The sequence below is a fragment of the Macrotis lagotis genome, chromosome X (assembly GCF_037893015.1).
Source record: "Macrotis lagotis isolate mMagLag1 chromosome X, bilby.v1.9.chrom.fasta, whole genome shotgun sequence".
Taxonomy (NCBI): domain Eukaryota; kingdom Metazoa; phylum Chordata; class Mammalia; order Peramelemorphia; family Peramelidae; genus Macrotis; species Macrotis lagotis.
The window spans coordinates 101,502,775-101,646,953 of NC_133666.1; the positions used below are offsets into that span (position 1 = coordinate 101,502,775).

At 34.3% G+C, this 144,179-nt stretch overlaps 1 pseudogene; it reads left to right on the forward strand.

Annotated features, from left to right (window-relative positions):
• The first annotated feature begins 51,906 nt into the window (after positions 1–51,906).
• On the forward strand, positions 51,907–52,967 carry LOC141498786 (upstream-binding protein 1 pseudogene; annotated as a pseudogene).
• The last annotated feature ends 91,212 nt before the right edge of the window (positions 52,968–144,179 follow it).

A 144,179-nucleotide genomic window follows, 5' to 3' on the forward strand; every position in this document is an offset into this window, starting at 1 on the left:
GTGCAAGATCATTTCGTTTTTTTTTTTTTTAATCAGTCTTGGGATGGAACAATTCTGGTAAAGACAAGTGAGAAGGAAACCTTGCACAGCATATCATCATTATAATAAATATAATTTGTTCAACTCATGCCTCCAATGATTTGGTTGGTTAATGTGGTCTTCTATCATACTCAAGGACTAGTAGTAGTCCAATATGAGTTTAATTGGCTTCAGAGTTGTTATTTTATTTTTGTAAACTTTTATTTATTTAAGGTGATGGGGTCAAGTGATTTGCCCAAGGTCACACTGTTGGCAATTATTAAGTGTTTGAGGTCACATTTGAACCAGTCCTCCTGACTCCAGGGCTGGTGCTCTATCCACTGTGCCACATAGCTGCCCCTCCCCTGGAGTTGTTATTTTCTACATGTCCCTCACCATAAAGCATTGTCAGTATGTCAAGACAACACAGCTAATCCTCATACTTTTCTTCTGGTTACCTGGATAATTGGGTAGGGAGGTTCAAGAATTCATTTTCACACATATGAAAGGAGAGGACATCTGATTTAAAGGTAGAATTATTTCAGAATATTTTGAACTTAGTCATTTTCTTAATGAGGGTTCAGTATCCCAACCTTTATCATATGTAGATTTTCTATTAAGTTTTGTTTCTGCATAATTGGTTGCATTTTATTTCTGCCATTAGACTATGAACTCTTTAAGAAATGGGATCTTTTTGTATTGTTTGTTTTGCTTTCTTTGTATCTCCAATGTCTAGCATATGGTTGACTTAAGGATTGTCTGCTGTCTTGTTACAATTGCAATAATACACATTGTAATATCTTCTATGATCACCAAAATGTAAAATTCAAAAAAGGAAAGCAAATTAAAATAATAAACAGAAAAGATTAGTTTCTGAAATGTGTCTCAATGCTTTACTTTAAGAAAGAGAAGTTCTATTTCCTAGACTTTCCTATTTTCTATTTTCACATATTTAACATTATGGGACAAAATATCAGGATACTTGCAGAGCTCAATATTATTCATAATAATGTTTTTCAATCCTGTTAAGGATCAGAAGATGCAATGAAAAGGCCCGTGTCATCTTTATTTTACATGTAGCTGAGTAATCTTTGAGTGCTCAACAGGTAATAGATAATAACAGAAGCCAAATTGGTCCATCTCACTTGGTGATAAATGGCTAATCAAGACTGCCAGCTGAGTGTAGCACTACCTGCAATTATGGATTATTGCTGCTTAAAAACACACAAAAAAATAATAAAAAACCATTATGAACTATCCACTTTCTATGAATTTAGACAATTCTCATAGTATTATAGAGTTATAAGGGACGTTAAAGCATATCCTCTTAAAACAGAACCACTGAAAGGTTAAGTCATAAAGCTGGTTTCTGACAAACCATGGATGAGAAAGTTTTGAGACTGTTCATTTGATGATCTTTTCATTTAGAGTACTTAGCAAAGTATTTAACACATAGTAGAAATGTAATATGAAGTCTATTATATATTTTGTCTCTCTCTCTCTCTATATATATATACATATATATATGTATATATATATGTATACATATATATATGTATATATATATATATATACATATATATATAAAACAAATTCCCATGATTCCCATGTTTGGGCTAGCATTTTTCCTCTATATTATTTTTAATATTTTATTCAATTATATTTAAAATTTTTTTCATTTTCAAGTTCCAAATTATCTCCCTCCCACCTAACCCTTCTCAACTAAATGAGAAGGTATGCAAAAGAAAGCATTCATGTATTTAAAACCATGCAAAATATATTTTCATTTTTGCCATATTACAAAAGAGAGGGGGAGGAAGCAAAAATATTATAATTTTCACTTTGAATTCATCAATTCTCTTTAAAGGTGGATTACATTTTTTTCATCAAAGGTACATCATAGGTACAATTATTTTATTGATCAGAGTATTCAAGTTAGCAGATCATCATTATAATATAGCTCTTACTGTGCACAATGGTTTTTTGGTTCTTCTAATTAAATTTTGTAACAGTTCCTATAGGTCTTGCCATTTTTTCTTGTTTTACTTGAAACAATTCCCTTCATTATTTCTTATTGCATAATAGTACTAGATCATAATACTATATTTGAACTGGTTTAGCCATTCCTCAATTGAGGAGTATTGCCTTGATTTGCAATTTTTTGCCACTAAAAAAAAGAGCTGCTATAAATAATTTTGCACATATGCTTTCTTTTAATTTTTCCTTGATCATTTTGAAATATGGACTTAGTAGGGGTATAGTACAGTTTTATAGACCTTTTAGTATGTTTTCAAAGTGTTTTGCAGAATAGTTGGAACAATTCATTATTTCACCAAAAATTTATAAGTGGATTAATTTTTCCAATTCCCATGTAGCATTTGTCAGTTTTGATACATGTGGGGTAGTACTTCTGTGTAGGATTAATTTGCATTTGTCAAATCAATAGTGATTCAGAACATTTTTAAATATGACTATAGATAATTTTAAATCTTCTGAAAACTGCCTGTTCACTTTTTTAGTCATTTATCAATTGGTCAATGGTTCTTATTTGTATAAATGGATTTTTTAAAATCCATTTTTGATCTGATATGTTCATTGTTCAACTCTGAAATTACAGGATTTGGAGTTATCTGAGGTCAATATAGACATCCAAATTGATATATCATAGGGAGGACACAGAAAATTCAAAATGAATCTATACTGTTGCTGGAATATGAAGCAACTCCTTTCTATTTTTAATGTAATCCAGCTATGAAAATAAATCAATTTTTTCCATTTTATCTGTTAGATTTTGAGATATTATATATTTGACTTAATGAAATGAATATATTTGGGTAATGAGAATGGGTCAAACAACTGCTCTGTTCAGTTTCTTCCATCAAAAGGCAATTTGATGGAGACTTGGCAAAGAAGTATATGGCTAAAGCTGGCATGTGCTTATGGGAAGTTTGAGTGTTTATAATAATGTTTTTCAATCCTGTTATGGATCATAAAATGCAATGGAAAAGCCTTTGTCATCTTTGTTTTATATGGCATTGAGTAATCTATGAGTGCTCAATAGATAATAGATTATAACAGAAGCCAAATTGGTCCATCTCACTTGGAGATTAATGCCTAATCAAGACTGCCAGCTTCGTGCAGCACTACCTATAATTGTGGATTAGTGCTTCTTTACATAAATGCATATATTTATACACACACACAACACACACACACACGCATATATATGTATATGTATATATGTATATATTTGCTATCTAGCAATGTAGTTAGAGAAAAGTCACTCATCTGCTCCATTCTTTGCTTATTTTTTTGCTTTTCTTGACTCATGTTTGCATTTAAGATTTAATTGTTTATCAATGGTTTAAAGTCTTTATTTATTATTAGAATTCATTCCCCACCAGAGAATTATCTTATATTTTGGTAATTACACATGGTTGTGAAGTTGGGAGGAAATGGGTTTTGGGGAAAAGGGACTTAAAGATCAATCTTTTGGGTTCATTTTTGTGAGGATTTCACTAATAGATTGCAAATAGATTTTCAAATTACTGTAACATTCACAGGTTACTACAAAAAGTTCATAAACTACTACACAAGTTAGATCTTTTAGAAAAGCAATTGGACAGTGAATGTCTTCTTCTTCTTTTTTACAAGGCAATGGGGTTAAGTATTACACAGCTAGGTAATTATTAAGCATCTGAGGCAGAGGATTTGAACTCAGGTCCTCCTGATTCTAGGAGCAGTGTTCTATCCACCATGCCACCTACCTGTCTCTGATAGTGAGTTTCTTAAAGGAGATAGTAATTTCTAAGGAGATATTAGTTTTTTAAGAAAGTAATAAAATTCAGCATAAAGAGATCATTGAGAGTGAATAGCAAAGGGGAGAATTACAAGCTGGGAAAGGAGGTGAATAGAAACTTAGGGGCAGATTGCTTTGTATTTCAAGATCTCAGACTGTAAATGGTTAGATGAGAGATTTTTATCAGGTGCTCTTTAAGACCCATACCAACTCTCAAATTTATGATTCTTCATTTGTATTCAGGAAGACCTGGCTTCTGATCTGATCACAGGTATTAACAAGCTGAGTTACACTAGGTAAAGTCACTTAGCCTCAGTTGGTTTCAATTCCCTCATCTGCAAAATAATTATGTGCTGAGTCAGGAATCAGAGATACCAGAAAGAATTTTTTGAAATATTCCTGAAAAGAATGGAATTTGGCAGGAAATCTTTAGGCCCAGTATTGATCATATTATGGTATTATGATCATATAGGGTCATAATGAGCCAGACCCAGCTGAAACATTGAACAACTCCTATGACTGTGAGGTCAAAATGATTTAATTTTACAAAATGATTCAAACACCTTAAAAATGAAAAAAGTTGCTGAATAATTTACTAAGTCAGTATTGATTTGATAATACCTATATGTCTACCATGAATTTTCACCTCCATGAAATCACAGAACAGATATTCTACACCTAGGGTTTATGATTTTTTAAGACAAATAAATAGAAATAAAGGAAAGTGAGTTAAATAGATGAAAGATAAATAGCCTGTATTACATATATTCAATACATTTGACTTCCTTTCTATTTATATACATATATTATGGTGACAAAGAAGTTCCAGACACAAAGTCAGAAGATAATTATGAAGGCTGAAAAGTTACAACTATCCAAAAAATATGAATTGAGCACTAGCTCAACAAAAATTTCTGGAAGAGATAAAAATTATTTTCAAAATCATATAAGGGTAGTGGAGAAAAATTAGGCAAAAGAAGAAAATGATGAATTGATAAATAATAGTTTGGTAAAAGATGCACAAAATATACTAACAAAAATATCACCTTATAATCAAAGAATTGATCAAATTAAAAATAGTGGTACACAAATTCAATAAAACAAAGAAAAATAAAGAAAACAGAGATAATATGAAATTTCTCATTGAGAAAGCAATTATCTTGGAAGATAAATTGAGGAAAAATAATTTAAGAATTATTGGATTGCCTATAAACAGGCATCAAAGATAGAGCATAGGCATCATATTTCAAGAAATTATCGATAAAAATGGCCTCAAGACCCTAAAAGAGAAGAGAAAAATTGGAAGATTCTCTCATTTGCTATCGGGAAGAAATTCCAAAAGGAAAACTCCTTGGGGCAGCTAAGTGGTGCAGTGGATAGAGCACTAGCCCTGAAGTAAGGAGGAATTGAGTTCAAATTCAAACACAGACACTTAATAATTCCCTAGCTATGTGGCCTTGGGCAAGTCACTTAACCCGATTGCCTTGCAAAAAAAAAAAAAAGTAAAAAAATGAAAACTCCTAGGAATAGTATAACCAAATTCCAGAAATTTCAGGTAAAAGAAAAGATTTCAAATATCCAGAAAGAAATCATACATATAAACTGGAGTCATGATCAGGATCATATAAAATTTAGGAGCTACTGCATTAAACAAGTTGAGTTTTGGAATAAAATACTTAGGAAAACAAGAAAATCAAGAATTATGTCTTTTTTATTTTTGAATTTTACAATTTTCCCCCTAATCTTGCTTTCCTCTCCCCTACTCCCCCACAGAAGGCAGTCTTATAGTCTTTACATTGTTTCCATGCTATACATTGATCTAAATTTAATATGCTGAGAAAGAAATCATAATCTTAAGGGAAAAAAAGAAATATAAGAGATAGTATAATTGAATAAGATAACTGGCTTTTTAAAAAAAAATTAAAGGTAATAGTTTTTAGTCTTTGTTCAAATTCCACCATTTTTTCTGTGGATATAGGTGGCATTTTCCACAGATGCCCCCAAATTGTCCTTGATTGTTGCACTGATGGAATGTGCAAGTCCATTAAGTTTGATCATCACCCACATGTTGCTGTTATGGTGTACAGTGTTCTTTTGGTTCTGCTCATCTTGCTCAGCATCAGTACATTCAAATCCTTCCAGTCTTCCCTGAATTCCCATCCCTCCTGATTTCTAATAGAACAATAGTGTTCCATCACATACATATACCACAATTTGTTCAATCATTCCTTAATTGTTGGACATTCACCCAATTTCTAATTTTTTGCCATTAGAAACAGAGCTGTTATGAATATTTCTGTACAGGTGATGTTTTTACCCTTTTCCATGATCTCTCTTCAGGGTATAGACCCAGTAGTGGTATTGCTAGATCAAAGGAAATGCACATTTTTATTGTCCCTTTGGTAAAATTCTAAATTTCTCTCCAGAAAATGTCCTTTCTGGTTATATTGGCAGTCTGAGAGGTGTGAGGTGGTACCTCAGAGATGAAAAAAGCAAGAATTATAATCAAGAATGACCTACCCAGAAAAATTAAATATAATCCTTAAAGGAAAAAAAGGATTTTTAATTAATTGAGTTACTTTCAAACATACTTAGTACAGAGTTGAATAGAAAATATAACAAATATTTTAAATAATTTTCTATCAAGGAAATTGTAGATCTCTCTATAAAAATATAGATGTTACAAAAACCATACACAACGAACAGATTGGATTTAAACAAGAATAGAAGACTGAAAAAAATTTGCAACCAACATCATAATTGACCATATCAATAACAAAAACAATAACAACTATTAGATTTGCTAACAGGACCTAAAAGGAAAATGACAAATACTAGAGAAGAAAATGAAAAATTGGTGGGTGGAGTTTAAGCTAGCCTAAACATCCTAGAGAAAAAGAAAGAAGCAAGTAATACATCTAATAACAGCAAATATCTACATGAAAATGTAAGGAAAAAATTAGAAACAAGTCATTTGAAGTAAAATCTTGATACAAAAGGTTAAATTTAGCTTTATAGTTATCTTTGAGGTTTGCAATGAAAATTGGAGCTATATTATGACTCTGAAAAGCTTTACTCAAAGAAACACGATTGATAAACAGGTATAGCATAGATGTTAAGGAGATATACATATGTAAAGAATTTCAGGTTTTAAATGGGCTGAAATAGGCATTTATGTAGCTTGTTTATATGGTTGGTTAGTTGTCCTTTATATCTGAAGAGGATCAAAATAATATCTGGTGAGATCAATGTACAATGTCTTTAACTGACTAATCAGACTAATATTGACTTCAGAGGCTCTATCACAGGTGGGGGACAAATGGTATCTGAACATTTGGGCTAGATGTCTATAAATATGTCTATCTCATACATCTTCTAAACTACTGTAATTTTATTTAGTACACAAAGCCTATGATGCAAGCATGTTTTGCTTAGGAGTTCATTGCCAGACTCTCCCATGTCTCAAAATTGATCAAAAAGTTGTTCAGAAAGACCTTGAGAGGGGCAGCTAGGTGGCACAGTGGGTAGAGCACTGGCTCTGGAGTCAGGAGCACGTGAATTCAAATCCTGCCTCAGATACTTAATAATTACCTAGCTGTGTGGCCTCGGGCAAGCCACTTAACCCCATTGCCTTGCAAAAAACAAAAAGACCTTGAGAGTCTCCTTCTATCATTTATTCTGATCCCCATATATAAGCACTTGTCATGTGTAAAAATACCAGCTCATCAGAATAGTGCTTCCAGTCATAGAGTCTGAATGCTTGGTAGTTCAGCTAGAGAAAGAATCTCAGTATTTTGCATTCCTGGAACTCTTCAATTGGAAGCCAATCATTTTTCTGGCATGAGGTTAGTAGACTGCCCATTTTTCACGGAAATAAAACAATAAGGTCAGCACACTGATTCTGCAAGACCTTCAGTTTGATAGGCATCTTGATACATCTTCTCTTTCATACTTTCCTTTGGAATCAGCCAACGACTGCTCTAGTACTGGAAATGCAGGTCATTAAACTCACCATGTAAATATTGATTGATTGCTGTTCTTCATTCTCAGAGAGGAACTAAATTACTTCTTTATTTTGGAGTCAAGTTATTGTATTTCCAATTGTAGTCAACCAGACAAATACAGGCTTACAAGTGTTTATCATAGTCACAAATAGTACTAATGTCTCTAAAGCTGTGCATCTCTTTTTTCTTGGGAGTTACCACAATACTGCTTTACTTATAGAACCCACTACCTTCTTTGATATAGGCATGCCATGCTGGGAAACCTTTTGTCAGTGTCTCCCATTGTCATTATTGTGATCCCAAAGATCTTCAGAGAGTGTTTTTGTATTGCTTCTTCTAAGCTCTATCAGAGTGTTTGCTTTGAGTGAGTTCTTCATAAAATAGTCATTTAAGGAAACATACTTCTGGAATTTGAAAAATGTGACAGAGTTTTGCTTTGCAGAATAATTTGCATGCTTGGCAATTTAACTTGAGAAAGGATCTCAGTAGGACTTCCTGAATGGAGCCAAGAAGGTGAAGAGAAGATAGAAAACTCTTAGAGTTTTTCCAGATACACTCTGAAACGACTTAAAATGAAACCTCTGAATAGACCCTAAAGTGACAGAAACCAGAAAAAGACTGAATGAAATAATTTCAGCTCAATATAACTTGGAAAGACTTCAGGTGAGGAAACTGAAAAGTCTGTAGAAGGCTCCTTGCCACAGCCCAGCTCAGTAAGCTAAATACCTGTGTCCCATCTCAGCAGATCAGCTGTACAGCAGACCAGCAATGAGGGTCCCAACCTCACTGTGGAAAATATCCTTTGTGTGCAGGAACAGCGGTGTAATGGAATTGCATTAGGGAACTGAAATGTAGGGAACAAGTCACAAGCAACTGAGACCTAAGTGTGGAAAGCCAAGGATCAGATCAGTGGCCACCACCACAAAAAAGCTTGGGACTGTTCCATCTCTGTCCCAGTAGCAGAGTTCAGCATTCAAGATAAGCAAAAAACTAAAAAAAAATACCTTAAACATAGAAAAATATTATGGTGAAAGGGAAGATCAAAATGTCATTTCAGAAGAGGAAAGCTGTGTCAAAATGCCTCAAAGGAGCTTATGAATTGTTCACAAATCCAAAACAGTCTTCTTGGAAGAACTCAACAAGTAATTTAAAAAGCAAAGAAGAAAGGAAGAAAAATTGAACAAAGAAATAAGATTCACAAAGGAGAATTATGAAAAACTGGAAAAGAAAACAAAAATTGACAGAAGAAAACATACCTTTAAAAGTAGAGTTGGCCAAATGGAAAAAGTAAGTAAGTCCTTTAACAGTAAAATTGACTAAGCAAAAAACAAAACACAAAAACTGTAGAAAATAAATCTTTAAAAAATTAGAATTGGTAATAGGAACTGTAGTATATACTTCAATCTCGAAGAAGACCATGACATTGGGGAGGTGATGACACAACAAGCACATGAACTGGATTTTGAGTGAGGGAGTGTAGTGCTAAATATCCAGTTTCATTTTCTTCTCCAGAGTCATCTGGATCCAGTGATAGATATGAATGAGGAAGACTGGAGATTGCCCTGGATGTGAGGCAATCAGTATTAAGTGACTTGCCCTAGATCACACAGCTAGTGAGTGTCAAAGGTCAGATTTGAACTTGGGTCCTCAGGATTAAAGGGCCAGCACTCTATCCTCTGTGCTACCTAGTTGCCTAATGAAATCAGGAGTACATACAAAACAAAACAAACAAACAGAAACCAAACTAAACAAACTCAAAAAATCAAGACTGGAAAAAACAGAAGAAAATATAAAGTATATCTTAAGAAAAATGACTGAACTAGAAAATAGATTCAAGAGATCTTTTGTATGTATGAAAATATTGACTATTTCTATAATGTTTATTTGATTTACTCATTTTTTAAAAATTAGTTTTTTTAGTTTTCAATTAATTTTAGTTCTATCTTTCCATCACCCTTTATTACTTGTGATTTTTATTGCATCATGATAAGAAAATCATGCATTCAATATTTCTGACTTTCTGCCTGATTGTGAGGGATTTTATGCCCTTATATATATGGTCAGTTTTTGTGTGGGTACCATGTATCACTGAGCAAAATATATACATACATATATAATATATATATTTCTTTCTACTCCTATTCAATCATCTCCAGAAGTCTATGATTTCTAAGGTTTCTAAGATTGTATTCACTTCCTTAACTTCTCATTTATTTTGTTGTTAGATTTACTTAATTCTGAGAAAGGAAGGTTGAGGTCCCCTTTTAATATACTTTTGCTCTCTATATCTTCCTGTGACTCACTTGACTTTATTTTTATGGTGTTTCTCAGAAGAAATAGTTTCCTTCATTATCTCTTTTAATAAGACCTATTTTTGATTTTGTTTTGTGTGAGATCAGCATTTCTACCCTGGCTTTTTTTAATTTCAGCTGAATCAAGATATATTCTGCTCCACTCTTTTACCTTTGTCCATCTATCAGTTTCAAATGTGTTTTTATTAAGCAACATATTATAGGATGCTGTTTTTAATTCACTCTGCAATCTGATTCTCTTTTGTGAGAGAGTTTATTCCGAGGAAAACTAGCATCCTGGAAAAAGATAGTAAAATAGTTTTTGAAAGAAGTAACTGATGACCTCCTGAAAGAGATCCCCCCCCAAAAAACCTCCAAGGATTATTGCAGCCAAATGTTAGAATTACCAACCAAAGGAGAAAATACTGCAAATAGTCAAAAAAGAAGCAACTCAAATACAAAGGAGTTGAGGTCTGGATTATGCCAGACCTATCATTTTCAAAATTAAGGGATAGGAGGGTTTAGAATATGATCATCTGAAAGGGAATGGAGCTTAGATTAAAACAAAAAATCAATTACCCTGCAAAATTCATCAAATTCTTTCTAGGAAGAAATGGATAATCAATGAGATGGAGGACTTTGATAAATAAAACTTACTTGATAAATAGACTAGAAGTGATCATAAAATAAAAAAAAGAAAAGAAAAAAAGTAAGTCAATAAAATTAAAATGTAAGCATCCCTACATTAAAAGATAATACTTATAATTCTCAAGAAATGAATTTCTATTAAGGCAGTAGACAGGACCATACTTACTCTTGGGTGTGGGTATAAATTGACTAAGCTTATGTTTGATTAACTTTTGAAAGCTGAAGGGAGTATACATAGAGGGTATGGGAATAAGGTCTTTATTATGTGGTGATGCTTGTAATACAAGAATTATATTCCTATTTGAATATTTGAAAGGAATATTCCTAGAGGGTGTGGTTATAAGATAGGTATAAAACAATTATGAATCAAAAAGAATTATATGGGGAAAAGGAAGAGACAGAAAAGGGTAAATCATACCACATGAAGAGGCACAAGGGACTTATAACAGTAGAGGGAAAGAATGAAGCTGACAGACGGACATAGAAAAAAAGGTAAAAGACTGATTAACAAATAGACTGTTTTAAACATTAAAAGGAAAAAAATGAATTTCATGTGACCCTCAAAACTCCACTTATTTGTGAGAAATGGAAAAGAACTACAATGAATCTTCTGTAAAGCAAATTATTCTAGTATACAAATCATTGAGAGGCAAAACTATGAAAGAAAATTTTAAATCATGCTAACACTTTTTGATACAGTAAAGGAGTTGAGTACCAACTTTCAATCCAATTATACAGTATTTATATATTGTTCATAATTTGATATAATACCAATAATTTTAGGTTGGTTGAAATCACAAAAACAGTGAGAAGAAATTTATAACAAAAGAATTACAGTTATGTATTACATTCACGAATGTGAGAAAAGTGTTTTTAAAAAAATATAATAAAACTTTATATAAAAAACTGGGAATAACAATTTTTACCTAAAAATCAAGGATTAGCATAGTTTATGTTGGAAAATTTTTAGGCACCTTTACAAGGAAATCAAAGATTAAGACAAATGTATATTATTATTATTTTCTTATAATTCAGGAAAACCTAGTTGTAATAGAACAGGACAAAAGAAAATCAGTCAAAAATGTTAGGAATAAACATAAGCAAAGAGACTGTACATAAACACAAACATACACTCACAAACATGCATATCCACATGCCCTTTTTTGGTCATTGACACAATGCTTCAAGGGGGATAGTTAACTAAAAATCAACAGGAAAAATGAAAAGTGAGTTAAGTAGCAAGATATAAAATGAGTTCACAACATCATGACAATTTTAGAAATTATTGTGGACTTCTGACCAAGATGGCAAAGAGAAGACAGGCAGAGTTCTAAAGTCTTCTGATCTTTCCCCATCTATCATATGAAACAAACCTCATAACAGAAATCCGACCCAAAAAAACCATGAAGAAAAGCCAGGAGACAGAACATCTACCTCAGCATTTATCTTCTGCAGCCTTGGCTGGGTGAGTCTGAGCACTGAGGATGGATCAGGCCTGATCAGCCAGATTAGCCACTGAATTGGAATGGGGGAGTCTGAGGGGCCCAAGAGAAGGACCTGTTGGATCACTGATAGGGCTAGACCACTGGGGCTTGAGTCAGCTAGGAAGCAGAGGCACTGGTGTTGGCACTAACCCTCTGCAGCTTGCTGACAGGGCTGGGGGGAGAGTTATGGTGCAGGAGAGCTACGGACACCATCCCTGGGCTCCTCTGGTCTGAGGAACTCTGAGTCCATTCCTCCATTGCAGCTGAGGCCTCTTCCCAGAACAAACAATAGCAGACTACTTCTGCCTCAGGCACAGTTATATAAGCAGTAGAACCAGCCTAGCTGACAATAGGGAGAGGAATGACTTCATCCAAAGGTAAAGCCCACCAGTGATTGAAGGCAAAAGGATTCAATCACTTCAATCACTCCCTTCAAGCTAAGGGAGAAGACCTCAATCAAGGTCACAGACACCCCAGAGAAAGCAACCAGCACTTCCTACTGGCCAGCCAGAGAAATTGCACTCAATGGGTAAAGCCTCTAGAGATCCCAAACCCCTGTGAACCAGCCCCTCCCCAACTCAAGGTCTTAGCAAAATGAAGAAGGTTCAGCAGAAAGGTGGATCCATAGAAAAATTCATGGAAGAAAAAGAATGTAACTCAGAGAGGCCTAGAACCTCTGAGGAGAATATGATCTGGTCTTCAACACAGAAAGCCTTCCTAGAAGAAATAAGGAAGGAGTTGAAAAATCAACTGGAAAATTTGGGAGAGACAATTAATTCCTTACAACAAGGAAACAAATCCTTAGAAAATACAATTGGACAAATACAAAATGAGAATAAATCTCTCAGATCCTCAATTGGACAAATAAAAAATGAGATTAAATCTCTCAGATACTCAATTGGGAAAATGCAAAAAGAAAATAATTCTCTCTAAACCTCAATTGGTCAAATGGAAAGCTCTTTCAAAAGAAGAATTGATAGTTTGAAAAGGAGTTGCAAAAGGTAAATGAAGAAAACTCCTCCCTAAAAAAAAGAATGGAGTCTTCAGAAACCAATGAATTCATGAGACAGCAAGAGCCAGTTAACAAAATAAAAATAGAAAAAATAGAAGAAAATGTAAAATACCTCATCAGCAAAACCACTGAGCTAGAGAGTAGGTCAAGGAGGGGCAACCTGAAAATTATTGGACTTCCTGAAAACATTGAAATGAAATAAAGCCTGTACTTAATTTTACAGGACCCACTGATGGAAAATTGCCCTGATATCATGGAAACAGAAGGCATAGTAGTGATTGAAAGAATACATCAATCCCCTCCAGAAAAAGATCCTAAAATGAAAACACCAAGGAATGTTGTGGCCGAATTCCAGAACTATCATATAAAATAGAAAATCCTGGAAGCAGGCAGAAAGAAGTACTTTAAATATCATGGAACCACAGTAAGGACTGCACAGGACCTGGCTGCATCAACATTAAGGGATCGAAGGGCCTGGAATGAGATATTTCAAAGAGCAAGGGAGCTTGGAGTGCAGCCAAGAATCCACTGTCCCACAAAGCTGAGCCTTCTCTCCCAGGGAAAAAAGATGGGCCTTTAATGAAATGGAAGATTTCCCAAAATTCCTGATGAAAAGACCATAGCTACACAGAAAATTTGGACATCAAACAGGAGGTTCAAGAGACACATGAAAAGGTAAAAAAAAAAAAAAAAGAGGGGGCAGTAAAAGAAAAAAAAACTGCTATCCAATAAGATGAAACTGGCTATATCATAGCATGGGGGGAAAAGATTCTCATAAATCTTGAGAACTGTACCTCTAACAGAGAGAATATCCCTAGCCAGAAGTGATGGACATTCATGACCTATCCATGAGACTGCTATCCAATGGGATGTAACTGCCTTTTACCCCACTTGGGAGAAAGATTCTAATAATTCTCAAGAATTTTGACTCTATTAGATAGAACAAACTTAGCTAAAAGTGATGGATACTCAAAATGTTCTATGACTCAGATAGAATAATCAAAAAAACAATATACCCTTAAAAAGGGGGACAGGAAGGAGATGGGAGGAGAGAGGGGATTGAATGGGATAAATCTCACTACACTAAGAGGTACAAAATACCTATGGTAATAGAGGGGAAGAAGGAAGGAGATGAGAAACACCTGATTTTCTTCTCATCAGACTTGGCTTAAAGTCAACTTACACATACTGAGTTAACTTAAAAAACATCTACCCTTCAAGTTTTAAAAGAGAAAAATGGGAGGGGTATGGAGAAAGGGAGGGGGAATGGGGAAAAGGGGGAACTAACAAAAGGAAGGAAAAGGAAAAGGGAAAAAGGGAAAGGGGAAAGAAAGGGGAGGGAGTGATATAGGAGGGAAAACACAAGGAAGGGGGTGATATTCAGTAACAAAATGCTGGGGAATACAGATAAAAGGGGTGGAAAGGGGGAAAAATACAAACAGAGGGAAGATAGCATAGAGGGCAATAAAGAATTAGTGATCATAACTTTGAATGTGAATGGGATGAACTCTCCCTTAAAAGCTAAGCAAACAGCAGAGTGGATTAAAAACCAGAATCATACAATATACTGCTTAAAAGAAACTCATTTGAAGCAGAGAGATACATATAGAGGAAAGGTAAAAGGTTGGAGCAAAATATATTTTGCTTCAGCTAAAGTGAAAAAAGCAGGGGTAGCAATCTTTGTCTCAGACAAAACAGGTGCAAAAATAGATAGCGTTAAAAGAAATAAGGAAGGAAACTTTATCCTCCTAAAAGGTACCATAGACAATAAAGTTGTTTCAATATGGAATATATATATACCCAATGGGATTGCATGCAAATTCTTAGAGGAGAAGCTGAAAAAACTAAAGGAAGACATAGATAGCAAAACTCTACTAGTTGGAGACCTCAACCTCCTGCTCTCAGATCTTGATAAATCGAATCATAAAATAAACAAGAAAGAAGCTAAAGAGGTAAATAGATTGTTAGAAAAACTAGATATGGTAGACTTATGGAGGAAATTAAATGGGGATAAAAAGGAATATACCTTTTTCTCTGCAGGACATGGCACTTATACAAAAATTGACCATGTACTAGGACATAAAACCTAATGATCAACTGCAGAAAGGCAGAAATAGTGAATCCATCTGTCTCAGATCACAATGCAATAAAAGTCAAATGCAATATTGGGCCAAGGAGATTATAGACCCAGAACCAACTGAAAATTGAATAATCCTCATTTTAAAAAATGAGTGGACCATAAAACAAATTATAGAAAGAATTACCCATTTTATCCTAGATAATGACAATAAATGAAACAACATACCAAAACCTATGGGATTGACTGAAAGTGGCTCTCAGGGGATATATTATAGCTTTAAATGCTTACATGAATAAATTAGAGAAAGAGGACATCAATGAACTTAACATACAACTGAAAAAATCAGAGAAATAAAAAATTAAAAATCCCCAACTGGATACCAAATTAGAAATTCTAAAAATTAAAGAAGAAATTAATAAAATTGAAAACAAAAAAACCTATTGAATTAATAAATATAAGCAAAAGTGTGTTTTATGAATAAAACAATAAAATTGATAAAACTCTGGTCAATTTTATTAAAAAAACAAAGAAGAAAACCAAATTGCTAATATAATAACTAAAAAAAGGTGAATTCACCATCAATGAGGAGGAAATTAAAGTAATAATTTGGGATTATTTTGCCCAATTCTATGCCAATAAATTTGATAATCTAAGTGAAATGGATGAATATTTACAAAAATTTAAGTTGCCCAAGTTAAATGAAGAGGAGATTAAATACCTAAACAACCTTATCTCAGAAAAAGAAATTCAACAAACCATCATTGAACTCCCTAAGAAAAGATCTCCAGGGCATGATGAATTCACAAGTGAATTCTACCAAACATTTAAGGAACAATTGGTTGCAATTTTCTATAAACTCTTGGGAAAAATAGGGAAAGATGGAACTCTGCCTAACTCTTTCTATGAAACCAATGTGGTGCTGTTACCTAAACCAGGAAGAGTTAAAACAGAGAAAGAAAATTATAGGCCTATCTCCCTGATGAATATAGATGCAAAACTTTTAAATAAAATCTTAGCAAAATGATTACAAGTTATCACTGGGATAATACATTATGATCAAGTAGGATTTGTCCCAGGAATGCAGGGTTGGTACAATATTAGGAAAACTGTTAGTATACTCAATTATATCAACAACAAACCTATCAGAAATTATAGGATCATATCAATAGATGCTGAAAAAGCTTTTGACAAAATACAGCATCTATTCCTATTAAAAACAGTAGTGAGTATAGGAATAAATGGACTGTTCCTTAGAATAATTAGCAGTATCTATTTGAAACCCTCAACAAGCATTATATTCAATGGGCAGAGGCTAGAGGCATTCACAATAAGATCAAGGGAGAAACAAGGGTGCCCATTATCACCACTACTATTCAATATCATATATATACTTGTGAAAGACACCTGTGCCCACTCCCCTCTCTCCCCCAACTCACCAATGAGTTTGAGATCCTCTTGCTTGTCCTGAATCTGGTTTAACTATTTGCTGAAATTGTTCACCAGAGTGTGGTTACTGTGTAAGTTATAGCTTCTTAGAGTTACAGTGAGAGTTAGGTGGCTCAGGTGGTCATCAAAGATTGAAAGCAGCAAAGGTGGAAGAAGCCCTCACACCGGATGTATTAAACTTTTTAAAATACAACTTATTCCCAAAGTGTACATAACTATATTAGAAAATATCAAATTCATAATCAGTCAAGCAAATTATAGAAGGTCTTTGATAAAACTTGAACAGGTTGAGAAAGTATGAATGCATGGAGAGAATTTCTACCCTTATAAGATCATGGTTTTATTTTAAACAATTTTAAAAAGTATAGATTCCAATATCCTTTTCTTCATGCAAATTATCTAAGCAATGAGATTAGTTGAATGCACAGTAGAATATAAGAAATGCTCTGGTTAAGTGAGAAGTTATTTTCTCTTTGTGTGTGTGTGTGTGTGTGTGTGTGTGTGTGTGTGTGTGTGTGTGTGTGTGTGCTTCTGCACCTAATAAATTTCAAGGAGGAAATAGTTTAGGGGGAAAATCAGTAGGTAAATATTTTTCTCGAGGTTACACAGATAATGTTAGCAGAATCTAAACTTGATCCCAATTCTTACATGATGTAAGGTTGTTTTTTTCATAATTCCATGCTTTTTCTCAGGCTGCTATTAGAATTGAAAATATGTTCATCTTTGGAGCACTATTAAAATGTTTTACAAGGGGTGGCTAGGTGGTGCAGTGGATAGAGCACTGGCCCTGGAGTCAGGAGTACCTGAGTTCAAATCCGGCCTCAGACACTTAATAATTACTTAGCTGTGTGGCCTTGGGCAAGTAACTTGACGTCCATTTGCCTTGCAAAAAATGCTAAAAAATGTTATACTTCCTGAAAAACTTTAACACTTTAAGTTTTACTATTTTCTGTTAACCTAAAGATTATTTCAATACTTTGACTATTTATATTGGCAGCTGTCAAAGCATGCTACATTTTTCACTACATATTCACTACAAGTAATTACTATGGATTTGCTTAACATAGTATACATAAGATTTGCAAATTACATTTGTGCCAGGCACTTAATGCACATTCATTCATAAAGACAAACCAAATATACTGAATATAGCTATTAAGAAGTTCCATACCAGTTGGGCACATTTTTGGGAGAAGTATATGTATACTCCTCAGGCTCAGATGGAATACACAATGGGTTTGGAAAATACTATTGGTCATTTCTTTGAGTCTTAGCTATAAATGGTTGCATGTCCTTGTTAAAAAATGATATATTGCTTGTAGAATTGTTTCAATTTATATTTTTGTTAAATTTCACTTGCCATAGTATAGCTTGCATTGTCCATATGTCATATTTCACTCTTGCCATTTAAACAGTCTTGCATAATCATATTTTTGTGCCTTCCTTTATATTTTACTCTTCAAAGTTCCCTGGATATTACATGTTTCAGACTACTCAATCATCCCCAAGTTTCTATTATTTGTCCGCTGTGATTAGTATTCAATTATATAGAGCCAGTTATGTTCTATGTTGCAGTCACAGAACAGTAAGAAGGATGTTTATAATATGGTTCTTTGTGTATTGAGGTCATTAAAAGTGGTTTCTTTTTGGGGGGTTGGCAACAAGTTAAGTGATTTGCCCAAGGTCCAACAGCTAGGTAATCTTTTATTTTTATTTTTAATTTGGGTTTTTTTTTTGCTTGACAATGGGGTTAAGTGACTTGCCCAAGGCCACACAGCTAAGTATTTATTAAGTGTCTGAGGCCGGATTTGACCTCAGGTCCTCCTGACTCCAGGGTCAGTGCTCTATCCACTGAGCCAACCCACTGGCCACACTAAAGAATTTTTAAAAATTCTGGAAGAAAATTCATACCATTCTCTTTATGATTAATCCTTGGTCAACATTATTGTCTTTTTGCAATATTAGTTTCAGATACTCATATATGCAGACACAAGCCTAGAGATAGAACTGTTGAACAATTTGTAGAGATTATTCATTCAGTTTCTGTCACATTAAAAATAGCCACTTAATATTCCCTGAATATGGATGGTTAGATCATTTGGTCTAATAATCTCTGCAGTATGCTGTTAATTTTCAAAACGTAAATTCTGGAGGAACTCAACATCCACAGGAAAGCCTTCAACTTGAATTCCACAATGGAACTCCTCATTCATAGGTTGTAATGTTTATGCTTAACTTTTTGTTAATGATTAAAAAGGTACTCAGTGAAGCTATTCATGCTCCTATTTCTTTCAAGAAATCTCGCTTGTGTTTTATGAATTTACGTAAGATATTGTATTGATAGAGAAATTTTAAGAATGTTTTGCTATGCTGAATTATTTTTTTCTATAACAAATCAACAAACAATAAGCATACTGAGATCTCATTCTCTATAGTTTTCAATTAATTTCACTATAATAAAGATGTAATCCACTGTAGCATATTGTTTGTATAATTGTGATTTCTACTTATTTTCCTCATTAAGCATATCTTCATTAAACATGTAAATAATTGTCACATTTTATATAGATTTTTTGGAAATTCATACAATTTATTAATTAATGTTTACTTATTTATATTTCAAAAGTTTTTTGTTTTAATAAAACCTATATTTTCTATATCTTGATATTTAAACTTCCTTCAAATATCTTGGGAATTGGTTTCTTAAAGCCCTAACAATTGTCTCATAACCAATACAGATCTCTAATATGACTATTTAATATGACTGTTTTGCCATCTTTATTCACTATACTGTCACATCTATCTCTCTATTAAGTCTGTTTTGGGAATGTGATGTTAATGTGCACATATGAGAATTTTACTATCTTTGATGGTCAAAAGTAATTTGTTAAAAACATTTTGAAAATATTTCCACTTTTTTTAATCTTTGTTTTCTTTTAATTTTCATTCTTAGTTGCCAAAAGAATGACTTTGCTTAATTAGATGTCTTATTGATATTTGGACTACTGTCCCCTGCTTTATAAATTCTTGCTGTTACTACTGTCTGTTATTTTATTTCCTACATCCATCTAGAATAGATCATAGTTAATAAACTGGAATATTTTCTTATCATTTTCTTTTGAAACAAATTGATTTTAAATCAGTAAATCATCAAGAATTTTAAATGGCTACTATGTGCCAGAAGGACAATTAAGTCCCGCAATGGATAGAGTGCTGGGTCTGGAATCCAGGAAGACTCATCTTCCTGAGTTCAAATTTGGCCTTAGATACTTGATAGCTATGTGATTCCCAAGTAAGTTTCTAAAAACTCATTTACCTCAGTTTCTTCATCTTTAAAAACAAACTGGGGAAGGAAATGGCAAACTACTTGAGTATATTTGCCAAGAAAACCCCTAATATGGTCTTGGAGAGTTAGATGTGATTTAAAACAACAGATCAAAGTGTGCTAAGGAAAGGAAAGGGGGAAAAAGAGAGTTTTTGGTTTCAAAAACCTCAAAAACTAATAAACGAGACAATATTCAAACAAGACAAAAAGAAGATAAATTGAACACAATCACCAAATGATGGTGCTAACATTAAAGTAAGTCAAATTAGTTTTCTTGGAGAAAATGAGATTTCAGCTGATCATTGAAGGAAACCAAGAAAAACAGGAAATAAAGATGAAGAGCAATGGAATTCTAAATATGAGAGATAGTGAATGAAAATATCCAGAGTCTAAAGATATAGTATCTTCTGTAAGAAGTTTTATTGGATAAAGGGAGAGTATAGGGATTTGGGGAGATAGATGAAGTGCAGTGTAAGAAAACTGGAAAGATAGGAGAGAGCCAAGTAATAAAAGACTTAGATTGCTAAAGAGAAGATTTTATAATTGATCCTGGATGAGATAGGCAAGTACCAGAGTTTTCTGAATAGGGCATGTTGGATTGGAGTTGATATGATCATACTTGTGCTTTAGAAAAATTACTTTGACTTGAGTGGAGAATGAACAGGATTGTTTATAGATTTAAGGAAGGGATATAAACCAGCAGACAATTGCAATAGTCTGAGTATGAGGGAATGAAGGCCACCTGAGTGGCATCAGCTTCAGGAAAAAAGAGGGAATGGGATATTCATGAAAGATGTTATGAAAATACAAGTGGTAGCACTTGGCAACTGATTCAATATGAGTAGTGAGCAAGAGTGAAGAATCATGGTTGATAGGTTCTGTGACTTGGTGACTAATAATGGTAAATGAACTCTCATATAAAAGAAAAGTTAGGAAAAAGAGGAGGACTTGGGGAGAGTTTAATATATTTGATTTGTTCCAAAGTTAGAAATGAGGATCTAGACATTATGAGAGCAGTTGGGGCTGGATAAGTAGATTTAAGAATCATTAATTGTACATCTCTATTTCTATAATTTGTACATTTACAACTATATGTTTTTGATATATAGTGTGTGTTCAGTATTAATGTTGCAGAATCTATTGTTCCTATAAATGTAATATAGTTACATGTTTATATGTTTATAGTTTCTATTTTTGTCTTTAGCTTGTGTGATAGCCTAATGCAACTTTTATTTTTCACATATTATATAGTAAATTTATGCTCCAGATTTTCTTTTTCAATGAATTATTTTCTCCCAATTGCATGTATAAAAAACTTTCAGCATTCATTTTTAAAATTGATTTCCATATTTTCTTACTTCCCCCCTTCCCCACATTGATAATGCAAACAATATTGGCAAAGTCAATAAAACATATCTACACATTAGTAATGCTGACAAAAAACTCCCATCAAAATTAAAAAAAAAAAACAAGGAAAATAATAAAAGTTCAAAATGTATACTTTGAATTGTATTCAAACACAACAGTATTTTTCACTGGGAATGGATAGCATTTTTCATTATAAGTCCTTCATACTTGTCTTAGATAATTCTATTGCTGAGAATCATTCAGTGATCCACAGTTGATCATCTTAAAATAATGCTGTTATTGTGTACAATTGTTTCCTGGTTCTACATTTCATTTTACATCAGTTCACTGCCTGTCTTTCCAGATTTTCTGAGATCATCTAGAACTAGGGCATCATTTGTTATATTGTTCCAACAAAATCATATACCACAATTCGTTCATTCATTCCCAAATTGATAAGTACCTCCTCGATTTCCAATTCTATAAAATTCCTTATTTTTTAAATTTCCTTTGGGATACAAACCTAGTAATGGTATTGATAGCCAAAAGGTATGCATGGCTTTATAGGTTTTTGAGCATAGTTTTTCTCTATATAATGCTTGAATCAGTTTCCAATTCAATTAGCAATCTATTAGTATGTCAATTTTCCCACATCACCCCCAACATTAATCATTTTTCTTTTCTATCCTATAAACCAGTCTAATCGGACTAAGATAGTACTTCAAGATTATTTTAATTTGCATTTCTCTAATCAATAGTGATTTAGAACATAGATCTGATTACTTCATCTGTAAACTGATTATTCATATTTTTGATCATTTATCATTTAGGTAATGATTTTATTTTTTATTTTGGGTTTTTTTGGCAAGGCAATGGGGTTAAATGACTTGGCAAAGGTCACACAGCTAGGTAACTATTAAGTGTCAGGCTGGATTTGAACTCAGCTCCACCTGACTCTAGGACTGGTGCTCTATCCACTATGCCACTTAGCTGCCCCTAACGTTATTATTGTTATAAATTTGATATATTTGGGAAAACCTTTATCAGTGAAACTTGCTTCAAATTTTTTTCCCATTTATGATGGTTAACTAAATTCCCTTTCATTCATTTACTCCATTCGTTCTCTATTTTCATCATGCCCCTACTCATAAGTGTTTTGCTTTTGATTACCACATTTTGCATTCCAACCTTTCTTCCAAGAACACCTTCCCATTATTTTATCCCTTTTTCCCTCCTACTTTCCTATCACCAGCAATAGTTCTTGTGTGTGTCTAAACATTTGATGAGAATCACGTCAAAAAGAGACATACACGTAAGGTCATAATTCAAACTCTATTACTTTATACTTTGATACTCAGACTTTTATTAAAAAACACTTATCTCAATCACGACAGGTGAGATGAAACCCTGATGCATCACTCCTGGATTGAAGCTATACTTTTTATCCTTTGAATTCCATAGACTTCCTTATCAGAAAGTTTCTCACAAACCTCTAGATCTGCAGATGTTTAGGTCAGGGTTCACTGGTGAGCCAACAAATCCATTTAATGAGCAAAAATACATGCATATATCTGGTGGTCAAGGTCACCAAAATATGGGTATTTCACTCTCAGGAGCTGACCCTCAATAGATTCCCCCTTCTTAGGCAAGCTGAAGCTTTAGATGGTGTGTTAAGACATCTATATTTTGTGCCAGAGTAAAAAGACATTTGAGACTAATGGTAAAAATACACAAAATCAATAAAAATGCAAAGATACCAGGAAGTATGCTCACCAATAGATTCATAAAATGCAAAAGAGGAAATCTATTATCAAGTTCAAACAATGTATCAATATCTGAGTCCATTTCCATTCTAGGTGACAATGCAATATCATTAACAATTTTATGCAATTGATTCAAATCCATAGTTATAGAATCATTAGAGCATATTCCATTCAAATAGTCTTTTATATTATCCCATGGGGGAGTGAAGTATTATATTTTAAAGGAGTAACACAAATAGCAGAAAATCTATAATCACATTGCAATTGTCTCTTATGTTCATTACAGAGGTTTATAATGCATTAATCAATGATAAACATCCTCATTAATTCTCTCCTGAGCCTTTAATGCTCTAGTAACATTTTCCTGTTAATTCTTGTACATATTTTGCTTCTATTTTTTTTCCTTTTCATCACTTCTTTACCTACACATGCTCGAATAATGCAGTTGTAACAGCTACCATTATACCCCCTTTTTCTATGGTAAAATTGACATTTTTGAAAGCTCCCATAATGAAAGCAATATCTGGTCCTGTGCATGCAGTGACAGATGATTTCTTTTCTGCATAAGATGTTTTGTCCAAAGTCTTATTCCATTGTACTTACCTTATCTCATCTATTGTTTCCATAGCCTTCCATATCTCTGAATTAGCTAACCCTATTTCTAGGTATATAATTGGCTTAATAAAGCTTGGAATATCAGGAGAATTCCACAATTGTAGCAAAATAGAATGATCATAAATTCTTCTATTTGCAGTATGACAGGTGACCCAAGGTGGAAAAGGAAGTTCATGTTTGAAATTCTAAGCATGTAAATTTAGACAAGGAAGTTCTGTAGGAAATATTTTTATACCTTCAGTATTTTTTACAAATGGAATTCTTGATATTTCTAAGGTCCTAAATGCTCCCATGTTATAAATATTTGGATGAGTAAAATGAATAGTTTTTTTTAATTAACACATGGTTCAGCAGTACACATTTTACAAAAACATATAGGTGTCATAGTATTTAAACCAGAAAAATTATCCCTAACTTCTCAGCACCTGTTCTTTGATATCTCCAGTAGGAACTCTGTTATATCCCAAATATTCTGCAGTTTCCTCTAGTAATACAATTTCAGCCATATTCTGTCCCCGTTGTAGAGTAGTGACCAATGGAGGGTTTTGAACATAAGTCCAATATTCAATTCCTTTTACAGTCCCAAAATTGTTCATGAATAATGTAAACAACATAAGTTATCCTATAAGTCCATGATATGCTCTCCTTTTGAGTGGTCTGTCCTTCCTTCTCCTCTTATCTTTTCTTTTTCAATTTCTTAAGTATAAGTTATTCATTTTCTGTATTACTTGATTCATCTGGTCTGCACAGTCTGATGTTTCTTTCTGGTACCCAGACAGTTTATCCATCTGTGGACAACACAGAAGTATAGCCTTAACCCCATGTTAATAATTTACCAAGTCATTTTCATTGTTGAAGCCTTAGGGTCCTTCTTCATGACCATGCCCTTTTCTTCAAGTTGCCTATTTTTATTAAAAAATCTTTGTGCAGGTGTTAATTGATTATCATTCAATGTTAAAAAAAATGCATTGTATATAAGGCAAGATTTATTCTTCTCTTTTGTTTCCCTTTTGTCTCTATATATTCCCCCCTTCTTTTACATTTCCAGAACTCTCCTAAGATCTTTATGGCTCCTTTCTACTAAAGCTTGACCAGTGGGTTATAGGGAATACCACTAATATAGGAAGAATTGTTTAAAGGCCATAGAAGTATATCCAAGGCCATTATCTGTTTTTATGGATTGTGGTATCCCTGCAATAGCAAAATCATGGAACAAATAATCAATCACACCTTGTCTAGCTTCTGGATTTTGTGCTGTTGCCATTGTATATGAACTAAATGTATCTACAGTTACATTGAATGAATTTCATATTTCCAAAAGGTGCATAATGAGTCACATCCATCTGACACAATTCATTAGGAACCTGGCCTCTAGGATTCTTAGAATAATTTAGAGGGGTAGATAAATATGGATTGCATTATTGACAGGATTCCTCTCTGTGGATTTTAAATTCTTTTCTTAGTAAAGAGGCATTCTGATTAAATTTTTTGTGAGACTGTCTAGCTTGCTCTTCTACTAAGCTTATAAGAAGTGGAAGGGTTAATTGATCAGCCCTATGAGTGCCTTCATATATAGGCTCAGGCAATCCAGTGTGGGGAATTTATATGTTCAATTTAAAAAAATATTGTATCTATCATTTATAATACCTTGTAACTCTTTAAAGAGTTGATATAATTGTTCATTAGTGCTATGTTTAATAAAAGCTGTTTCTATGTGTCTGACCACATCATAATTATACTTATTATCTTTAAAAATGTTAAAGGTTTGTGACTGTTCCATTAATACCAATAATTGGGCATACAATTCATTCTTTTGTGTTGATGTAAAAGGAGTTGGCTATTTCTTTTCTATTATTGCATTTATGCTTAGATCTACAGATCTATAATAAAGTCCATCATATTGTTTAAAAATTTCAGGAAACCCAGAGGGTCATAACTTCAGGTATTTTCCCTCATTACCTCTACAGAGCAATCAATCATTAATTCCAGGCTTTGATAGTTTTACAGTAAAATAGCTTGTACTGACAAAACTAGATCAAAAAACTTTTCAACATGTAGCTCAACAGTAAGTTACCTAACTATGGATTACATAATTTTCAGTTTCCAAATCATTTTTCAAAGCCCCTCACACTTATTCAATATCACTGAAAATAATTGCAGTTAAGATATACTTCCCACTTTCTTATACACTGTTCTTCAATTTACCATTTTTGCTTTTTAAAATTAAATTCTTAACTTACTTGAAACATAATGTTTCCATGCTGATATCTTATTCTCTAAAGTTAATTTTATAACTGAATAACTGTTACAAATCAATTTCTTTCACATCTCAGTTTTATAAGTTTATTTTCTTCTTGTTCAAATACACTCCTATTTTCAAAAAGAAAATAAGATTTCTATTTCATTTAGTTCCATATTTTACATATATATATATATATATATATATATATATACACAATATAAAACTTTTACCAATGCCAGTTACAGCATACATATATATAACTTCTTCTTCTTAAATAACAGATATTAAGCAAGCTACTTTGATCTTCCATATTCCAATTAAGAAATACTAGATGAAAGAGTAGAGCTTTTCACAATCTCTCTGGGCCAAAAGACCTTGAGAGACATAACCCATTGTCAAGGTATTCTCTAATTTTAATATAACAAATATTTAGAATGGTAATGGATGACACTTCATTCACTGTTTGTTAATGTAAAACAATTTTAAATTTTCAAAAAAATTGTCTGAGCCTCTTCTTATAGAAAGCTTACAAATTATACATAACTCATGTCAATTTAATGTATATTCCCTTTAGTCCCTAAAACTCTGTAATACATAAAAATTTCTTGAGACCAGATGTTTCTAAAATCCCTTTTTAAGTTTACAGGATTTTCTTTATAGTTCTCTTAATAGTCTTATAAATTCCAAAACTCATATACAAAATTACCTTAAATTATTTTCCTTTTCAAAATATAAAAGTTTGCAAATTCTTCTTATCTCTATCAGTGCTATTCTAACTTCTAATTTATAAGAGCTTTCTAGGCTCACTGACAAAATGATGTTCTGGGAATTGGAGATTCATCACATTTTAAGATATCAAGATAGTATGAGCTAATTATTTACCTTTAATGTTTACAATTCCTTGCTCATCCCAATTTTTTACCATGTTAATAAAGACCAATCAAAAAGTAATTTTAAAGACAATTTCAATTTCTTTTAGGTCCCATATAAGTATATTTTGCCAAATCAGTAAATACAACTCTGTTAGTCAATCAGACCAGAAAAGAAGAAAATAGAAAATAAGAGAAAATAATAGAACCTCTTTCTCCTCCAAAAATAGCATGATTTTCAGGGAAATCTCCTTTTGGCACCAAGTCGTGAGTTTTGGGGAATAAAAGATCTAATTTTGAAAAGAGAGAATAGAAAGAAGATTGGCCACTGAGAACACAGAGAACAGCAGGCCTGAGAGACAGCTGAGAGCTTCCCTCTGCCTGTATTTTAAAACAAACACATACAGACACATAAAAGGATTCAGAGCATTTAGAACCAAAGAGATCTCAGAAATCTGGGGACACTCTGCTCTCACACTAGAGGGTCCTTTTCAAACATTATACAAAGACAAAAACAACAGGATACCAGACCAAGCACAAACACTCTGGCCAGAAAACAAGAACCAACACCACCCAAGCTGACAAATCTCCAAGAAGCAGAGGAAAAATGCAGAGAGCATTCCATTTTTCACAATATATATTTTCCATTCCAAGGTTTTAATATTGAACACTTCTTGATTTTAACTATAAATAACCTTAACTTTTGAGAAGGCAAACAGTTACTCAAAAACTCCATCAGCCTAATTGGAGTATCCCCTGTCCCCCTTCAGCTTAGAATAAACCAAATAGCTTCTTTTTAAGGGAACAGCCCTAAAATTTTTCTAGGAGGGGAGTCTTCTGTTCTTAAATCCTCATTGTCCCATTTTTTCCTGTAATAATCAAATTATGTACTTTAAAATGGACCTGGGACAACTAGGTGGTACAGTGAATAGAGCTCTGGCCCTGGAGTCAGTAGTACCCAATTTCAAATCCTGCCTCAGACAGTTAATAATTGCCAACTGTGTGGCCTTGGGCAAGTCAATTAACCCCATTGCCTTGCAAAAACCTAAAAAAAATGGACCTGATTATGTTGTCTTTCTGAAATTTACTTCTTCAAAGCTTTCTTAATGTCAAATAACATTTCTTCGTGATTGTTTATCTAGCACATAACTTTCTCATCTGCGAATACTATCACTTTTGTGTTTTTAAACTTTAAATAAAATCCCTTTTTAACAATTTTTAAACATTTTATTTTACTTTATCAAGTCTTTATGAAACAATTCTCCCTCTCTCTCTTAGCTAGTGCTTTTTCTTTATTATTTTCTCAATTAACTTCAGCATCTAGAAAAATGAGTCACTAACAAACAGGCTGTCTGATCTCTCACACCCCTTTGAACTGCCTACTGCAGAGTAGCAAGAAATTGTGAATCTTCTGGTGTAAGGGCAGTTTTTCCTATTGTAGTCCAATCTCCTGAGGCTAATAGTTGTCTGGTTAATATTTCTATCATAATTAAAAATATGGGCTAATATTATCATATGTGCTTGTTGCTGTTTTAATTATTTAAATGTTTTAAAATCTAAATTATCGTATTCTCTCAAAACAATCCCTGGAATTTTTGGAACAGGTTTTTCAAGCATGGGAAAAGAGAGACCTTTCAAGTCCCATGAAATCTCCTCTTGTTATCTATTGCTTTTTGAAAAACATTCATATGCCCCGTATCTTTGTTAACATTTTCTTCTTTAGAACACAAAGGAGCAAAAGGTAGATTATTAAAATTAGGAGGAGGTGACGTTGAAGGTAAAACCCACCATTTTCTTCCTCCTTTCTTTTTTACTCTTATCTTCCTGCTGAATAGTTTGAACATCTACATCAACTTTTAATATACTCTGAGCCAAAGGAACATCATTCCTTGCTCACCTATACAGAGTCAACCTAGATTTACTTTTCCTTCTCTGTTATTTTTAAAGTATGTTTTATAACTTTTATCTTTTTGATAACTAATACATTTCTTATTTTTATTCCCTAACACCTAGGGAGCTTGGAGGATTTTTCTTTCCTGAGGAACTATTATTTCTTTTATTTTGATTTGTTTATTTTATATTATTACAATAATTTTGTTATAAGAGTAAACATAAATCCCCTTCCCCTGCAAGAAGATGAGAAACCTCAAGGATAGAGAGAGAGAGAGAGAGAGAGAGAGAGAGAGAGAGAGAGAGGAAAAACATGTACTTCAGTGTATGTTCAGATTCCAATGACTCTTTCTCTGGGGTGAGTTGCCTTCTTTATCATAAGTCTACCAGAGGTTGCTTCAATATTTTTCTGACAGTTGTTTTTACTAGCTGTACTTCCCTCCACACTATTCCTCCCCACTCTCATTTATTCTATTTATCATAATCAAAAAGAAACAGAATTATTTATGAATCAATCATTAATATAAAATTTTCCACATGATAAAAAAGCAGAGTCACTGCATAACACAAATGATAATTATCATAATTATAAGATTACAGAATTTAATAGTCAGAAACTTCCTAAGGGCAGCTAGGTACAAGACCAGCTCTGGAGTCAGGATGATCTGAATCCAAATCTAGTCCCAGACATATAATAATTACCTAGCTTGTGACCTTGGACATGTCATTTAAGATCATTGCTATTCAAAAACCAAAAAAAAAAGAAAAGAAAAAGAAACTTCTGACATCGTCAAGTGCAACAAAAACTTGAACAAATACTCTCCTCTATCTGAAAAGTTGTTATCTAAGTCTTTTTTGTTTATATTTATTTTATTTTTGTACAAATCATGTTTTACATACATTATTGAAATATTCTTGTTTAAGAATAAACATAATACCCCCTCCCCCAAAAAATATAGACCCTCATGAGCAATCAACTAAAGGAAAGAGGAAAAAGTTAAAATTAAAATTAAAAAAAAATAATAATAGGGAAAATTAAGTGGCACATTGGACGGAGCACCAGCGCTGGAGTCAGGAGCACCCAATGCTAAATCCAGCCCCATACACTCAACAATCACCCAGCTGTGTGACCCTTAGCAAGCCACCCCAACCCCACTGCCCTGCAAAAATAAAAAAAATAACCAAAATTAAATAAAATGAAAATAATAATAACAACAACAACATCAACAACAACAACAACAACAACAACAATAGTAGGTGCAGCCAGATGGTGCAGCTGACAGAGCACCAGCCCCAGAGTCAGGAGCACCGAGGTCCAAATCTGGCCTCAGACACCCAATAATGACCCAGCTGTGCGACCTCAGCAAGCAACCCAACACAATCCACCCTGCAAATGCCCACCCAAAAAATAACAACAATAATAATAAATAAAAATGTGCTTCAGTCTGTGTTCCAACACCATCAGCTCTGTCGCAGGTGGATCACATTCTTTAGGATAAGTCCATCACAAAAGCTATATCCATAATTTCCCGCTGCTGACACTGCTGATCACAACTCCCTCCATTCGTAAGTCCCAACTACCATACACCATATTTTCTCCCTCCTTTCACTCTGTCCCTCTTCTTAAATGTGCTGTAGGGTAGCTGACTGGCACATTAGACTAATCACTGGTCATGGGGCCAAGACTCCCTGAGCCCACCTACCACCCCTAAGGCCCATCAACCACCCGGCCTTGTGATCCCAGACAGGCCATTCAATCCCAGCCCCTTGCAAGAAGTAAAAAATAAAATGTTTTATATCTGATCACTCTCCCCCATGGTCCACCCTCTCCTCCATCACTCACATCCCCCCCCCTCCCCCTGTCCCTGGATGTCTTTACCCCATTGAGTATATATGCTGTTTCCTCTCTGAGCCAACTCTAATGAGAGTGAAGGTTCTCTCATTCCCCCTCACCTCCCCCCCTTTCAAATCATTGCAACACTTCACTGTAATAAAAGAAAATCTTATTATAAGAAACATCTTAGCCTACTCTACCTCTCCCTTCTCTTACTCCTGTTACATTTTCCTTTTAGCCATTGACTCCATTTTTACAATATATGATACCTTCAAACTCAGCTCTCTCCTGTGCTTCATCCATAAAAGCTCCTTCTACCTGTTCTATTAAATGAGAAGTTTCCTATGAGTATTGTCAATATAATTTTTCTATGCCGGAATACATGAAGTTCATCATCATTAAGTCCCTCATATTTTACCCTTCTCCTCCACTCTCTATGCTTCACCTGAGTCCTGTATTTGAAGATCAAACTTTCTGTTCAGCTCTGGCCATTCCAACAGGAATATTTGAAATTCTCTTGGTTGATTGAAAGTCCATCTTTTTTTCCCTGGAAAAGGACATTTAGTTTTGCTGGGTAGTTGATTCTCAGTTGTATTCCAAGCTCTTCTGTCTTCCGGAATATTATATTCCAGGCCCAACGAGCCTTTGATGTAGTTGCTGCTAAATCCTGTGTGATCCTGACTGCAGCTCCACGATATTTGAATTGTGTCCTTCTGGCTGCTTGTAATATTTTCTCATTGACTTGGCAGTTCTGGAACTTGGCCATAATATTCCTGGGGGTCATTTATTTTGGATCTCTTTCTGGGGGAGATCGGTAGATTCTCTCAATTTCTATTTTGCCCTGTGCTTCTAGGATATCTGGGCAATTTTCCCTGTAACAATTCTTTAAAAATGAGTTCAAGGCTCTTTTCCTGATCATGACTTTAAGATATGTCAATAATTTTTAAATTATCTTTCCTAATTCTGTTTTCCAGATCAGTTGTGTTTTTTAATGAGATGTTTCACATTTTCTTCTTATTTTTCATTCTTTTCGTTTTGAAGCATTGTGTCCTGACTTCTCATACAGTCAGCAGCTTCCTTCAGCTCCACTCTAGATCTGAAGGATTTGTTTTCCTCAGAGAGCTTTCATATCTCTTTTTACACCTGGCCAGGTCTGCTTTTTAAAGCATTCTCCTCCTCAATAACTTTTTGAACTGTTCTATTCATTTGGCCTAAGCTGGTTTTTAACATGCTATTTTCTTCAGCATTTTTTGGATCTCCTTAACTAAGCTGCTGACTCCTTTTTCATGTTTTTTTCCTGAATCTTTCTCATTTCTTTTCCCAATTTTTCTTCTATTTCCCTCACTTGATTTTCAAAATCTTTTTTGAGCTCTGTCATAGCCTGAGCCCAATTTCTGTTTTTCTTAGAGTCTTTAGATGCAGGATCTTGGACTTCCTCATCTTCTGACTAGTATTTTGATTCTTGTTGGGATCATAGACAAAGTATTTCTCAATGTTGTTCCTCTTTTTTTCTCAGTTTACTCATTTCCCCATCCTGTGCCTGGTCTTGGGGTGCTTCCTGAGCTTTTGATTATTATTGGGATGGATTTTACATGGATCTTTCCTCCTGGTCTGTGAATGACCACAAGCACAACCCCTCTGCCATGGGGGGGGGGGGGTCACTGCTGTTCTGTGTGGGGCCTAGACTGCAATCACGATCTGAATGTGATCAGAGCTGCAGAGTCCTGTTCCAGGGACAGAGGACAGACCTCAGCAGTCTCTCTCTACTCTCCCCTCCTTAGGCTGAGCACTCAAGCCTGGGGGCTCCTGCTTACTGGCTCCACCTGCTTCCAGTTCCTGGATCTGGGCTGCCAGGGCCATGCTGCTTGCTAAGTGTCCTGAGAGTTGGGCTTCACACACTGGCCCTGGCAGAAGGCCCCTTGCTGATCTTCCAAGTTGTGCCCAGTACTCCCTGGAGTGTGTGTCAGGAAACTGCCACTGCTGCCAGGAGCTATGGTTCCCAAATCCCTGGGACTGCCTTGGGGAGGCTGAAGTTCCTTCACACTGGCAGGCTGCCCCTCTAACCCCATGGAGTGGAACCTTTCCACTATTTTCCAGGTTGCCTTGGGCTGGAGAACTGCCTCACTGGATCCCTCTGTGTGTTCTGTCTCTTGAAAATTTAGTTAGAGTCCTTATCTTATATTTTAAGAAAGAGCACCTAAGAGAGACTCTTCTCCTGTCACCATCTTGGCTCTGCCCCCCACATCTAGTCTTTTTTTTTTTTAATGAATGAGAGGAAATCCATATTATTCACATGCTTTTCACTTCTATCCAAATGGCTATTTCTTTAGTTAGTCTTTCCATGTTTTCAGTCTCCAAATTCACATGATAATTATCCTTGCTATATGTCCCATCCATCAAGACACAAATTACCTCCACTTCGTTATTTTAATTTTGATCTACTTATTGTACTAGTTCTACTGATGGTAATTCTATGTGAACACCAGAAATTATCCTGTTAATAGGAATACTGATGACTGCTATAAGATACAACTTGAATTTCATCAATTAGCTTTATATTAATTTGTAACAAATTATAAATTAGGAATTTGAATGGAATCTCATTGTTCCAAGGCCTTGAATTATCTCAGAGTATTAAAACGATTGAAAGTTTCCTCTAGAAAAGATTGCTTGGTGTAAAGTTACTTATAAGGAAATGGAAAACTTAATTTTGATTTTTCTAAGAGTGGTCTAGCCCATCCCAGGCAACCTATATAGAATATTATATACTTAAAATTTAAGTTCTTTCATGTCAGAGAGTCGTTCATCACTTTTCTTTGTATTCATAGATCATAGCGATGTACTGGATATGCATCTTATTGAATTGAACTGAACTTCTCTAGGAAATAAGGAAAAAATGCTTTGAATTGATGAAGCTATACAGGAAAGAAATTATACCTTTTGTAGGAAAGTAATTCAAATGATTTCTCCTGTTAAGATTCTTAAATATTTCTTTACAAGTACAAGTTGATATTTCCAATTCTGAAAAATCAAAATCCACCACCAAGAAAAACAAGAATTATCACATCTGGTTAAAAGAAAGATTCTTCTCCACTATTGTATCTTTCCAAATAGAATTGTCCTTAATATTGCTTAGCAAATGTACCATGAATTCTTTCATATATTTGCAACATATCTCTATCCAAGCATCTTTTTATTTGGCCTTAGGATTATAAGAACATAGATTTAGAAATTAAAAAAGGAAACACATACACCATAGGGGCGAGAAAATTCAACTTAGTTTTATTCATAAGAAGCTAGGTGTCAAAATGATTAAACAACTTCTTCACAGCTCCCCAAGCAGTAAGTAGCAAAGTCATAATTTATTCTATATTCCTTGATTCCAAATCCAATATTTTCCTTATTGGCCCATGTAGTCTTTTAAAATAATAAAATCGGAGATGATATATGCATCAGAAGACCTCTCTGAATATCCAGCAAGGATTTATATATATATATAGACAGAGGCAGAGTGATATTAATTTCAACAATTAGAGGGAAGGGAAAATACTTGCCTTTTTAAAATATAATATTTTTGTCCCTGAAATCTTCAACCAAATAACCAGAACTTTGAGCTCTGAACATGCTAATTTGTTGAAATGTCAGGGAAACCAGTTACCTTTTCTGAGTTCTAATAGTAAATGATAGCAAACTATCATTTACTGTAGTCAAAAGTCGAATCTACTTTAATGGGTTGACCTGTAAGATGATATTCTCTTGATTATGAATTCTGAGCTTCTCTGAAGTACCAGTATTTGATTCTTTTCAAGGTTACTCTTTCTAATACATATGCTGTACAGCAACTATTGAAACTTTATATCTGGTTCTCGTGAAACAAAAGATTAAGTGAGTGCAAATGTCTTGTGTCTACTATTTGCGACAAGCCAGCATTAGATTTACCAATAATATATATGTATATGTATGTATATGTATATGTATATGTATATGTATATGTATATGTATATGTATATGTATATGTATATGTATATGTATATGTATATGTATATGTATATGTATGTATATCCTTGATGTAATATATAATGGGACCTGAAAAAAAAATGAAAAAAGAAAACCAAGTCTCAGTTAAGTTATACTGAGATTAAATGAGTTGCTCGTGGAAGTCATGACCTGAAGATATGAAGTCTTTTTCCTAGTTGTTAAATTCAAAGTTCTATATCAAAATTTTAAATTCTGTCCCTGAATTTTTTAATATTTGTTATTTCATTTCAACACAAGCATTATCCTATTAGATATTATGTGTTTTATTTTATGCATTTAGAGGCATTATTTTAATAATGGATCATAGATTTCAACAGAGTACCAAAAGAGGCCCACGTCACAAAACCAGTCAAAACCTGAAAATTTTTGTCAATCAATCTGAAATTGAACCAATCAATATTAGTCAAAAAGAAACTGTCTTCTTTATATCTTTTCTTTCAACATTGACCCTACCTCATAGAATGTAACAAAAAAACCACAAATTTTTATTTATTATGTTTTTAAAAGTTTTAATGGAAAAATCATTGAATATATATTTCATAAACCTTTAAACTTTGATTATTTTCATTATATTATTCATATGCTGTTTTGTTTCCTATTCAAATGGAAAAAACTAAAAAAGTTCTAGATTTTGTCTTTGAACACTGTAGATGTAGATGATTCCCTTGTCTTTTTTTCCTAGCTCAATTAGATTTGAGCAAACCATCAACTCAAACATATCAATAGTTGTGGCAGGAGTCTCAATTCAAGATATAGAAGATAATTTAAACTCATTTCTTATTTTGTTTACAGAAGATAAGGAATAGCTTTGGTTTTGTTTTTATTTTATTCTTTTTTTTTAAGTCACAGGAAGCCCTTCCCTCATTGATTGCTATTTTCATGGTATCATGGAATGTGTCCACAGCAGGATAACCTGAAGCTTCATTCATATCATGTTCTGGTCAATTCAATTCAGGTAGCAAGGAGATGGAGATGTGTGTGGGGGTAATTCATGACTGATGGTATTGGAAGCTTAAAATCCAGAAAATCCTGCAACTCAAAGAAAGGTCTAGCATGGCCTTTTGGGGCCCAAGACTGAAACTGTGTTAGAAGTGGTACTGAAGGTCACAACCTAGGGAGCAGGCTTAGATCCCCTGAAATCACAGGGAGTCTGGTCTGGTGTTCTCAAAGAATTGAGGTGAGGAACTGGGGTCACTGTGGAAATGAAATGAGAAATGAGAGTTGTCCTATAATCAGAAAGGGCTGGGCCTCCTATGCTTTGGGTACCCAGTGAGTTAGGATTAAGGTACTAGGTGCCCCAAGATCATCTGATGCCCTTCCTCGAGATCTGGGAGTCAAAAATTTGGCATCACACAGAGGAAAGATCAAGGTCCATGATCAAACAAGTGATCCAGAACCCTGCCAACTCCACCAAGTTTAAGCCAAACAGGAAAAAAGCACCTACAGGATAAAGCTAAGATGGTGGAGATAAGCCAGGAAGTTGATGGAGCTGATCTCAGTTTCCCACTGAAACAATTTTAAATGAAGTCTCTAAAAAGTCTCTAGGATGACAGAAACCACAAAAAGATGAAATGAAACATGTTTTATAGCTCAAGATATCTTGGAGGGACTTTAGGAAAGATGGGTCTCATGAGTAAAAATGAGTGTAGCCCACCTGGTTAGCCTGGCTCAGTAGGTCAATAATTCAGCAAGACAGTAATGAGGGCCCTAACCATAAGACATAAGGCATATTATGAGCCCTAGAATCCTAACACAAGTGAGACTTGATCAGGCTATCCTGCCTTTTGGAGCAAGCGGCTAGTACCTGATACACCATGGTGAAAAACTAGTGGCCAGAACCCTAGTCCCAGTGCAAGAAGCTTGGGACTTTGCCTCTACTGTCCAGGAATAGAGCTCAAATTTTAAAAATGAACAAAAACCAAAAGATCCCTAACCATTAAAAACTACTAGGGAGACAGGGAAAATCAAAATGACTGCATGTGAAGTCTCAAGAAGGGAAATGAATTGGTCTAAAGTCCAAAAAGTTCTCTTGGCATAGCTCAAAATGAATTTTAAAAATCAAGTAAGAGAGGTAGAAGTAAAATTAGGAAAAGAAATGAGACTTATGAAGGAGAATTATGAAAAAAAAGAAAAAAACAACTTGGAAAAAGAAGCACAAAATTTTACTAAATCCCAACTCCTTAAAAATGTAGAATTTGCCAAATTAGAAATCAAAATCTGTTGGAGAAAACACCTTTTTAAGTAGAATTGGACAAATAGAAATGGAGAAACAAAAGATAACTGAAGAAAAAATCCTTAAAAATTAAAGTTGGGCAAGTGGAAGCTAATAACTTCATGAGACACCAAGAACATATCAAACAAAATCATTAGATTGAAAAAAACAGAAGAAAATATAAATTACCTCATATGAAAAATAATAGACCTGGAAAATTGTATCCAGAAGATAAAATATCATTGTACTTCCAGAAATGAATGATTTTTAAAAAAGACCTTGGACAATATCTTTCAGACAATTATCTTTTTATTAATGTTTCAATTGGTTTCTTTTTCCAATTACACGTTATGAAAGTTTTTGAGGTAAACAGGCAATGGCTTCTGCATGAATTGGTGATGATCCATTGAGAATACTATGGAAATATTCAGTCCATCTCTCTAGGATCATGTCCCTATTATTGCTCAATGTGGATCCATCACCACTGAGCAGCTGAGATGCACTATAGCCTTCAGGGCATCAGAAAAAAACACTTTGATTTGTTATTATTTGCATAAAGTTGAATTTCATCTGCTTTCTTAATGAGCCATGAGTCCTGTATCTCTCTAAGCTTCCCTTGTACTTTACTTTTGATGAAATTAAGTGCTACTTTCTCAGAAATGGACAAACTATCCTGTTGGTAAACCTGCTTTTCATTTAGCAGCTTTTGTTGTTCCCTATAATTTTCATCAAACCAGACTGATGTTTATGAGTGTTCTGACCCAGATGAGCAAAGGCAGTGCAGTACACCAGATCTCTTAAAGCTGTCTATTCTTTTTCTGCTCCACTGTTGCCAATTGTGTGTTGGCTCAATTTTCCTTCCAAGTTGGTAACAAACTGTTCCCACTAAGAGGGACACTCTAATCTCTTGACATTAATTCTTCTATTAGTCATTTTGCATTGGGGCTGCTGCTTTGGTTGAATTGAAATATTTTACATGGAGAGGATGAGTCTGTGATTAGTCCAGCAATCTGCATCACACATTACCTTTGTCACTCTCACATACTATCAGTCACTTCTCCTTATAATCATATAGATACCAATGTTTGCTATGAGGTTACATCCAGGAAGTTTTATTGAAGCTGAAGTTCCAACTGATGAAGAGGTTTTGAATGTTGAGTCTCCTTTCAAGTGACAAAGCACCTGGTGTTCAATGTGGTGCTCAAGGTTGCACAAGGTGGTGAGTTCATATTCATCCTAAAGTTGATTGAAAATTTCAAGATTTTAAGGCATAGAGAGTTATACCCTAAGAATTCAAAGATGCTTCCATTGTCTGTCTCCATAAAAAAAGAGATTATCCTGTGACAATTACAGGGGTATTTATCTTTCAGTTTTACTGGTAAGATTTTTGCCTGATTTCTTCTCAGAATATTGATTCTTCATTGGGAAGATGGTCACCGTCCTGAGAGCCAGTACAGCTTCAAAGGAACAGTCAATATGGTGTTTGTTTCCTTACAACTCCAGAAATAATGGCAGGAACAGAACAGATGTCTGTATACAACATTTTCGGATCTGACCAAGGTCTTTGATACCATCAGTCATGAGGGTTTATGGAAAATTATATCAATATTTGGATACAATCAGTATTATATGTCAATTTCATGATGACATGCCCGTGAGATTTTCCTGTCACCAGTGAACTGAAACAAGGATATTTCCTTGCTCCCATGTTTTTTAACATGTTTTCAGTCATGTTATTCTTCAACTTAAAAAGGCTCCAAGCCAAGATCAAAGTGGAGGGAGTGATGGTGCATGATTTTCTGTTTGCAGATGATTGTGCATTCAATGCAGTCTCTGCAACTGGGATGCAATAAAGTATGGATCAATTCTCTGATGCTTGTGCTAATTTTGTTCTAACAATTAACACCAAGAAAACACAGGTGCTACATCAGCAAGCTCCACATCATTCATATGTAGAACCATCAATTAAAGTAAATGTAGAAGTTTTGAGCACAGTGGACAAGTTCAGTGTTCCTTTCAGGGAGTTACACATTGTAATGAGGCAGATCCACCCTTTGCCAGAGTTAACTCAGTATTGGGAAACTCTGAAAGAAAGTGGGGGAGAGATGAGGTATTAGATTAACTACAAAATTGAAGGACTACAGAGTTGTTGGGTTGACCTCATTGCTATATGTCTGTGAAACCTGGACAATCTACCAATGCCATGTTAGGAAAGTAAATCACTGCTTTTTAAATTGTCTTAGAAAGATTCTGAAGATCACCCAACAGGACAAGAAACCAGACACTGAGTTCCTTTCTTTAGCTAAACTATCTAGCATTCCAACTTTACTACACAGAGTGCAACTACAATGGGCTGACCACATTGGTAGAATACCAGAAGTACTCTTGTCAAAAAAAATATTTTATGGAGAACTTACACAGGACAAGAGCTCATGGGGGCTCAGAAGAAGAGATCTGAGGATACCCTGAAGGCTTCTCTTGAGAACCTTTGAATTGATTATCATGGCAGACGTTGGCGCAAGACCACCCAGCATGATGTGACCTCGTCAGTAAGGGTACTGCACTCTATGAGGAAGGGAGAATTCAAGCAGCTCAAAGGAAACATGACATTTAAATTTAGAGCACACAATCCAGGTGTAACTCTGGTAACTGTAGTAACTCAATTTTTAAAATTTCCATTTCTCTTATCAATAATGATTTGGAGCATTTTTTTCTTATATTTCTTCATTCCAAAACTGTTCATATTCTTCAGGCATTTTTCAATTGGGGAATGACTTCATCTAAATTTGATTCAATTCTCTGTATATGTTAGATATGAGACCAGTATTAGCACCCAGAGCAATGATAATTGTTTCCCAGCTTTCTATTATCCTTTCTAATTTTTGGCTGCATTAGTTCTTTTTTGTTTGTTTGTTTGTTTTTGTTTTTGCTTTGATATGGGTTTTTTTAGGTTTTTGCAAGGCAAATGAAATTAAGTGGCTTGCCCAAGGCCGCACAGCTAGGTAATTATTAAGTGTCTGGGACTGGATTTGAACTCAGGTATTTCTGACTCCAGGGCTGGTGCTCTATCCACTGCGCCATCTAGCTATCCATGCATTACTTTTAGTAGTCAAAAACTTACAAATTTAATATAGTCTAAATCATTTCTTTTGAATTTTATAATATACTTTTTCTTGTTTAGTCATGAATTTCTGCCCTTTTCAAAGATTTGACAGTGTTTCTTGATCTGTTCATTGATCTATGGTATAGCATTTTATGACTAAATTCTGTACTCATTTTGACCTTATATTTTTTTTGCCATACTATTTTTCAGTTTTCACAGTAGTTTTTGTTGAATGGTGAATTTTTACCACAGATGTTCATGTCTTTGAATTTATCAAACAATAGATAACTATGTTTTTTTACTGCTGTATCTTTGGTATCTATTTTAATCCACTGTTTATTACTCTTTTTCTGACCCAATACCAAGAAGTTTTGAAAATTGTCACTTTATAGTACAGTTTTAAATCTGATATAGCTAAGTCACCTTTCTTTCCATTTCTTTCATCCATTTCCTTGATATTCTTGACATTATGACACTACAGAGGAATTTTGTTACTATTTTTTCTAGCTCTGTAAAATAGGATTTTTTTGGTAGTTTGATTGAAAAGGCACTGAATAAATAATTTACTTTGGGTAGAACTGTCATTTTTATTAAATTAGCTTGATCTAACCATGAGCAATTGATGTTTTTCCAATTATTTACCTTTGGCTTTATTTGTGTGAAAAGTATTTTGCAATTGTGTTCAAACAGTTATTAGGCTTGTCTACGGAGGTAGATCCTCAAGTATCTACTTCCAAGCTGCCTACAGTTACTTGGAAAGGAATGTCCTTTCCTATTGCTTGTCCTTGGGCTTTGTTGTTTATATACAGAAATGCAGAAAATTTATGTGCTTTATTTTATATCCTGCTACTCTGCTTAAGTTGCTAATTGTTTCAAGTAATTTATTAGATGATTTTCTAGGGTTCTCTAAGAAAACCTTCATATTATATGCAAAGAGTGAAAGTTTTGCTTCCTTCTTGTGAATTCTAATTTCATCAAACTTATTTTTCTTCTCTTCTTGCTAAAGCTAAGAATTTTAAGTTTATATTGAACAATAGCAGTGACAACGGAAATCTTTGTTTCACCCCTGATCTTATCAGAAATCCTCTCAGTTTATCCCCATTAAATATAATACTTGCTGCTATTTTAAATAGGTACTGGTTGTTTTAAGGAAATCTCCATTTAATCCTATACTCTACTTGGCTTTTTTTTCCCCAGGATGGATCTTGGATCTTTTTTTTAATTTAATTTAATTTTTATTTATTTATTTTTGTGCAAATGATGTTTCTTATACATTACTAAAATATTCTTGTTTAAGAATAAACACAGGGGCAGCTAGGTGGCACAGCGGATAGAATACTGGCCTTGGAGTCAGGAGTACCTGATTTCAAATCTTGCCTCAGACTCTTAATACTTGCCTAGCTGTGTGGCCTTGGGCAAGTCACTTAACCCCATTGCCTTGCAACAAACTAAAAAATAAAAAAAATAAGCATAACAACCCCTCCCCCCAAAATATAGACCCTCATGAGCAATAAAATAAAGAGAAAAAACAAAAATAAAATAATAATAACAAAATAATAATACTGATGATGATGATGATGATGATGATGGCAGCCAGGTGTCGCAGTGGATGGAGCACCAGCCCTGAGCCTGGAACACCCAAGCCCAAATCCAGCCTGAGACACCCAACAATGACCCAGCTGTGTGACCTTGGGCAAGCCACCCCAACCCCATTGCAATGCAAAAACCAAAAAAATAAAATAAAATAAACATAATGATAATGATAATGATAATGATAATGATAATGATAATGATAATGATAATGATAATGATAGTAGGGATGGCCAGGTGTCATAGCTGACAGAGCACTGACAATGGAGCCCAGAGTACCCGTGTCCAAATCGGCCTCAGACACCCAACAATCACCCAGCTGTGTGGCCCTGGGCAAGCCAACCAGCCCCATTTGCCCTGCAATCCCCCAAAATAATAATAATAATAATAATAACAATAACAATAATAATAATGATAAATGTGATTTAGTCTGTGTTCCAACACTTCCAGCTCTGTCATGGGTGGATCACTTTCTTTATGATAAGTCCATCACAAAAGCTACTTCCATATTTTTCCACTGTTGCCATTGCTAATGGCAACTCTCTCCATTTGTACTTCCCCACTAACATATACCATATTTTCTCTCTCCTTGAACTCTGTCCCTCTTAAATGTACTATAAGGTAGCTGAGTGGCTCAGCAGAGAGATCACCGGCCTTGAGGCCAAGAGGCCCCAAGCCCACATACCACCCCTTAGGCCCAGCAACCACCTAGCCCTGTGGTCCCAGACAGGCCATTCAATCCCAGCCCCTTGCAAAAAGTAAAAAGTAAAATGTTTTATATCTGATCACTCTCCCCCATGGTCCACCCTCTCCTCCATCACTCACATCCCCCCCATCCCCCTGTCCCTAGATGTCTTTACCCCATTGAGTATATATGCTGTTTCCTCTCTGAGCCAACTCTGATAAGAGCGAAGGTTCCCTCATTCCTCCTCACCTCTCCCCTTTCAAATCATTGTAACATTTCATTGTAATAAAAGAAAATCTTATTATAAGAAATATCTTAGCCTACTCTACTTCTCCTTTCTCTTACTCCTGTTATATTTCCCTTTTAGCCATTGACTCCATTTTTACAATACATTATATTTTCAAACTCAGCTCTCTCCTGTGCTTCATCCATAAAAGCTCCTTCTACCTGCTCTATTAAATGAGAAGTTTCCTATGAGTATTGTCAATATAATTTTTCTATGCCAGAATACATGAAGTTCATCATCATTAAGTCCCTCATATTTTACCCTTCTCCTCCACTCTCTATGCTTCACCTGAGTCCTGTATTTGAAGATCAAATTTTCTGTTCAGCTCTGGCCATTTCAACAGGAACATTTGAAATTCCCCTGGTTGATTGAAAGTTCATCTTTTTCCCTGGAAGAGGATGTTCAGTTGTGCTGGGTAGTTGATTCTCAGTTGCATTCCAAGCTCTTTTGCCTTCTGGAATATTATATTCCAGGCCCTATGAGACTTTGATGTAGTTGCTGCTAAGTCCTGTGTGATCTGTCCTGTGCAGCTCCATGATATTTGAATTTTGTCCTTCTGGATACTTGTAGTACTTACTCTTTGACTTGGGAGTTCTGGAAGTTGGCTATAATATTCCTAGGAGGTTGTTTTTTTTGGGGGGGTTCTCTTTCTGGGGGAGATCGGTGGCTTCTCTCAATTTCTATTTTGCCCTGTGCTTCTAGGATATGTGGGCAATTTTCTTTTCCCTATAGGAATTCTTTAAAAATGAGTTCAAGGCTCTTTTCCTGATCATGACTTTCAGATATCCCAATAATTTTTATATTATCTTTCCTGAATCTGTTTTCCATATCAGTTGTTTTTTCAATGAGATGTTTCAGATTTTCTTCTTATTTTTCATTCTTTTGGTTTTGAAGTATTGTGTCTTGATTTCTCATCAAATCAGTAGGTTCCCTCAGTTCCATTCTACATCTGAAGGCTTTGTTTTCCTCAGGGAGCATTCTTATCTCTTTTTTACACCTGGCCAATTCTGCTTTTTAAAGCATTGTTCTCAATAACTTTTTGAACTGTTTTATCCATTTGGCCTAAGCTGGTTTTTAACATGCTATTTTCTTCAGCATTTTTTGGATCTCCTTAACTAAGCTGCTAACTTCTTTTTCATGTTTTTCCTGCATCTTTCTAATTTCATTTTGCAATTTTTCTTCTGTCTCCCTCATTTGATTTTCAAAATCTTTTTTGAGCTCTGTCATAGCCTGAGCCCAATTTCTGTTTTTCTTAGAGTCTTTAGATGCAGGGGCTTGTATTTCCTCATCTTCAGATTGAGCATTTTGATCCTTCTTGGGCTCATAGACAATGTGTTTCTCAATATTGTTCCTATTTTTTCTCTGTTTACTCATTTCCCCAGCCTGTGCCTGGTTTTGGGGTGTTTCCTGAGCTTTTGAGTATTATTGGGACATCCCCCCCATGAGGATCTCAGTGTATTAAACTCTGTCTTCCCTCCTGGTCTGTGAATGACCACAAGTGCACCCCTCTGCCATAGGACTGAGGGCAGGTGTGGGGGAGAGCCCTGCTGTTCTATGGTGGGGTTTAGACTGTGATCAGGATCTGAATATGGTCAGAGCCCCAGAGTCCTGTTCCAGGTACAAAGGACAGAGCTCAGAAGTCTCTGTCTACTCCCCTACCTAGGCTGAGTACTCAAGGCTGAGTTACCTGGGGGCTCCTGCTTACTGGCTACTCCTGCTTCCAGTTCCTTGATCTGGGCTGCCAGGGCCACACTGCTTGCTGAGTGCTCTGAGGGCTGGGCTTCATGCTCACTCTGGGAGAGGCCCTCCCCACTGATCTTCCAAGCTGTGCTGGGTGCTCTCCAGGATGTAGGCCAGGAAACTACCCCCACTGTTGTGAGCTGGGGCTCCCAGGTGCCCTGAGGTTGCCTCCAGGAGGCTGAAGTTCTTTCGCTCTGGTGGCTGTCCCTCCAGCCCTTTGGAGCGGAGCCTTTCTGCTCTTTTCCATGTTACCTTGGGCTGGAGAACTACATCACTGGATCCCTCTGTGGATTCTGTCTCTTGAAAATTTAGAGTCCTTATTTTATAAGTTTTGCGAGAGAGAGCACCTAAGTGAGACTCTTCTCCTGTTGCCATCTTGGCTCCGCCCCCTCTATTGTTTTTAATAGGAATGGAAGCTATATTTTTCCAAGACTTTTGCAGAATCTTTTGAGATTATCATTTAATTTTTGTAGGTTTTGCTACTGATATGATCAATTATGTTGATTGTTTTCCTAATATTGAACCAGCCTTGCCTGCCTTCTATAAATCCTACCTGTTCATGGTGTATTATCCTACTAATAATTTATTAAAATCTCATTGCTAAAACTTTAAGATTTTTGCATCAGTGTTCATTAGAGAGATTGGTCTAGAATTTTCTTTGTGTGTTTTGGCTCTTTCTGGTTTAGATACTGATGAAATCATACTGATGTAATAGAAGGAATTTGGCAGAACTATTTTTTAAAATAATCACTTTCAAATCCATCTAGACCTGGAGATTTTTTCATTGGGAGTTTCATGGTTTCCTCAATTTCTCTTTTCAAAATGAAACTATTTATACATTGCATTTCCTTTTCTGTTAATCTTGGTAGTTTATATTTTTCTAAATATCCATCAATTTCACATAGGCTGTCAAATTTATTGGCATACAGTTGAGCAAAAATTTCTCTCAATTATCTCTTTGATTTCTTCATTGGTGGAGACTTCACTCTTTTAATTTTTGATACTGGTAATTTGGTGCTGTTCTTTCTTTTTTATATCAGATTAAACAAAGGTTTTTCTATTTTATTGAATTTTTCATAAAATCAACAAATTCTTAGTTTTATTTATTAGATTATGGTTTCCCTTCACTTTTAATAATCTCTCCTTTGATTTTCAAAATTTCCAATTTGTAATTTAATTGTTAATCTATAATTTTACTTTTTCCAAATTTTAATGTTTTGTGCTCAATCCATTGATCTCCTCTTTCTTAATTTTTCATTTAAGCATTTATATATACAAAATTTTCCCCAGAACTGCTTTGGCTACCTCCCATAAATTTTTGTATGATGTCTCTTTGCTAAAACTTTATTATCATTTTCTTGAATAAAATGGTTGATTATTTCTATTATTTGCTGTTTGAACCACTCATTCTTTGGTTTCCTGTTAATTTTGGCTAATCATTCCATGACCCTTTATTACAAATTATTTTCATTTGCAACATGATCTGAAAACATGAATTTATTATTTCTGTCTTTCTACATTCATTTTAAGTAATTGCAAGGCATTTGAAGGCCTAATACATGGTCACTTTTGGTCTAGATCCCATGTACAGCAGAGATAAAGATGTATTCTCTTTTTTTCCCATTCAGTTTTCCCCAAAGGTCTATCATGGCCATTTTCCTAAGATTTTATTCACCTTCTTAATTTCCTTTTTGCTTATTCTGTGGTGAGATTTATCAAATTCTGAGAGAGGGAGGTTTTGAGGTCCCCCACAAACATAATTCATGTCTCCTTGTAATTCATTTTCCTCTAAGAATTTGGATGCTATACCATTTGACGTATACATGTATAATAATGAAATAACTTCATTGCCTAAGGTGCCTTTTAAGGAGATATAATTTCTTTCCTTACCCCTTTTAATGAGATCTATATTTAGTTTTGCTTTGTCTGAGTTCAAGGTACCCACCCCTGATTTTTCTTTTACTTCTGCTGAAGTATATTTTGCTCCCACATTTACCTTTAATCTTTGTGCATCTCTCTGCTTCAAACATGTTTCTTGTAAATAACATATTTTAGGATTCTGTTTTTTAATCCATTCTGCTCTCTGCTTTCATTTTATTTAAGAGTTCATCTCATTTACAGTTAAGATTCCCACTTCTGTATTTCACTCTGTTTCTACTTTCCTCTTATGATATTCAATGAAAACTGCATTAATATCCTAGAATGAGAGGGTAAAATAGTCCTTGAAAGAATCCACTGATCACCTCCTAAAAGACATCCAAAAATGAAAATTCCTTGGAATATTGAAACCAAATTTCAAGATTATGAGGTAAAGGGAAAAATTACTAAAAGCAGTCAGAAAGAAACAATTCAAGCACCAAAGAAGCATTACACAGGAATTAATAGCTTGAACATAAAAGGCCTGGAGGTTCTGGAATATGATATACAAGAAGGCAAGTGAGCCTGGAATCCAACTGAGAGTCAATTACAGAATTTACTCTTTCATGAGAAAAGGTGAATATTCAACAAAATTATTTATAAATTTTCTCATAAAATAAACCAGAGCTGAAAAGCAAATTAAATCTTCAAAAAACAAGATTCAGGAATTGCATAAAAAAGGTAAGCAGGAGAAAAAAAAAGTTATACCAGTAGATTAAAGTATTTACATCCATTCAGAAGAAGATAACACTCGAGACTTGAGAGCTATACTTATATTAGGAAAATTAGAAAGGATATGCTTAGACAGAGGGTATGGGCATAAGTTGATCTTTATGTGATGATATTAAAAGAAACAATTAAAGCATGAAAAAAGTAATGGATTGGGAGAAGGAAGGAAAATGATTCATATCATATGAAGAAGCACAAAAAGAAAAATTATAATTGAGCGAAAGAAAAGATGGTGTGAGTACTATTGGAATCTTATACTCATCAGATTTGACTAAATGAGGGAATAATATTTTCTCCCAATTGCATTAAGAAATTTATCTTGCCTTGTAGGATAGTAGAAGAGAAAAGATAGATTAAAAATGATTTGTAAACTAAATAACCTAATCATAAAGAATGAGTAGGTCAGGGGTGGCTAGGTGGTGTAGTGGATAAAGCACTGACCTTGGAGTGAGAAGTACCTGGGTTCAAATCCGGTCTCAGACACTTAATAATTACCTAGCTGTGTGACCTTGGGCAAGCCACTTAACCCCATTTGCCTTGCAAACACCTAATAAACAAAACAAAACAAAATGAGTGGGTCAAACAACAAAACATAGAAATGATCTAAATTTCATCCAAGACAATGTCAATAATGAGACAACATACCAATACTTATGTATATCAGTCAAAGCACTTTTTAAGGGAAATTTTGTATCTCAATGCTTATATAGATAAAATAGAGAAAGAAGAGATTGATGAAATAAAAAAGCTAGAAAAAGAACAAATAAAAAATCCTCAAATGCCTAATTAGAAATCCTGAAAATCAAAGGAGAAATTAATAAAAGCAAAAATAAGAAAACTATTGAACTAGCTAATAAAACCAAGTGTTGGTTTTATGAAAAAAAAGATAAATTTTTTATTAATTTGATTTTTAAAAGAGAAAACAAAATTCATGAATTCACTCAAAAGGGTGAATTTGTCCATATATATGGCAATAAATATGAAAAATCAAAATGAAATGAATGAACATTTAAGACATTAAAATTGCCTAGATAAGCAGAAGAGTAAGTAAAATATTTAAGCAACACAAACTTAACATTTAATTTAATATTTAATTTTAATTTAATATTTAAGCAATTTCAGAAACAGAATTTCAATGAGTTATCAATAAGCTCCCTTAAAAAAATTTCATTGGCCAAAAGGAATTAAAAGTGAATTCTACCAAATATTTAAAAATATTTAAAGGACAATCAATTACAATACTACAGTATTATAAACTATTTGGGAAAAATAGGTGAAGTTCTACCATATAATTTTTATAACCCAAATATTGTTCAACTTAATAAGTGAAAACTCAGAAAGACAATTATAGACTAATATCCTGAATGAATTTTAAATACAATATTAGCAATGGTATTATAGTAATTGATCATTTGATTAATATAATAGGATCAGGTGGAATTTTTATCAAGAGTATAGGTTGGTTCAATATTAGAAAAACCAGTCAGCATAACTGTTCATATAAAAAATGTTAATAGAAATCATATGAATATCTCAATAGATTATACAAGAACTTTTGACAAAATACAGCACCATTCCTATTAGAAAATATTAAGAATAAAGGGAGTTTTCCTTAAAATTAAAAGCAGAAGCTATGTCAAACCATCAGCAAGTATTAAATGTAATTTGAATAAGCTAGAAATATTTCCAGGATGACCAGAGATTGAAACAAGAATGCTCTTTATCCCCATTATTATTTTGAATGTTAGTTTTAGCAATAAGAGAAGAAAAGGCAATTGAAGGAGCTAGAATAGGCACTTAGGAAACAAAAATATCCTTCTTTGAAAATGATATGGTATGATATGTGAAAATGATATGGTATGATATATGAAAATGATATACACAAAGAATCCTAGAGAAATAATTGAAAAAATTAAAGATGTTAGCAACATAGCAGGATTTAAAAACCATCCACAAAGATCATCAGCATCTCTATTTATTACTAGTAAAGTCCAGGAGGAAGAGATAGAAAGAGAAATTCCATTCAGAATAACTATAGACAATATAAAATATTTGAATCTAGATGCCAAGACAAACCAATGAAGTAGATTGGTACAAAACAATTTTCATGGAAATAATATCAGATCTAAGAAATTGAAAAAATGTTGGTAGGCCAACCTAATTTAATAAAAATGACAATTCCATCTAAATTATTCTACTTATTAGTGCCATACCAATCAATCTGTCAAAATTTCAGTTTATAGAGCTAGGAAAAATAAAAACAAAATTTATCTGTAGAACAAAATTTTGAGAATATGAAGGGAATTACTGAAAAAATGCAAAGGAAGGTGATCTAGACTTAGGGGCTCTACAACTATATTATGAAGCTTATTGAAACTATTTGGTATTAGCTAAGAAATAAGAGTTTTCTATCAGTTGAGTAAGTTTAGGTTCACAAGTAAATGCATTTTAATATATTTATAGTAAATAACTATAATTACTTTTTGATAAACCCAGAGACTCTAAAATCTGGGACAGGAATTCACTATTTTTTTTAATTTAAGGCAATGGGGTTAAGTGACTTGCCCAAGACCACTCAACTAGGCAATTATTAAGTGTCTGAGGACAAATTTGAACTCAGGTCCTCCTGACTCCAGGGCAGGTGCTCTATCCACTGCACTACCTAGATGCCCCCAAGAATTCACTATTTGAAAAAGCTACTAGAAAAACTAGAAAAATAGTATGACAGACTATGCCTATACCAAGATAAAGTCAAGATGGTACAGAATTTAGACATAATAGGTGATACTATAAGCCAATTAGTAGAACAAAGAATCATTTAATTGTTAAAACATGAAGAGAAGAATTTATGAAAAATGAGACAGAGCAGGATAAAATGCAAAATATATTACATTATATTAAATTGAAAAGTTTTTGCATAAACAAAATCAATGCCTCAAAAATTAGAAGGGTTAAAACTGGAAAGCAATTTTAACAACTCACTAGTTTTTTAAAGGTCTCATTCTTAACATATGCGGAGAACTGAGTCAAATTTGTAATAATATAAATTTTTCTTACACAGATAAATTGATAAATGGTCAAAAGTTATGAACAGATAGTTTTAAGATGAAGAATTAAAGCTATCTCTATTAATATGAAAAATTGTTCCTAATTCTTATTAATTAGAGAAATGCAAATTAAAACAATTCTGAGGTACCTCTTCACATCTATCAGATTAACTGTCATGACAGAAAATAAATATTGGATGGGATGTGTGAAAACTGGAACACTAATGCACTGCTGGTGGAGCTGTGAATTGATCCAACCATTATGGAGAGCAAATTGGAACTATCCCCAAAGCATTATAAAAATGTACATACCTTTTGATCAAGAAATATCAGTACTGTCTGTATCCCCAAAAAACTGTAAAAAGGGGAAAAGACCCACATATGCAAGAATAGTTGTGTGGGATAAAAATCCACTTAAAACAATAGAGAAACCTGTAAGCAAAAAAGAAAGTTTATTTTGGCTTTTCTTGAGAAAAGGGCACACTCCAAGTCTCACAAAAGTAGTGAAGATCAAGGAGCTGCCCTGAGGTGACAGTCAAGCAAGATTATAAGACCTAGTGTGATCCACCCCTCCCTAGCCCCTTCTCTTGCAACCTGATTGGTTAAAGTTTTCAGAGTTAGAATCTTTACATGAAAAATCTACCCAGTAACAAAGAGAAGAATAAAATGTTTTCATAAAATATTACCTCACCATCCAGATGGTGAGGATAACAGAAGAAGATTACTAATGGCCCTTTGTTGTCTATCTAAATGAATTAATGTCTGAGTAAGCAAGGCCTTCTAAAAAGCTTCACAATCTTCTTAGTTTAGTACTTATCATCCAACAAGAGAAGGCTGTTCTCCTAGTCTGTCGCCAAATAGATGGCTAACTAGGAATGCAAGATCTCTTCTCTGGATGTGTTCCACTATTTTCCTCCCTAACAGAATCTGGAGGGTATCTGACTGGGAATGCAAGGCCTCTCTCCCTCTTTCTTCTAGGAATAGTCTGTTTTAATGATTTTTAACCCTGAGAGGACTTGTTAGGAATATTATCTCTTAAGAGGGAATATTTCACTCATAGTAATAGCAGCTCTATTTGTGTTCCCAGAATTGGAAATTGAGAGAATCAAATGGGTTAAAGCTGAACAATTTGAGGTATATAAATGCAATGGAACTATATTTTTCTATAAGGAGTCACGAGCAGGCAGATTTCAGAAAGACTTAAAGACTCGCCCAATTGGCACAGTCGATAAAGCACCAGTCCTGGAGTCAGGAGGACCTGAGACTGAGATATGACACTTAATAATTACCTAACTCTGTGATGTTGGGCAAATCATTTAGCCCCAATGCCTTGCAAAAACTAAAAAAAAAAAAAAAAACACAGGAACTGATGCTGAGTAAAGTGAACACGACACAGTTACAGCAATATTACATGAATAACCATAATACACAGTGATAAAAGACAGGGTCTTTTTTAGTTTTTTAGGGGGTTAAGTGACTTTTGGGGGGGTTAAGTGGCTTATCCAAGGTCACACAGCTAGGTAATTATTATGTGTCTGAGGCCACATTTGAACTCAGGTCCTCCTGACTCCAGGGACCTCAGTGTTCTATCTACTGTGCCATCTAGTTGCCCCCTGTTTGAAGACAGTTTTAAAAGATTTGTGATTGAAAATGGCTTCCAGAACTTATGAAGCAGTGTCTCTGTGTGGTGGCTGAGGGAGCCAGTGGCATGGAGCTAAGGGCTGAGGTGGCCAGCACTCCACAATGGTACAGACCTGGCCGGGTGGGTGGCTTAAGTGGGGCAGCAGCCTGTGACCTGCAGGTGTAGTGAGGAGGGAGAAAGTCTTTGCCACCACACTTGATCATTGACCTCGACTCCGGGGCTGAAGATGCACTAGAAGATGGACTAGGCCATGGAGGAAGGCCATCGGGTACCAGGCAAGAGCTGGGCTGGTGCCTAAAGCATGACTGATGTGTTGGCCCTACTTATTTTCATAGAGGAAGCCTCTGGCCTTCCTATAGAAGGGGACTTCCAACAGTCACCCTTTCAGTATATATCCTGTGTGCTGCAACATCCTCTGAGGTCAGATTGTGCAATGGTAACCTCACATACCTAAAGACAATCCTGTGAAATCCAGTTGCTGGAGATGTGCCTGAGATGAGTGGAGAAAGTTGGTAAAGGGCATCATCAGAGTTGTTCCATTTTCAGATGGCTCCAATTTACCAATTGCTTGATCTTGAAATTCTATTGTCTGTTGGAGTCAGACATAAGGTTAAATCCAGGCCGAGTAAAGGCAGTTGAGTTTCTTTGGTAATCTGCAAAGTGCACATCTGTTATTTATACTGAGATCCACTGCATAGCATGGAGTTCATGCTAAGGAGAGGACAAGTGGACACTTTTAAACAAGAAAATAGCCTACTCTTGATCAAGATTATTTATTCTAAAGGAGCGGACAGAAAAAAGCCACTGGTCCACAAGAAAGACAAGTACCAGCCTCTGGATGACATGACCATCCTCAGTGAGATGAGGCTTGAGCCTATATTGAAAGCTGCCATGCAAGAAAAGGTCCAGCAAGCAAACTTTGCCAGCAGCCTACAACGATTCTCTGGCTCCACAAAGAATTTGCTCCCCATGGTCTGACACCAACACAAGCACAACCTGTCAGTGACAGCCCTATGCCTGCTTCCCTTCACCTCTGCTCAATATAGCACATACAGCATGCTTAATAGCAATTCTTCCTCCCCAAACAATCAAGGAGTTGGAACTTTTCAAGGTTCCAGTGAACAATTTCATCCACCATGATCCAGGAAGCCCAGAAACCCAACAGTGGCTGCTCAGACACAGGCTCTTTGCCAGTTTCTCTGGTTCACATTTATTCAAGTTGACAAGGGAGGACCTTGTACAAATCTGTGGCCCGCTGATGGCATCTTACTCTACAATGCACTGAAGTCAAGGATGATCACGCCTCCTTAGAGGCCTTATTAGAACTGTCTGATGTGTGGTTGCCAAAAAAAACTATTTTATGGAGAACTTTCACAGGGCAGTCTCCCACAAGGAGGTCAGAAGAAGCGATACCAAGACACCCTGAAGGTTTCAAAAACAAAGGACAAGAATCAATCCATCTATTTTATTGTTTTTTCCACAAAACAACTCAGTTTTATTTCTTAGTTTTACAATTTTCTTATACCCACAATTTTATTACTTGCCTTCATTTTCAGAATTTCTAATTTGGTATTTTATTGGAGATTTTTAGTTTGCATTTTTCCTAGTGTTTTTAGTTGCATAACCAATTTATTGATCTCTTCTTTATTTTATTCATGTAAGCATTTAATAACATAAAATTTACCCTTACTGCCTTTCCTGCATCCCACATATTTTATGATATCTCACCATTATCCTTTTCTTGGAAGTAATTTGATATCACAATCATATTCTAAAAAATAGTGGAGATAAATTCAAACATAAAAAATAATTCTTTTGAAAACTTTGAAGTATTTTTAATATCATCATTATCATTATATTCTTCCTTTATCCCATTAACTTCATATAGAAATTTTAAATTACTCATTATCCTATTGTATGCCATATACCTTGCCCACAGATGGCTACAATTACTATATTTTGCAAATCAGTAAAATTATTTGTTTCATAATATATTATAAAGACTCAGCAAAACCTTCTTAGAGACAATTCCAGTAGCATACTGTAAAATAGGGCTATTGTATACCTCAATTGTATTCCACATTATTTTTATGTCTTTGAGTAGATGAGAACTTTGTCACAATACTCTCACTTTCAAGCTGCTTCTTCTCAGAGAATAAATGTATAATCTTTGAAAACTGTGATGTGACTGTGATTCATTCCAGGTCCTCCTTTTGGATCTGGGATTTCTTCCTTTGGATTATAAAATAATATAATAGTTTATGATAGTTTCTAATATGTAATTCTAGCCATCAAAGTGCTGCTTGACAAGTAAGTTGGTAGATGCTATATTTTTGAAATCCAAAATAATGGTTTGCCTGTTTTTTCTATTATTGGTCTGAATAATGTATATAGGTTTTATTGTCCCTGAGGGTAAAGCTGAATGTTTTAAGGAACCTCTATCTATTATTTTGGTGCTTAATTACTGATCTTGAAATTTTATTATGAACCATTCTGTTTTAATACATTTTGATTCTGACTGGAATCAAAAGGCTCTCCATGGGTAAATTTCACATAGATTTAAATAATAATGTATAGATTCAAAAATTGAATAAATGGGTAAATCATGAAGATTTGTTAGCAGAAATGAAAATTTAATAGAATAATATTTACTATATAATTTTGTAATTTAAATATATTAGTCTCCAACTTTATCAGTAAAAAAGGATGTTTTTTGCTTATATTACCTGCTTTAGGTATCAATATTGAACACAGAAGAATTCACAAGAGATGGCAATAATCCTCTGGTCAAGAGGATTCTGAAGTGGATTGAGAGTTTGATGGTTCCATTGTCTTGGGCCTCAATTTAGCCATTTCAAATACTTCTATTTCTTTATTTTCCTCATACTAATTTTTCTCTTTTTACCTTGGGAATCTTTTCCAATTTTGCCGACTCTGGTCACTGTTTTCTATTCCTCATTCAATGGTACTCAGACTCTAGTTGGCATAGAAAAGGAATGTAGAAAATTAATTCCAAAACATTTCAGATTTTAAAAGTTTACACTGCTTTTCTCCATTTCTTAAATTCAATCACTAGTTCTTTTTTATAAGAAAGATTTTATTTATTTTGAATTTTACAGTTTTCCCTAATCTTGCTTCCCTCTCCCCACCCCTACAGGGTTGTTAGTCTGGTATGCATTGATCTAAGTTGTATGTGATGAAAGAGAAATCATATTCTTAATGAAGAAACATAAAGTATAAGAGATAGTAAAATTACATAATAAGATAAATTTTTTATAAATTAAAGGTAATAGTCTTTGGTCTTTGTTCAAACTCCAAAATTCTTTCTCTAGATACAGATGGTATTCTCCATCATAGATAGCCCAAAATTGTGCCAGATTGTTGAAATGATGGAATGAACAAGTCCATTAAGGTTGATCATCACCCCATGTTGCTGTTAGGATGTTCTGGTTCTGCTCATCTCGCTCAGCATCAGTTCATGCAAATGCTTCCAGGCTTCCCTGAATTCCCATCCCTCCTGGTTTCTAATAGAACAATAGTGTTCCATGACATACATATACCATATTTTGCTAATTCTTTGCCACCACAAACAGGGCTGCTATGAATATTTTTGCACAAGTGATATTTTTACCCCTTTTCATAATCTCTTCAGGGTATAGATCCAGTAGTAGTATTGCTAGATCAAAGGGTATGCACATTTGTGTTGCCCTTGGAGCATAATTCCAAATTGCTCTCCAGAAAGGTTGCATTCACTAGTTCTTTAAAGCAAACTTCATGGTCAGTAAAAACATGGTTCACTTATACAATTATCTTTTTATTTTCTTTCTTAGAAAATGAAAGTGAAAAAGATTGTTCAGTACTTAAGGCAATGGGATAAATTTAAAAAGAGCCATATGAAAATATAACAAGAAAAGTTTAGTTGTTTAAAAAGTGATTTTTTTGCAATTTAATGTATTTTTCATCTTTTTAAAATTGTACTATGTTTTGGAAATGCTTGCTTTATTCCACAACAATTTTAAAAGATTTTTAATATATTTAATTAGTTTGATTAACATAACAACTGTAATTGAAGGTTTGATAAATATTCACTGTTAAAATATAATGTGGAATTTAATATCCTGAGCCCACATGCTAATGAAATGTGCTACTTGTGCCTTAGGCACTGAGTATGATAAGCACAGATATATATATTTCAGCACCTACCTTTATCATTTAGAAGATTTGGTGATTTTTTTTGGAAGGGAGAGAAGATAAAAGTGCTACCTAATTATAAAACCATCTGGTGTTTTGGTTTTTGGTTGTAAATTTAATATTTCAATTCACTACATCTGCATGCAATTAAACAATGAAAGAACTCGGGTTTATCAATTGAGTCCCAGACTTTTTTTACCCTTTCCAAAAGCTAGTAAAAATAAAAAGGATCTGGCAGGACCAGCTGTTGAGATTTAAGAGTGATGACTTTCCTATGGTTAGTTTTTGAGAATTTTGTTTTGTTTTGTTTTGTTTTTTGTTTATGTTTTTACCAGTTAAGGCAGTACTATCTTGAATCAGACTCTTTGTAGTTCATTTTCATGTTTTTCTAGGTGAAACTGAAGAAAGCAAATAATACAATGTCCCTTCTTATAATTTTGAGGAACATATTCTTGAATGAAAAAACACACACTTTTAAAAACTTCAATATCAAGATGATTATCTTAATGACAGTTATTTCAATGTGATTGTTTATGATTGGTACCAGCATGCTTGTTTAGTAAATACAATTTAAGAAATGCATTTAATTCCTGTTTGATGTGACAATATTTTGAAGATCATATTTTTTTTTAAAATTTATTTTATGTGGAAATGTTCATGGTTAAGTATGCACTAGGATATTGGGCAGGTCACTTAACTTGTCTAAGTTTCTTTATCTTTAAAATGGAATAAGAGGGGTGGCTAGGTGGTGCAGTGGATAAAGCACCTGCCCTGGAGTCAGGAGTACCTCGGTTCAAATCTGGTCTCAGACACTTAATAATTACCTAGCTGTGTGGCCTTGGGCAAGCCACTTAACCCCATTTGCCTTGCAAAAAAAAACAAAAAACAAAAAAAATATAAAATAGTATAAGAGCATCTATTTCACATGAGATGAGATTAAACTGGCCAAATGAGACAATATAAGTAAAATACTTGGAAAACTTATAGTGCCATGTAAAAGTTAATAATTGCTATTACAATTATTTAATATCATGGTGACCATTTAGAAAGGAAAATTAAAATAAAGTATATTCCAGATGGCACAAAGAGAGACAGCATGGTATAATGGAAAGAACCTGGTTCAAATCTTTGCCATACTACATAAAGCACTGTGATCCAAAATTAATCACATAACAAATTTGCACCTCAGTTTTCCCATAGAAAATATAGTTAAATTTCTCTAATTCTTTTTTTAGAGTTTTATTTTTTATTTGGTCTCTAGCAAATTATGTAAACCTTTTTTTCCATTTCTTTATTTCTCCAACTACATGTAATGGTAACTTTCAAGTCTCTTTTTAAACATTTTTCTCCCTCTCTTTCCTCATCCTTCCACCATGAGAAAAAGCAAACTAATATAAGCTCTGTATTTATAAGAATGCTGAACATAGATCCATATCAATCATGTTATAGAAGAATCACATTAAAATAGAAGAAAAAATCAGAGTGAATTACACAATTCATAAGGCATTTTTTCTTTTTTAAATTGAAGATAATCATTTTGGTCTGTACTTAAACTCCACAATTCCTTCTCTGCATATGGATGATATTCTCCATCACAAGTTATTTAATATTGTCTTTAATTAAAATATTCCAGTATTGATCAAGTCCACTAGAGTTGCTCATCACCCCATACTGCTGTTAGTGTATATATTGTTCTTTTGGTTCTGCTCACTTCACTCAACATCAGTTCATGCAAGTCTTTCCATGCTATTCTGAAGTCTTATCTCTCATGGTTTCTTATAAAAAATAAGAATCCTATTACATTCATATACCACAGTTTGTTCAGCCACTCCCCAATTGACGAGTATCTCTACAGTTTCAAACACTTTGCCACTACAAAAAGAGGTGCTATAAATATTTTTGAACATGTGGGTTTTTTATACTCTTTTGTAATCACTTTGGGATACAGATCAAGTAGTGGTATTGCTGAATCAAAGGTTATGCATAGTTTTGTACCATTTTAAGCATAATTCCAAAATGCTCTCTAGAAATTTTGGATCAGTTCACAACTACAGCAGAAATACATTAATGTATCAGTTTTTCCACATCCCCTCCAACATTGATCATTTTTTATTTTATTCATATTGGTCAATCCCATGAGATGAAGGTGAGGGGTAATACCTCAGTCTTTTACCTTGTATTTCTTTAAACAATAATGTTTTGGAATATTTTTTCAAATGACTATAGATAGGTTTAATTTCTTCATCTGAGAATTGACTTTTCATATTTATTGACTGGAAATGACATGTATTCAAATATGCTTGACTCATTTCTCTCTATATATATTTTAGAAATGAATCTTTTGCCAATAATGCTAGTTGTAAAAATTTTTTCCAGTTTACTGAATTCCTTTTGATCTTGATTGCATTGATTTTATTTGTGGAGAAACTTTTCAATTTAATGTAATCAAATTTATACATAATTATCTTTTATATTGTTCTCTATTTCTTCTTTGTTCCAAAGCTGTTTCCCTTTCCATAGATCTAAAAGATAAGCTGTCCCTTGCTCTCCTAATTGGTTAATGATATCACATTTTATATCTATTGTATGCATTTCAACCTTATCTTGGTATGGGTATGAGATGTGGTTCTATGCCTAGTTTCTGTCATACTATCTTCCAGTTTTCCAGGGAGTTTTTAACCAAAGAGTGAGTTTTTTTTTATTCCAGAGGCTGCAATATTTAGGTTATCAGACAATAGATTACTATAATTAGTTAGTACTGTCTCTTTTGCACCTAATCTATTCCACTAATCCACTATTCATTTCTTAGCCAGTACGAGGCAGTTTTGATGACTGATGCCTTAAAATATTATTTGAGATCTGATATGCCCAGATCATTTTCCTTGTGGCATTTTTTCACATTCCTTTTACATTCTTTATCTTTTGTTCCTCCATTTGAATTTAGTTACTATATTTTCTAGCTCAATAAAGTATTTTTTTGGAAATTTGGTTGAAATTGTACTGAATAAGTTATTTAATTTAGGTACAGTTGTCATTTTTATTACATTGGTTCAGTCTACTCATGAGCAATCTTGCAAATTTGCTAAAGTTGTTAATTTTTTCAAGTAATTTTTAGATAATTTTTTAGGGTTTTCCAGGTACTCCATCCTATCATCTGCAAAGAATAAAAGTTTTGATTCTTTATTACCAGCACTAATTCCTTACTTTCTTTTTCTTCTCTTATTGCTAAAACCAACATTTATAATACAATATTGAATAATAGTGATGATAATGTTCTACCCCTAATCTTAAGGATAATGTTTCTAGCTTATTCTCATTACATATAAAGCTTGTTGATGGTTTTAGATAGATAATATTTATTGTTTCTGTCCTCCATTGTTAAAGAATACCATGACATCAGGGAGATGATGTCATGACAAGCACATGAATTGTATTTCACTTAGGGGATGCTGTGCTAAATCATCAGCCTCAGTTTCTCGACCATAGCCATCTGAATCCAGTGGCCAGATATGAATCAGAAAGACTGGAGATGGCCCTAGATACTATGTATTGTTTTAAGGAACACTCCATTTATTCCTTTGCTCTCTTGTGCTGTTAATCAGAAGAGGTACTATGTCTTTAATAGGAATAGGTACTTTGTATTTAATAGGAATAGGTAATTTGTCAAAAGTTATTTTTGCAGAATCCACTGCAATAATCATATGATTTCTGGTAGTTTCGTTATTGATATAGTCATTATGCTGATGGCTTTCCTAGTATTGAACTAATCCTGCATTCCTGGTAAAAATCCTGGTTGATCAGAATGTATTATCTAGTGATAACTTCCTGTGATCACTTTGCTAATATTTTATTTAAAATTTTGGTATCCATATTCATTAGAGAAATTGTTCTGTTTTGACTCTTCTTGGATAAGGTATAAGCACCATGTTGGTGTCATGGAAGGGATTTGACAGAGATTCTTCACCTATTTTTCCTAATAATTTATATAAAATCTAAATTTGGTAGAATTCTTTTGTGAATCTACCTGGAGCTGGAGATTTTTTCTTAGGGAGTTCATTGACTCCTTGTTCAGTTTCTTTTTCTGACATGGGGCTATTTAAGTATGTAATTTCCTCTACTTTTTAACTTGGTAGTTTAAATATTTGTAAATATTCTTCAATTCACTGGATTGTCAAATTTATTGGCATACAGCTGGACAAAATAGCACTAAACTATTACATTAATTTTCTTCTCTTTGGTGGTGAATTCACCATTTTTATTCTTGATACTGGTAATTTGTTTTTTTCTTCCTTTTTTATTCAAATTATCCAAAGTTTTATCTATTTTATCTATTTTATCTATTTTATTTTTTCATAAAACAAATTTTTGTTTTATTTATTATTTCAATAATTTTCTTGATTTTCATTTTATTAATTTCACCTTTATTTCTATTTTGGTATTTAATTGGAGATTTTTAATTTGTTCTTTCTCTTATTTTTTAGTTGCATGTCCAGTACATTGTTTTCTTCTTTTTCTATTTTATTCATGCAAGCATTTAGAGATATAACATTTTCCCTATTAACTGTTTTGTCTGTATTCCTTGAGTTTTGGTATGTTGTCTCCTTATTGTCATTGTCTTAGATGAAATTATCGATAATTTCTATGAATTGTGGTGTGATCCAATAATTCTTTAAAATTAGGTTATTTAATTTCCAATTAAGTTTAGGTCTATCTCTCCCTGGCCCTTTATTGCATGTGATTTTTAATACATCATTATCTGAAAAGGATACATTCAAAATTTCTGCCCTTTTGTATTTTATTTTGAGGTTTTTATATCCTAGTTCATAGAAAACTTTTGTGCAGGTATCACATACCAGAGGACCAAAGGTACATTCCCTTCTGTACAAATACAATATTCTTCAGAAATATCTAAATTTGCTAATGTTCCTTCTTGCTTATTTTATGGTTAACTTTATCTAATTTGGATAGAGGGAGATATATATTTGTGGTTTATGTCTTCCTGTAGCTCATTCAACATCTCCTCTGAGAATTTGGATACTATAGTGCTTTTTGCATACATGTTTAGTATTGCAATTAATTCATTGATTATAGCATTATTTAGGAGGATGTAGTTCCCTTCCTTATCTGTTTTAATGAGATCTACTTTTACAATTACTTTCCCTGCAATAAGGCTACCCCTGCTTCTTTTACTTCAGCTGAAGCTTAGCATATTCTGCTCAAGTCTTTTACTTTTATTCTATGTAAATTTGTTTCTTGAAGCAGCACATTGTAGGATTCTGGTTTGTAATTCACTCTGTTATTTGCTTTTATTTTATGGGAGAGTTCATCTCTTTCACATTCACAGTTATAATTACTAGTTCTTCATTACCTTGCAGGCCATCTCCCCTCCATTTGTATTTTTTCACTTCCTTTCATCTAATCCCTCCTCCCCAGTGTTTTTGCTTCAATCTGTTCCCCCTTTTATCAGGCTCTATCTCTCCCCCCCCTTTTTTCCCTTTTCTTCTCTCCTTTTCCCTGTCTTATATTTGAAGGACAAGATAAATTTCTAAACCCATTTGAGTGTGTGTGTTAATAATTCCACTTCGATTCAAATCCAATGAGAGTAAGATTCAGGCAGTTTTCAACCCCTTCTTTCCCTCTATAGCAATAGGTCCTCTGTGCCACTTCATCTTTTTAAATTTATGCCTTTCTATTTCCCCCTTCCTCTCATCTCTAAATTTACAGCCCCCTCATCATTTTTTTTAGATTTTTTTTTGCAAGGCAATGGGTTAAGTGCCTTTCCTAAGGCTACACAATGTAATTATTAAGTGTCTGAGGCCAGATTTGAACTCAAGTACTCCTGATTCCAGGGCTGGTGTTCTATTTACTGTGCCACCTAGCCACCCCTCCCATCCTTGTTAAAGTTATTTTTTTAAAAAAATCATTCCATCAAAATCATGAACATACTGTGAACACCTATACCTTCATCTTAAGTGTATTCCTTTGAATAGGATTACAGTTCTCAAGACTTCCTCCCATGTAGGGACATAACTTGTTTAATGTCATTGAACAGAAGTCTGTTTAACTTTTCATGTACCTCTAGGTTCTTCTGTTTGAAATTTTGCTTTTTTCTGTTCAACTCTGGTCTTTTCTTCAGCAAAATGTGAAAGTTACTTATTTCATTAAATGTCCATCTTTAACCCTGAAAGAGAGGATTCAGTTATACTGAGTAGTTGATTACTCATTTTAATCCAAGTTCCCTTGGCCTCCAGAATACGGTATTCCAGACCCTTCAGTCTTTTTATGTTGATTCTGTGGTTCCTCATTACTTCTAGCTGGTCTCTTACAGGATTTTCTCCTTGATGCAAGAGATATTGACTCCAATATTTCTTGGTGTTTTAATTTAGGAATTCCTTTCAGCATGTGATAGATGAATTTTTTCAATAACTATTTTGTCCTCTTGTTCTAGTATATCAGGACATTTCTCCTTGACTATTTACTGAAAAATGTTATCCAGGCTCTTTTTTAGGTCAGGAATTTCAGGTAATCCTATGATTTTAAAATCACCTCTGCTGGATCTATTTTCCAGCTCAGTTGTTTTGCCAATGAGTATTTTACTTATTTTGAGTCTAACTAAATCGTGGTGGGTTATACAACAAAGTCTATTATGAAAATCAAAACTGCACCACACAAGAAAATATGCAATTTGTTTTACTTTTAACATTTTAACATTTTATTTGTTTTCCAATTATATACAATAGTATATTGTATATTCACCAATATAATACCCATCATTTTTTGCAAGGTTCTGAATTCTACAATTTTTCCCCTCCTCCTTTCCCTCCCCCCAACAGAAGGCTGTCTGACAGTCTCTATATTGTTTCTAAGCTATACATTGATGTAAATTGAATGTTATATGAGTAAACATAATAATAAACATAAACCCCCTCCCCACCCCCAAGAAGATAAGAAATATGAAGGATAGGGAGAGAGAGAGAAAAAATATACACTTGAGTCTATGTTCAGATTTCAATGGCTCTGTCTCTGGGGTGAGTTCCTTTCTTTATCATAAGTCCACCAGAGAAGTTGCTTCAATATTTTTCCCTCAGTTATTATTACTAGCTGTGCCTCCATTCTATTTCTCCCCACTCTCATTTATTCTATTCTCTCTCTCTCTCCTTTCATTCTGGCCCTCTCCAAAAGTATGTTGAATCTGAGTACCCCCCCCTTGATCTTCCCTCTCTTCTATCACTTATTCCCCCCTTCCCTCCCCCCCTTCCCCCTCATCCTGTCCCTTTTCTCCCATCCTTCTCCAGGGCAAGATAGATTTCCTCGCCTTATAAAGTGTGTATTCCATTTCCTCCCTGAGCCATTTTCGATTGAGAATGAAGCCTCACTCATTCTCCCTTGCCTTCCCCCACTTCACTCCATTGAAAAAGCTTTTTCTTGACTCTTATGTGAAATCTCTCAGTTTCTTCTTCATCTCCTTTTCCTCCCTCCCAGGACTTTCCCCCATCACCCATTGAATCCATCCCTTTACCACATTATACCATTAGGTTCCATTCCTTTCTATGCCCTATCTATATATGTTCCTTCTAACAGCTCTTATAAATGAGAAAGTTCATAAGAGTTATCAATATCTTCTTCCCATGCAAGAATACAAACAGTTCAGCAAGATCAAGTTCCTCATACTTGGTCCCTCTCTTCTACTCCCTCTATGGTTCACCAGAATCCTGTACTTGGAGATCAAACTTTCTGTTCAGCTCTGGTCATCTCAATAGGAAAGTTTAAAGTTACATTTCATTGAAAGTCCATCTTTTCCCCTGAAAGAGAATGTTCAGTTTTGCTGGGTACTTGATTCTTGGTTGTAAACCAAAATCTTTTGTCTTCCAGAATATCAGATTCCAATCTCTACAAGCCCTTAATGTAGATGCTGCTAGATTCTCTGTAATCCTGACTATGAAACCTCAATAGTTGAATTGTTTCTGGCAGCTTTTAGGATTTTCTCTTTGATTTGTGAGTTTTGGAATTTGGTTATAATATTCCTGGAAGTTTTTCTTTTGGGATCTCTTTCAGGAGGTGACCGGTGAATTCTCTCGATGTCTATTTTACCCTCTGCTTCTAGGATCTCAGGGAAATTTTGCTGTATTATTTCTTGAAAAATGAAATCTTGGCTCTTCTCCTGGTCGTGGTTTTCAGATAGCCCAATAATTTTTAAATTATTTCTTCTGGATCTGTTTTCAAGGTCAGTTGTTTTTCCAGTGAGATAGTTCGCATTTTCTTCTAATTTTTGGCTTTTTTGGCAGAGTTTTATTTCTTCTTGCTTTCTTGCAAAGTCATCAGCTTCCTTTAGTTCCATTTTATATTTGAAGGAGTTATTTTCTTCACAGTTCTGATTATTAAGGCATTCTTCTCCTCATTTGCCTTTTGTTTTACTTTTTTCCATTAGGCCTAAACTGTTTTTTAACGTATTATTTTCTTCAGTATTTTTTTGTATATCTTTCACCAAGCTTTTGATTTGATTTTCATGATTTTTCTGCATCACTCTCATTTCTTTTCCCACTTTTTCCTCCACCTCCCTCAATTGATTTTCAAAGTCTTTTTTGAGCTCATCCATAGTCTGAGCCCATTTTCTATTTCCTTGGAGGTTTTGGATATAGAAACTTCAATTTTGTTGTCAACTGAGTATGTGTTTTGATCTTCCATGGGACTAAAGTAATTCTCCATTGTCAGATTCTTCTTTTTCTGTTGTTTACTCATTTCCTCAGCCCCAAACTAAATTACAGTACTTCCAAGACTTTGGGGTTGTTTTTATTAGGGGGGGACACCCCACTGGGACCTTTATTCCTCCAAGGTCTTATACTCTCTAGTCTGTGCTTTGGTATGAAGATGACCATAGCACTACCCTCTGCCCTGGGCCTAAAAGGAGAGATCCAGCTTGGTTATTTAGTATGGAAGCCCAAACTGCAATATCTGAGTGTAGGCAAACAGTAGAGTCCTACCCCAGGGAGAGCAGAGTAAATTCTGCAGACGTCCCTTACAGTCTCTGGGGGCGCAGGCTGCTTTCTCCCTGATTCTTGCTGCATATTCTGCTGCCATGCTCCTCACTTCACACTCACCCAGGTGCAGCAGAGTTCTCTCACTGCCCCTCTAAGCTGTTGCCAGTGATCTTGGGACTGGGCTGTGCTGTGCTGGGCTGTACCATGGCTTTTTTCCCCAACCCCTGGTACTGGTGAAGCACACATTTCCCACAGAACTTATGGATTGGGAAAATGTATCACTCAGTCTCTCTGTTGGTTCTGTCCCTCTAAATTTTGGCTAGAGCCATCCTTTGTTTATTGAGGTTTGGGGGGGTCAGAGTTCCCAAGAAATGCTGTCTTCATGCCACAATCTTGGCTCTGCCAGAAAATATGAATTTTTAAAAAGAAAAGGTAATTTGAAATATTTTTAGAAAAAAAAACATAACTGAAGATATTATTTGCTTTTCTAATACCCCGAACTACAAAAATTCAGGAGTAAATAAATATAGGCAACAACTACAATAGATAGACCAGTTAGAGACTTATTCTAAAAATGTACACAATTCTGTCTGAATCATGTTTTATATATTGTTCTTTCTGTTCTCTGTTACTGCCATCATTCAAGTATAGGCTCCTATTGCCTTAGGTGAACAGAAATTCTATAGCCTCCATGTATGCCATCATTTCCAAACTCAGTTCATCCTCTATTTATCCATCACTGTGATTTTCTGAAAGTACAAGTCTTTTATCCCATCCCTGCTCCTTGATCATGCAATAAACTCAGGTAATTTTTTATTAAGGACCAAATATCAATTCCTTTGTTTGACTTTTAAAACCCTTCAAAAAATGGCCTTTTCAGTCAGTCTCCTCATCGTTTATTTCCTTCCACACACTTTGTTTTCAGTAAAATGAACGTCATTGATTTTGCTTATCTAAGACATTCACTTTCTAATTTCCCAGATATGTGAATTTTGAATGTCTTCTCCCAATGTCCAGAATACCATCCCTCCTAATCAGGGTTCTTTTATTCTTCAAGTCTCAGAAAATATCAACATTTATAAGAAGTCCTTACTATTCCCCTTAATGGTAATGCCTTGCTTCTGATAGAAACTTAATTCTTAAAGTTTTCCTTTATAGAAAACTGGAACTGGACTTTTTAATTAATAACGCTTTCCAACTGCAACTTTGTTTGGTTTCAATTTAATAGAAGAAGATGTCTCCAGATCAGACACCTCTGATGCTCTCCCAGGTTTTTTTATGCTATTTTCCCCTTTTTTTTAGATTGCAATCTCCTTGAGGACAGATATATTTTTCTTATTTGTATTCTCAGCACTTCAGCATAGTGTCCATCATGGAACAAACACTTAAAAAAGCTTATTAAACTAAATCTACAAATTATCACATGTATACAGTTTTTGTACATATTTGATTGCATGTGATCTCCTTTATTTGATTATGTATTCCCTGATGAAAAGAAATATCACCTTTCTTTTTACTTTTAGTATATATTTCAGTGCTTGGAATATAGTAAGAGCTTTATAAATGCTTGCTGATTTTACCTGGCAGCAACAAGTCACCAAATAAGATATGTGAAAATCTGAAAGATTTGTACTCATATTATTCTTGGTTGAGAGATATTACTATAGGAAACACAAAATGATTTCTCAAGTACCACTGCTTTCTCATTGGTTTGAGAAATCATGATGTGGTATAAATTCAGAAGTTGTAGTTAGAACATTTAATTTACCTCAATTAATTAGATATGATGTATTTCCAGTTCTTTTTTGTCTTAACATTTAAGAGCTTCACCAACTCCTCCCTTCAGGGAAAGGGAGAATGCCTCTCAACCACAGTAACAGACACTCCACACAGGGCAACAAGAACCTCCTACTGGCCAGCCAGAAAAACTGCACTCAGTAAAAGCCTTTAGTGATGCCAAGCCCAGGTGAACCAGCCGTGCCCCAACTGAAGGTTCAGCGGAAAGGTGGATCCAGAGAAAAATTCTTGGAAGGGAAAGACCCAAACTCAGAGAGACCTGGAACCTCTGAGGAGAATATAATCAGGTCTTCAGCACAGAAAGACTTCCTTGAAGAAATAAGGAAGGAGCTTAAAAATTTGGGAGAGATAATTAATACCTTGCAACAAGAAAACAAAACCTTAGAAAGTACAATTGGAAAAAACACAAAAGGAGAATAAATCTCTCAGATCATCAAATGGACAATTACAAAATTAGAATAAATCTCTCAGATCCTCAAATGAGCAAATGCAGAAAGAAATTAATTCTCTCAAAACCTAAATTGGTCAAATGGAAAGCTCTTTCAAAAGTCGAATTGACCAGTTGGGAAAGGAGGTGCAAAAGGTTAATGAAGAAAACTCCTCCCCCAAAAAAAGAATGGAGTCTACAGAAACTAATGACTCCAGGAGACAGCAAGAGTCAGTTAAACAAAATCAAAAAATAGAAAAAATAGAAGCAAATGTAAAATACCTCATCAAAAAAACCACTGACCTTCAGAACAGATCGAAGAGGGACAACCTGAAAATTATAGGGCTTCCTGAAGAGGAAAAAAGCCTGGACTTAATATTACAGGATCTAGTGATGGAAAACTGCCCTGATATCATGGAATTGGAGGGCAAAGGAGTTAATGAAAGAGTACATCGATCCCCATCAGAAAAAGATCCTAAAATGAAAACACCAAGGAATGTTGTGGCCAAATTCCAGAACTATCAGATAAAAGAGAAAATCCTGCAAACAGCCAGAAAGAAACAATTTAAATATCAAGGAGCCACAGTAAGGATCATGCAGGACCTGGCGGCATCAACTTTAAGGGATCAAAGGGCCTGGAACAAGATATTTCAAAGAGCACAGGAGCCTGGAATGCAGCCAAGAATCTACTTTCCTGCAACGCTAAGCCTTTTCTTCCAGGCAAAAAGATGGACATTTAACGAAATGGAAGAATTCCAAAAATTTCTGATGAAAAGACCAGAGCTAAACAGAAAATTTGGACATCAAACAGGAGGTTCAAGAAACACAAGAAAAGGTAAAAAAAAAAAAGGTGGGTGCGGTAAAAGAAAAAACATGTAATACAGTAAGTTGAAACTAGCTATATCCCAGCATGGGGGGAAAAAAGATTCTCATTAACCTTAAGAAATTAAACTCTAACAGAGAGAATACACCTAGCCAGAAATGATGGACATTCATGACCTATCCATGAGACTACTATCTAATGGGATGTAACTGGCTTTAACCCCACTTGGGAGAAAGACTCTAATAACTCTCACTAATTTTGACTCTATTCGATAGAATATACAGAACTAGAAGGGACAGACACTCAGAATTTTCTATGACTTAGATTGCATGATCTACAAAAAAACAAATTACCTCCCTAAAAAGGGGGACAGGAAAGAGATGGGAGGAAGGAGGGGATTGAATGAGGTAAATCTCATTACACTAAGAGGTACAAAACATCTATGATAATAGTGGGGAAGAAGGGAGCAGAAGAGAAACACCTGAATCTTCTTCTCTTCAGACTTGGCTTAAAGTCAACCTACACATACTCAGTTAACTTATAAAACAATTAACCTTTCAAGTATTAAAAGGGGAAAAGGGGAAGGGGGGATAGAGAAAGGGAAGGATAGTGGGGGAAATAAGGGGAAAGTAACAAAAAGAATGGAAGGGAAAAGGGAAAGGGGAAAGAAAGGGGAGGGTGTGATATAGGAGAGCAAATACACTGAAGGGGTTGGTTTTCAGAAACAAAAGACTGGGGACTATGGATAAAAGGGGAGAGGAAGAGTAAAAAATATAAACAGAGGGAAGATATCTTGGAGGGCAATAAAGAATTAGGAATCATAACCTTGAATGTGAATGGGATGAACTCTCCCTTAAAACGTAAGCAAATAGCAGAGTGGAGTAAAAAGCAGAATCCTACAATATGCTTACTAGAAACTCATTTGAAGCAGAGAGATACATATAGAGTAAAGGTAAAAGGTTGGAGCAAAATATATTTTGCTTCAGCTGAAGTAAAAAAAAGCAGGGGTAGCAATCCTTATCTCAGACAAAGCAGCAGCAAAAATAGATATCGTTAAAAGAGATAAGGAAGGAAACTTTAGCCTCCTAAAAGGTACCATAGACAATAAAGTAATTTCAATATTGAATATATATGCACCCAGTGGGACAGCACCCAAATTCTTAGAAGAGAAGCTGAAAGAACTACAGGAAGACATAGACAGCAAAACTCTACTGGTGGGAGACCTCAACCTCCTGCTCTCAGATCTAGATGAATCGAATCATAAAACAAATAAGAAAGAAATTAGGGAGGTAAATAGATTGTTAGAAAAATCAGTTATGGTAGACTTATGGAGGAAACGGAATGGGGACAGAAAGGAATATACCTTTTTCTTTGCAGTACATGGAACTTATACAAAAATTGACCATGTGCTAGGACATAAAAACCTATTGATTGACTGCAGAAAGGCAGAAATGATGAATACATCTTTCTCAGATCACAATGCAAGAAAAGTCATATGCAATACTGGACCAAGGAGATATAGACCCAGAACAAATTGGAAACTGAATAACCTCATTTTAAAAAATGAGTGGACAAAAAAACAAATTATAGAAAGAATTAACCATTTTATCCTAGATAATGATAATAATGAAACAACATACCAAAATCTATGGGATTCATTCAAAGTGACTCTCAGGGGATATATTATAACTCTAAATGCTTATATGAATAAATTTGAGAAAGAGGAAAGCAATGAACTAAACATGAAACTAAAAAAATTAGAGAAAGAACAAATCAAAAATACCGAGTTAAGTACCAAATTAGAAAATCTAAAATTTAAAGGAGAAATTAATAAAATTGAAAGCAAAAAATCTATTGAATTAATAAATAAAACCAAATGTTGGTATTATGAAAAAACCAATAAAATTGATAAACCTCTGCTCAATTTGATTTAAAAAAAAGAAAGTAGAAAACCAAATTGCTAGTATCATAAATGAAAAAGGTGAACTCACCACCAAGGAGAAGGAAATTAAAGTAATAATTCAAATTTATTTTGCCCAGCTCTATGCCATTAAATTTGATAATCTAAGTGAAATGGATGAATATTTATAAAAATATAAGTTGCCCAGGTTAAATGAAGAAGAGATTAAATACCTAAACAACCCTATCTCAGAAAAAGAAATTCAACAAGCCATTACTGAACTCACTAGAAAAAAATCTCCAGGGCCTAATGGATTCGCAAGTGAAATCTACAAAACATTTAATGAACAATTGGTTCCAATCCTATATAAACTCTGGAAAAATAGGGAAAGATGGAACTCTGCCTAACTCTTTCTATGAAACCAATATGGTACTGTTACCTAAACCAGGAAAAGTTAAAACAGAGAAAGAAAATTATAGACCTATTTCCCTGATGAATATAGATGCAAAAATCCTAAATAAAATCTTAGCAAAATGATTACAACAAGACATCACTAGGATAATACATTATGATCAAGTACAATTTATTCCAGGAATGCAGGCTTGGTTCAATATTAGGAAAACTGTAAGTATACTCAATTATATCAGCAACAAACCTATCAGAAATTATATGATCATATCAATAGATGCTAAAAAAGCTTTTGACAAAATACAGCATCCATTCCTATTAAAAACACTAGAGAGTGTAGGAATAAATGGACTGTTCCTTAAAAGAATTAGTAGTATCTATCTGAAACCATCAACAAGCATTATATTCAATGGGGAGAGGCTAGAGGCATTCCCAATAAGATCCGGGGTAAAACAAGGGTGCTCAGTATCACCACTACTATTCAATATTGTATTAGAAATGTTAGAATCAACAATTAGAGAAGAAAAAGAAATGAAAGGAATTAGAATTGGGAAGGAAGAGACAAAACTCTCACTCTTTGCAGATGACATGGTGGTATACCTAGAGAATCCCAAGAAATCATCTAAAAAACTACTGGAAACAATTAGCAATTTTAGCAAAGTTGCAGGTTATAAAATAAACCCTCATAAGTCCTCAACTTTTCTATATATGCCTAGCAAGAAACAGCAGGAAGAGCTAGAAAGAGAAATCCCATTCAAAGTAATCTCAGACAACATTAAATATTTGGGAGTCTATTTGTCAATACAGACTCAGAATCTTTTTGAAAACACTTCTCACACAAATTAAATTAGATTTAAATAACTGGGAAAATATCAACTGCTCATAGATAGGTAGAGCTAATATAATAAAAATGACAATTCTACCAAAACTAAACTATCTGTTTAGTGCCCTACCAATCAAAATTCCAAAAAATTACTTTACCGAGTTAGAAAAAATTTTAAGTAAATTCATATGGAGAAATAAAAAGTCAAGAATTGCCAGAAGCTTAATGAAAAAAAAGTGCAAAAGAAGGTGGCTTAGCCCTACCTGACCTAAAATTATATTATAAAGCATCAGTTGTCAAATCTGTTTGGTATTGGCTAAGAAACAGAGTGGTAGACCAGTGGAATAGACTAGGTGTAAAAGCAGGAGATGATTATAGTCATCTGCTGTTTGATAAACCCAAAGAGTCTGGCCATTGGGATAAAAACTCCCTCTTTGATAAAAATTGCTGGGATAATTGGAAGTTAGTATGGAAGAAACTTAGATTAGACCAACACCTCACACCCTTTACCAAGATAAGATAAGATATATTTCCAATACCTCACACCCTTTACCAAGATAAGATAAGATATATTTCCACATTAGTCATGCTTTTTTTCTATAACATTTTTTCAGATAGCCCAATAAATATTTAATTATCTCTTCTGCATCTATTTTGCAGGTCAGTTGATTTTCCAATAAGATATTTCACATTTTTCTTCCCTTTTTTACGTTTCTTTAATTGATTTTTGGTGTACCATTAAGTCACTAACATCTGTTTGTCCAATTCTAATTTTTCTTTAGTAAGTCTTTACACCACATTTTTCATCTGACTAATTCAACTTTTTAGGGAGCTCTTTTCTTCAGTGAATTTTTGAATCTACTTTCCATTTAATTAATTCATTTTTAAGAGATCTTTCTCTTCAATCAATTTTTGTTCATTCTATTGCATTTGGGTGATTCAACTTTTCAAGTCAGTTCAGTTCTGGTGAAAGTATCTGACAGAATGATATATGGATCTGAGAATTTCCTAGTCGGCTAGACAGGGTGCAACCTTAATGCACCTTAGAGAGAAGGTACACTTTAGATGATCACCTATACAAAGTTCCAAAGATGAACCAAAGATGACTAGATTCCTAGCACCTCACTTCACCTGTTCAACTTGTGGTAAAACAGAACTCCGCCACACCAAGATCTTTGAATTGAATATATACTCTAAATCAGTATTGCCTTTAACCATCTCAATAAACTTAGCAAATTTGTAAGAATTTGTTTACAAATGCATTATTAGATTCTTTTGGTATCCTTGTGAGCTGTCAATTTATGGAATTATTCATTTATTGTCACCCAAATAAAGCAAAAAAATATAAGTAGAGACATGAGATTTAGCTGCCCATTAATTCATTGTAATATGCTTATTCTCAGGTAGCTAGTTTGTGAGTAATATATAATCTTGGTTTTAACACTCCCAATTCACTAGCAAGGGAATAGTATTGCAGGGAGGATATTTCGGAAATTCAGTAGGAAAGTACCACAACAGCAGTAAACAAAGAATGATGCTTTAATCATTATGTAGACACAGAGGTAAATAGAGCTAAATGGTATGGGGGTATGCATGATTACATAAACACAGTCTGAGAACATTAGGTAATATATATATATATATATATATATATATATATATATATACACATATATATATTCATAAGCATTATTAAATGTACAGTCTGAGAATATTAGGCAACTGAAAATGACCATACTTTATTTTTCTAAGGAATTTGATTCAGAGGAATATAATCTCTTCTTAAAGGTGAAAAACTTGTTCTAGCAAAAAACTCTGTAAAGACTAAAATTGGTTCTTGACAGAAAATGTCAGGAAGATTTTTGTGTTTCTTTTTACTCCTTGCATTTCACCCCAGGAGGGACTTGTTTGTTCTCTAACTGAATTTGGTAAGATCTGCTGTTTTTCTGAAAGAGTTGCAGAGAGCTTTAGAGTTTTAAATAAAAGATCATGATAGACCCTCTCTTCTAACCAAGGACTTGTGCTTAAGTCAGAGGAGAGAAGTAAAGCACATATGCCTACATGTGAATGGAGTTCTGTCAGGTAACAACCAGGAGAAAACCTATAAAAAGTCCAATGGAACATGCTCTAGCAGAAGCCTTGCATTTGCTAGAAATAAGTATGAGAATATTTCCTGGGAGGCAAAGTTTTCTGTATTGAAGCACATTAATCATATAGATTCCTTATCTGTGTACATTTACATCATGTTACCTAAATGATAATTATTATTTATTGAAAGTCAAGACTCTATTCATTGCCTTGGGATTGGAGTCAAACTGCAAACCAAACTCAGATTAAGGGATAAGAAGTGATAATAATTACTCTGGACTCTTCTGTCCTCCTTTCTATATGTGTTCCTGAGTTTTGGAAACTCTTCTTACTTATGTGTGTATTTGTGAAATACTGGGCTTCAGATATAAGAAAGAAATGTTTTATGGTTGTTTTCCTTATCATTGCCTGAATAAATATTTTACTTTTGACTAATGGAATTCTAGGGTTACCTATAAATGTGAACATCTTGATTAGAGCACAAGTTTATGGGATTAGAGGGGATTATGCTCATAAGGATATTAGGACCATGATTCATGCTTTTCTTGAGGTTATATTCTGTGAGATAGGATTTATATATTGACTCAGTCTAGTTTTATGACAATTTAGAAACAGATGAAATGAACATATATAACTTCTCAGTTAGCAAACTTTTCAGTTAAAACAAATAACAAATGACCAATCTCTATAATACCATATGTTTCCATTTAGTTTGACCAACTGTAATTGACTAGGAAAAATAATTATTGTTCCTATTTTTTTAGACCAGGATATGGGCTGAGAGAGATAAAGTTAATTATCATAGTTTTGCTAGACACTGGCTTCCCTACTTCAACTACTGTATTCTTTTTTTTTAAACCATGATGTACTAGCTCTCAGTTCATTAAAGTATATTTTCTTCTCTCTATGTTAAAAGAATAGTAATAGCATTTTGATTCCTTCATTATTTTTCAAAAGCTGTTTCTAGTCAGGGCATATATATATGAACTGATGACAACTAAACAATGCCTGCCTTCCTTCCTGCCTTCCTATCTACCATGTCTCTAGCTTGATAAGTACTGCAATACAAAATAAAATACACAATAACTAAATGAACCTCTCCAGAATTTCTGGAATATTTATAAAAAAGCAATTATTCATGTTTCAAACATATTATCCTGTGGAAATTTATTAGATATTGAACAGCAATAGTGATAAATTGACTTTTATGAAGAAAGTAGGTACTTCCAGTTAACTAAATGCCAAGCCATTGATTCTATTATTTCAAGTTCTATTTAATATCTTTATTAGACTCAAGTGAATCAAAAATAATGAAATCTATAGAAGAGGATAGATTAAGTCTTGCTTCTAACATTTTTTAAAATATGTCCTGTCATTTAAATTGTATAGTTGGAAAGAAGCAGACACTGTAATTAGCAAAAATATATTCTTTGTCAGGAAACATCATCGTTTTCTTTGGTTCCACAGATTGAAGTTATTTTGACTGAAAGGCAAATCATGAGGTTATGGATATTAATGGGGAAATTTAAAAAGACAAAAGTAACCATGATGATGTTGTTTTTTCCAAGACATCAGAGCGGTTATTCTATGACAAGCACATGAAACAAGTTTGAGTGAGGGATTCTGTATCAAGTCACCAGCCTCATTTTCTCCTCTGGGAATCTTCTGGGTCCCATGACCAGATATGAATCAAGATGACTGGAGATGGGCCTGGATGTGAGATGATAAGGATTAAGTGACTTGCACAAGATCACACAGCTAATAAGTGTCAAGTATCTGAGATTGAATCTAAATTCACATCCCTAACTTCAAGACCAATGCCCATTCTAGCTACCAAAGTAATCATAAGAAAAAATAGAAGTGGAAAAAATATAGCAATGAACAAAAAAGATCATGTGGTAGATGTCTAACACAATAGATGCAAGGTCTTCATATAAAGACTTTTAAATATTATAGAGAATGACAGAGAAAGTAAGAGGGAGAATGAAAAATTGATGAAATGTGAAAATTACATTCAAATCTTATGTTTTCATTTTTCTAATAATAGATAACATCAAGTTTTTTCAAATTTTCTAGGAAAATTTCTATAAATTTGACCTTGACAATAGTTACATGAGAGACATTTTCCATACTTCTAATATAAAGGATTTGATTCTCAGAGAGTTTAAGACATTCAACAAAAGATCAATCAATTAGGAATTTTTCAAACTTAACTGATAGAAGATTTGAACTAAACAGAAAATTTCAAATACAAAACTGAAGAGATGTGTAAAAAATAAATGTAACAACTTATTATCAAGATTAAGCTGTTTACTTCTCTAACATGAGAAAATAACATTTGTAAATCTTGAGAATTAATTATCTATTAAGGGTGTTGAAAAGCATATTTATACAGAGAGTATGGGTATTAGTCGATTATGATTTTATAAAATTAAAAAAAAACAATTAAAACATTAAAAGGATTACACTGGGACAAGAAGGGAGAAGCAGAAGAGGGTAAATACCATCAGATAAAGAGTCAAAAGGGACCTAATATAGTAGAGGAGGGAAAAGGTGGAGTATTAGTATTGATTGAATCTTATGAACAACAGATTGGACTTAAAGAGGAACTAACATTCACTTCCCAATAGGAGGGGAAAGGAAAAAGAAAAGGGAAGGGGTGATGACTAAAGGGGAGGGAAGATTGAGGGAGGCATGGATAAAAAGCAAAATACAGGTAAAGAAGGATAGGGGGAAATGAGAGAAAGAAAGGTTTAGGAATACTCTTGTTCTATAAGTAACCATGAATGGTCAGACTTTAGAGAAGCATGGAAAGAATTACATGGACTGATGCTGAGTGAAGGCAGCAGAACCAAGAGACAATTGTACAAATTAATAACAAAATTATGAGTTGATCAACTATGATATATGTAGCTCCTCACAGCAATACAGACATCTGGAACAATCCTGAGAGACCTGGTATAGACAAATACTACATCCTGAGGAAAACAACAACAATAAAAACCCACAGAATCTGAATGAATCCTATGTTCCTTCTTTTAAAACCTCTCTTTAATTTTTCCTTTTCATCTCATGGTTTTCTTTCTTTTCCTTTAGTCCTAATTTCTCATACAAAAAAATGAATAATGTATAAGCATGATAAACACAAATGTACATGTACAACTTTTGCCAGACTGCTACTTTGTAGAGGGGAGTGGGAATGGTGGGGGATAGAAAAATGCATACCTTATAAATATGCAAAAACAGATGAATATTTGAAAGCTTTCTTAACATGGAATTGTAAAAATAAAGTAAAATATCAGTCAAAAATAAATTAAAATTATAAATTAAAAAATTAATGGGAGACTAAACAACTTAATCCTAAAGAATAAGTGAACCAAATAGCAAATCATAGAAAGAATAAAAATTTTCATCCAATATAATGATAATAATGCAACAAGATACAAAATTTACAAACTGCATCCAAAGCAGTTCTTAGGGAAATTTTTATATCTCCAAATGCAAACAGAAAGCAGAGAAAGAGGAGATAACTAGAACTGAAAAAGTTAGAAAAAGGATAACTAAAATATCCTCAAAATACCAAATTAGAATTTGAAAATAAGAAAACTATTGAACCAGCAAATAAAACCAAGATTGATTTTATGAAAAAAATCACCAAAAGAGATAAACCTTTGGTTAATTAGATTAAAATGAAAACAAATATTAATATAAATATGAAAACGGTGAATTCATCAACAATGAAGGCTATTTGGAAAAACATCCTAACAAATTCCTTTTAGTGCATAAATATGCTGCTGATACCTAAACCAGGAAGAGTTAAAGCTGAGTAAGAGAATATCCTTAATGAAACCAAACTTTGAAATAAAATATTGCCAAAGAAATTACAGATATTTATCAAAATAATAATACACTATGACCAGGTGGGATTAAAATCAGGAATGTATGGCTAGTTCTAAATTGGGAAAACAATCAAACTTTTGTCTTGTTATCGTCATTAAATTGGATGAAATTTCTTATTCTTTCTATGATTTGCTATTTGGTCCACTTATTCTTTAGGATTCAGTTATTTAGTTTACAATTAATTTTTTAATTTATTTTTTATTGATATTTTGTTTTATTTTTCCAAATACATGTTAAGAAAGTTTTTCAATATTTTTCCATTTACATATTTATGTTATGCATTTTTTACCACCATCCATTCTCCCCCACTTTCCTAAGTGACAAACAGTTTGGTAAAAGTTGTACATGTATATTTGTGTTTAACATATTTACATGTTAGTCATTATTTGTATGATGAATCAGTATTAAGGAAAAAGAAAGAAAATCAAGTGATAGAAAAGAAAAACACAAGAGGAATTTTAAAAAGTGAATATAGTATCCATTCAGATTCTGTGGGGTTTTGTTGTTGTTTTCCTCTGGAAGTGTTATTTGTCCATAAAAGATCTCCCAGGGTTGTTCTAGATCTCTGAACTGCTGTGAGGAGCTGCATCCATCATAGCTGATCAACTCACAATTTGGTTAATTTGTACAAAATCAAAAAACCCCACAACTATCAGAAATCATATGATTATCTCAATTGATTCTGTTTAAAGGTTTATCAAAATACAGTATCCATTCCTATTAGGAACACTAGAGAATATAGAAATAAATGAATGTTTTCTTAAAATGATAAGAAATATCTATCTAAAACCATCATACTTCATAAGAAAAGGGGATAAAAGAAAAGTGGGATCAAGGATGATTAAAGATGGACATTATTTTTTTTAAGGTTTTGCAAGGCAATGGGATTAAGTTGCTTGCCCAAGGCCACACAGCTAGGCAATTATTGACTGTTTGAAGCCAGATTTGTACTCAGGGACTCCTGACTCCAGGGCTGATGCTCTATCCACTGTGCCACCTAGCCGCCCCCTAAAGATGGACATTATTACCATAGTTATTCAATATTGTAATGGATATATTAATTTTCACAGTATTATAATATTGAAAATATATGAGAAAGCAAAACTATCACTATTTCCAGATATGATGGCATACTTAGAGAATCCTAGAGAATTCACCAAAAATATGCTTGAAACAAATAAAAATTTTATCAAAGTTGTAGGATATAAAATGAACCCACATAAGTCATCATTTCTATAAGATAGAGAGAGACTCCATCCAAAACATGTATAGACAATATAAAATACTTGGGAATCAAAACAAAACCAGGTACTATGTGAATATGATCACAAAACTCTTTTCACACAAGTAACATCAGATTTAAACAATTGGAAAAATCAGTTGCTCTTGAACTAATATACTAAAAATAACATTACTTAATCACTTTATTCAGTGTCATTCAATCAAACTACCCAAAAAGTATTTTATAAGCCTAGAACAGAAATAAAAAGATTCATATAAGGATATCAAGGGAATTAATGAAAAAATGTAAAGGAAGGTATCTAGACAAGATGTAAAATTATATTACAATGTAGTAGTTTTCAAAACTATTTGGTATTGGCTAGGAAATAGTGATGATGTAGTGGAATAGGTTAGGTTCACAAGACACAGTAGCAAATATTTGAAGTCTACCATTTTATAGTCTCTGAGACTTCAGTTTCTAGTGTCACCGTTTGCCAAAAAGTGCTTGTAAAACTGAAACAGACATTGATCACCATCTCACACTCTACCAATATAATGGGTACATGATTTAGACATAAAAGGGTGATATCTTAAGCCAATTAGAAGAGCAAGAAAGCATTTACCTGTTCAATTTATGGGGAGGAGAATTAATAGCCAAGTAAATGTTAGAGATCATATTGAAATGCAAAAGGATAATTACAATAACATAAAATTGAAAAACAATTGGCTCAAACAAAACCAATCAACCAAAATTAAAAGAAAAACATAAATCTAGGAAATCATCTCTGTGTCTCTGATTAAGAATTCATTTCACATATGGTCAAAGGATGCAAACAGATAGTTTTCATATGCAATTAAAACTGTCTATAGTCTTATTATAAAACCTAAATCATAAGAGAAAGTTTAAAAAAGTGAATGTAGTCTTCATTCAGATTCTATGGCTTTTGTTCTGTTTTGTTTTTCTTCCTCTGGATGTGAATAGTATTGTCCATAACAGCTTACTAGGTTTGTCTAAGCTCTCTGAACTGACAAGAGGAGCTGTATCCATCAAAGTTGATCAACTCACACTGTTGTTAATATGTGAAATGTTCTCTTGGTTCTGCTCCCTTCACTTAGCATCAGTTCCTGTTATTCATTTCATGATTCTTTAGAATTTGAGCAGACATTGTTTCTTATAGATCAGTAGCACTCCATAACATTCATATACCACAACTTGATCAGCCATTTCCCACTTGCTGCACATGCTCTCAATTTCCAATTTTTTGCCACTACAAAATGAACTGCTATGAATATTTTGGAACATGTGGAACTTTTCTTTTGAATATAGGCTTAGTATTTGCATTGCTGGGTCATAGAGTATGAAGTTTTATTGCTCTGCTCTCCAGAATGATTGGATCAGTTTACAGCTCCCCCAAATGCATTAATAACCCAATTCTCCTACAACCTCTAGTTTGCCCTTTTTGTCATCTTAGCCAGTCTGATAGATGTGAGGTGGAACTTCATAGCTGTTTTAATTTGCATTACTCTAACCAGTAATGATTTGGAGCATTTTTTCATATGATTATATATAATTTTATTTCTTCATTTGAAAATTGTCTGTTCATTACCTTTGACCATTTATCAATTGGGTAAAGACTTATAAATTCATAAATTTGTTGTACCTACATATTTTACAAATGAGATCTTTATCAGAATCCCTATCTGGGAAAATTGTTTCCCTGTTTTCTGTTCTCTTTCTAATTTTGGTAACATTGGTTTTATTAGTACAAAAACTATTTAATTTAATATAGCCAAAATTATCAATTTGGCAATTTATAATGAACTCGTTTTCTTGTTTGGTTTGAAATTTCTCCCCTTTCCATAGATCAGATATACAGAGAATTTCTTGATCTGTTAAATAGTCTATGATATTGCACTTTATGTCTGAATCCTGTACCCATTTTGACCTTATTTTGGTATAGAGTATGAGATGTCTGAGTCTAGTTTTTGCCATACTATTTTCCATTTTGCCCAACAATTTTTGCCAAATAGTGAGTTCTTATCTGAGAAGTTAATGTCTGGGTTTATCAAACAGTAGATCACTGTAGTTATTTGCTACTGTTTCCTAATCCACTGATCCATTACTCTATTTCTTAACCAGACAGCTTTAATGACCGCAACTGATAGAATTAGACTACCTCCCTTTACTATTTTTATCACTTCCCTTGATATTCTTGACTGTTTTTTGCTCAAAATGATTGTTGCTACTATTTTTTTCCTAGTTTGGTCAAATAGCTATTTGGTAGTTCTGTTGGTATGGCACTGAATAAATGATTTAATTTGGGTAGAATTGTCATTTTTCAGTCTAACCATTAGCAATTGATATTTTTCCAATTGTTCAGATCTGACTTGGAAGTGATATGTAATTGTGTTCATACAGTCTCTGGGTTTGTCCTGGGAGGAAGTTTTCCAAGTATTTAATATTGTCTGCAGTTACCTTAAATTGAATTTCTATATCTATCTCTTGCTCTTGGGCTTCGTTGTTCATATATAGAAATGCTAATGATTTATGTGAGTTCATTTTAAATCCTGCTACCATCATATCATCTGCAAAGAGTGAAAGTTTTTCTTCCTCATTGTCAATTCTGATTCCTTCGATTTCTTTTTCTTCTCTTATTACTAAAGTTAACATTTATAATACTATATTGAATAGAAATGTTAGTAATGGGCATCCTTCTTTCATTCTTGATCATATTGGAAATGCTCCTTGTTAGAGGATTTATTTTTAAAAAAATGTTCAGACAATGAAGAAATTAGATGGCTTCTCATTTTATTCTAAAATTATATGATGTTATGAAAATATTAATCTCAACCTATTGATACTTATTATGTATAATTGCCATCAGCAATGCCAAAGACAATTTTGAAATATCCACAATATTAATACATTTTGGGGGCACGGAAATAGGGTTAAATGACTTGCCAAGGACACACAGTTAGGTCATTATAAAGTGTCTGAGAATAGATTTGAACTCAGATTTTTCTGACTCCAGGGCCAGTGCTCTAAATACTGCACTGCCTAGCTGCCCTAATCCTTTGTTTTTAAAAATATTTCTTGTAAACAGATGGCAGAGCCAAGATAGTGGTGGGAATATAGGAATCTTATGGAATTATTCCTGAAATAACTTTAAATGTAGCTTCTACACAGTTCCTAAACCTACATATTCTACACACACACACACACACAAAGGTAAAACAATTTTGCAACTCAAGATATCATGGCAGAGCATCAGTAAAGGAACTCTCTTCTGGATGAAAAGGGAATATGCCCCAGAGTAAGGAGGAGAGTTGGAAAGCCAGCAGAAGGCTCTTAAGTCCAACCCAACTCTGTATTGGGTCAGTAAGCTAGTGGTGCAGCAGACCAACAGTGAATGTCTCAACCCCAGCTCAGAAGCCAGAGTTCAAGTGCTGTGAATGCTGGTACAACAGGTGGGATTGAGTAGGGTTATCATTTTATAAGGATAATTGCTGCATAGGCAAATTACTGCATAGACAATGACTTGGAAAATGGAACTCCAAGGCAACCCTAAAGGAAGGAATGAACTGCTACATAGGTAAGCTATAAACCAGGGTATAAATTAGGAGCAGATTTCAAATTTCAAATTGAGCAAAAAATCCTGAAAAAAACTGACTTCAAAAACAGATCCAAGAGAGATAATTTATGAATTGTTGGTTTACCTGAAAGCCTCAATTTAAAAAAAAAGCCTGAAAAAATATCTTTCAGGAAAAATCATAAAAAATTACCTTAATTTGGGGCAGTTAGGTGGCGCAATGGATAAAGCACTGGCCCTGGAGTCAGGAGTACCTGAGTTCAAATCCTGTCTCAGAAATTGATAATTACCTAGCTGTGTGGCCTTGGGCAAATCACTTAACCCCATTGCCTTGCAAAAAAAAAATTACCTTAATTCCCTAGAAGAAAATTAAATAGTCCTTGAAAGAATCACTGATCGTTTTCAGAAAGAGTGTCCAAATAAAAACTCCAAAGAATATCATAGACAAATTTCAGAATTCAGCTAAAGGAGAAAATACTGCATGCAGATGAAAAGAAGCGATTTATATACCATTGATCCACTGTCAGAATTACACCAGGATTTGAGCTTCAAGGACTAGAGGGTCTTGAATATAGCAACCTGGAGGGCAAAAGAGTTTGAATTGTAATAAAAAATCAACAGTCCTGCAAAATTCAGCATATTGTTCTGGGGAAAATATGGATTTTCCACAAAATTCTTTCAAATTTACCTGATAAAAAATCAGAACTGAATACAAAATTTGATCTTCAAATATAAGATTCAAGTAATATATAAAAAAGTAAACAGAAAGGGGAAAAGAATTTTAGTCAATAGCATTAAGCTGTATTTATCCCTATACTGGTAAGATAATATCTGAACTCTAGAGTTGACCACTAGGCACACTACAGCTCCTTGGAGTCACAGATGAGAGTTAGGTGGCTCAGGTAGACATCAAAGGTAGAAAGCAACCATGAAGAGGGCTCTGCATCCCTCACACCAAGGTATTAGTCTTTGAACACATCTGACACCACAATCATAGAATATTAAAGAAATAATGTCAAGAGGTTAGAGTGTCTCTCTTAGTGGGAATATCTTGTTGCTATCTTGGATTGAAAATGAACCAAAAACAAAATTAAATTAAAATTTTTTTAAAAATAAAAAAAAAAGAAAATGAACCAACATATAGTTGACAACAGTGGAGCAGAAAAAGGCACAATTTAATACCATCAAAAGTAAAGTCCAAGTAAAACAGAGAGATGCAGGACTCTTAGCTCAGTAACTGGGCAGATGAAATTCAATTTTATGCTGACAGTAACAAACCAAAATGCTTTTATGATGCCTTGAAGGTTGTTTATAGACCAAAGACATATGGTGCATCTCAACTACTCAGTGCTGATGGATCCACATTGAATAACAATAGGGACATGATCCTAGAGATGGGTTGAACACTTCAATACTGTTCTTAACAGACCATTATCAATCAATGCAGAAGCCATTAGCCATTTGCCTAAAGTTGAAATCAATTAATCACTAGCTGAAGTTCCAACTGAAGAAGAGGTTTAGAATATCTTTAGGCTCCTGTCAAATGGCAAAGCACCTGATGATGATTCCAGTTGAGATATACAAGGTGGCTGGGGGGTCCATTGCTTCTCCAAAAACTGCCTGAAATTTTCCAGGTTATGCGGCATGGATTTTCAACAAAATTCTTTCAAATTTACCTGATAGATTCAAGAACACCTCCATCATACATCTCTATAAAGGGAATTGTCCTGTGATAATAACAGGGAAATTTCTCTTTTAGTCAGTTAGAGTTCTTCTCAGTAGGCTGATCCTTCAACTGGAAGATGTCACCTCTCTGAGAACCAGTATGGCTTCAGAAAGGGTCAAGGAACAATTTATATGATGTTTATTGCCCAACAACTCCAGAAAAAATTCCAGGAACAGAACAGAACAGAGGTCTGTATACAACATTTGTAGATCTGACCAAGGTTTTTTTGATACTGTCAGTAATAAGGGTTTATGGAAGATTATGTTCAAAATTTGTTTAGCCAGAGATGTTCATCAGTATTATATGTCAATTTTGTGAAGTATGAATGTCCAAGTTCTGGATAGTGGATGAGGTTCTTGAGATTTCCCAGTCACCAATGGAGCAAAATAAGGATGTATTCTTGCTCCCATATTATTTAGCATGATGTTTTTAGCAATGTTATCAAATGCTTTCACTGAGGATGAACATAACCTTAAGGTCAGCTATAATTGTGATGACAAATTCGTCAACTTGGAAAGGTTCCAAGTAAAGACCAAAGTGGAGAGAGTATTGCTACATCATCTTCTGTTTCCAGATAATTGTACACTCAATGTAGTCTTTGAAGCTGAGAAAGATTTTTTAAAAAGTATGGATTTTAATATTTAACAATTAACACCAAGAAATCAGATGCTCTATCAACCAGCACCACATGATCTATATGTAAAACCATCAATTACAGCAAATACAGAAGTTTTGAGTAATAGGGACAAGTAGGTACACAATTACAATGAGGTTAACACTTGCATTGCTAGAGCTAACTTAGTATTTGGGAGAGTGAAAGAAAGTATGTGAGAGAGAAAAGGTATTAGATTGACTACCAAACTGAAGGTCTACAGAGGTGTTGTGATAGCCTCATTCTATATGTTTGTGAAACCTGGACAGTCTACCAGGTCCATGTAGAAAACTGAATTGCTTCCATTTAAATGTTCTTAGGAATATTCAGAAGATCACCTGGCAGGAGAAGATACCAGACACTAAGGTCCTTTCTTGAGCTAAACTACTTAGTGTTCCAACATTACTACAGAGAATGAAACTATGATGAGCTGGACACAATGTTAGAATACCAGACAAATGCTTGCCCCCCAAAACAAACAAACAAACAAACTATTTTATGCAGAACTCACACCAGGCAAGCACTCACAAGGGAGTCAAAAGTAATACTGAGACACCCTTAAGTTCTTATTGAAGATTTTAGAATTGATTGTACAGCATAGGACAGGACCACACGGCTTGGTATGTCCTCATCAGTGCACTCTTTGAGGAAGGCAGAATTGAAGCAGCTCCTAAGTTTAGAGTACTCACTCCAGGTGTTCACATGGACTATTTGTGCCCAACCTGTGGTAGAGCATTCTGAGTTTGTATTGCCACAGTAGGACACATGTAATTTGTCTCAAACATAATGATGTCATTTTGGTCTTCTTCAATAATGAAGAACAAGGGCCAGCAAAAACATTCGGAAAGATAATTTGGTATACATTGATTTTAATTTGATGATGTTTATGGATCTTCAGAACTGAATTTCTAATAAGACAGTTCATGGGGATTGTAAGGTAATGAGGCTTATAGGTCAATCAATCAGTCCTTAAGAACTGTAACTCTAATTGAACAGATAAAAGGAATATAATTGATAGAAATCAGATTTAAAGCAATTAGGACATGAAAGGAAGAAATTTACTAAGAGAAAGAGATGCATTAGAGAATAAATAACATCACATGAAGAAGCACAAAAACTTATTATAATAGATGGAAAAAGGGAAGGTGAGAGCACCAAGTAAATCTTAACAGATTTGACCCAACTAGGGAATAATGTTCACTCCTAATTAGTTTTAAAAATTTATCCTACCCTATAAGGAAGCAGGGATAGGGAAAGAAAGGGAAATAAGATACTGATAAAATACAAGGGGGAAAGGAAAGGGAAAGTTAATGGAAAAGTTAAAAAAAAGGAAAATGGAAAAGGAAGAAGCAAATGCCAAGGAATGTTAGGAAAAAAAAGACTTAACAAGAGACAGAAGACAGAACTAGAACATTGGTAAGAAGGAATAAGGGGAAGGAAAAGAGAAAAATGAAATTGGAGGAAGATAGCAAGCAAGGAAATTATTGTAAATGTGAATGGGATGAACTCTCCCATAAAACAAAAGTAGACAGAAGAATGGATTTTTTAAAAAAGAACCCTACAGTATATTATTTATAAGAAACACATTTGGAACAGAGAGATACATATAGGGTAAAAGTAAAAGGCTGAAGAATATATTATGTTTTAGATGAAGTAAAAAAAAAAGCAGGAGTAGAAGCCCTGATCTCAAACAAAGAAAAAAGCATAAATATATCAAATTAAAAGGGAAAAGGAAGGAAATGACATCTTATTTTAAAAAAGTATCTTAGACAATGAAGTAATACCTATATTAAACATGTATGCAGCAAAGACATAAAGATGAAAGAGTGGAGAACCTATCTCAAAATCAGATACATATAATGACAAAATACACAAGAAGTTCAGAAGGTGAATAGTATTTTAGAAAAGTTAGATATGATAGACCTCTGAAGAAAACTGAATGGATATAGAAAGGAATATAACTTTTTTCTAAATGAAATATGGCACCTATTCAACAATTGACCATGTAGTAGGACATAAAAACCTCACAATCAAATGCAGAAAGGCAGAAATATTAAATGAATCCTTTTCAGATAGTAACACAATAAAAATTACAAGAAATAAAAGGTAATGGAAAGATGAGTTAAAAAACAAATAAAAACTAAATTAACCTAATTTTAAAGAATAAATGGAAGAAATCATAAATCATAGAAATAATTAACAATTTCATACAAGATAATGACAACTATGTGGCACCATACAAAACTTGTAGAGTACAGGCAAAGCAGGTTTTAGGAGAAATTTTATTTTATTTTATTTTATTTTATTTTCATTAGTTATATAAATATTTTATTTGTTTTCCAGTTACATACAATGGTAGTTCTACTAATCAAGAAATGCTTTGGATTTTATAATTTTCCCCTTCCCTCCTCTCTCCCCTCCCTCCTCCAAATAGAATACAATCTAATAAAAACTTTACATTTGTTTCCATGATGTGTATAGATCAAAACTGAATGCATTGAGAGAAAAAATACATCCATAAGGAAGAAAGAAAACATTAGAGATAGTAAAATTATGTAATACTTAAGATAATTTTTTAAAAATTGAAGATAATAATCTCTGATCTTTGTTTAAACTCCACAGCTCCTTCACTGGATACAGATGGTATTCTCCATCATGGATCTAGGGGAAATTTTATAACTCTAAATGCTTATATGAATATGCTAGAGAAATAGTAGATCAATGAATTGGCCATGAAACTAAATTAGAGTAACAACAAATTAAAAATTCTTAATTAAAAACCAATTTAGAAATTCTGAAAATAAAATGAGAATTTAAAAAAATTAAAAGTAAGAAAACTATTGAACTAATAAATAAAATTAATAGTTGGTTTCATGAAAAATAGTCAATAAAAATAGATAAATCTTTGTTTAATTTTATTTTTAAAAAATAGAAAGAAGAAAACCAAGTTACCAATAATAAAAATGAAAATGGCGAACCCAACACCAATGAAGAGGAAATGAAAGTAAAAATTTGGATCTATTTTGCCCATGTGCCAACAAATTAGACAATCCAAGTAAAATGGATGAATATTTACAAAAAAAATAAGCTACCTAGATTAAAAGAAGAAGATATAAACTACTTAAATCCATTTCAGAAAAACAAAATTAAAGGAACCATCAATAAATGCCTTAGCTGTTTTTTAAAAAAACAAAACTCCAGACCCAAATGGATTTACAAATAAATTCTACCAAGCATTTAAGTAACAATTAATTCCAATTCTACATAAACTATTTTAAAAAGTAGAAAAAGGAGTTCTGCCAAATGGTGCCGATATGTAAAGCAGATTATTTCTGTGAAACAGACAAAGAAAACTACAGACCATAAAGTATGCAATCTCCCTATTGATACAAAAATTCCAAATAAAATTTTAGCACAGATATAGGAAGTTATTGCTAGGATAATATATGGTGATCAAGTAGGATTTATCTGAAGTAGACACAGATGATTCAATATTAGGGGAAAAAATCCAGACAAGCAGCCATATCAATAAAAAATAATCAGAATCATGACTTTTTAGTAGATACAGGAAAACCTTTTAAAAAAAGATAGGAGTCATTCCTTTTAAAAACCTTAGAGGGCATAGGAAAAAATGGAGTTTTCCTTAAAATGATAAGCAGTAGCTATTGAAAATCATTAGTGAGCAATGTATGTATTAGGGTTAAACTAGGAGCATGTCCAATAAGATCAGATGTGAAACAAGGATGCTCATTATGACCACTACAATTCAACATAGAATTAGAAATATTAGCTTCAAGCTATAAAAGAAGAAAAAGAAATTGGAAGAGTTAGAATTGACAATGAGTAAGTAAAACTTTCACTCTTTGCAGATGATAGGATAGTATAATTAGACAACCTTGCAAACTTAGAGTAGAGAAAACTAACTTAAAATAAGCTTCTTTAGAGCAGAGATGGTTTTTTGCTTTCCTCCATATCACCAGAGCTTCATACAGTGACTGAAATCTTGGCACTTAATAATACTTATTGAATTTACTTGATGTTGGTGTAGCAAATCCAACACAACTTGAAGTCAGAGATACCTGGATTCAAATTCAGTTTTCAAACATTGACAGCTATGTGAACTTGAGTAAATCACTTTAAAAGGTTGAATTTATTTGTCAAACCATATATAAACATAAGATAAGAGTATAATATCATTTGTTTGACAGGATTGTAATAAAATGTATACATACACATATTTTGTAAGATTTAAAATGAAATTTGAGTTGTGAGTAATAACATACATTTTAAATATTCAATTTTATTTAAACATATTGAGCTCAGTTTGGTTTTATATTCTCTGGTAGTTTGCCCCTAAGAGCTACTCGTAAAAAACAAAGAGTAATTATTTAAAAATTTTCTTCAATTGCTTTCTAAGTTTGGGGAGATGAATTCCTGAGGATTCAGTCTTTTTTTCTGATAGCTTAGGAAGTTAGTTATGGAAGGTGGCATTTGAACTTGATTCTTGTTCCAAGGCACTTTCAATATCTTTCATTTGCCATTCCATGAAGAAAAAAATAGTATAACCAATGACTACAATACTATCACTAGAAAGAACAATAAAGTAGAAAAAAGTTTGAATTTGCAGTTCAACATCTTTTCTAGTTTTTTTTAATTCTTTCCAGGCAACAGAGTTAAGTGACTTATCCAAAGTCACACAGCTAAATAAGTATTAAGTGTCTGAGGCTGTATTTATTCTCTCCAGTGAGCCACCTAGCTGCCCCACTATAGTTATACATCTTTTTATCCAGAGAAGTAATAAACAAATGTAGTTTTTTTTTTCATTTTTTTCCTTGTGGAGAAATGTAGAACATTACATAGGCTGCCAGGGGAAAAAAAGTATTGAGTCATATGGTTTTGCTTTTTTCATAGAGTAGAATGTAATTAAAGGAGTTGGAAAGATGGTGCCTATTTAGAAATGAGTGTGATATAAAAGGAATAGCAATTAAAAATGAATCATCAGATAATGTGCATCTATAGTTTGAAGATACTGTAGAAGTCATATCATTCAACCTCTTTACATTTATGGATGGTACAATTGAAACCATAACATTTTAATTGATGACATCATGGAGCTAGTAGTAAGGATCAGAAGTAAAATTTGAAAGTGATCCTTTGTCACTAGAGTCCTTATTCTTTCCAGTGTGCCATAAAAAAGCAATGATAGTGTATCTATGCATATTTTTATTTTTTTTCTACCTTTTCTGTCAGTTATGTAGAATTTGTTAAAAATTTATTATGTGTCAAACACTGTACTAATTGTTGCAGAAAGGGGAATAAGAGAAAATAACTCCTTTCAGCAAGTTTACAATCTAATATGGAAGACAACATGAAAACATTTACGCACAAATAACCTTTACTAATATTAAAGAGGATCCAGGGGAAAGACTTCTTGTAGATATGGGATTTAATCTGAGATCTGAAGGAAATTGAGAATTCCAGGAAGGAGAAGATAGAAAGAGAGAGAACATGGTAGGCACAGAAGATAAGGAAGTGAAAATACCAGAAATCAAGTGATCAATTCTCTTGTTCAAGAAACAGCAAGGAGACCATTGTCACTCAATTGCAAAGTACATCCTTATTGTAGGAAGGAGAAGTGTAATGTATAAAATTGTAAAATTAAATTTTAAACAGAAGATTTAAAACTTTTATTCTGGAAGTGAGAAGAACCACTGAAATTTTCTGAAAGAGAGGGGAATTATATGGTGAAACCTACTCTTTAGAAAGATAACTTTGAACATGAAAGGGTGTATGGACTGGAATGAAGTGAGACATGTGGCAGGTAGACCAACCAAGAGGCATGATACAATAGTCTAGGTGTGAAGTGATGAGGACTTGAACTAATATGGTAAGTTTCAGAAGATAGAATGGGTCATATAAGAGATTTTATGAAGGTAGATATGACACGACTTATCAACTAATTGTATATGGGATTGAAGGAGAATGAATTGTCAAGGATTACATCTAAATTCTGAGCCTGGATGCCTAGAAGGATGGTGATATCCTCAGCATCACTAAAGAGAAAATCATTGCTAGGTAATTAATTAAGGAGTATGATACTTGATCAAGGCAGAATACAGTTGATTTCTACAGAGTAATGTTTTTGTCATTTTGCTCTCCCTGTCTATACTGTGGGCATAACCCAGGGGAGCCACTTCTCTCCTGAAGATACAAGTTCTAGGCCTCCTCTTGGTCCTTGGACTGTGTCCAGTGACCTGTTTACTTGTGACTCTCCAAAAATGCTCTACTGTAATCTGAAACTGAAACCCAGAACTGTGTCTGTTCAAGTGTTCCCAATCAGTATCAGCTGCATCCAGTACAATCAAAGGCTCCTTTCTAATCTCTTTTTGACTAGTTGACTAAATCCTTTACTATCTCTGACCTGAGAGCTCCCAAAGTTGATCTTGCTGCTGCTAAAGTTTTAGTTGCCTTCAGTATTCACTGCTAGTACTACTATACCACTCCATGCCTGAGACCACTCCAGTGTTACAGACTTATCCTTTGGACTCCTTAAGTTGTCTGAGTCTGAAAAAAAAATATCTCTATTTTATTGTCTCTATTATTCCCAAATTTGATCTGAAAATTTATTTTAAAGTATTTTGGAGAAGAATTTGAAGAAGGTGCTGTTGGGCCCCAGTCCAAATTCTGCCATCTCAGTTTTACTTCCGATTAACTTTTAAGGAGAACTTTAACATCTTTTAAGAAATTTTCTGTTCTGGATGAATTTATGAAAAGGAAGCACAGGACAAATAACAAGGATAGAGGACCTATTGCTATTCAATCATATAATTTTCACTGCAGTTTTTCTTTACTATTTCCCTTCTTTGCCATTAGTTACTGGATCAATTGTATAATCCTTTTAAGAGACCTTGGGGAAAAAGATTGAGATATTTGATGGAACCTAGAAGTCATCTAGACAAACCACTTTGCTTTATGATCAAGGATTTGACCAATATCACATGAGTAGATATAGAAAAGCTAGGATTCATACTCAGTCATTCTGACACTAAATGCAACATTTCTCCTCCTCCACTGCATAACTATATAACATATTAGAGGAGAAAATCATAGAGATAGGACAATAAGGGCTTTTCCTGCCAAATTACATTTGCTATTTTCATGCATTACAGGGAACATGAAGTTACTTTCCTTTCATTCTTCCATTTTTCTTCTTCCTTCCTTTCTTTCTTCTTTTTCTTTCTTTTTCCTTCCTTCCTTCCTTCCTTCCTTCCTTCCTTCCTTCCTTCCTTCCTTCCTTCCTTCCTTCCTTCCTTCCTTCCTTTCTTCCCTTCCTTTCTTTTTTCCTTCCTTCCATTCTTTTCTGGATTTTTCAATTGATTTTTCTATTACTTCACTAGATGGTGACTTCAGGATATTTCATGGTAGTTTAAGACATATTTAAGGGATTAATTTTGCTAATCCTTGTGGGAGACCTTGGTATAAAAGATTTAGATATTTAATGGAATTTAAATGTCATCTCTTACAACCACTATGCATTATTTTTTTTAGATTTTTTTTTTGTAAGCCAAACGGAGTTAAGTGGTTTGCCCAAGGCCACACAACTAGGTAATTATTAAGTGTCTGAGACCAGATTTGAACCCAGGCACTCCTGACTCCAGGGCCAGTGCTTTATCCACTATGCCAACTAGCTACCCCACTATGCTTTATAATGAAGGATTTGACCCTATCACATGAGTAGGGCATAGAAAAGCTAGAATTCATACTCAGTTATTCTGACACTAAATGTAGCATTCTCCCCCCATCCACCCACTGTATAGCCATGTAACATAATAAAGGGACTAAATCATAGAGATAAGACAATAAGGATTTATCTTGCTAAAACTCTTACCCCCAAGATTTCTGAAATCAGATTACAAAAGTTGTTGATATGAAGTAAAAGTTATAATGGAAATACAACTGAAATCCAGTTCATCTGTCTTATTTTTTCATCAAATATTTAGATTTAACATGGTACTATACATTTAGGTTTCTAAAGAGGATCCTAGATTATAGATATTCATCTCATTGATTTTCTGCCTCATTTCTTCCTCTCTGTTTCCATCTTTCTATCATCTTTCCACTTTATTCAGAGAAACAGACACACACTATCTATCTATATCTATTTATCTGTAATTTTATCAATACCTAGAAACTGTATTAAATTTATTATTTTTTTTCCTGAGATTCCCAAGAAAATAATGTAGAAACATAAACTTCCCTTTCACTTTCTCTGACATGTATGGGTCTACTTTCTTATCCCACCATGATTCAGATAGCACATGGTCATCAGTCTGCATTTTGTTCCAAATGACTTGCTTCCAGGAAGGAAGGAAAAGGACAAGCTTACTGACCTCCAAGGTCTTTTACACCTTTAGCCTTCTATTATTCTAAGAGAGAATAGAATTAGAGTTGAATAATTTTAGGCATTATTGTGAAAATTATTTTGGATAATCCAACAAAATCCCTAAAACATATATCTATATCTGTATGTATGTCCATGCATATTATTAGCTAATATATTTTCTTGTCTGAACCTCACAACTTTCTGAAGTATACGCTTATTATCTTCAATTGACAGAAAATAAAGTTGAAATTTATAGGACTTTTAGAGAAGTTCAACAGCTTACCTGAGGTTACAGAAATTGTCAGTTTTTGAGGAATAATTGGAACCCATGTCTTCTGGCTCTAGGGGCAGAAGCTCTTTCAACAAGATTGTAGTTCACAGGAAGAAAAAATGAACCCTAGTCCTCCAGATATCTAATCATAGGACTCTACTTACTTACAATGCTGCTTCACAAAACAGTGTAAATATATAATGTATATAAAGCATACACACATATACATATATATATATTCTTTTATATGCACATATCAATTTTGTGCTCATTTCTGAGCACTGCACTTTGTGAAGAACATTAGTAAATCTATTAGTATGGAAAAAAGAAAGAGAAGAGAATAAAGGAAAGAGGAGGAAAGAATAAAGGGGAGGGGAGGAGAGAAAAGGGGTCATACAAGACCCCAAAACAAAGCTTACCATCAAATTGTGTAACAGTGAAAAAAGAAGTCAGACTGGTAAAATGACAGGAATGAGTTAGCCTACTATTCTGACATCTTTGTGATGTCAAGAGAAATCCAGTCAATATTTTTTGAGGGAATGTCAATATTAATAAGGTCAGAGATACATTGGATTGTTTTCATAAGAAAAAATTATCAAAAGGATACTGAACAAGATAAAAACTTCAAGATCATGGTTCATGGGGTCTATTTAGCTAAAGAGTCAGGCTGAGGAACATTTTAGCTGCTTTCAAATGCTGTAAGAAGTTTGTCATGTGGAATAGATGAGACAATTCATTACTGATGTGAGAGCCATTGCTAAATAAGCTGTCTGTTTACAGTTAGACCAATTATTTATTATCAAAAAGATAAATATTAATACAGGACTAGAAAATCAACAATCATATAAAAAGAATGAGTTGCCACTGGTTTTCAGGCATGGTATAAGTAGATTAATAAAAAAAATCTTAAATATATAAAGACTTCCATGAAAAACATCATGGGAGCATAATTTACCATATCTTAAGAGAGCTAATCTCATAAGAATGTGAAATATGAATTAGAAATGAAGTAGGATAGGTAGAGATACAAAGTAAGAGTTGTCAAAAAAAAAGAACTAGAGAGATATAGTAGTATTAGTGGGAACTGCAAGAAAAGTCATAAGAAACATTTTATTGTTTCTTACGTGTTCCTGTGATTTCATGAGAATGAAGTACTCTCAAGCCAAACGATTCTTCAATTAATTCAAATCAATATTCCATCTATAAGATATAGATCCAGAGGGCGGCCTTCAGAAATTGATAGTCTATATTTATGAAGTTAATATATGGAAGAAGCAACATTAAAGCCAGTTATTTCTCAATCCAAAGTCACTTTTCTACACTTTGCATCAAGATATATTTATTATTGAGTCAGCAAGACGTTATTAGTGATTATATACATATAAATCTATTTCCTTCTTTCCCTCCTTCCCTCCCTCCTTCCTTCCTTCCTTCCTTCCTTCCTTCCTTCCTTCCTTCCTTCCTTCCTTCCTTCCTTCCTTCCTTCCTTCCTTCCTTCATTTCTCTTCCCTCCTTGTTCTCTCTTTTCTCTGCCTGAATCTCTACCTCTCTCTCTTTGATTCTCTCTAGTCTCTGGCTAATTCTGGTTGTCTTTCTATCTCTCTCCCCATCTACCTCTCTCAATCTCTTCCTTTTCCTGAATTCATATAGCATTCAATTAGTAATAAAAAATAGGAGAATTTGGGAAATTTTTCCTAGCTGAAACAAATAAAGGCAATAGGTAGAGTTGAGGAGGGAGAACATTTCAGACATGGGGGACAGAGGAAATGCACAAAGAGATGGACCTTTTTAAAAAATGTACAAGCAATTAAGAAATAGAAGGTATATGTATGGAAAAGAATGATGGCAATATTTATCCCTTAATGATTTTGAAAGAAATTTTAAGAATCTTCATTTCTAAGTGCAAAAATTCTTTGTATTTTCCTAGTCTAATACCTATGGTACTAGGGGTTTTGAAGGGATTACAAATTTCAGTTGTCATTAACCTTTTTAATCATTTTAATTATTTTTCATTATGCATCAGTTTCTGTTTTAAGAAGTCAAGTTTTCCTCTTTTGAGTTTGCATGCTGATTCTTAAGTATTACCGGCTGCTACATATATTTTCTGAATTGCTATTCACAGTCAGAGACAGATGGATTATTCATATAAAAGTATCCTTAAAATCAATCCAGAGAAAGCCTTATGGATTGGTCTGTTGAGTAACCCATAGTAAGCAAAACCCTAAGGTTCTTAACACAAAAGCTCTGTGAACAAGTACCTCCCACACCACAATAGGGAAAGCTTTTATCAAAATGATAAAAAGCCAACACAAAGGAGGATCTATTGATTATTACCTTGCAGAGAAGGATACTAGCTCAGAAAAGGAGGACAGAAGGGATACTTCAGAGGAGAATATGAATTGGTCTCTAGTCCAGAAAAACTTCTAAGAAGATCTCAGAAGTTGGGGGCAGTTAAGTGGCATGGTTAAATAGAGCACCAGCCCTGGAGTCTGGACCTGAGTTCAAAGGTGGTCTCAGACATATAACATTTATCTAGCTGTGTGACCTTGGGCAAATCAACTAATCCTACTACCATGCAAAAACTTTTAAAAAAATATTCTCAGTAGTTTAAAAATCAAATTTTTTAAAAATTGAAAAAATAGAATAATTTGTAAAATAAATCATTGATAAAAACAGATTAACTGGAAAATATATCCAGGAGACAGTTTAAGATTCATAAACTTTGATCAAAAGAATTCCATTCTTCAGAATATGACAAAAGAGAACTGTCCTGGTGTCCTGGAACAAGAAGGCAAAATAGTCGTTGAAAGAATCCATCATTCACCTACTGAAAGGAATCCCAAAATCAAAGCACCAAGGAATATTGTAGTCAAACTTCAGAATTATCAGATCAAGGAGAAAATCCTACAGGGGGCCAGAATGAAGCAATTCAAATACCAAGGAGGCATAGTCAGGATTACTGGACTTGACTGCATAACCATTAAAAGACTGAAAGTCCTGGAATATGATAATGGTTTGGCATTTGTCAAACAATAGATTATTATAATTGATTACTGCTTACTTTTGTTCCTATCCTAATTCACTGGATTATTATTTTATTTTATGTTTTAACAGTACCGATGACTACTACTTTATAGTGCAATTTTAAATCTGGTAAAGCTTAAACAGCTTCCTTACCATTTTTTTTTATCATTTCTCTTGATAGTCTTGACCTTTTGTTGTTTCAGATGAATTTTGTTACTATTTTTTTCTAGCTCAGTAAAACAGTTACTTGGTAATATGATTGGTGTAACACTTAATAAGTAATTTGATTTGTCTAGAATTGTTATTTTTATTCTATTCATTCATTCTCATAATGATAAATTAAGTGTTCCAATTATTTAGACCTGACTTTATTTGTATGAAAAGTGTTTTGTAATTGTGTTCATATATTTCTGGGTTTGTCTTGGGAGGCAAATTCCCAAGTATTTTAAGCTTTCTGCAGTTACTTTAATGGAATTTCTCTATCTCTTGCCCTTGGGTTTTGTTTTACATATAAAGAAATGCTTATGATTTAGGTAGGTTTATTTTATTATCCTACTATTTTGATGAATTTTGTAATTATTTCAAGTACTTTTTTTAGGGTTTTTTTCTTGGCAAGGCAAATGGGGTTAAGTGGCTTGCCCAAGGCCACACAGCTAGGTAACTATTAAGTGTCTGAGGCCAGATTTGAACTCAGGTACTCCTAACTCCAGGGCCAGTGCTCCATCCACTGCGCCACCTAGCTGCCCCTCAAGTACTTTTTAAGATGATTTTCTAGGGAGTGAAACTTTTGTTTCCTCATAGTCAGTTTTAATTCTTCAAATTTGTTTTTCCTTTTCTTATTGCTAAAGTTAACATTTCTAATATCATATTGAATAGTAGTGGCGATAATGGATAATGGATAATAATGGTTGTTTCAACCCTGATTTTACTGGAAATGTTCCTAGTTTTTTCCCAATACTTATAATAAATGTTGATGGTTTTAGATTCTGCTTATTTTTTCCAGAAAAACTCCATTTATTATTATTCTCTCTCCCTCTCTCATGTTTTTAATAGGAATAAATGTTATTTTCTCAAAGGCTTTTTCAGCATTTATTGCGATAATCATATGATTTCTATCAATTTTGTTACTGATATGTTCAATTATGTTGATTATTTTCCTAATATTGAATCATCCTTCCTACCTGGTGTAAGTCCTACCTGATTAGGGTTTATTATCCTAGAAATAATTTGCTGTCATCTCCTTAGTAATGTTTTATTTAAAATTTTTGCATCATTCTTCATTGTGGAGATTGGTCTATACTTTTCTCTTTCTACTTTGACTCTTTGTGGTTTAGGAATCATCACCATATTGGTGCCATAAAAAAGAATTTGTCAAAACTTCTATTTTTAGAAAGGGTTTATGTAGAATTGAAATTAATTGCTCCTTAAATATTTGGTAAAATTCAATTGTAAATCCTTCTGAACCTAGAGACTTTTTCTTAGGGATTTTGTTTATGGTTTCTTCAATTTTTTTTTTGTTGAAAAGGGATTATTTAATTATTTCCTCTTCTAATCTGGGTAGTTTGTATTTTTGTAACTATTCTCCATTGTACTCAGCCTATCAAATTTACTGGCATACAGTTGAAAAAATAGCTCATTAGTGGTGAGTTCACCATTTTCATATTTGATACTGGCAATTTGATATTCTTCTTTCCTTCTTTTATCGGATAAACCAAGTGTTTATCTATTTTATTGCTTTTTTCATAAAACTAACTCTTAGTTTTAGTTAACAGATCAATGGTTTTCTTACATCCAATCTTACATCCAATAATCTCTCCTTTGATTTTCAGAATTTCTAATTAGATATTTAATTGAGCATCTTTAATTTGTTCTTCTTCTAGCTTTTTCAGTTGATAACCAATTCACTGATCTCTTCTTTCTGTTTCATTCATTTAGAGATACAAAATTTCCCCTAAAATTGCTTTAGCTGCATTCCATAAATTTTGGTATGATGTGTCATTGTTATAATTTTCTTGGATGAAATAATTGATTCGTTCTATGATTTGTGCTTGGTTCATTTACTCTTTAAAGTTAAATTATTTGGTTTTCAATTAATTTTTTGTTTATCTTTCCATGGCCCTTTATCACATGAAATTTTATTGAATCATGATCTGAAAAGTTTGCATTTATTATTTCTGCCTTTCTACATTTGAAAGGAAGGCTGTTATGCTGATCAATTTTCGTATAGGTGCCATGTACTGTAGAGAAAAAAAGATATATTCATTTCTATCCCCTTTCAGTTTTCTCCAGAGGTTTATTATATCTAAATTTTCTAAGATTTTATTCACTTTCTTAACTTCATGATTATTTTGTGGTTAGAATTATCCAGTTAAGAAAGAGGGAAGTTGAGGTATCCCACTATAATAGTTTTGCTGTCTATATCTCCTTGTAAATCATTCAATTTCTACTCTGAGAATTTGAATGCTATGCTACCTCATATGTTTAACAATGACATAACTTCATTGCCTCTGGTAACTTTTAAGAAAAAGTAGTTTTCTTCCTTATTCCTTTTAATGGGATTCATTTTTGTTTTTTACTTTTGTCTGAGATAAGGATCACTATCCCTGATTCTTTTCTTCACCAGAAGCATATTGTATGTTTATCCAACCTTTTACCTTTACCTTGTGTGTGTGTCTCTCCTTTTCAAATATGTTTCTTTTAAACAACATATTATAGGATTATGGTTTTTAATTCATTCTGCTATCAGTTTCTGTTTTATGGCAGAATTAGTACTATTCACCTTTCCAGTTGTTATGAATTCTTTATTTCCCACAATGTTATCTTTCCCCATTATTATTTTTCTCTTATTCCTTCTCACCAATATTTTGCTCTCTATCCCCTTTTCTTTTAAATTTTAACTTTAAGTTTACTTCCACTTATACCTTCACCTTTACTTTTATCAGTCACTTCTCTTTTCTTTTCCCTTTTCCCTCCTACTTGCCTATTGGGTAGAATAAATTTTTAAACCCAATTGGGAATGAATGTTATTTCCTCTCTGGACCAAATCTCTCTCTTTTTGTTATTAAAGATTTTATTTGAGTTTTGCAATTTTTCTCACAATCTTACTTCCCTCCCCCCACCCCACCCCCATGGAAAGCAATCTGTCAGTCTATTTTGTTTCCATTTTGTACATTGATCCAAATTGAGTGTGATGAGAGAGGAATAACAAAATCACATCCATAAGGAAGAAACAAAAAGTATAAGAGATAACAAGATCAGACAATAAGATGTCTGTTTTTTTCCTAAACTAAAGGGAATGGTCCTTGAACTTTGTTCAAACTCCATGGCTCTTTATCTGGATACAGATGGTATTCTCCATTGCAGATGGCCCAAAATTGTCCCTTGTTGTTGCACTGATGGAACAAGAAAGTCCATCAAGGTTGAAATCACCCCCATGTTGCTGTTAGGATGTACAGTGTTTTTCTGGTTCTTCTCAGAGAGGACAAAGGTGGCAAGCATGATTTCACATAATACATAAGCAAAAATAGATTTAATTGAAAGAGATACTTGAAAACTACATTTTATTAAAGAGTGCCATAGACAATGATTTTAAAAAATGAATCATTCTCTTTTTTATTTTATTGTATTTTATTTTTTTCTAATTAAATGCAAAAATAGTTTTCAGCATTCATCTTTTTGCAAACTTTTGAGTTACACATTTCTTTACTACCCTTTGTTTTCTGTCTCTCCCTTTGGCAGCAAGTAATCTGGTATAGTTTATATATGTACAATCAAGTTTAGTACGTTTCCATATTATGTTGTGAAAGAATAAATGAAACTAAAGGAAAAAACAAAAAAGTGCTCCACAGGCTTTTTCTCTGAATATTGTGTGTGTGTGTGGGGGGGGGGGGTAATTTTACCCTAAAGAAAATTCTGAGACTGAATCTGAGCAAAAGAAAGTCTTTATTTAATCCCTTGAGATAGGACGCACTGACAGACACATACCCAGATAGTGAAGATCAGAGAGCCACCCTTAAAGCAAAGCAAGTTCAGTTTATATAGATCCTAACTCCCACCCCCTTCTCCCTAACCCCCCCCCTTTTAGCCCATTGACTGGGGGGTTTTTGGGTGGGGTCATGGTGCAATCTAATTTGCAGAAAACTACCTTAGCAACTGCCACAGAGAAAGGGATGTAATGTTTTCATAATATATTTCTCATCAGATGGTGAAGTAACCTAGAAGTCTTCATGGCCTTCATAACTGTTTTGATAGTATGAATAGATTTTCATGGTCAGGATGTCTCAGTTAGCAAAACAGTTTTATTGTAAAAACAGAATGCCCTGGGTCCCTTGGAATGCAAGGTTTTTCTTGATATAACAATATCTTTAACCTTGAGAGGACATTCAACAGAAATTAACCCACTCAATATGGGCAACATTTCCCATCACATCTATTAGAATTGTCCATGATCACTGTACTGCTGAGAGGAGTTACATGCATCATAATTGATCTTCACACACACTATAGATGCAAATTTACATTTACAATTTTGATTATTAACTAATTCCTTCCATCCAATCTTGATATTTGACCTTTTCTCTCTCCTTTCATCTTCTCTCTCTCCTTACCCCTGTTTTGCTTCTGACCATGGTCTCCCTCAATCTGCTCTCCCTTCTGTCAGCCTCCTTCTCTTTTCTTCCCCATTCCCCTTTTACTTTTCTCTTCTCATTTCTTTCTCCCTTTTATCAATCCCTCCTCATTTTTTATTTGCCTTCCTACTTCCCTGCACAGTAGAGCAAATATACTATATACTATTCTTTTTTTGACCCAAATTTGTTGAGAGTAAGACATACTCAATGCTCAGCCCTTCCCTTCATTCCCTCTGCTATAATGTGTTCTTTGTGCCTCCTCATATGCTTTTATTTGCCCTCTATTGAGTTCGCCTTTTTCTCCCAGGATAATCTTTTTCCCCATCTTAGTTGTTTTATACCTGTTCTATACTAAATTCTCTGTCTAAACATACTGTTGTCAACTGTTCTAATAACACAATTTTCAAGTTACAAATATCATCACATAATCAATTTATACCCAAATCTTTTATCTATATTCCTTTCAACTGCCCTAATAGAAACACAATCCTCAAAAATTATAAGAATCATCACATCATAATCAATTTATATCCACATCCTCTGTTTAAGTATGCTCCTTTCAACTGTCCTAACAAAAATATACTTCATATTAGTTACTAGTATTATATTTCTTGGTAGAGAAGTAAACAGTGTAGCCTTATTGATTTACAAAATTTTTCTTTCTATTTACCTTTTTTATGCATCTTTTGAGCCTTGTATTTGAAAATCACATTTTAGGTCTTTTTATCTTGTAACTTTGCAAGTCCCCTATTTTGTTGAATAGCTGTCAAATTTGTGGAATTTTTCATGGTCTTGGCTGTAAACCAAATTCCTTTTCCTCCAAAATATCATATTCTATGACCTATGATACTTTAATGTTGAAGCTGATAAAGCCTGTGAGGCTGATAATTAGCTGATAATTCTGAACTTTGACTGCAATATTCCTTAGAACTTTTATTTTGAGATCTCTTTCTTGAGAGTGGATTCTTTCAAGGATATCTTTCTTCTTATTATAGGTTATTAGGGCAAATTTCTTTCATAATTTCCTAAATTATATTGCTCAAACTCTTTTTTTAATCATAGTTTTCAGGTAGACAAATTATTGGTAAGTTATTTCTCCCTAATTTAGTTCCCAAGTTTGTAATTTTTCTGAAGAGGTACTTAACATTTTCATCTAATTTTTCAATCTTTTGGTTTTGCTAGATAGATTCATGATGTCTCATAGAATAATTAGTTTCTACTTATCCAATTCTAATTTTTAAGTATTTTCTTAAGTTAACTTTTTTGTTTCCTTGTCTGCTTGCTTGATTTTACTTTTAAAGGAGGTGTTTTTTCATTTCCAATTGATCAATTTTAATTTTAATGGAATTGTTTTCAAACTTTCAGCCAAGATGGAGGAGAAAAGCTAGGTTTTTGAGTCTTGTATTTGAAGATCACATTTTCTGTTCAGTTCTTGGTCTTTTTATCATGTAACTTTGCAAGAACCCTATTTTGTTGAATAGCTGTCTTTCATTTGAAAAAAATTGTTGAATTTTGCATGGATTCAAAAGAGCTTAAGCTCTCCTGGGTTTCCCTCATAAATGACATTAATCAAGCCTCTAAAAATAGATTTTGGAATGACAGAACCACAAAAGAACAGAGTGAAATATTTTCCAGCAAGATCTGTCATGGAAAGAGCTTGAGTGTAAATTCCATAGCATGGCATCAGAGGGAGGAAGGAACTAATATGTGATTCTCAGCTATGGGAGAGATCTCTGGGGGATGCCTTTGGAGTCTGGGTTCAATAAGTCAGCTGTGCAGCAGGCAGTCTGAGAGACCTCCAACACAGGTGTCCCAGTTCCCCATTCATCCGATGTGGCTGAACTGGACAGCCTGATCAAATGGCAAACTCCTGTCATTTTAGTCTGGAAGACCTATCTCACTTAGCAAACTAGTGTCTTTCCAGCACAGACAGTCCAAAAAGCAAACCCCAGGTGTTTCCACCATTCCCAGTGCCCACGGACTGGGCAGTTGAACCAGCAGACAATCCAGTGAGCAACCCTCTGAAGCATGTAATGTCCATGGCCCCAGACCAGAAAGTAAACCTCTAGGGTTCTCAAAACTGAAGGGCTGCAAGAACCTTGGGATAGTCTCCAGGAACAAATGTCAAAATGAGTAAAAAGAGTCAGAAAAAATAGTATCTATTATTATTTGGAGATAAGCATGGGCAAAACACCATCTCAGAAAAAGATGGCAGAAAGTATACTACATGCTAAACTATAGAGGAAAATAGGAATAGGTTTCTAGCCCAGAAAAACTTCTTGGAAGAGTTCAAAAGTGGATTTAAAAAACAATGAAAAACTGAAAAAAATGCAAGAAAAGTTCAATATTTTGCAACAAAATTGATAGAAGAAAACAAATTTTATAAAAATACAGTTTCACAAATTAAAAATAAAATGGAAAAGGAGGTGCAAAAGTTAACTGGAGAAAATGATCTCCTTGAGGAATAGGCTTGGATTAGTGAAGATTAATAACTCGATGAGACACCAAGAATGCTATGAATAAATTCAGAGAAATGAAAGAAAATATAGAAGAAAATGTAATGTCTTCATTGGTAAAACAACTGAACTGGAAAATAGATACCGGGGTGGGGGGGGGGTAGATAATTTAAGAAACACAGAACGGCCTGAAAGTCATGATTAAAACAAGAGTGTGGACAGCACCTTTCAGGAAATTGTCAAGTTATTGGAATAATGTTTTGAACTTGTTTTGATCATGGCTTTCAGGGAGTCCTTAAATTATCTCTCCTGAATCTTTTTTTCAGTTCAGTTGTTTTATCATTAAATAGCTTCAAATTTCAACTACTTTCCAGTAAAAAAAAGTCAAGGATTCCTGGTTCAAGATATTAGTTTGCCTTGCCTTAAATTCATAATTTCCAAATGATTTCATTTGGTTTTGTTAAATGATTTTTATTACTGAACTTTGCTGCTGCATTTGCTAAAATTTATAAAACTCTGATGATAAAGAAATTAAAAGGTTTTTTTTCACCTTTACTAGATAATAGTAGAAAAATAACCATTAATGTGTCTTACAGGTAATTAAAATTCTCATAAAATGAAAGTCTTTTTAGATAGGAGAAAAAATATAATTGAGCAATATATTTTTGTTTTTAATCTGGATTCATGTGACTTTATGAATACATCATGACAAGCTGCCTAAATTTTTCCTTCTCTATTGCTACGTTATTCCATTGAAAAAGGGAGCATATAGCCTAGTAAACTAACAGTAAAAAATAATTGGGAATTCTAATCCTATTGGTGATAGAAACCTTGAGCAGATCACCTAATGATTCTTTGTTTATCATTTGTGAAATTAAGATACTATTAACTATCCTTAAGGGTAATTTCTGTTTCTTTCTGAAAAAAATTGTGAGGTAAACTTGCTATTTCATTATCCTACTCCGGCTCTAAATACCTCATCCAATGATCTTCTATGATCATACTCAGTTTCCATTTTCTAAAAACTATATTATTTATCAAAGCTTGCCAAAATTTATCTTATTCTTATTTGTAAATATTAATTGCACTAGGTTATTTTAATATATCACAATTTATTAAACATATCTTTATTAAGAAACATTTAGATTGCTTCAGTTTTTTCCCAATTACAAAAGTTAGTATACGTGGTTTAATTGATTAGGTAGCAATTTATTTAGCAATTGAGGTCACAATTCTACTCTAAGAGAAGCATTACATTGACCTATAGGCTGTAAGTTAGCTATACAAGTTGTAATTTAGAATAATTTCCACAATTTCTAAAACTTAGAGCATTTGAAGTGGCAGAAGTCTATCATGTTGTCTACCACTGCTTTAAATGGAATTTTTTTTCTATCTCTTGATGCTGTGTTTTCCTAGTTTTGTATAGAAATGCTGTGCTGGGGATATCAGACTCCCACTCACCATAGTGGAAATACCTGGGACTTTCTCTGTGGGGTCCACAGGCAAATCAGTCACTGGGTTAGGCCGACCAAACTGGAAAAGTCAGAGGCTCTCTTGGAGTGGGGAAGTCAGCTGCCTATTACCTTTTTGGGGGAGCTGTGAACCCCTGGAGCTAAGTCTGAGGTGTTTGCAGGGGACTGCCTGGGGCACTCTGTTGAGCTGTGAGCCCTGGGAAACTAAACTACCCATTTGTAAAAGGTAGGAACACCCTGGTCATATCCAGGTTGTTCTCACGAATATGATTTTTCCTTAGTCAAAATCATTATTCTTTTAGGGAGAGAGCTTCCTTGAATCAGTTCTGGAAATGAAATAGAGCAGAAAGTATTTGTAAGAGCTCTCAGAAATATTTAGAGACACAGTTTCTTTTTTACCAAACCTCCATTCCCTATCACCATTGCTAAGCTCATTCTTCCCCCAGGGAATCCTTAAACAGCACAGATGCATTTTTTTATCTTCACTTTTGGGGATTTAATAATATTTTTTCAATAAAAAATCTCTTTGGCTTGCTAGAAAAGTCCCCAATGATTTAGGAAGATAGTTTTCTTTAAGGTTGCTCTCTAAACCTTACCAAAAACAACCTTACCGAGTCCTTGGACAAATGGAAAAATATACATGGAACAACTCTAAAATTGTATACAGCTAAGTTTTTATCTTAGTATTCCTCACAGTATAGATTTGTAGAGAGATTAAGTATATGGTCAAGTAAAATATAAACTTTAAAAATGGAGTTGAAACTTGGGAAAGAAAAGTGAGTTGCAAGACAGAAACATAATCAACATCATTCCCAGAAAAAGGCAACCTAAATCTTTTCAGTAGTTAATGTGATTTCGGCATAACTTACTCCTTGTGACAATAGAGTTGGATAAAAAGTTCAGGGATACTGATGAAAAGGAAGAAAATCTTTTACTCCCAAGTTTTCTGGGAGGTGGGTAATGGGGTGTGAGGATCATGTTTTCAATGTACATGTAAATTATTTTACTTCTCATGTTTCATGATACTCAAGCTCTCCATCCTTCTTGAATAAAGGAAGGGAACTTCTACCTCTTTAGCTATAGACATTTGGAAAAATAGGGAAATTATGAAAAATACTATACATCTCTATGAGTGGACATTGTATCCAATGGATAACTGCATTTCTCCCTGACATCAGAAATTTTTCAATACCTTGCAAAAGCCTCAAAAGCATTTTAATTCTGGAATTATACATCATTATTTTTAAATATACAAAGATTTTACTTGTTTTCCAATTATATACTATAGTAGTTTCCATCTATCATTTTTGTAAGGTTTTGAATTTTACACTTTCCCACCCTTCTTCCCCCCACATAGAAGGCAAACTGATAATCTTTACATTGTTTCCATATTATGAATTGATCAAAATTAAATATGTTGAGAAAAAGACATATCTTTGAGAGAGAAATAAAATATAAGAAATAGCAAAATTATGTCATACATAAGAAAACTTATTTTAAAATTGAAGGTAATAATCTTTGGTCTTTAAACTCCACAATTCTTTCTCTGGATACAGATGGAATTCTCCATCACAGATACCCCAAAATTGTCCCAGATTATTGCACTGATGTCCATGAGCATGTCCATTCCATCGTTCTGCTCATCTCCTTCACCATCAATTCATGCAAGTCTTTCCAAGCTTCTCTGAGATCCCATCCCTCCAGATTTTTAATAGAACAATAGTCTTCCATAACATACATATACCACAATTTGTTTAGGGATTACCCAATTGATGTACATCCCCTCAATTTTCAATTTTTTGCCATCACAGAGTTGCTATGAATATTTTTGCACAAATGATGTTTTTACCCTTTTTTCATGATCTCTGCAGGGTATGGGCGTAGTAGTGGTATTACAGGATCAAAGGGTAGGCACATTTTTATTGCCCTTTGGCCATAATTACGCTTTCCAGAAAGGTTGGATCTAATGTTAGCATCCCAGAATTCCTACATCCCTTCCAACATTGATTGTTGTCCTTTATGGCCAATCTTAGCAGTGTGAGATGCTTTAATTTACATTTCTCTAACCAATAATGATTTAAAGCAATTTTTCATATGATAAAATCAGTATTTAATAGCAATGGTTGGAATATTTAATTTTACTGTCAGTTTACAAATGTTATTCTCTTATAACATAATCTTATACTATGTAGGATGAAATGTCCATTTGACATTAAATAGTCCAACAATACTAAAGAATTTGATCAAGTCTTTAAAAATATGTTCACAATTGTTCACCCAAAGAGGTTGATAGGATTTAAGGAAATTTAATACTTCTTGTCTTTTTGTTTAATGTCACTTCAATCACAAATGAGATCATAAAGTAGTCTAGCAATATCAACATACTTCCTAGGAAATGTTTGAAACCATCTGTCATAGAGGCAGCTAGGTGGCTCAGTGGATAAAGCACCAGCCCTGGAGTCAGGAGTAGCTGGGTTCAAATTCAGTGTCAGACACTTAATTATTACCTAACTGTGTGGCCTTGGGCAAGCCACTTGACCCCATTTGCCTTGCAAAAACCTAAAAAAAATCATAGATTATGAATGAAGTACAATATCAATGTTTGTGAAATTCCTGTATAGAAAGGGCTCCCTGACATCCTTCTGGGCCCTGAGAAATTACTTAGAAATATAACTTTGGGTCTGAAAATAGTCTGATAGGACCCAAGGGGTCATGGATATACCATAAAATTGTCTAAAGATTTACAAAGCACCCTTGTTAACCTAATTATCTTGCTTTATCTGTAAGATTCCTGCTTCCTCCCAGGACTGCCTCCCCTTCCTCAGATGCAGCTGGAACCATACAATAGTAAAGTTCACTCCCTCAAGCCTGTGGGAAGTCTGTGAATCTTTGACTCCCTCCATCTCAGGAAACATGTTCAGACATAACACAGAGACCCTTACCCTTTCCCACTAAGTCCAGCCCCCTATCTATACTGAGCCATATGTTTACATATGTTTGTATTAGTATAACAAGACAATAGATTTAACTGCTGTCTTTGCTTCTGTCTCTTGCTTGCTCTCAGTACCTCCCCCCTCAAAACACTATAAAAACTCTATCCCCTGAACACTCAGGTACTATCTGATTTGGGTATTCATCATCCCCAGACCGTCTCCGGGAATATTAAAGATCTCCAAACTTATCAAATTCTGGTCTCCATCTTGCTCTTTGGGTACAACAGAAGGCCCTATGGATATGGACAAATGAAAATGATTTATTTAGATTAATGTTGACATATTGTTGGAATACTCTGTCACCAACTTACTTCATCAAATTTCTGCAAATCAGATATTTTTAACTGAAAGTTTCAGGACACTTACTTTCCTTTAATTTATTTAGAATTTTATTTTTCCTCATTACATATAAAAGCAATTTTTGACATTCTCTTCCTTCTTTTCTCCCTTCTGCTCCACATTTTTTTCTGTGTGTTTAACCAAAAAAAGGTACAAGGTAATATTGCAGAATTCTTTCAATTTGTATTTCTCCAATCAATAATAAATTAGAATATTTTTTCATATGGACACACACACAAATATGGAGAGAGAGAGAATTTTGATTGTTTCATCTGATACCAGGTCATATCACTTTTAATGATTTATTACTTCCTAGCAGTAGATAGATTAAAAAGTTTTATAGTCCTTTGAGCATAATTCCAAATTGTTCTACAGAATGGTTGGATCAATCCACAACTCCACAATCACTAATATCCCAGTTAATATATTAATATAAATTTTAGTTAATATATAACATCAATTTAGATATGACTAGTATGTCAAAGTTATTTTAATTTGCTTTCTTTAATAAATTGTGTTTGAGAATATTTTTCATATGTCCATAGATAGCACTCTTTTCTCTTTTCTTCAACTGAAAACTGCCTGTTCATATACCTGAGGAATGATTTGTGTTTTTATAAATATGACTCAGCTACTCATATAATAAACACTGGCTATGAAATTTTTTTCCAGCTTTGTTTTTCTTTTACTATTGCTTGGTTTTATTTGTGCAAAACTTTTTAATTTAGTGTAATAAAAATTGTCTATTTTCATTTCTTGTTTTCTATTTCTTGTTTGGTCATGAATTCTCACCCATTTCCATAGATCTGACTGGTAAATGAGTCTTTGCTCTTCTGATTGACTTGTGGTATCACTATTTATGTCTAAATCAGGAACCCATGTGTGAGATCTTGGTCTATGCCTAGTTACTGTCATACTATTTTTCAGCCATACCAGCAATTTTTGTCAGATAGAATTCTATACTAGATGCTTGCATCTTTAGGTTTTTTCAAGTAATAGATTATTATAGTTATTCACTACTGGGTCTTGTGAACCTAATCTCTTCCACTGATCCACTAACCTATTTCTTATTTAGTACCAAATAGTTTTGATAATTGCTGCATTATAATACAGTTTTAGATCTGTTACTGCTAAGCCTTTGCATTTTTTCCATTAATTCCCTTGATGTGACCCTTTAGTTCCTTGTCTGCCTTGTTAGGTAGAGTCCCAAATGTTTTGAATTGTCTACAGTTACTTTGAGAGGAATTTGTCCTTCTATCTCTTTCTGCTGATCTTTGTTGGCAACATATAGTGATTTTGATGATTTATGTGGGTATAAATGAATTTTCCTTCATTAGCATATAATCGGTATGCTAATGAGGGAAAAATTAATTTATTCCTATGTTCTCTAGTGTTATAATAGAAATAGGCACAGTATTTTGTTAATTTTTTATTTGTTTTAAAATAACCATATATTTCTGTTAGTTTTGTTATTGCTGTGTGCAATAATTTTAAATACAATTTCCCTTTTGGGGGAGATTTTTCAGTAGTATGTAAAAATATTGATGAGTTTATTTTATATCTTGTAACTTTGCTGAAGTAATTATTTCAACTACTTTTAGTTGATTACAATTCTCTATCATCATATCAAATAGGAATAATAATTTTGTTTCATCATTGTCTATTTTTTATTCCTTCAATTTCTATTCTTTTATTGTTGCTATAAGCTAGCTTTTCTGTTTTGAAAAAGAAGAAAAATAGTTTTTATTAGGAAGTAATTTACCCAAGTTTGACACAGGACAGATAAAACAATTAACTAAGTTAATATTTATAAAAACTGAAAAATAATAATTTAAATGACCCAATTTTAAAGTGAAAAAATAGAGCATGAGATAAATGAATTTCAAAAAAAGAACTTTAAGAATTTTTTTTATTTTTCTAATTCACAAACATTCAAAGAACAATTGATTTCAGTATTTCATAAATTTTTCTCAAAATGTCAAAATGTACTTATATATGGTCTTGATAAAAAAAATTAAGAGATCAAATCACAAAAGAAAACAAAAGACCAATTTCTCTAATGAATCAGATGCAAAAAATTAAATATTAATAAAGTAGATAAAATATCATAACTTTTATATTAGTTAATTGATAAAGCAGATAAAATATCACAAAGTATATACATATTAACCAACTGATTTTATACCAAGAATAGAATTTGATTTGAATCTAAGCTCTCTATAAAATTAATTAAAATCTAATAACAAAATCCACAAATCATATGATTATATCCATCAGTGCAGAAAAACTCGTATGTTTATTGTTCCCCTTTCATTTAAAAATATTAGAAATGCTGATTATAGCAATAAGACTAGGAAAATCAACTGAGAAAAAAAACAAAAGGTAAATAAGAAATGTGTTACATTTTTACAGAGTAAACTTAAAGACACCTATCCAAACTGAAAAAACACTTGAAACACAATATTCTTAATATACTTGCAGAAAATAAAATAAATTCCCCCAAATTAACAATCCTATAAAATATCATTTAAACTATATAGTTAGAATTTCTTAGTACAATACTGAAATATAATGGAAATAATGGAAATATGGCTTGATCCCTGAACTCACTGGGAAGGCATCAGATTTATCCCGTTATCCATATACTTTTTACCATTTAGCAAGATAAGGTTCAAATGGATACATGCCTAGATATAAAGAGGGTGATTACAAGAAAATATTAAAAACATTGAAAATATTAATATTAACTTAAGGATAAGAGCAAGTTAGATGTAAATTTGATCATTTTTATTATATGAAATTTAAAAAAGGTTTTTGTACAAATAAAACAAATGCAGCCAAGATCAGAAGGAAAGCAAACAATTGGAGTGAATTTTACAGTCGTTTTTCAGATAGGGAACTTTTTTATAAAAGATATAAAGAACTTTGTCAAATTTATTAGAATACAAGCCATTTCTCAATTGATAAATGGTCATGAAGTATGAATAGGCAATTTTCCAATCAATGAATCAAAATTTATAGTTATATGAAAATGCTATGAATTGATTAGAGAACTGAAAATTAAAAGAACCTTAAAAATAATTTCATATCAGATTGAATAAAATGATGGAAGGAAAAACCTTAAAGCAGTCAAAATCAACATTACAATGAAATCTATTTCTTGTTTGGTCATAAATTTCTCCTCTTTCCAGAGATCCAATAGACAGAGTATTTCTTGATATGTTCATTGGTCCATGGTATTCCCTCTATGTCTAAATCTTGTGCTCATGTTGATGTTATTTTGGTATAGGTCTATGCCTAGTTTTGTCATACTTTTTTCCAGTTTTCTCAGCAGTTTTTGTTGATTAGTGAGTTCTTATACAAGAAGCTAAAGTCTTTGTCTTTACCAAACAATAAATGACTAAAGTAATTTACTACTGTTTCTTTTGTGCCTTTTCTAATACACTCATCCATCACTCTATTTCCTAACATGGAAGCTTTGATCACAGCTGCTTTATACTATAGTTTTAGATTTGGCACAGCAAGACTACTTTGAGTTTTGGTTTCATCAATTCCTTTGATATTTTTGAACTTTTGTGGCTCAAGATGAATTTTGTTTCTATTTTTTCTAGCTCTGTAAAATAGATTTTTGGTGGTTTGAATGGTATGGCACTGTTAATTGTCATAGAATTGCCATTTTTATTATATTAGCTGCCTAACCTTGAGTAATTGACATTTCTCCATTTCTAATGCCATATTGAATAGTAATGGTACTAATGGGCCTCCTTGTTTCATCTCTGATCTTATTGGAAATGCTCTGAGTTTATCCCCATTATGTGAGGGATAAAATGTTTTTCCTTAAAATGTTTGGAGATGGTTCTATTTTAAGGAAAACTCCACTTATTCCTATATTCTCTAATGTTTTTAATAGATATGGATGTTGTAATTTGTCAAAGACTTTTTCAGCATCTTTTGAGAACATCGCATGTTTTGGTCGGTTTTGTTTTTGAATATGTTCCATTATACTGAGTGCTTTCCTAAAATTGAACCATCCCTGTCTACCTGATATAAATACTACCTGATCATGTATCCTAGTGATAACTTGTAATCTCTTTACTAAAATTTTATTTAAGATTTTTTGCATCAATATTCATTATGGAGATTGTTCTATAATTTTCTTTCTTTTGGTTCTCACTGGTTTAGGTATCAGCACAACTGGTGTCATAAAAAGGAATTTGGCAGAACTCCTCATAATTTTTAAAACTGTGTCGAATTATAGTTAATTGTTCCTTAAATATTTGGTAGGATTCACTTATAAATTGTAAACTTTTTCTTAGGGAGTTTGTTGATGGTTTCTTCAATATCTTTTTCTGAAATGGTTTTATTTAAGTATTTTAGTTGCAAACAGTTGGGAAAAGTAAATCTGAATTATTGCTTTAATTTCCTCCTTATTTATAATGAGTTTACCCTTTTCATTTTTGATACTAGTAAGATAGTATTGTTTTTTAAAATCATGTTAAACAATGTTTTCTATTTTAAAGTTTTTCTTCACAAAACAGTTTTATTTATTAGATCAATGGTTTTCTTCCTTTTCATTATATAAATCTCTGCTTTGCTTTCTAATTTTGTATTGAAGTGGGTATCTTTAATTTATTCTTTTTTGAGCTTTTTATACTAGCACACCCAATTCATTGATCTCTTCTTTCTTTATATTATTCATACAAGAAGTTAGAGATATAAGATTTCCACTGAAATCTGCTTTGGCTATATCTTATAAGTTGTGGTATGTCTCATTGTTGTCATTTTCTTGGATGAAATGGTTTATAGTATCCAGGATTTGTGTTTGAGCCATTCAGAGTCTTTTCCCAAGATCACACAGACAGGTAATTATTAAGTGTCTCAGATGGGATTTTAACCTAGATACTCCTGATTTCAAGCCTGGTTCTCTATCCACTGTACCACCTGGCTGTCCCAAATCCACTCATTCTTTAAAATTAGCATATTTAGTCTCCAATTAACTTTTAGTTTAGCATTCCATGATCCTTTATTATATGTAATTGTTATTGCATCATGATCTCAAAAGCATCTATCTATTATTGCTATCTTTCTGTATTTGCCTATAAGGTTTTCATGCTCTAGTATATGGTCAGTTTTGGTATAGGTACCATGTACTTTAGAGAAAAAGGTATATTCTTTTATATTCCCTGTTCAATTTTCCCCAGAGGTCTATCTTTTCTAAGTTTTCTAAGATTTTAATTCACCTTCTTAACTTTCTTCTTCTTTATTCTGTGGTTAGATTTACCTAATTCTGAGAGAGAGAGAGAGGTTGATGTCCACCACTATTATAGTTTTGCTGTTTATTTATTCAGTTTCTGCTCTAAGAATTTGTATACTATACCACTTGGTGCATATACCTTTAATAATTATATAACTTCTTTGCCTATGGTGCTTTTTAAGAATAAGTGGTTTCCTTCCTTATCCATTTCTATGAGATCTATTTTTTTGCTTTTGCTTTATCTGAGATCAGGATTGCTACCCTTGAATTTTTTTTAATTTCCACTGGATAATATTTGGTTTATTTCTCTGCTTCAAATTAGTTTCTTTTAAACAACATATTGTAGCATTCTGGTTTTTAATCCATTCTGCTTTCTACTTCTGCTTTATTGGAGAATTCATTGCATTGACAATTAAAGTTAAGGTTACTAATTCTGTATTTCACTCCAATTCTCTTTTCCCATTTATACTGTTCTGTTTCCTTATTTCTCCTCAGTAATTGTTACCTCTCTTAACCCTTTAATACTTCTTTTAAATTTTAATTTCAACTTTACTTTTTGCTTTTACCTTTCTCTTTCCCTTTACTTTCCCTCCTCCACCTTCCCTTTATGGTAGAATAGATTTTTAAACCCAATTGGAAATGTATCCTATTGCCTCTGTGGGCCAATTCTATTGGGTAGGATTTACTCAGGTGTTCATACCTTCCCTTGTTTCCCTCTACTTTAATAGATCTTTGTGCCTCTTCACTGTTGTTATCTATTCACTAATGCCTCACCTTCTCTTGGTGAGAAGGGAAGTGATACTGCTCTTCAGTGTTCCCCTGTGACCAAAAGTAATGCTCTTCAGTGTTTCTCCTCCTCTTGACTCAAAGTGTTTCTCTGAGTCTTTGAACTATGGCCAATACATGAGTACAGGCAATGGTGCTACATTTAGAAGACAACAATATGAAAACAACTAAAACCAAAACTATTCAGAAAAATATTAATTGTGGATCAATCTATACCATGGAAACAATGTAAAGACTGGCAAATTGGCTCCTGTGGGGGATGGGGGAGGGAAGCAAGATCAGGGGGAAAATTGTAAAACGCAAAATAAATAAAATCTTTGAAAGAAAAAAAATAAAAATATTAATTGAACCCAAGGTCTGCAAGAATTCCTGGAAAAATGAAAGAAAAAAGTTGAAGTGGAAGCATCTCTTTTTGACTTATCCCAGTATTCTCTCTCATCTATTAATTCTATCTTTTTAATATATTATCTCTCCAAATTCAACTCCCACCCTCCTTGTCAATATGAGTTGATTGAATAGATGAGGAAGCATCCCATATTTTCAAGCTAAAAGTAGAAAAGAAAAGAAAAGAAAAGAAAAGAAAAGGAAAGGAAAGAAAAGAAAAGAAAAGAAAAGAGAAAAGGAATCAGGAAAACTAAACATGCTGACGATAAATTTTTTATAGGTCAGTTGTTTTCCCAAAGAGGAAAGTTGCATTTTATTGACTTTTTTCCATTTTAAAAATTTTGCTTAAGTGAATCATATCTAATAAAGTCTTTAGCTTCCACTTGTCCAATTTTGAATTTTAAGAAATTATTTTCTTCAGTTATTTTTTGTATCTCTTTTTCCATTTGGACAATTCTATTTTTCTTTTTAGGTTTTTGCAAGTCAATGGAGTTAAGTAGCTTACCCAAGGTCACACAACTGAGACTGGATTTGAACTCAGGCACTCCTGACTCCAAGGCCAGTGCTCTATTGTGCCACCTGGCCGCCCTCCAATTCTAATTTTTAAAAGAGTGGTTTTCTTTTACTTTTGAAGATTTTTTTTTCTTCTGCCCAATTAAATTTTAAATTTGTTTTCTTCAATTATCTTTTTCATTCCTTTTCCAAGCTGTTGACTCTCTGTTGCATACCTCATTTATTTTCTAAATTTGTTTACTTGATTTTAAACATACTATTCTGATATGGTGTTTTGATCTTCCTTATCACTACAGTAATTTTTTCAATTACATGTAAAGATAATTTTCTCTCATTTTTTTTTGTAAAATGATATATCCCTTCCTCACTCTCTTCCCTTTCCATAAGACAGGAAGAAATCTGATATGGGTTAAACATACACAATCATATTAACCATATTTCCATATTTGCTATGTTGCAAAAAGAAGTAACAGAAGAAAAATCCACAACAAAAAAGAATACAACAAAAAAAATTTTAACTGAAAATAGTTTGCTTTGATCCAAATTCAGACTCCATAGTCTTTCAGAATTGTCTTTGATTGCTTTATTGCTGAGAAGAACTAAGTCTACCATAGCTAAACAAAACCCTGACAGAATTTTTCTCTACAGTGATACTCTACATGAGATTCAATGAGGTATTCCAAGGACACCTCTTCAGAGAAATCAGAAAGGGTTTTAAAAAAAATGGTTTGGAAGAAGAAAGATCAGACCTTTGTTAGGGGGTTAGAAGGCAGGAATGTTTACACAAGGTGAAGCACAGTTGTAATTTTATTTTATTTTTTATTATTTTTTTTTTAGGATTTTGCAAGGCAAATGGGGTTAAGTGGCTTGCCCAAGGCCACACAGCTAGGTAATTTTTAAGTGTCCGAGCTCGGATTTGAACCCAGGTACTCCTGACTCCAGGGCCGGCGCTTTATCCACTGCGCCACCTAGCCACCCCCCATAGTTGTAGTTTTAGAGCTCAAAAACATTATGTGAGACTCTGCCTTAAGGAGAGAAGGTTGCTTTTGGGGGGAAGAAGCTGCTTGTACTCAAAGAATAATGTAGAAGTATCTAAAAACTAGCAGGTGAGATGTCATTATTCAATTAGAGTCCGTTCAAGATTTAAAATGCATGGTAAGGGGCAACTAAGTGGTTCATTGTATAGTCTAGAGTCAGGAGGACCAGAGTGCAAATTTGGGCTCAACTTAATAATTGTCTAGTTGTGTGACCTTGGGAAAATCACTTAATCCCATTGACTTAAATAAATTAAATTTAAAAAAGAATAAAAAGATAAAATGCATGGCAACTGATTCCCTTCTCAGAGGTAGTGAGGTGATAACTTGCTTAAATAATAATAATAATAATAATAATAATAATAATAATAATGAAGAGGAGGAGGAGGAGGCCTGTTCCTTTACCAGGGGAATATATCCAGAATTCAACAGAGTCTCTCAAAAACTCCATTAGATTAAAGATAAGAAATGTCCTTTGTTTCTTAGGACAATTTAGTACTCTAAAATAGAGGTTTAGTGCACTAGAATAAATAATGGTGGGGGTAAAAACTTCAATCTAACATTTGGAATTCCACCAGAAATTTTTATCACTGGAATGAGTCACTGGGTCAGTCATCCAATCTATGCTCTAACTAAAATTTAACAGATTAATAACATCTTAGTCTAGAATACCATAAAAACCAATCCTTACTCATAATGATCTCAATTTCTAATCCAGGAGGCAACATATAGAACATAATCAAAAAGTTAACAGACTCAAATATAAAGCAAAACAAAATTTAGAAGGGAGAGCACTGGAAATTGAGGAGATCAGGAAAAGATTCATAAAGAAGACCGTGCTTGAGTTTTAGGAGAAAGCAGAGAGACAGAGGGAGGAGGGGGGGAGAGAGAGAGAGAGAGAGAGAGAGACTCTATGAGCTAAAAAAGGATTACATTCTAGACGTGGGCAATGCAATATAAAAACCCAGAGACTGAAATAGAATGTCGTTTATGAGAAGCAAAGTGGATTTAAGTATGGTTAAATTGGAGTACAAGAGATGAAGCATTGTTCAATGAGTCTGGAAGTCTGATTAAGCATATTTACTTCTTAAAGAATTTTTTCTAACCTCTATACTGCCTCATACACAATATTCTATTACCTTCCCCTGTAGCTTTATACAAGCTATCCTTTATGCTTTCCTTCTGATCCTCCTCTTTACATCTGCCTCTTGCAATCCCTGACTTCTTTCAAGACTTGCTTCAAATATGACTTTCTGTGGTACTTCTTTCCCCGCTGCCTATTTCATCCCCTCTTCATTTATCTAGTATGTACATACTTAGAGAGATGTTGTTTCCCCCATGGGAACAAAAGTTCCTTTGCATTTTTATATATTATCAATGCTTGCTAGGTCCATATCATGAGATTTGCAAATTATTGTTGATCAAAAACTTTGGTGAAAATCAATGTTAATATTTTGATTTTTTTCCTATTGAAATAAAAGCAAATGAAAACATTTACAGTGTCAACATATGTTTATACTCTTTTGGTTCTTGTAATACCTTTGAGGTACAATAATTCATTTCTCTACATTTAATATTGCTTTCATCTGCCTTGGCTACTAGTACAATTTTTGTTCTTTCAAAATGCAGGATGGAAACAAATATTTTTTCAGAATTGTTATGTAAATATTATCAGGACAAAGGGTAAAGGAGGTAATGGGGAACTGAGGGAATGGAGAAAAAGATGATTTAATTTTTTTGGCAGAAGGGACCCAAATGCATAATTTAAGAAAATTGTGTAAATGTAAGGAGTTCATTCTGAAACATTTAGATTCCAGTGACTGCAAAACAAGCTTGACATTTTTAAATAATATATCGTAGCAGAGATGAAAGTGCTTTCAAACAGCCTTCACAGTAGACCAGACTAAGCAGTCCACCACAGACTGAGTCAATAGAACCCTTGACAAGGGCATCAATGTGATTCTCTACATCCTTGCTAAAAATGACATTCAAAAATTGATGACAAGATTCTTGACCAACTGCAATATTTTGGGCTAGCTTTCACCATCATCTTCCTGACACCACACATGATGACTTCTTGACCTATGTTACAGGATTCGGAAATAAGAAATGAAAAGTTAATGACTGGATTGCATGGAAAAATTTCTTTTCCTGCTCAGTAGAAATGAACTTAAAGAAATGTCAAACTGGGATGGGGATTGGGGTAGGGGACTGGGGAAGTATCCGATTCTTAAAAAAAATTTCTGAAAACAAACTATAGAGAGCAAGTCCTGATGTGCCCAATCTGTAACAATTCTTCTCTACTACCTAGTTTTTTTCTAGTTCTCATATCCCAAACATGTAACTACTGGTTGCATTTCAAAAGAGGTTTAATGACTGTGTTTAGCTAACTACTGTAAAAACAGAAGATAATTTCTATTCTGTCTTTTTCTCCCCTGCTCAACCAAGTAAATTTTTTTTGGATTCTGCACTGTTCTCTTACTCAAGGTAGAAAACTATTAAAATCCTTTGTTAATTGCTTACAAAAACAAAGAATATTTTTTAAAAAATCAGATGACTCATCAAAAATGTCTTTTTTTATTCACCAAAGCATTTGGAGCAGTAGTGTAGCATAATGGAGATCAAACCTGGAAATCAGAAGATCTGGGTTCAAGTTTTATCTCTCATACATTTTGTTTGATTCTGGGCAAGACATTTTTATTTAGAGTTCTAGGTCTCATCCTAAATGTTAGCTCAGTAGATTAAAAGGCAATTGGAAAAAGTTTAACAGAATGGATAAATTAGATAAAAATACAATTTCAGATAGATAATGTTATTTTATGGTTTTCTCATTAATATACACCTTCAAGGATCCATTACCATTTGAATTAGATATCACTGCTCTAGGTAGCTTAAGTTAGCGAGAAAATCCCAGCTTGAATTACCTTCAACTGGGAGTTCTCCATAATTCATATCACCATTTCAATACTGAGACCAATCAATAATTTAATGTTCCAAATATGATCTGATCAAGTTTTAGCTAAGTATTCTGGTACTTGGAATCAACTAATGGTAGGGGAAGGGTGAACAAGATGGATAGGTGTTGAGGAAGATAAAGAATGGAGGTTGATTTGGGGGAGGAAAGTGGAGGAAGAAAAGCTTGTGATCTGGGAGACAATGAGGAAGAGCTAGAGTGGCCTTTATATCAGATGATAACTTTAAGGATCTAAATATTAAATAATAATGAACTAATGAAATTTTCAGTAGAAGTTGTTCCTGACTTATGGTGACAGAAGGAAGATATGCAAGTGGTAAAGAAGAGACAGGAGGATGATAACGCCTCCTCTTGGCCTGTGACTCAAGGGATATGAATCACAAACATTGTAGATCTGGAGCTAGAAAAGTTTTTAGGAGCTATCTAATCCAAACTCATTTTACAGATGAGTAAATTGACACCCAGAGAGCTCATATTTTTTGTCCGAAGTAAAATAGGGGGTAGGTATCAGAGGGAGGATTTGAACTTTCAGGTTTTCTAACTATAGCCAATGCTATATATGATAAAGTCCTTGACCCTTTGAAATTTATGTTTAGTAAGGGGATAATAAGAGATGTGTTAGTAAATATTTAGTAACTGACTTTCCAACAAAGCTTAAGTTTAATATAAGTTTAATTTGCATCATTAAAATTTTCTTCATCACTTTCTCAGATCTAGACAATCAACAACAAAAGAAATAGTTTCCTGATTGGTTTATTGCTGAGGTGTAAATGCTGGCTTGTAAAGTAAAAATAACTATCTCAAATGCCAGTGAAATCCTGATATGAATAATATTTGATAACTCATGACAGGTATAGACAAATATTACAAACTGTGTGCTGAAGAATAAGCAATTACTTATTATGGTGCATCTTGAAACTATAATTGATGAAACTAAAATTGGTATTACCTATAAGCTAAGTAAAGCACAAGTTGTGTTATTACCCTAATTCAGACTATTTATAAGAGAGAAACATTAATAGTACATCTGGCAAAAGACAGTTTAGCTTGGACAGAGAGAAAATGTGAGAAATGAAAAAGAGAATAGGTAATTTGAAAGTAGAGCAAGGGCTTGCTTGCTGTAATATAGAAATACTAGAGGTATTAATGTATCAGTCATTGAAGTTTTATATTTATCTTCTGCACAGGATCTGATCAATCTGATGCTAAGAGACAAGAACTTCCTAGGCACTAAGATTCTAGAATTCTTCAACCAGTTAAGGCATTATAACTTTCTTTTCTTTGCATTCTATGTTAAAGCAAGAAGCATTACAAGGGAGTTTGAACTAACAAGAGGATGTGTAAGTCAACAATTCCAAATTAAATTGGGAAGAGGTAAATTTGGAAAATAAGTGATGTTTGCTTTACAACATTTTGCGATTAATTTTGACTGAACTAGGGATTCAAAAACTGGATAGCCTTAGCAGTGGTTGTACAAAAAAGTGAATTCGAATAATTTTTAAAAGCCTGAATATTTTAGAATAAAGAATGAAGCAGTATTATACTAGGGTGCTTGTGTGTGTCTGCATGTGTGTCTAAATATTAAATCTGGCTTTAGATACCTACTAGTTATATGGCCCTGGGAAATCATTTCACCGTTTGCCTTTGTAAAATGAACAGGAGAAGGAAATGGAAAACCTGTCCAGTATTTTTACCAAGAAAACCACAAATGTCATCTCAGAAAGTTGGACTTAACTGTAACAACCAAAAAAAATTTATTTGCATAAATATATACATTACACACTTTTAAGTTTAATCAGTCTTTTTGATATTTTCTCCATTAAGTTCTAAAGTTAATAAATCTTAAAATAATAAAAAAGTAAACAAAACACTGATTTGTAGCAATCAAGATTTCTGAGATGCAAATGAAAAATAACCAATCCAATCTTCTAGCCAATACAAGTCAGGCTCTATCATACATTGTAAAGATATGACAAAAATAAAATATGAATTATCCCATACTGTTGTTTTTAGGTGACACAAGAAAATTGTTTTACATTTGTTTGTAATATATTAGTTTAGTAGATAGTAGAAGGAAGAAAGGACAGCACTTGGATTCAGACTAAGTGCCACATTATGACTTTGAATAACAATTCATTGAGTGGGATACTATGATTTGTGGGAGATTCTATCACTTTCAAAGAAAATACATTCATTTGCAGAAAGATATCATAAATTCCAGTTTATCAGAATTGAGTCATGGGTCAGGGTAGACTGAAGTAAAGGTGAAATCTGTTTACCTCCTTGAAAAGCTAGTACTTCCTAAACTGAATAAGTTTTTTTTTTTAGGTTTTTGAAAGGCAATGGGGTTAAGTGGCTTACCCAAGGCCACAGAGCTAGGTAATTATTAAATGTCTGAGGCTGGATTTGAACTCATGACTCCTGACTCTAGGGCCAGTGCTCTATCCACAGCGCTACCTAGTTGCCCCCCTGAATAAGTTTTTAAAAAGGGATCTGGCTATGTTTAGGGGAGTTTCTAGGCATAAGTTTTAAAGCCTAGGCTGCCTGAATTACTTCATTTTGGTATTTAAATTTTGTAGGACATTATACTAACTATTTTGGAAAAGATATTGGAGTGGCTTTGTTATTTCCTTCCCAACTTATTTTACAGATGAAAAATGGAAGCAAAAGAGAGTAACTTTCTCAGGGTCATACAGCTAGTAAGTATCTGAGGCCAGATTTGAATTCAGTTAGATGACTCTTACTGATTCCAAACCCTGTGCACTGTGTTTTATGCACTTTATCACCCAGCTTCCCCACTTAGTGTGTAGTGAGGGTTTATGTTCTTCATGGCCTGCTGCCATGAGAATCTTTAATGAGTCAATAAAATGAAACTTTCAGGGAAATAATGAACCAGAATCTCAGCGTTTCCAGTTGTAAACTTGGAATCTTTTTAAGGTTCATCAAAGTAAGTGTCTTTAACTAATATTATTATTACTACCTTCATATCTTAATAATGACAAAATTAACATAAATTTATTGATCATATGACACAAGACAGGAGCTAGACTGATGTTGCAGATACCAAAAAAACCAGCCCTGATTATTCTTATGTTTTCTTTTTTTTGATCTATTCTCCAGACCAGATCTTTTTCTTATGTGATGTTTCATATTTTTTTCATTCTTTATATTTTGTTTTATTATTTCTTAGTCTTTAATACCTTCACTGGCTTCCCTAGTACTTTTCTAATTTTCAAAAAGTCACATTCTTCCTTATAATTCTGGTTCTCCTTTTCTAATTGGTTAACATTCTTTGATAAAATAATCTATTTTATTTTATTGTTTTAGTTTTTCCTCAATCTCTCTTATTTGGTTTTTAAAGTATTCTTTGAGTTTCTCTAGAAATTCTTTTTGAGTAGGTAGCCATTTGATGTTGTTCTTTGAGGAAAGAGAGGCATTTTTTTTGCCTTCAGTATCTTCCTATGAAAATGAACTCTAATCTTCTTTATTCTCATAGTAACTTTCTTAGGTTCAATTCTTTTTCCTTGGCCCCATTCATTTTATTTTACTTTATTTTTTATTTTTTAGCAGTTTGTTGTTATATTGACCTTTAGTCCTGTGTAGGGGATGCTGTCCCTAATCTCAGGAGCTTTTTCCCTCAAACAACCTCTAGGACTCCTTTCTCTCACTAAAGCCACAGGTGGGACTCCTCCATACATTGTGCTGGAAATGATCTTACATCCTGAGAACCCACCTGTAGCTATTACCTTTAGTTCTCCCTTCTGCCTTAGAACCAAGGCCCTGCACACCTTTAAGTGTCCACATCCTTCAGAGTCACTATGCCACTGCATCTGAACTCACCTGATGTATGCTAGTTCCTTCTTGCCCAAGATCAAATCTCTGCTGTACAGCTGGGCCTAGCATCTCCTATCAATAGAAGTTCTCTCTCTTCTCCAGTTCAGATAACCAATCCCCAGTCTATTCAGGAGGTAAGAAATCCTGTTGATATGACTGTGTTTATGGCAATCCCCCACATTGCTTGCCCCTAGGGCTCGCTGCATGCTGTCTCTGAGAGCTAACCTGGAGGTGTTTACATTTCACTAGGGCTGAACTTTGGTCTTGGGATCTTTCTTTGTATCTTTGCTTGCCCCAGAGGACTACTGTTCTGTTCTGACCCTTGCTTACTTTTGATGCTCTGCATCAACTCTGATGTGTTTTTTTGACTTATTTGTATGGGAAATCTGGAGAGCTTGTAATTTTCTGACCTACTCTGTCACCTTCTCAGAATCCTCTCTAGAAATTTATTTCATGAAAGTTATCAATAAAAGCTGGTTCCCCACCTTGAAGGCATCACTGATCTCTAGTTCTGAGCCCATCAACAAGTTGTTTGATGTACTTATGATAAGTTCATTACTTTTGTCCTGAGTTTTTGAAAGTCTGAATGAGCAGCCAAGATGGCGGAGAGAAGACAGGCACAGTTCTAAAGTCTCCTGATCTCTTCCCCATCTATAACATGAAACAAACCTCTTAAAAAAAATCCGACCCACAAAACCCAGGAAAAAAAAGACAGTAGAAAGAACATCTACCTCAGGATTTGTCTCCCCCAGCAGCTTTGGCCGAATTCGGGCGGCTGAGTCTGGGCTCAGAGGGAGGATCAGCCCCATATCAGAAAGATTAACAGCTGAATTGGAACTGGGAATCTGAGGGCCCGAGAGCCGGACCTGCTGGATCACCAGTGGGGCTGGACAACAGGGGCTTGGGTCCGCGGGGAAGCAGAGGTGCAGGTGTTGGTGCTGTCCTCCTGCAGCTTGGGGAAATAGGCTGGGGGGAGAGTTCTGGTGCAGGAGAGCTGCGGACACCATCATTGGGCTCCTCGGGTCAGAGAAACTCTGAGTCCACCCCTCCATTGCACAGAGGCCTCGTCCCAAACAAACAAATGCAAACTACTTCTGTCTCAGGGTCAGCTGTGTGAGCAGAAGAACCAGCCCAGCTGAGGAATGACCTCAGGACAGGGTAAAGCCCACCACTGATAGAAGGCAAAAGAATTCGATACCTCCAACTCCTCCCTTCTGGCAAAGGGAGACGGTCTCTCAAACAAGGTCACAGACACTCCAGAGGGCAACCAGCACCTCCTACTGGGCAGCCAGAGAAACTGCACTCAGTAAAGCCTTTAGTGATCCCAAGCCCAGGTGAACCAGCTCCCCCAACTCAAGGTCTTAGCATAATGAACAAGGGTCAGGGGAAAGGTGGATCCATAGAAAAATTCCTGGAAGGGAAAGACACCAACTAAGAGAGACCTGGAACCTCTGAGGAGAATACAACCTGGTCTCCAGCACAGAAAGTCTTCCTTGAAGAAATAAGGAAGGAGCTTAAAAATTTGGGAGAGAAAATTAATACCTTGTAACAAGAAAACAAAACATTAGAAAGTACGATTGGACAAACATAAAAGGAGAATAAATCTCTCAGATCATCAATTGGACAATTACAAAATGAGAATAATGCTCTCAGATGCTCAAATGAGCAAATGCAAAAAGAAATTAATTCTCTCAAAACCTCAATTGGTCAAATAGAAAGCTCTTTCAAAAGTAGAATTGACCAAATGGAAGAGGAGTTGCAAATGGTTAATGAAGAAAACTCCTCCCCCCAAAAAAGAATGGAGTCTACAGAAACTAATGACTCCATGAGACAGCAAGAGTCAGTTAAACAAAATCAAAAAATAGAAAAAATAGAAACAAATGTAAAATACCTCATCAACAAAACCACTGACCTCGAGAATAGATCGAGGAGGGGAAACCTGAAAATTATAGGACTTCCTGAAAACATTGAAGAGGAAAAAAACCTGGACTTAATATTACAGGATCTAGTGATGGAAAACTTCCTTGATATCATGGAATCAGAGGGCAAAGTAGTTATTGAAAGAGTACATCGAACACCCACAGAAAAACATCCTAAAATGAAAACACCAAGGAATGTTGTGGTCAAACTCCAGAACTATCAGATAAAAGAGAAAATCCTGCAAGCAGCCAGAAAGAAACAATTTAAATATCAAGGAGCCACAGCAAGGATCACGCAGGACCTGGCTGCATCAACAGTAAGGGAATGAAGGGCCTGGAATGAAATATTTTGAAGAGCAGGGGAGCTTGGAATGTAGCCAAGAATCTACTTTCCTGCAAAGCTGAGCCTTCTTTCCCAGGGAAAAAGATGGACATTTAATGAAATGGAAGAATTCCAAAAATTTCTGATGAAAAGAACAGAACTAAACAAAAAATTTGGACATCAAAAAGGAGGTTCAAGAGACACATGAAAAGGTAAAAAGGGGGGGCAGTAAAGGGGAAAAAATGCAATCCAGTAAGTTGAAACTGGCTATATCCCAGCATGGGGGGGGGGGGAAGATTCTCATAAATCTTGAGAAATGTAACTCTAACAGAAAGAATACACCTAGCCAGAAATGATGGACATTCATGACCTATCCATGAGACTACTATCTAATGGGATGTTACTGGCTTTAACCCCATTTGGGAGAAAGACTCTAATAACTATCAGGAATTTTGACTCTATTCGATAGACTATACTGAACTAGAAGGGACAGACACTCAGAATTTTCTATGACTTAGATAGAATGATATAAAAAAACACTACCTCCCTAAAAAGGGGGGACAGGAAAGAGATGGGAGGAGGGAGGGGATTGAATGGGGTAAATCTCATTAGACTAAGAGGTACAAAAAACCTATGGTAATAGTGGGGAAGAAGGGAGCAGAGGAGAAAAACCTTGGCTTAAAGTCAACCTACACATACTCAGTTAACTCATAAAACATCTAACCTTTCCAGTATTAAAAGGGGAAAAGGGGAGGGGGGCATGGAGAAATGGAAGGGAAATAAGGGGGAAATAACAAAAGGAATGGAGGGAAAAGGGAAAAAGAGAAAGGGGAAAGAAAGGGGAGGGTGTGATATAGGAAGGAAAACACTGAAGAGGGTGGTATTTACAACCAAAAGACTGGGGAATATGGATAAAAAGGGGGGGAAATACAAACAGAGGGAAGATATCATGGAGGGCAATAAAGAATTAGTAATCATAACCTTGAATGTGAATGGGATGAACTCTCCCTTAAAACATAAGCAAATAACAGAGTGGATTAAAAACCAGAATCCTGCAATATGCTGCTTACAAGAAGCTCATTTGAAGCAGAGAGATACATATAGAGTAAAGGTGAAAGGTTGGAGAAAAATATATTTTGCTTCAGCTGAAGTAAAAAAAGCAGGGGTGACAATCCTTATCTCAGACAAAGCAGCAACAAAAAATAGATAGCATTAAAAGAGATAAGGAAGGAAACTTTATACTCCTAACAGGTACCATAGACAATAAAGTCATTTCAATATTGAATATATAAGTACCAAGTGGGACAGCACCCGAATTCTTAGAGGAGAAGCTGAAAGAACTACAGGAAGACATAGTCAGCAAAACTCTACTAGTGGGAGACCTCAACCTCCTGTTCTCAGATCTAGATAAATCGAATCATAAAATAAACAAGAAAGAAGTTAAGGAGGTAAAGAGATTGTTAGAAAAATTAGATATGGTAGATTTATGGAGGAAACTGAATGGGGATAGAAAGGAATATAACATTTTCTCTGTAGTACATGGAACTTATATAAAAATTGACCATTTACTAGGACATAAAAACCTAATGATCAACTGCAGAAAGGCAGAAATAGTGAATACATCTTTCTCAGATCATAATAAAATAAAAGTCATATGCAATACTGGGCCAAGGAGATATAGACCCAGAACAAATGGGAAACTGAATAGCCTCATTTTAAAAAATGAGTGGACCAAAAAAAAAATTATAGAAAGAATTAACCATTTTATCCTAGATAATGATAATAATGAAGCAACATACCAAAACCTACGGGATTCATTCAAAGCAACTCTCAGGGGATATTATAGCTCTAAATGCTTATATGAATAAATTGGAGAAAGAGGAAATCAATGAACTAAACATGCCACCAAAAAAATTAGAGAAAGAACAAATCAAAAATCCCCAATTAAATACCAAATTATAAATCCTAAAAATTAAAGGAGAAATTAATAAAATTGAAATCAGAAAGACTATTGAATTAATAAATAAAACCAAAAGTTGGTATTATGAAAAAACCAATACAATTGATAAACCTCTGGTCAATTTGGTTAAAAAAAAAAAGAAGAAAACCAAATTGCTAGTATCATAAATGAAAAAGGTGAACTCACCACCAATGAGGAGGAAATTAAAGTCATAATTTGAAATTATTTTACCCAACTCTATGCCAATAAATTTGATAATCTAAGTGAAATGGACAAATATTTACAAAAATATAAGTTGCCCAGGTTAAATGAAGAAGAGATTAAATACCTAAACAACCCTATCTCAGAAAAAGAAATTCAAAAAGCCATTACTGAACTCCCTAAAAAAAATCTCCAGGGCCTGATGGATTCACAAGTGAATTCTACCAAACATTTAAGGAACAATTGGTTCCAATCCTATATAAACTCTTTGGAAAAACAGGGAAAGATGTAACTCTGCTGAACTCTTTCTATGAAACCAATAGGGTACTGTTATCTAAACCAGGAAGAGTCAAAACAGTGAAAGAAAATTATAGACCTATTTCCCTGATGAATATAGATGCAAAAATCCTAAATAAAATCTTAGCAAAACGATTACAACAAGTCAACACTAGGATAATACATTATGATCAAGTAGGATTTATTCCAGGAATGCAGGCTTGGCTCAATATTAGGAAAACTGTTAGTATACTCAATTATATCAACACCAAACCTATCAGAAATCATATGATCATATCAACAGATGCTGAAAAAGCTTTTGACAAAATACAGCATCCATTCCTATTAAAAACACTAGAGAGTGTAGGAATAAATGGAATGTTCCTTAAAATAATTTACATTATTTATCTGAAACCATCGACAATCATTATAGTCACTGGGGAGAGGCTAAAGGCATTCCCAATAAGATCAGGGGTGAAGCAAGGGTGCCCATTATCGTCACTACTATTCAATAATGTATTAGAAATGTTAGCATCTGCAATTAGAGAAGAAAAAGGAATTGAAGGAATTAGAATTGGGAAGGAAGAGACAAAACTCTCAATCTTTGCAGATGACATGATGGTCTACCTAGAAAATCCCAAGAAATCATCTAAAAAACTACAGGAAAAAAATAGCAATTTTAGCAAAGTTGCAGGTTATAAAATAAACCCTAATAAATCCTCAACTTTTCTATATATGTCTAGCAAGAAACAGCAGGAAGAGCTAGAAAGAGAAATCATTCAAAGTAACCTCAGACAATATAAAATACTTGGGAGTCAATTTGCTAAGACAGACTCAGAATCTTTTTGAAAACAATTATAAAACACTTCTCACACAAATTAAATTAGATTTAAATAACTGAGCAAATATCAACTGCTTATGGATAGGTAGAGCTAATATAATAAAAATGACAATTCTACCAAAACTAAACTATCTGTTTAGTGCCCTACCAATCAAAATTCCAAAAAATTACTTTAATGAGTTAGAAAAAATTGTAAGTAAATTCATATGGAGAAATAAAAAGTCAAGAATTGCCAGGAGCTTAATGAAAAAAAAAGTGCAAAAGAAGGTGGCTTAGCCCTACCCAATCTAAAATTATATTATAAAGCATCAGTCATCAAAACTGTTTGATATTGGCTAAGAAATAGATTGGTGGACCAGTGGAATAGACTAGGTGTAAAAGTAGGAGATGATTATAGTAATCTGCTGTTTGATAAACCCAAAGAGTCTGGCCATTGGGATAACAACTCCCACTTTGATAAAAATTGCTGGCATCACTGGAAGTTAGTATGGAAGAAACTTAGATTAGACCAACACCTCACATCATTTGCCAAGATAAGATCCAAATGGTTACAGGACACAGACAGAAAAAACAATACTATAAGCAAATTAGAAGATCAAGGAGTAGTCTACCTGTCAGATCTATGGAAAGGGGAACAGTTTATGACTAAGGAAGAGTTGGAGAACATCACCAAAAACCAATTAGATGATTTCGATTACATTAAATTAAAAAACTTTTGCACAGATAAAACCAATGTAACCAAGATCAAAAGAAATGTAGTGAATTGGGAAACAATCTTTACAACTAATGATTCTGATAAAGGACTCATTTCTAAAATATACAGAGAACTGAGTAATATTTTTAAAACAAAAAACCATTCCCCAATTGACAAATGGTCAAAGGATATGAAAAGGCAATTTACAGATGAGGAGACCAAAGTAATCCATAGCCATATGAAAAAAATGCTCTAAATCATTAATTATTAGAGAAATGCAAATTAAAGCTTCTCTGAGGTACCACCTCACACCTCTCAGATTGGCCAGTATGAACAAGAAAGATAATGATCATTGTTTGATGGGATGTGGGAAATCTGGGACAATATTACACTGTTGGTGGAGCTGTGAACTCATCCAACCCTTCCGGAGAGCTATCTGGAACTATGCCCAAAGGGCAACAAAAATGTGCATACCCTTTGACCCAGCAAAACCACTACTGGGTCTATACCCTGAACAGATGAGGAAAAAGGGTAAAAACATTACTTGTACAAAAATATTTATAGCAGCCCTGTTTGTGGTGGCAAAGAATTGGAAATCCAGTAAATGTCCTTTAATTGGGTATTGGCTTAGCAAACTGTGGTATATGTATGTCATGGAACACTATTGTTCTATTAGAAACCAGGAGGGAAGGGATTTCAGGGAAACCTGGAGGGATTTGCATGAACTGATGCTGAGTGAGATGAGCAGAACCAGATAAACACTGTACACCCTAACAGCAACATGGGAGTGATGTTCAACCTTGAAGGCCTTGCTCATTCCATCAGTGCAACAATCGGGAACAATTTTGGGCTATCTGCAAAGGAGAGTACCATCTGTATTCAGATAAGGAGCTGTGGAGTTTGAACAAAGTGCAAGGACTATTCCCTTTAATTTAGGAAAAATACAGATATCTTATTGTCTGATCTTGTTACCTCTTAGACTTCTCTTTTCTTTAAGGATATGATTTATCTCTCATTACACCCAATTTGGATCAAGGTACAACATGGAAACAAAGTAAAGACTGACAGAGTACTTTCTGTGGGGGAGGTGGGGGAGGGAAGCAAGATTGGGGGAAAATTGTAAAACTCAAATAATATCTTTAATAAAAATAAATTTAAAAAGAAATAGAAAAAAAAGAATGTCTGAATGAAGAACTTTCTTTTCATCACTCTCCCATTTAGAGAATTGGTATTTTACAAATCCATGGTTATGAGGAAGGAAGCAGTATTTGATTATTTTGCTTTATTTTCTGTTTTCTTTTAAATTTATTTTTTCCTTCCAAATCCATTTCCAGTTGCTTGGAGATAACTTCAGCTTGATTGAATAATATAGCAGATGTCTGTTGTATTGCTATGGATGTTAAGAGTATTACAGATAATATTAGTAGTATAAGTTTACTATGTCCCTAGTAGGCTTTTGCCTATAATTGATCTAAACTTTTGAAGTCTATTGTCAAATTGTATGATGAGGATTCATACCTCCAAAATGATTATTTATTAAAAATAAGGGTTTGTTTTATTTTATTGAGTATTAAGGCTTAATAAGAAAGTGTTAATAATACAGATTAAGCAAAAAAGCATTTGTGCATCCATTCCCCCAATTTTGCCAAACATTTGATAGTTATACACTTTATTGATGCATATTATTTGAACTCATCAAGAATACAGTGATTCAGACAATGAATTAATCATCAGATAACTAGAGATTAATCATTACTGGTATTTCTATAGAGCTTTAAAGTTTTCATAGTGCTTTATCAATTTATTTAAAACTCACAACACTTTAATGCCTAAACAATTTGCCTAGAGCATACTGTAGGAGTTCATCCAGTGTTCATGTCCTTTTTTACTTTAATGCACACATAGACTTCTTGCTTTGTTATCCAAACAGATTGCCTGAAATCTTTATGTACCAAAGATTTTCAGAATAAGGATTGCCTGATGTCTTAGAAATTCTGAGTTATCAACTCCATGTGAGTTATTACTCACTTTTTGGGAGCCACATATATTTTTGTAGTTTTACCAAGTCAATTTTTCTTTTGAAATTAGCTGACTTATAGGGTGGCTAGGTTGCACAGTGGATAGAGCACTGACCCTGGAGTCAGGAATACTTGACTTCAAATCCAACCTCAGCCACTTAACAATTACCTAGCTATGTGGCCTTGGGCAAGTCACTTAAGCCCATTGCCTTAAATGAATATTGAAAAAAAATTAGAGTAGAAGACATTTAATAGATTCATTCAAATTAAATGAAATGTTTTGGATATCATATCATTGTATGTTTCATGATCTTAAGGTACATATGCAATATCATCATGCAACCTTAATCTTCTTACATAACCTTAACTTCTCAATCACATATTTTAGGTAACATCTAAGACATATTTTTAATAAGATGACAAATCTTTTTTTTGCATTTAATTTATTTTGACATTACTACTATTTACTTATTGTAAAAGTAAACATAATCTCCATCCTTCCCCACAGAGAAAAATGAAGTGAGAAAAAATGAAAATAAATGTACTTCAGTTTATGTTCAGCTACTATCAGCTCTGTCTCTGGAATGGATCACATTCATTATCATAAGTCCATCATAGAAATTGCTTCAATTCCTTTTTTTTCTCACAGTTACTATTGTTAACTTTATTTCTCTTCATTCTGTTCCTCCCCATTCCCATTTGTTCTATATTCTCTCTTCTTTCACCTTTTTCCTCCTCAAAAGTATGTTATATCTGACTTCCCTCTCCCACAATCTTCCCACTCTTCTATCACAACCCTTCTCCCCTTCCCTTGTTCCCTTTCTCCCATTACTTTCCTCTCCTTTTTCCTCTAGGGCAAGATATATTTCTATAACACTATTGAGTGTTTATGTTATTTCTTCTTTGAGCCACTTCTGAAGAGAATGAAGACTCACTCATACCCCTCTACCTTACTCCCTTCTACTTCATTGCAAAAGCTTTTTTTTTACTCTTTTGCATGAAATATCCAGTACATTCTTTTTCCTCTATTGACTCCATCTTTAATATATTATGCCTTCTATACAACTCCCTCCTGGGCCATATCTATATATGCTACAACTAATTGCTCTAATAAATGAAAAGGTTCACATGAATTATCAGTATCATCTTCCCATGCAGGAATACAAGCAGTTAAGATGACAAATCTTTTTGTTTTAGGTTTTTGTTTTGTTTGTTTTGTTTTTTTTTTGTCAAGGCAATGAGGTTAAGTGGCTTGCCCAAGGCCACACAGCTAGGCAACTATTAAGTGTCTGAGACCGGATTTGAACTCAGGTACTCCTGACTCCAGGGCTGGTGCTCTATGCACTGTGCCACCTAGCTGCCCCAAGATGACAAATCTTAACAAATTTGTGTTAACAAATGTGTGTTACATTTAAAACAAAAGATTTATAATTTCACACGGAATGCTAGCTATAAGTCATATCAATAATATTCATAATCATTCTCTATTCTATTGCTTTCACTGTATAGTCATTGAAAAATCTTTTGATGTTCTTGTAGATACCAATTTCTGTTTGTATTTCCTTGCCTTCCCTCCTTCACATTATTCCTTTGCTCTTTGTATTTCATGAAAGAGAAAATTGATTGGTAAGTAGACAACTCCATATCTGTATCATATTCGTATTTAAATAGTTATGCCACTTTCCCTAGACAGTTTTTCAATATAGAAATGCTCTTAGCAATAGTCATTTGAAAGACAAGTTCATGAAATTAAATGAATATAATTATGTAGTTAAAAGTTCAATTTGATTCAAATGCACAATCTACTTTATTAGGACAATGAAAAGGTAGAAACAACACTGTAGGAAAAATTTCCCAAATTAATACAAATAGAATAAGGATTTAATAGACTTAGCTGTGATGTGAACTTTTGCTCTTGTTTTAAAATAATTGTATTTTTTCCAGTAACCAATTTTCTTTTTTAAAATTTATTTAATTTAATTTTTAATTTATGTAATAGACAAACATTTCCATAGCATCATATAATAAAAAGGGGGAAAGTGTAACACTATTATGTACAACATGTTATGCATTTTAAATATTCCATTTTTATTCTTTCATTCTATTTTTAATTACAAAGAATTTAATTTTATAGATTTATTAGTCACAATCAAAAGACCTCAGATTCTCAGTTTATAAATATAGAATGTATTCTACACAGTTCTGCTGAAATAATTATTTTCTTATTTAGACTGCTCATTAAGATGTATATATCAAAATATATGCTCTATTATACCATTATCATTATTAATTATCATTATTATTTTTATTAAATTGGGGAACACTATGAAGATGAACTCAAATAAATTATATTGTAATAATTAGAAAATTAATGAATGTTTAAATTGGGAAATTATTGGATATTAATTTAACTCATATTGGTTAGGTATTTGCAAAAAGCAACAGTGGGGGCCTCTCCCACTAAGGTATATATCCTTAGTACATGGAGCTCTTATTGATTTTTGCTAATACCCCAAACAATTGGGAATCCTGCATACACAAAAGGAAACCTGGTTCAATTTCCTTTATTACTTTCAAAGCTATGTTGCTTAGGTGACAGACAAATTCTGTCCCTAAGCCTATGCAACTACTTTTCCTAATTACAACTAAATACTGTATAATTAAAATTCTCTCCAAGGAACACACCTTTGTTAGACAACTCCAGGGGGTGGCAAATGATCTTTCCTTGACATGTCTTCTTCTCACCGCCCATAGAAAGAACCCTCTCTGAGTATCTGGAACCAAGTCAAACATGCCTGGAAAGAGTAAGATATCATGAATTCTAGACCATGTTCAAAAATATTCAAACAATTTCACAAAATATGTATCTGCCAATTTTAAGGCCCTACAATAATGATACAAAGAAGAAACCAGAATTATTTTTTTCCTGAAGGAGCTTAAAATATGGTAGGATATATGGCCTATGCAAACAAATGTAATTTTTTGGAAAATGATAAATTATGCTATTAATTGGAGGATTAATGAACATGTAGTATCTACATAAAATAGAATGTTTTGGCAAATAAGAACAGCTTTTTTTAAAAATAGAGAATTGTGTATGAATTATATAAATTAAAAGTATCAGAAACAGAAGAATAATATACACAAAGAATAAATGAAAAAATAATTTATTATGAGCTTGATATGTAGAAATTCTTGTACTCAGCAGTCATAAAATCTACCTAGTACTGGTTGAGAAATAAATAGAGTAATGGATTCATGGATTAGGATAGGTTCAAAAGAAACTACAATAAATGACCACAGCAATCTACTATTTGACAAACCCAAAGAATTCAACTTTTGGGATAAGAACTCACTATTTGACAAAAATTGTTGGGAAGTCTGAAAAATAGATAGCAAAAATTTGGCCTAGATCCACATCCCACACCCTATATCATAATAAAGTCAAAATGGGTGCAGGATATAGACATAAAGAGTGATACCACAGATAAATTAACAGTCCAAAAATCCTCTATCAGATCTATGGAAAGGGGAAAAATTTATGACCAGACAAGAATTAGAGTACATTATAAAATGCAAAATGAATGATTTTGACTATGTGAAATTAATAAGTTTTTGCTCTAGTAAAATCAAAGCTGCCAAAATTAGAAGAAGAGCAGAAAGCTGGGAAACAATCACCATGTGAGACTAGGAGTTCTGATAAAGGTCTCATTTCTAAAATATATAGAGGATTGCATTTAATTTATAAGGCTACAAATCCTCCCTAATTGATAAATGGTCAAAGGATATGAATAGACAGTTTTCAAATGAAGAAATTAAAATTATATGTAATCATGAAAAAATGTACCAAATCATTATTCATCAGAGAAATACAAATCTAAACAACAATGAGGTATCACCTCACACCTCTCAGGTTCACCAAGGTGAGAAAAAGAGAAAAATGATAAATGTTGAAGAAGTTGTGGGAGAACTGCAACACTGATGCATTGCTGGTGGAGTTGTGAAGGGATCCAATCATTATGGAGAGCAATATGGAACATATTGGGCATGCCCAAAGAGCAATAAAACCATTTATACTCTTTGACCCAACAATTTCAATTCCAGAAGAAATTATAAAAATTAGGAAAAGCCAAAATATTCATAGCAGCTCTTTATGAAGTGGAAAAAAGTTGGAAATTGAGGGGATACCCGTTAATTAGGGAATGACTAAACAAGTTATAAATACTATGGAATATTATTATTCTATAAGAAACCGTGAGTGGTCATACTCTAGAGAAGCATGGAATGAAATATTGGTTCTGATGCTAAGCAAAGACAGCAGAACCAAGAGAACAATGTATATATTAACAACAACATTGTGAGATCAACCTTAATGGAAGCAGCCTCTCAGCAATTCAAAGATCTAGGATAACTGTATAAGAATGGCTATGGACAGTACTATCCCCATCCAGAGGCAGATAAAACAAAACCAAATCCTTCAGAATCTGGTGAACACTTGATAAAAATTATCTTTTTTGTATCTCTTTCCCTTAATCTTATTTCCTCACACTGAAAATAGCTAACATATAAACATGTTTATCCAAAATAAGTATGTACAATGCTAACCTGACAGTTTATTGCTGAGAGAAGGGGGGGAGGGAAGGAGAAAAGAAATTTGGTAATTTAAAAATATACTTATGCATTTGTATGAAAATAAATAATTAAATACAAATTTAAAAATCCTGTACTAAGCACTGGGGAAACAAATAGGAAAATAAGACAGCTGCTCTCAAGGAACTCATTTGCTTATGGAGGAGCAACAAATAGTCAACAAATGGATGCAACATTAATGAAAAAGATCACAAAAATAAAGTTTCATTCTGAGCAACTGTAAAACTAATGAAACACGCATCTTCCTTGCAGAGAAAAAAAAAAGAAATGGGAAAATAAGGTATAAGGTATATAATTCTGCCCCACCCTCATACTCTCAACTATCAGTTGGTTTTGCTTAACTATTTTCTTTGTTACAACAGTAGATTCTATCCTTGTAAAGGGGTGAGGTATATCCCCCAAAATATAGACATTGCTATAAAAACAGAAGGCAGAAATAAAATATGCTTTAAATTTAAATTAAATGATTAAATTGATAGCAGAATTTAGAATGGCCCAAAATGCCTACTAGGTGAAACAGATCATTTTTAGCTGAGAGAATTAAGTAAATCTTCAAAAAGTACTTAGCTACTGGCCTAAGTCCATATGGAGAAGAATCTCAAAATGGGACTAGAATAATGAAGAACCAGATGTGAGGGACACCATTGCAGGAGAGCATTGAGGCAGAAAAGGACAGGACAAGAGCAGGAAATAGTGAGTAGCCCAGTTTTGTTGGAGCATAATTTCTGAAAAAATGAATAACATAGAATAAAACTGAAAAGATAGATTAGAGTATTGTTTTGGAGGCACCTAAGTACAGGCTAATGAGATTCTTTCCTTCAATTCCAAGGAAGACTTAGCAGAGCATCTTACAAGATGGAGGTGACAACAAATCTGAAATTCTTTTTTTGTTTCAGTTAACTGGCCAGCTTGAATTTCTTCAGCCTGTTTCCTCTTGTCTATAGCAATTTGGAAGTCATTTTCTCTGCAACTATATGAAATCCTCACTATTATGTACCAATTAATTGAGGCCAGCCAGGAATAAGTGAAAACTCTCTGTAACTCAGTCTCTGTCTTTGTCTCTGTCTCTTCCCCTCCCCCATGTCATCCCTAAATAATGAATTGGTTAGTCATTGAGATTGGACATGTTAAGGCAAGACTTTAAGTATCATTATATACTCTGACTCCAATAAAGAATGTGTGTGTGTGTGTGTGTGTGTGTGTGTGTGTGTGTGTGTGTGTGTATAAGGTGCTTATCTGGGCTGGGCTAGAGTCCCACATAAGTTCTGGTCATCTCTACACTACTAGCCTAGGTTAGAGCTCTGGACACTGATTTCATTATTTCAGCCAAATTCCTTTCTCCAGTTTCCACCCCATACACTTGAATAAAACATATCCAAATCTAGAATTTCTGGTTCGAGGAAAAATTGCTGCAGGTAGGCAGAATGATTTTAAATACCTAAGAACCACCATCATGATTAAATATGGTTAAAATTTATCACTTAAAGAAAGAGGGAGGGTCGTCTATGTGGCACAGTGGATAGAGCACCAGCCCTGGAGTCAGGAGTACCTGAGTTCAAATCCAGCCTCAGACACTTAATAAGTACTGAGCTGTGTGGCCTTGGACAAGTCACTTAACCCCATTTGCCTTGCAAAGATCTAAAAAAAAAAGGAAAAGACCATGGAATGTAGTAGCCTAAAAGGCAAAAATGTAGGATATCAATTAAATTTATCCAGTAAAACTAAATTTATTCCTAAAAGGTCAAAAATGGATCTTTAATGAAATAGACTTTTAATCATTCCTGAAGAAAATGCAAGACTCAAATAGAAACAAACTTGAGATTAAGAGAACCATAAATACGTTAAGTATAAATGAGTTGTTGGAATCTTTTTCTATTGAAACTTCCCATTGAAGAAGTGGACACAGTTGAGGTGATGATGAGATATGCATCTTCTGAGAAACATAATGTCAAGAAGGATCATAGAGGAGGGGTTAAATAATTTCATGTGTCAGTTAAAGTTGGTCTGAGGATCTCATAATAATAAAATGTTTGCAACATATTTTGATGATGATATTTTGACAATGTGAACATTAAAAAACAAAAAAGATGTGGAAAAGGATACATATCAGAAGAAAACAAGAGTAATAAATAAGATAATTAACTTATATATGTTCAGTGGAAGTATGTCTATACAATACTGAAGGATTGGGGAGGACTAAATATCTCTTAAACTTCAATTTAAAGAGAGTGAAAACAAAGTGATTATAACCAGAAAAAATGCTATAAGAGCAAAGCAAAACTGAATAATTATGAAAAATTTAAGAACTTATATTGAAACAGTGATTAGTTGCACTGCCAAAGGACTGTTAAATTTGAATGCTGTCCTAATCCTGAAATGCTCTGGACCCAGCTCTGGACCTTGGCCACCTATGGGTTAGGAGACGCCTGGGGGTGTGAACCCGCCTACATGGGTGCTGGGAACGCCCCAGTAACAGGAGTGGCTCCGCCCATGAGGGAGGAACAGGGGAGGAGCTCGGGGGAGGAACAGAAGACTAGATAAGGGAGGGGACTGAAGAAGAGGAGAGCTTTTTTCGCTGCTATGTAAGCAATAAAGACCTGCTTGTTAGACTGCAACCGGGTGTTCTGTCCAGTTATTGCCCTCCTTCCCCAAAGGAGGGTCCGTGCGTCCGAAGACCGACGGGTCCGTGACGTCCGAAGACCGGGGAAAGGTATGTATCCAGGCGAAGGCTCGGGATAGGTCCCCGAGCAGCTGGCGCCCCAAACAGGGACCAAGGGAATTTCTGCCTGGTCTCCCTTAACAGGGAGAAGAGCTGGACAGCCTCAGATTAACTTGAGATTAATCTGGGATGAAGTTATGGGGCAGGGAATGGGTTTTCCCCTGATTAGACCCGAAGAAAAGGCAGTTCTAGCTTGTCAGTTATATAAATTAGGCAAGCGGCATCAATTTAAGCCACATATTAAGCAGTGCCGTGAATTTGTAGATAAGGTGTGGGGGTTCTCCCCTTGGTTAGAACATTCAGGGATTACCAAAGAGAACTGGGAGACAGTTGGGCAACAGTTGGCTTCTTTTGATGAGTCAGGCCCTGGAATCCTAACTGACCAGGACTTCTCCTTTTATTCTCTCATAAATACAATGTTACAGGGGGGTCCTCGTCCCTGTGGGCGAGAAACAATTGGCACACAAATGGGAGAATCATTAGGAGAATCTTCTGAGGAGGAGGGTTGTAATAATCCTCCTCCGATTTATCCTTGGGCAGAACTTAGAGAAACTTATAAGAAACATAATAAATATGGAGTTGGGGAAGAAGAAGGAGGAAGTAGCTATTTGGAGGACAGAGCAAGAGCTAGGAAGAATATGGAGGAAGTTAGAATCAGGGTTGTGGTGCAGCAGAAATTAAGACCCAGGACTGTGGCGCAGCAAACATTGAGAAAGGAGGAAGTGTTTAGGCCACTTATGTCATCTACCACCCCTATTTTGGGGGTGGGAGGCCACCAAGGGGCTAGAAAAGCAGAGCGTCATTTAAGATGGAGTTATGAAGGACAAAGTGGTTTTATTTGTCCCTTAAAGATTACGGGACTAGGCTCTGCCCTGTGGGGTAGAGATTTGTTACATCAGTTACAATTGTATGTTACCACCCCTGAACATTTGGCAACAAACTCCTAGGGGCTGCTGTTATGGTGAGCTGCCCAAAGATTACTTGGAGGAGTGATAACCCTGTGTGGGTGGAACAGTGGCCCCTTTCTACAGAGAAGTTCACCGCATTAAAAGTTATAGTTAAGGAATTATTGTTACAACACAGAATTGAGCCTACCACCAGCCCTTATAATTCCCCAGTATTTGTAATAAAAAAGAAAGCTGGCACCTGGAGAATGCTTATTGACTTACAGGCGGTGAATAAAAGAATGGTCCCTTTGGGTCCGCTACAGACGGGTCTTCCTTCTCCTGCCTTTATACCTAGAGAATTTGTTATAAAGATAATAGATATTAAGGATTGTTTTTATAGCATTCCCCTTCACCCTGAGGATAGGGATAAATTTGCATTCTCGGTACCATCAAAAAATTTTCAAAGCCCGTCAATCAGGTATCAGTTTACTGTATTACCTCAGGGAATGGCCAATAGTCCAACTATGTGCCAAGCATATGTTGCAGCTACTGTTCACCCGCTGCGCAGTAAGTACCCCAAGGCCATCATAATCCATTATATGGATGATATTCTCATGGCTACTAAGCAAGCCACGGAGCTAGAAGAATTAACAAAAGAAATGCTCCTTTCCTTGAGTAAATATGGGCTTCAAGTGGCTCCTCATAAGATACAAGATACTAGCCCTTATCAATACCTTGGTCACACCCTTAGTGAAGGGAGGGCATCTAGAATACCCCCAAAGGTGAATTTAGAGAAATGTAGTACCCTTAATGATTTCCAGAAACTTACTGGTTCCATATAATGGATACGTTCTACAGTTCCTATTCCTGATGATTTGATATATCCTCTTTATGATATCCTGAAAGGAGATTCCACATTGACCTCACCCCGGTATTGGACCCCACCAGCAAAAGAGGCCATGACACAGATTTTGTCCAGGTGTCATGAGTCTATAGTTCAATTTGATCCTGAGCAACCTATATTTGCTACCATTTTAAATCAAAGGTCACATATTGGTTGTCTCTATCAAAAGCAAGGTGTCCTAGAATGGCAATATTTCCAGAGAAGTAAAAGAAGCATCCCTTGTAAATTTACGATGCTGACCAATTTATTCCTAGCTATGTCTGATCGTTGTCTTTGTATGTTTGGAAAATATCCTATTTTAAATATTTGTGCTTCTGAAGGTGCTCTTCGTTATTTTACTGACTCTATCCCTGAATGGGCTGATAGCACGTCTTTTAACCTGTTTTTCCACTTGTGGAGTTCCTACAGCCATAAAAACAGATAATGGCCCTGCATATTCTTCCAAGGCGTTTGCAAACTTTTGTCAAGAATTTTCCATTTTACACAAAACTGGAATTCCATATAATCCCACTGGCCAGGCCATAGTTCAACGTGCTAACCGCACCCTTAAAACCCTCCTCATTAAACAAAAAGGGGGAATTGCTCTGGACCCAGCTCTGGACCTTGGCCACCTATGGGTTAGGAGACGCCTGGGGGTGTGAACCCGCCCACATGGGTGCTGGGAACGCCCCAGTAACAGGAGTGGCTCCACCCATGAGGGAGGAACAGGGGAGGAGCTCGGGGGAGGAACAGAAGACTAGATAAGGGAGGGGACTGAAGAAGAGGAGAGCTTTTTTCGCTGCTATGTAAGCAATAAAGACCTGCTTGTTAGACTGCAACCGGGTGTTCTGTCCAGTTATTGCCCTCCTTCCTCAAAGGAGGGTCTGTGCGTCCGAAGACCGGGGAAAGGTATGTATCCAGGAGAAGGCTCGGGATAGGTCCCCGAGCACTGACAGACAATTGATAGACTAGATATGCAGAATGAGGTATACATTTATTCACATGGCTAATGGGAGAATTTATTTTAATTGATGTTATATTTTTGCTTCATGAATTTAAATGATTTTCTTATTTTTCACAGCATAAAAGCTTGGCTCTATATACTCACCATACCCCAGGAGCAGAGCTAAAACAATAAAGGTGAGCAAAAAAGTTAAAAGAGCTTTCACTATAGAAAACTACTTTTCAGATAAAGATGATAACAATGCCATGTCAAAAGAAGAAATCAGTGAAAAATTACTCATGGGAAAGTCTCAAACGAATCTATGAATATCACTCAAATCCAAAAGTTCATAAAAGAGTTTAAAAGAGAATATAAAAACCAAAGAAAACAGGAAAAAGAAAAATGGAAAAAAGAAATGAAAGTCAGGCAAGGAAATTATGAAAAAAATTGATTAAAGACATCAACTCCATTAAAAGTAAACATAACCAACTGGAAGAGGAAACACAAAAGGTAATTGAAGAAAATAAAACCCTAAAATTTAGAAATGAACAAATAGAAACCAACAAATCTCCAAGACTACAAGATTCCATCAAACAAAATGAAAAAGCTGGAAAAACTGAAGAAAATGTAAACGTACTTTTTTAGGGGAAAAAATGATCTGGAAAATAGATCCAGGAGAGATAATTTATGAATCATTGGACTGTGAGAAAGTCTAGATTAAAAAAAAAAGAAACTGAAAAACATCATGCAGGAAATTATCAGGGAAAACTGCTAGAACAGATTAACAGAAGAGGATGATACTTAATCCCATCACAGAAAAAGAAATTGAAGAAAGCATCAATAAACTCCCTAAGAAAAAGTCTCCAGGTCCAGAGGAATTCACAAGTGAATTCTACCAAACATTTAAAGAACAATGAATTCCTGTTCTACATAAACTATTTTTAAAAATAGGAGATGAAGGAGTTCTGCCAAACTCCTTTTATGACACCAACATGGTGCTGATATCTAAACCAGGAAAAACCAAAACAGAAAACAAAAATTACAGACCACTTTCCCCTAAGGAACATTGAGGCAAAAATCATAAATAAAGTTTTAACAATGAGATCATAAATTGTTGGGGGCGGGGGGAAGAGGCTTGGCGGTCGCTTAGAGGGGAAACATAATCACCTTATAAGGGAATGTTACAGAACTCGGCCCCTCATTGAGTAAGAGTTCATGGGAGGGAGGACAGAGGGGATAAAAGGGTCTGCTGAGAGGTGGGGGAGAGCGGGAATGTGATCACAGAAGAATAAAGACTCATGACCCACCTCAGGCGCTCTGTCTGGTTCTTCCCCCATCAAAGAGTGGGGGCCGGAGGTACCCCGAAGACTCACCACGCGTTGGACTGGTGAGTAAGAGGACGGACTAGCATTAAGAAGCCGGCGTTGTAAATAAAAACCCGGCAAGTGGTGCCGAAACCCGGGACCTGATTTTGCTAGGGAACGTCTGAATCCGCTGGTCGGATTCTCCAGACAGCCTCGGTCATTTCTGACCGGGAGGAAGGAGAGGGCGTTTACTCTCAGATATTGCCTGAGGGACATATCCCTATTGTGTTGACTATGCTTTCTTTCTCTCCCCTTTCTCCTTCTACTCTAATCACGCTCCTTGCCGTGCTGGCCTGTCTGATTGTGCCCTGCTGCCTCCTTCTCTTTTGCCGAACGGGAACTTTCCAGTTCTGCCACCTGTTAGGATTGCAGCCTAGGCTAGTAGACAGCATGGGGGGCCGGAATAGTATTCCCGCCTTTGAGCCGGAGGAAAAAGAGGCCGTTGCAGCGCAGCTTTATAAACTCTGCGCTAAGCATGGCCATAAATTACCTATCAAGACGTGCCGTGCTTTTGTTGAGAATATCTGGAACATCTGCCCTTGGGTGCAACATAGTGGGATCCAACCAGATAAATGGAAGGTGGTAGGGCAGCAGATGGCCTCCTATAATGACACCTGCCCGGGAAAACTGACCCCCAAGGATTTTACAGTGTATAAGATAGTGGATGCAGCCCTGCATCCCCAGAAGGTGACTTTGGCACGAACAATCAGCACTCAGGTGGGTAGCTCGTTGGCGGGATCGGATTCAGAGAGCCCAGAGGAAGAGGGAAGGCCACCCCCTCCCCTGTATCCGTGGGAGGAACTTAGAAGAAACAATGGGGGAACAAGGGGCCCCCAGGGAGAAGAAAATGCCGCATGCCCCTCCTTACCGAGACAGAATGAAAAGGGGGAGGGCGATGAATGTAGCACACTTAGAGATTCAGGGCCGGAAGTTTCCGAGCGCGGGAAGGGAGGGGTGCAAACAGTCCTCAGGGGTGGCAGGAAGAGGAGCGTGAGTAGGTGGGACCGGGAGGCTGCTGACGAGGAGGGAGAAGTCCGCGCTGATTGGACAGCTGCAGCGCCCCAGGCTTGGCGGCCCAGCCAGGAAACAGAGGCAAAAAATCCCCCATGTTCCTTGTCCGCCCTTCAGAGATCCCCTCAAGGGCTCCGCCCACCCGGCCTACTTGCCACCAGTGCCTCCATAGCAATAGAGAAAGGGGAGGAGGTGGACTGGGATGACTGGGGCCTCTACCCGGTATTTACAGACCCCCTTACCGGAGCCCGAGACTACCGCCCTGTCCCTTTTAAGATGCTTAAGGAACTTAAGGAGGCCGTGACTAAATACGGCCCAAGCTCCCCTTATGTAAAAAGACTGATGCAAAACCTCTTTGCTACGCACCCTTGGACCCCTGCTGACTTTGACGAAATTGCAGCCGCGTGCCTAGATGCCTCCTTATATTTAGCTTTTAAGGCTCAGGCCCGCAGAGAGGCCTCTAAGCTGGCAAAATCCCGGGGTTATACTCCCCTGGATTTAGCCATTGACCTCCTGTGTGGAACTGGAGCCTATACTGACCCTGCTGTTCAGGCCCAGTATGGCCAGTTTGAGCTAGAGACTGTTAAAGAAACACATGTTGCAGCTTGGGATAAGATTGGAGCCATGAAAGGGGGGAGAGCCACACAGAAGTTGGTTGGGCTGAAGCAGAGAGCAGATCAGACACCCCTCTCATTTGTGAACGAGGTTAAAGAGACAGTGACTCGTATAATGGGAGACACCCCGGGATCTGACCTACTTATGAGACAATTGATTAAAGAGGGTCTTCGCCCCAAAGGGATCGCAGCCATTAGCAGCCTTCCCCCCGACGCTTCATTAGAAGGAATTGTTGACAAATTGCTGGACATGCCCAGCGAGGATTCAATTCAAGCCTTAGTGACTGCCATGGAGAACCGGGAGGACAGCCTCCTGACCGCCCTTCACGGTATGCAGGTGAGACCCACCTGT